The sequence below is a fragment of the Bufo gargarizans genome, chromosome 2 (genome assembly GCF_014858855.1).
Source record: "Bufo gargarizans isolate SCDJY-AF-19 chromosome 2, ASM1485885v1, whole genome shotgun sequence".
In the NCBI taxonomy this organism is placed as follows: domain Eukaryota; kingdom Metazoa; phylum Chordata; class Amphibia; order Anura; family Bufonidae; genus Bufo; species Bufo gargarizans.
Window position 1 is genome coordinate 18,893,131 of NC_058081.1, and position 144,179 is coordinate 19,037,309.

At 44.9% G+C, this 144,179-nt stretch overlaps 2 protein-coding genes and 1 non-coding gene across 4 annotated transcripts in view; 1 reads left to right on the forward strand and 2 right to left on the reverse strand.

Moving 5' to 3' along the window:
- Window positions 1-670: 670 nt before the first annotated feature.
- On the reverse strand, window positions 671-74,136 carry LOC122929231. Its single transcript, XM_044282740.1, has 5 exons — window positions 74,076-74,136; window positions 23,456-23,854; window positions 20,624-20,971; window positions 4,748-5,116; window positions 671-3,149 (listed from the first exon to the last, which is right to left on the reverse strand). The coding sequence occupies exons 1-5, from the start codon at window positions 74,116-74,118 to the stop codon at window positions 2,992-2,994; spliced, it is 1,317 nt and encodes a 438-aa protein (XP_044138675.1). The 5' UTR covers window positions 74,119-74,136; the 3' UTR covers window positions 671-2,991.
- A 4,338-nt stretch (window positions 74,137-78,474) lies between these two features.
- Window positions 78,475-78,556, reverse strand: TRNAS-CGA. Its single transcript has one exon. It is a non-coding gene; the product is annotated as a tRNA-Ser (tRNA).
- Window positions 78,557-133,771: 55,215 nt separating this feature from the next.
- Window positions 133,772-144,179, forward strand: part of LOC122929232 — a 66,917-nt gene continuing 56,509 nt past the window's right edge. For both annotated transcript variants that reach the window (XM_044282741.1, XM_044282742.1), the window contains exon 1: window positions 133,772-133,897. In XM_044282741.1, coding sequence (XP_044138676.1) covers window positions 133,855-133,897 — 43 coding nt within the window. In that variant the 5' untranslated portion in view covers window positions 133,772-133,854. The remainder of the gene's footprint in view (window positions 133,898-144,179) is intronic.

A 144,179-nucleotide genomic window follows, 5' to 3' on the forward strand; every position in this document is an offset into this window, starting at 1 on the left:
ATAGGCTCCGTGGAGCCAAAGTTTGCTTCGCCAGAAGTTGCGCAAGACTCACCTCCTGGTGCTCCAAGAAATGCAGATATCTCTGCAGCAGTTTAGCATACAGACAAAAGAAAGGTATTGTTTCAATCAGCATGATGAGTCCTACCAGCCAGCATATCTGGTTTAATAGAGTTGATCGTGTTGACAGAGGCGTTTTAGTGGTTCCATTAGAAAGCGCAACTTCTCCCAGAAAAAAACAAGCCCTAATTAAAAAAGTTTTGTCTCCGGGACGGCAGGAAGTAAAAAAGAAGAATGCAAAATCAGAAGGTCCTGAAGGGTTTAAAGAGCATCTGTCAACATTATTAACCATATTAAGGTACATTGCCTGATAGGGTTGATCATGCTGATTAAGCCGAAAGCACACGTCCGTGTTCCGCGGCCGAGAGCGGTCCATGGTATGCCGGGCTGGATTCCTGTTCAGAGCAGGAGCGCACGGCGTCATTGGTTGCTCTCATGCCATGCGCTTCATGCCACCGCTGCACTACAGTAATACACTCGTATTACTCCTGCTCTGAACAGGAATCCAGCCCGGCATACCACGGACCGCTCTCAGCCGCGGAACTGTGTAGCGATAAATTCCTTAAAGTTTTAATTTTACCAAATCAGAGCACACAATAAAGACACCTTTATCTCATTATTTTCTTTAGTTTAATACAGCATCTATTCAGAGCTTTAAACGTCAAAGTATTAGACGTAGCAAAGAAACAGACCTTTACTCCAGGTGCAGCACAAAGCGTAATGGTTACAAACAGTGGCATTGGGCTTGGCGGTTACAGTTTCTATTAAAACACAATTTGTTGGTCATAGTCCCTAATGGACATACAGCCTAACGGTTAAAGTATCTAGTGAGCACCTCATAGACATTGTAGTCAAGGTGACTTCAAAGTCTAGAGTGAAATCTAGAAAATATTCAATTGGACTGGTTGTCTTTTCATGGCTTGAGTAGCTGTTCTGTGGGATCAGACCAGATGGGCTAGCCTTCATACGGCACATGCATCAATGAACCTTGGGTGTCCATGACATTACTTCTCATGAATCGCAGGAGGTCCGAGTATTGAATCCATAATAAGTGTCTATACTGTATATATTGAATGAGATCATTTGACAACAATCAGTGAGTTAAAGTGCATTTTCTGGATGATGATAATCTTTTTAGTCTGTCAGAAATATTAATGGTGGGGAGGATTAATATGATAGACAGAATTTAATGTAATCCTCCATTTGGGGTCATGTACGTGGAGAGGGGGATCTATGCCTCTGAGGAGGATCTCTGCCTCTCCTTCTGTCCCTGCAGCCTATCAGCACGTTCCCCACTGGCTTCCCTCTCGTCCTCCACCCTGGCTGAGATCATAGCGGGCTTAGGTCTTGTTGGGCTGCTTAAACCTAGTATATCTCAGGCCGTATAACAGCTATAGATATGAGAGCAGCTCATTATCTTATTCAGTCAGAGATACAACCCAGAAACTGAGTCTACAGTGAGAGCTGCAGATATATTTGGTACTCAATCCCCACAATTCTAAAAGCTGTATCTCAGGCTATATCCTGGCTATCGCTGCAAACCTAGTCTTGTTTTAGAGCTTAGATTGTTAGCTTTAAAGCCATGACCTACCCTCTTGCTGCCTGAGATACAGCCCATCGACAGCAAGGATGTACGAGATATTTCCTTGGCTACTGAAATGCCATGCAGCCAAGAAATATGAGATGAGATATGTCCTTTGCAGGTATGGGTTAAATGAGGACCTGCTGGCTATCACCATAGGTCTGATTTCGGAATCTCTTAGTGATCAGTTAATCTGCTGTGACTAATACTATATTAGTCTTGAAAGAATGGAACTTCACAAAGTGGAATTAGATCAAAATTTCAGGGAAAATTAGATTTAGCTGCAAAGCCGAATTTACTTGTGATTCATGGTAGCAAAACTATTTATCCTGAATGAGGGTAAAAAGCAAAAGAATACTTACCTGAGCCATTTAAGAGCCAGTCATCGCCATCTTGATTGAAGTTCTCCCATGAAATCCCATGTGAGGTGACGTATAATGTCACCACGCCAGTCCATGTGATGACATCATCACGGGCCAACTGAGATTTTGTTTGAGATCTTCAATCAAGATGGTGACGTTTGGCTCTTCATGATCAAATGGTAAGTAGGATTTTTACACTTTCTTTTATTATTGCTGTCAGATGCCGCGAAAAGCTATGAACGCGGCATCTAAGGGGTACAATGATGGGGAGCACCCACTACTTACATCAAATGCGCTTTGTGATTAAATAATTCATCATGAAGCAATTTTTTTTGTAAAATTCAAATTTTTGAATATTTCGCTCGTCACTAAACTATATGTAAACACTAATAGGGTCCTACACTGTATGTGGACTGTGATTGCCATAATAGGACACCTCTGTAAAGAACTAGAACAATTTATATGCGAACACCAAATAACAACAACCATAAACCAAACCATGTATATCATGTGTGGAACCATGCCAACTGATTATACCCTCTGAATTGAACCACACTCCAATTGGAGTCACGTAGGTTGGACCCTATCTGATGGGGGAACCAGTGTGTGCCCTGGCTATGTGTGAGATGAGTATTGGATTTCTATTACTGACCAGCCATAGATGACGGCACCATACCCTATAGCATTAGCACTGTATTATGCAGTACCTGTTGGTGTCCATATATGACCTGTATATGTAATATAGGTTTATAGTGTCCGTGTGGAGGGGAGATTTTTGCTCTACAGTTCTCACCTGCGGATTTTATATTGTATTTTTTGTGAAATATTGTGTTGATATGATTATGTGTAATAAAGATATTTTTCTATATTACATGTGTGGTTCAATTCAGTGGGTATAAACAATTTTTTATGCACATCTCTGCCCAAAATATGGTTCTAAAGCTTGACATAGGATCAGTGAGAAGAAGAGGTGTTGAATCAGAATTATGTTTAAAGTTCAATATCATACTCCACATCGGATGGAAGGCTTCTTTTCTTTACATATAAAAGAGACAGAATCACAATTATAAACATGATAAGGTTCTTGACTCCCACATAAATGATAGCTTCTAGAACGTTTTCATTTTGAATTTGAGATTCTGAAAAACCTAAGGGGAATAAAAAGCTAAAGTGAATGGATTGTGCTGTGTTTTAACATTTGAGACAGATGTGGACAAAGCATACTGACTCTACAGACATGGCGAAAGGTGTTTAAGATTAGTGCTGAGCAGGAATATTCGAAAAGCAAAATTTTATCTCGAATATCGCCACTTTGAGAATTCGCAAATATTTAGAATATAGTGCTATATATTCGTTATATCGAATATTCGTCATTTTTTCCATTTGAACACGATTCCTTCCTGCTTCTTGCTTGTGGGCCAATGAGTCATTGGCCCACAAGCAACTTAAGCAGGGAGGAATCATGACTTCAGATGGAAAAAAAATGACGAATATTCTAAAAAAACGAATAGCACTATATATCGAATATTCGTCATTTTTTTACACCTGAAGTCATGATTCCTCCCTGCTTAAGTTGCTTGTGGGCCAATGACTCATTGGTCCACAAGCAAGAAGCAGGGAGGAATCATGTGTTCAGATGAAAAAAATGACGAATATTCTAAAGACTAATACATAGCACTATATTCTATAGTGCTATATATTTGTTTTTGACCCACGCCTGTATTGATCACGTAATATTCGCATAGGACACGATCATTACCTTGCCAATTTTTTAGTAAATAAAGAATGTAGAATATAACGAATATTCAACGAATATTCCACAAAATATTTGCGAAATATCATGAATTCGAATATGACCCCTGCCGCTCATCACTAGTTTTCACATGTAGAGCGCCTGGTAGTAATCAGACAGCAGGGACCCACTCATAGTGTGCTGAGTGAAGGCTGACAACTGTGCTAGGTAAGTAGACCGCTTGACATGGCTACTGTCTCTCGTAAGAATGTTTGCCTGTTACTGTAACTGACAAGCACAGTGCATCTACCCAGGGTTGTAGACACCTAGAGGGGAAGCCCTTAAGGGATTTATTTGTAGAGAACAATTGTGTCATACCCATCTGTACAGTACATCAGAAGGTGATGCGGTATGGTGGCAGGCAAGATGGCAGACAATAGTACACTACAATATTCCCTCTCTCCTTCCTGATTTTTCTCTGCTAACAGACATGCGCTGGCACTTCTTCCTATCCTGAACTATGGTGACGGGTGTCTTAACTTGTTAACCCCTCACCTTGCAGCAGAGTCTGTATGGCTGGTGTGCTGATCACCCTGCAGCCCTTGTACACTGTAGCTTGCAGTTCTTCTGGTGTCCTGGCACCACAACAAACTAACTCTGGAACTTTCTAGAGCTCCACCTCATGGCAGGAGGCAGGACCAGCCCACTCCTACCAAGATCAGAGCAATTAAATGGAAAGTTCCTTTCCTAACTCCAACCATACCTTATCATTCCTGAAACATATGACAGATACATACTGTACCATGACATTTATACAAATAATTGCCAAAACTCCATCTGGGGTATTAGTATAAGGGCAGGGAGAAATATGAAGTTCAGAAAAAAATCCTTCTAAGAAAATACTTTTGTTGCTCACGAATCATGACCTATGGACTAGTACTAATAGAACAATTACACATTTATGTTTTTTTTCTTTTGGGAAATATGGCAGCCCTAAGCTCTCCTTGGACTTACGTGTTATGTCTAGTTTGGTCCCATTTCCATAATGTATGATGGAGCTGGATTTTTTATTTCCGACACAGAACTTGAGCATCACAAAGCAGTAATAAGAAGTTGTATCATCAGTATCTATAACCCCCTTTATATGGAGATCGGCCAGTCCTCTCAGCTCTGTCCTTCCTCTGTAGGTTGAGTGAACCATGGATGGGAAGGGGTGATAGGCATAAGCACCCTTTGGGCTGCCCACTCTCCAGAAGACCCCAGTCCACAGAAGGTTAGTATCTGATCGGTATTTGTATGAGCAGCTGATGGTAGCAGAACCGTCCACGTCAGATGAAGTTGTCTCCGGTTGCAGAACTTCAAACTCTGGATTCATGGAATTATCTAATAGGGGAAATTTAACCATCTGTTAGTCCTCAGAAAAATTGTTCTCTTATAATATTCTTTCTAGGCATTAAAAATTGTAGTTGTTTTCAGTTATTTTGTGGGTAAGTTCACAGAGAGGATTTTCCCAGGCTAAGCTCAAGAGGGGCCTGGATGTATTTCTGGAGTGTAATAATATTACAGGCTATAGCTACTAGAGAGGGGTCGTTGATCCAGGGAGTTATTTTAATGGCCTGATTGGAGTCGGGAAGAAAAATGTTTTCCCCTAAAGTGGGGAAAATTGTATTCTACCTCACAAGGTTTTTTTGCCTCCCTCTGGATCATATTGCAGGATAGCAGGCTGAACTAGATTGACAGATGTCTTTTTTCAGCCCTATAAACTATGTTACTATGTAAGGGTACTTTCACACTTGCGGCAGGAAGGGTCCGACAGGCTGTTCACCCTGTCGGATCTGTCCTTCCGCTATTTCACCATGCCGCTGCTCCGTCCCCATTGACTATAATGGGGGCGGGGTGGAGCTCTGGCGCAGTACGGCAGTTTGCGGTGAGAGGCCGCTGGACTAAAAAGTCGGACATGCAGGACTTTTAGTCCGGCGGCCTTTCGCCGTGCACTGCCGTTCTGCGCCAGAGCTCCGCCCCCGTCCTCATTATAGTGGCGGTCCGGCGGCACTGCAAAATAGCGGAAGGACGGATCCGACAGGGGGAACAGCCTGTCGGATCCGTCCTGCCGCAATTGTGAAAGTAGCCTTAAGCCTCTGGTTGTTGCGACAGCAGATTTGCAATTTAATCATTAAAAAAGCAGTCTGGATGTGTAGTCCGGAGGACTCCCTATAACAGCAGTCTGGTTGAGTAATCTGGAGAAACCCCTATAACAGCAGTCTGGGTGTATAGTTTGGAGCGCCCCCTATAACAGGAGCCTGGATGTGTAGTCTGGAGCACCCCCTATAACAGCAGTCTGGAAGTATAGTCTGGAGCACCAAAATACACCCGACCCAAGAGCGAGTCACAAGAACCACCCTATCAATGCACATCCAACAGTAACCAAATAGTAAAATATATAAAGTTTATTAGACACACCAACAAACACACATTTAAAATTGTATACAAAATAAACAATGTGACGGTATAAGAATAAGTCCACTGAACGTCCACTAGGTGGGGACATACAATATAAACCAGCTATATACAATATGCACCTATAAACAGCATAGAGAAAATATCAGATAAGGTAAGGCCACTAATAAATAAAAAACAGGCCACAATGGGGTCAAGTAACAAGAGCCAAAACCTGTGTGGGCAGCTGGTGCAGTGGACCTGAATGAATGAGAAACGCCCAACGCGTATCGCCGGCGCAGTCCGGCTTCCTCAAGGGTAATGAGCCAAATGTCAGGGTGTCATATATATGCAGGGTATAAAAAACAATCAATGAGGTATAATAAAATTCCCCTGTGAAGTAGGAGTATGGGGGTGCGGCAGCATGTCTCGGAACAAGCAGCACAACGAAGACCGGAAGTGGGAGAGTCACATGACCGGAAGTGAAAGACACGAGTGGAACGCAGTATGCGTTCCACCGGCCCAAATCACCGCTATAAAATGCAGCCAAATAAGTATATATATATATATATATATATATATATATATATAAAGGGCACCTAAAAGGCCTATGGGGGATGTGGATTGCATGCACCAATTACTAATGTCTAACCCCAAAGTCTAGAGAATGGGCAAAGATGGTGAGAATATCTCCATGGAGATTGCGAACCGGATGTGCGACAGAGCACATGACAGGAAGTGGAGAGCCGCAGTGGAACGCAGGCTGCACTATAGATAAGCGAGTGGATCATGAGGACCATTATGCATTATAGAGACCAATGTGCACTACAAAATGTAAAATATATATATATGTACAAAGCAGATGTATATGGGTATACATGACAAGGGCCAAAAATGAATAGCAAAAGCTTATATAAATGAATATATCACAAAATGACAAAATCATTGATTGATTAATACACCAATAAAAATTTTTTATAAAAATTCATAAAGAATTCATAATAAATTCATGAAAATTCATACATGATGGATAATACATGAGAGGTATGCCAAAATAAAAAAAAATATATTAATTATTAAGAACCAAACATAGTGATCAGTGTAAAATAATGTGTGCATGCACCAAAAACACAAAGACAGTGAGTGAAGGGGAAGGAAGTTAAGGTGCTCTGAGTGAATGAAGACCTATAAAAAATTAAATACATAATAATTACATATGAGTAATGACATAATTATTGCATGTAAATTATGACAATGGTGATATAAGCTGGAACCCAACCCTGATGTGCTACTATGTTACAAAAACTAGCACTGAATATACGCACACAAACACCCTGTGTGGTTAGGGCATTAGTGGACAATGACGTCCATAAATGCAAAAGTGAAATATGCTTATTATTAGAAAACCCCAATAAACAACATGTATGAAAATGTAAATGTAGAACATGTCTAGAATGCCCTTTCATGATTATAAACCTAATAAGTCATGATTGGCCCCTAACAGTAGAACCCTAATTGTATAATCTGTATAGACCTTACATAATAAACTGCCTAATACAACAGGATTGGCCCCTAACAGAGGATCCCTAAGCGAGAGATGAATGAGTGCAGTATATACATGGCCCTTCACAAATGGTTCTGATAGCCCAAAATCCAGGACTAAGTGCTATAGAAACCGGTAAACGTAAGTTCTTCATTTAGTCCATGATGGGGAGCCACCGTGTCCAAAGTAAAAATCCATTTGGCATAGTAACTAAGTAACTAACTAGTAACTAAGAAGTGTCCGAGCCTCCCCTCAAATTTGTGCGTACCAGATCAAGACCCACGATCCTAAGTCCAGAAGTTATGCATTGATGACAGTCTAGGAAATGTGCAGCCACTGAAGTTAAAGGTTTCCTGGCTTGGGTCCGGTCTCGTCGAGCCAAGGCAATGTTTGATAGGTGCTGTTGGTTACGTAGTGTACAGCGCCCCCTATAACAGCAGTCTGGAGCACCCCTATAACAGCAGTCTGGATATGTAGTCTGGAGCGCCCCCTATAACAGCAGTCTGGGTGTATAGTTTGGAGCGCCCCCTATAAAAGCAGTCTGGCTGTGTAGTTTACAGCGCACTCTATAACAGCAGTCTGGCTGTGTAGTCTGGAGCACCCCCTATAACAGTACTCTGGATTTGTAGTCTGGACCACCCCCTATAACAGCAGTCTGGATATGTAGTCTGGAGCGCCCCCTATAACAGCAGTCTGGGTGTATAGTTTGGAGCGCCCCCTATAACAGCAGTCTGGGTGTATAGTTTGGAGCGCCCCCTATAACAGCAGTCTGGGTGTATAGTTTGGAGCGCCCCCTATAACAGCAGTCTGGCTGTGTAGTTTACAGCGCACTCTATAACAGCAGTCTGGCTGTGTAGTCTGGAGCACCCCCTATAACAGTACTCTGGATTTGTAGTCTGGAGCACCCCCTATAACAGCAGTCTGGATATGTAGTCTGGAGCGCCCCCTATAACAGCAGTCTGGGTGTATAGTTTGGAGCGCCCCCCTATAACAGCAGTCTGGCTGTGTAGTCTGGAGCGCCCCCTATAACAGTACTCTGGATTTGTAGTCTGGAGCACCCCCTATAACAGCAGTCTGGATGTGTAGTATGGAGCGCCCCCTATAACAGCAGTCTGGCTGTGTAGTCTGGAGCACCCCCTATAACAGTACTCTGGATTTGTAGTCTGGAGCACCCCCTATAACAGCAGTCTGGCTGTGTAGTCTGGAGCGCCCCCTATAACAGCAGTCTGGGTGTATAGTCCGGAGCGCCCCCTATAACAGCAGTCTGGCTGTGTAGTCTGGAGCACCCCTATAACAGCAGTCTGGATATGTATTCTGGAGCGCCCCCTATAACAGCAGTCTGGGTGTATAGTTTGGAGCGCCCCCTATAACAGTACTCTGGATGTGTAATCTGAAGCACCCCTATAACAGCAGTCTGGCTGTGTAGTCTGGAGCGCCCCCTATAACAGCAGTCTGGGTGTATAGTTTGGAGCACACCCTATAACAGCAGTCTGGGTGTATAAATTGGTGCGCCCCCTCTAACAGCAGTCTGGCTGTGTAGTCTGGAGAACAACGTAATAAAAAAAAAAAAAAAAAGCCCAAAAAATAAATTTTTTGGTCACCTACTATCACAAAAAGTGCAACACCAAGCGATCAAAAGGGCGTATGCCTCCTAAAATAGTACCAATCAAACAGTCACCTCATCTCGCAAAATATGAGCCCCTACCTAAGACAATCGGCCCAAAAAAAATAAAGCTATGGCTCTCAGACTATGGAGACACTAAAACATAATTTTTTTTGTTTCAAAAATGCTATTATTGTGTAAAACTTAAATTAGAAAAAGTATACATATTATGTATCGCCGCGTCCGTAACGACCAGCTCTATAGAAAAATCACATGACCTAACCCCTCAGGTGAACAGCGTAAAAAAAAAAAAATCGTTTAAAAGGGCGTATGCCCCCCAAAATAGTACCAATCAAACAGTCATCTCATCCCGCAAAAATGAGCCCCTACCGAAGACAATTAGTTAAAAAATGAAAAAGCTATGGCTACTAAATAATAGTAAAAAAAAGCTATGACCTGCTGTATAGAAATAGGCAGCTGAACGCTCTCTTTTATGAGGTAGTAAATTGCCAATGAAGCCAAGAGGAAGCTTTTTTGGCCTCCATCAGGTGAATACAGGCCTATGGCTACATACGCCAACTGCGTCCACTGACTGCTGTGTGAACGCAGGTTTATCAACACTAGTGCATGGTACAGAGCAGCGCTTCATAAATACAGCATTTTGTCCAGAAAATTGACAGGTATGCCCAGTTATTTGCGTAAAAGGACATGAATAAGGGTAGGTTCACAGTTTCACACAGAGATTTTTGAAGGAGGTTTTGAGGCAAATTTTCCTGCAGTTTTTTTCATTTAAAACCAGAAGTGGGTTTGAAAGGAAATCGGAAATGTAAAAGAAGGACTCAACGTCTCCTTCCTTCTGGATTCACTTCTGATGTTGGCTGAAAAACCTGAATGGAAATCTGCCTCAAAACCTGCTTTAAAAAAACCCCAGTGTGAACCTACCCTTAGGGCTCATGCACAAGAAAGTATTTTTTGTCCGTGTCCGTTCCATATTCTTTACGTCCGTATATGGAACTATATATATATATATATATATATATATATATATATATATATATATATATAGCAGAGCTGTATCTGAACCAGAGTGCTAGTGGGGGAGGGGAAGACAGATGTAGCAGAGCTGTATCTGAAGCGGTTCTGCCACAGTGCTACAGGGTACTGGCGAAGATAGATGTAGCAGAGCTGTATAGGAAGTAGAGATGTCCCAAACTATTCACCGGCGAACATCGCGCGTTCGCCGCAGCGGGTGAACATATGCGATGTTCGGTCCGCCCCTATACATCATTGAGCAAACTTTAACCCTGTACCTCACAGTCAGCAGACACATTCCAGCCAATCAGCAGCAGACCCTCCCTCCCAGACCCTCCCACCTCCTGGACAGCATCCATTTTAGATTCATTCGGAAGCTGCATTCTCAGAGAGAGGAGGGAGAGTGTAGCTGCTGCTGATTTAATAGGGAAATCGATGGCTAGGCAAGTGTATTCAGTGTCCACTGCAGTCCTGAAAGACTCATCTGATCTCTGCTGTAAGGACAGTGTCCTGACAGCACCCCAAAAAGCTTTTTTTTATTTATTTATTGTTTCCTCTGTAATCTAATTGCAGTTGCCTACCAGCATGTGTGTCAGGCCCACAGCGTATACTGTGCCCACTTGCCCAGTGCCACCACTCATATCTGGTGTCACAGTAACTTGCATTAAAAAAAAAATAACTTTTTTGACTGTAATATAATTGCAGTTAGTTGCCTGCAAGCGTGTGTGTCAGACCTACAGTGTGTACTGTGCCAACTACTGCCAGTGCCACCACTCATATCTGGTGTCACAGTACCTTGCACGCATAGTACAACTAATTTTTTAAAAATGACAGGCAGAGGCAGGCCACCCCGCAGGGGCCGTCGTGGTCGTGGTGCTGTGATTCCCTTTGGCCCTACAATAATGCCCAGTGTTCAGAGGCCACGTACCCTGAACTCGAAAAGTTCTGAGGACAAAGTTGACTGGCTAACACAGGACACCCAATCTTCTACAGCTTCCGCTCGGAACCTTGACGCACCATCCTCCTCCAGCTCAACTTCGGGCACCTCTCAAGTTACCACTCGCCCGCCCGCCGCCACCACCACCACCACCACCACAGCCGCTTCACTTGATCCCTCAGAGGAGTTATTTACACATCAGTTGGAAGAAATGAGTGATGTGCAACCATTATTGCCAGAGGATGTAGATAACAGGGATATGTCTCAGTCAGGCAGCATTACACACATGGACGTACGGTGTGATGATGATGATGATGTTGTACCCGCTGCAGCTTCCTTTGCTGAGTTGTCAGATGCAAGTGAAGTGGTTGATGATGACGATGTGTCCGTGGATGTCACTTGGGTACCCGCTCGAAGAGAAGAAGAACAGGGGGAAAATTCAGATGGGGAGACAGAGAGGAGGAGGAGGAGACGAGTTGGAAGCAGGGGGAGGCCGTCGCAAGGAGCTAGTGTCACAGTCAGACAGCATGTATCGGCACCTGGGGTCAGCCAGACAGCACGCCAATCAACACATGCTGTTGCCACCACCAGAATGCCGTCATTGCAAAGCTCAGCAGTGTGGCATTTTTTTTTGTGTGTCTGCCTCTGACAACAGCGATGCCATTTGCAACCTGTGCCAAAAGAAACTGAGTCGTGGGAAGTCCAACACCCACCTCGGTACAACTGGTTTGCGAAGGCACATGATCTCAAATCACAAACGCCTATGGGATCAACACATGAGTACAGGCAGCACACAAACTCAAAGCCGCCATCCTCCTCCTGGTCCAGCATTTTCAGCCACGCCAACCACTGCTGTCCTCCTTGCCCCCTCTCAACCATCCGCCACTCCGCCTCTCTCCTTCAGCAGTTCCTGCTCATTTGCCCACAGTCAGGTGTCTGTCAAGGAAATGTTTGAGCGTAAGAAGCCAATGTCACAGAGTCACCCCCTTGCCCGGCGTCTGACAGCTGGCTTGTTGGAACGCTTAGCACGCCAGCTTTTACCATACAAGCTGGTGGAGTCTGAGGCCTTCAAAAAATTTGTAGCTATTGGGACACCGCAGTGGAAGGTATCCGGCCGAAATTTCTTTTCACAAAAGGCAATCCCCAACCTGTACTCTATTGTGGAAAAGGAAGTCATGGCATGTTTTGCAAACAGGGTTGGGGCAAGGGTCCATCTGACCACTGATACCTGGTCTGCAAATCATGGTCAGGGCAGGTATATCACGTACACTGCGCATTGGAAAAACCTGCTGATGGCTGCCAAGCATGGAATGCGTGGCTCTGCAGAGGAGTTGGTGACACCACCACGACTTGCAGGCAGGCCGGCTGCCACCTCCTCTACTCCTCCTACTCCATCCTCTTCGCTAACCTCTTCGGCTGAGTTCTTTTCTGCTGCTGCGTCTTGCTCCACATCAACTGCACCCCCCCAGCTCCCCAGGGGCTATTCCACATCCCGGATATGACAGTGTCATGCCGTCTTGGGGTTGACTTGCCTGAAAGCAGAGAGCCACACCGGACCAGCACTCCTGTCCACCCTGAACGCACAGGTGGATCAGTGGCTGACTCCGCACCAACTTGAGATCGGCAAAGTGGTGTGTGACGACGGAAGCAATTTGTTGGCGGCATTGAATTTGGGCAAGATGACACATGTGCCGTGCATGGCACATGTGTTGAATCTGATCGTACAACGCTTTGTGCATAAGTACCCAGGCTTACAGGACGTCCTCAAGCAGGCCCGGAAGGTGTGTGGCCATTTCAGGCGTTCCTACACGGCCATGGCGCACTTTTCAGATATTCAGCGGCGAAACAACATGCCAGTGAGGCGCTTGATTTGCGACAGCTCGACACGTTGGAATTCAACACTCCTAATGTTCGACCGCCTGCTCCAACAAGAAAAAGCCGTCAACGAGTATTTGTATCACCGGGGTGCTAGGACAGCCTCTGCGGAGCTGGGTATTTTTTTGCAACGTTACTGGACGCTCATGCGCAATGCCTATAGGCTCATGCGTCCTTTTGAGGAGGTGAAAAACCTAGTCAGTTGCACCGAAGGCACCATCAGCGACATCATCCCATTTGTTTTCTTCCCGGAGCGTGCCCTGCGAAGAGTGCTGGATCAGGCCGTAGATGAGCGTGAAGAGGAAGAGTTGTGGTCACCATCACCACCAGAAACAGCCTTGTCATCATCGCTTGCCGGACCTGCGGCAACGCTGGAAGAGGAGTCTGAGGAAGAGGAGTCAGAGGAGGAATGTGGCTTTGAGGAGGAGGAAGACCAACCACAGCAGGCATCCCAGGGTGCTCATTGTCACCTATCTGGTACCCGTGGTGTTGTACGTGGCTGGGGGGGAAGAACAGACCTTCAATGAGATCAGTGAGGACTAGGAACGGGACATGAGTAGCTTGGCATCCAACCTTGTGCAAATGGGGTCCTTCATGCTGTCATGCCTGTTGAGGGACCCTCGTATAAAAAGGCTGAAGGAGAATGACCTGTACTGGGTGGCCACGCTACTAGACCACCGGTTTAAGCAGAAAGGGCCTGAAATGTTACCGGAAGTCGGAAAGGATGCAGCAGTTCCAAAACAAGTTAAAAAGTATGCTTTACACAGCATATAAGGGTGATGTCACAGCACAACGGGAATCTAACAGGGGAAGAGGTGAAAGTAATGCTCCTCCTACCACGACCATGCCGGCAAGGACAGGACGCTTTACAGACGGGTTGTTGATGGAGGACATGCAGAGCTTTTTAAGTCCTACGCATCGCCACAGCCCTTCGGGGTCCACCCTCAGAGAACGACTCGACCGACAGGTAGCAGACTACCTTGCCTTAACTGCAGATATCGACACTCTGAGGAGCGATCAACCCCTTGACTACTGGGTGTGCAGGCTTGACCTGTGGCCTGAGCTATCCCAATTTGTGATAGAACTTCTGGCCTGCCCCACTTCAAGTGTCCTGTCAGAATGGACCTTCAGTGCAGCAGGAGGTATTGTCACTAAGAAGAGAAGTCACCTAGTTCAAAAAAGTCTAGATTACCTCACCTTTATTAAGATGAATGAGGGATGGATCCCGAAGGGACTGACAGTGGGTGATACATTTGACTAAAAAAGGCCTGATGAGATGAGCTGCCTTGGGCTAAAAATGGTTCAAAACGCTGCTGTATTTTATCTCTGCATGCCGGATGACTTTCGTGACTTCTTCACCACCAACTAGGGTTCAAGCCGCAATGTTTTAGGGCACTTTCTGCCTGGGAAACATCAATTTTTCTGGCCGCTGCTACAGCAGCGGGTGCAACAATACCATATTTTTCAGGCATATGCACATGCCAAATTTTTCTGGCCTCTGGTGCTGCACTGTGGCTGCAAAAAAAAAAAAAAAAAAAAAAAAAAAGCACATACATGTGTCAATTCCCCTTCGTGATCGTTACCTTGTTGTGGTGAAGGGGCTTGGGTATCACAATGAAGCGATCACCTCTATGAGTGTGTTGGCAATGGCAATGTTGGCACACCCCAGATGAGATAAGGTCGTTGCTTCATTGTGAACAGACCAAAAGCGATCGGCTGGATTATTTTGCATAGAAAAAAACATGAATTTTCTTTGTGATCATCTAAGGTGATCATTAAAGCCTACTAGGCCAACAATGGGCCCACACTGCAGAATCATTGTTTTCTGGGTCACTTAACTGTCACTGAACTACCTCAGCACGACCATAGGCTTTGAAAAACCGCCATCGCCTGCAATCTCCCAAACGTGCGCACGAGCACAGTCATCACTACACCAAGATTGACGCATAGAGGAATACAATTTATGTCATGAGTGTGTCAACTATTGACAACTCTTTGCGGTTGTCTAAACTCTATTCCATACATGTTCCCTAATAGGGGACATAATAGGGATTAAACTGATAGGAATAGTACTACTTAGCATACCACTCATATTGGGATTGCATGGTACATTGCACGGCGCACGTGCAGTGCCCCAAATTGGAGGTAAGAGGACCAACCAAGCATCTTTTTCCATCTCCCGGTTCCTAAAATCTATTCCATACACGTCCCCTGATAGGGGACGTAACAGGGATTAAACTGATAGGAATAGTACTACTTAACATACCACTCATATCGGGTAGCACAGTACATTGCACAGCGCATGCTCAGTGCCCCAAATTGGAAGTAAGAGGACCGACCAAGCATCTTTTTCCATCTCCCGGGTCCTAAAGTCTATTCCATACACCGGCCCCTGATAGGGGACAAAACAGAGATTAAGAACAGCCTCTGAGGAGCTGGGTATTTTTTTGCCGCGTTACTGAACGCTCATGCAAAATGGCTGTAGGCTCATGCGTCCTTTTGCAGAGGTGACAAACCTGGTCAGTCAAATCCAAGGCAACATCATCGACCTCATCTCATATGTGTTTTTTCTGGAGCGTGCTCTGTGAAGAGTCCTGGATCAGGCCGTAGATAAGCATGAAGAGGAAGAGTTGTGGTCACCATCACCACCAGAAGCAGCTTTGTCGACGCCGATTGCTGGACCTGCGGCAACGCAGAGAGGAGTCTGAAGAGGAGGAGTCAGGGGAGGAAGGTGGCTTTGAGGAGGTGGAAGACCAACCACAGCAGGCGTCCCAGGGGGCTTGTTGTCACCTTTCGGGGACCCTTGGTGTTGTACGTGGCTGGGTGGAGGAAGAGACCTTCAATGATGTCAGTGAGAACAAGGAATGGAACATGGCTAGCTTGGTATCCAACCTTGTGCAAATGGGGAGTTTGCGGTTGTGCAAATGGACTGTTTGCGGTGCGTTAAACGGGGAGTTTGGTCTGTCAGAGTTTTGTCTGTCACCGTGAAGCGGGCGTAACCCTTACACTACCTGATCGATACAACATCATACCTGATCGTATACACACACTGGATGTTTTTGATATTTCAAACAATTTAGGAATGTTAGGTGATTTATGCCCTTTATGGATTAAAACCCGACTCTGCGTCAACTACGTAATTTTCCATGGAAGTTTTGCCATGGATCCTCCTCCGGCATGCCACAGTCCAGGTGTTAGTCCCCTTGAAACAACTTTTCCATCACTATTGTGGCCAGAAAGAGTCCCTGTGGGCTTTAAAATTCGCCTGCCTATTGAAGTCTATGGCTGTTCGCCCGTTCGCGAACATTTGCGGAAATTCACGTTCGCGAACAGAAAATTTTATGTTCGCGACATCTCTAGTGACCCCTGACGTCATCCTCCAGGCTCCGGCGGTGACTTCTCTTGTACAGGCTTCTCCTTGCCTTTGGGAGTGGCCGGGCTCTGTACACAAAACATCAGAGCCTTGTGTCTCCATCCCCTCTCTCTCCTCTGGTTGCCACAACTCCTGTGAGGTATCATGCATGCGCGATCCTTATCAGTGCCGGCAGCAGGGTAGAGAAATTCAATGGTGTGCCCGCTCCCTCCTTGTGATCCGCTTCAGTATTCTTCTTCTTATTCATGCAAAGCAGTGCCAGGGTCGGTAAATGTGTGCCAAGATTATTGTTGGGTGGCCTGAACCTACACTTACGCTGCCTCACACCAACATGCTGAAGCCATGGTCAGTGACCCCGAAATTATTATTTTTTTTTTAAATCTCCCACAAATAAAATGGCAGAATTGTGTTTTTCTGCTTTCCACCCCACAAAAACCTTTTTTTAAAGTGTTTCAGTACACTGGCCCAGATTTATTTATCCTAGCTTAGATACATATAGCTTAGATATAGATATAGCTTAGATAGATTTAGGTCTTATATAGCTTAGATACTTATAGCTGTCGTATAACTTAGATACATATAGCTGTCGTATAGCTTAGATAGATGTAGGTCTCATATAGCTTAGATACATATAGCTGTCGTATAGCTTAGATAGATGTAGGTGTCGTATAGCTTAGATAGATGTAGGTGTCATACTTTGCTGCTGTATGTTAACAATGATGAATAACAGAACAATGCAAAGGTGTAAGTATGTTTTTTTTTCTCTTAAGAAATCAAGCTTAACTAATGTATAAGTATGTCCTGATGAGTTTTATCCTTTTTTTTTTCCATAACTCGAATAACCCCTTTAACTTTTACTTCATTGGTTATAAAATAATACCTCACAATGTATACAATAATTCACAGCGTATTAAGCCACAATTGAAAAGCATAGCCGCACTTTGGACGTGGTGAAGGATTATCCACGAAATTGCAGATGCAAAGACTTACAGTTTTGGAGACCGAGGGGTTGGATGCTTCAATAGACGAGAAGTGATGTCAGGAGAGGGTGGAGAAAATCTTTCCCTGATGAATACCTCAATCCACTACCCCTGCCTACAGGCGGAGCACCCACCCCAAAAACGGCGACCCCAGATCTCGGTGGCTAAGCCCTCGCTGTCACCTACTGTGACCCTGCTATGGTGTAATGAATACTTGTCGCGACGCGTTTCCCCAGTGACATGCGAGCTGGTTCATCAGGGGACCAAAATGAAATAATCCAAAAGGCTTAATTGACGTAATTAGCATGGTAATGGCATCCTGATGTAATAAGGCGCACTCACATGTTGGTGATGGGACCTTAAATAGCTCAAGTTTGGCGCTGGAAATTGGCCCCTCAAGTTTAAACAGCAAATCACCGGGTAGGCATTAATGCTAGCGCTACTTCCGGTCGATGGAATGCACGCAACTGGGGTTGAACGCACATGTGATCTCAAAGACTGGAAGTGCGTCAGCGCCAAAGCCAGCTGGGGGGAACTATAGCCACTATAATAAACAAATCTATGCCGATAGACTCATATAAATAGATCGATATGTGCCATATATATTTTTAGCTGAATACATGAAAGGCTAATATATATAAATAAATATACCATGTATGTAAGTGCAAGCGTGCCACATTAGTAATGAGGTAGTATTGGGGAAATGATATAGAAGGTGGGGACACTATAATAATGTACCTCTCAGATCCCCACATATTTGGATAATTCATTTTATGAACCAATCTTGGTTCGGTACAGGTAAATAACCATATGCTTCTAAATTGCAAGCAGATCACCATAGACATTGGTTAAACTAAGAGTAGGGGGCGAGGGAGACCTAAATAAAACAGGTAAATTACATTTTTTCATTTAATCCCTGGGGATATACCGTTTTGAGGCATAAATCCACTGGGCTTCTTTACGAAGAATCCTATTGTTCCAGTCGCCACCCCTAGTGAATTGTCGTATGACCTCTATAACCTGAAATCTGAGAGTGTTAACGTCATCCTTCCACCGTCAGGCTGCAGATATGCTAAATAGTTATATGCTCATCCCTAGTAAGGAGGTTACACTCTTCTGATTGAGGCGATGAATAGATCTGGCCTTGCTGATGGTGATCCATCTTGCTACTGCCAACCATCCTATTGCCTGCCTACCATCTTGCCATTGCCACCATTATGCCACTGCCGCTGTCTGCCTGCCAACATATACCAAATACCAAAATTGCTGCTGCCACTCATCGCTGCAAATCCCCGACTGCCCCCAGTATTAAGGCTACACTGCTACCACCAATACTAATACTACCCCTAAACAGCTGATCTTGATCTGCTGCCTTATCTGTTCCATGCTGTCATCCTATTGATGCCACTACTGCTGCTGCCATGTGACACTGTTACCTTACCTGTTCCAGACTGCACTGCTGCTGCTCCCAATTATCAGGCAGAATTTTTCTAGGCTTGTTCAGAACAAGCCACACTTTCTCCTGACAATTATCACTGATGCGTGTAATTTGCCCGATTAGGGCATCATTTTTGGAGGCTTAGACCTAACAAGTTGATCTTTCTTCTGAGAAGTAACACTTGTGTGTGTCATATAGCCAGGCATTCTGACCCTGTTTAGGCATAATTTTTGGACTCTTGGTCCCCTACAAGCTACTGTTTTTATCCTATAACACTGTTTGTGTTTAAACACCTTCTGCCCCCAATAAAATACATTTTTTAGAAGTTTTGGAACATGAAAAAGCATAACACATGTGCCGACGTGGCGTGTTTGTTTGTTAAGGCCATCAAACGTGTTTTTCCATAGCTACAGTATGTAGGTCAGTGCTATCCAACATCATTTACTACTGCTATCATTGTGTTCCAGAGGAGGTGAGTGAAAGTGACAAAAGCGTCCTAGAAGGCTAGAGGGTGTTATATACCAATTACCATGGCAATTGGAGCCACTTTCTTTTGTGTAGAATAGATTTAGATCAGAACCGGACATTGTGAAAAATTTGGCGAACATCAAGCATTAAACAAAGCGAATCTCAAGGTTCTCCCACGTCCACAATATACATTTTCCATAGCTCTGAGTGCTTTTATTCAATAAAAAAAACAAATAATATATATATATATATATATATATATATATATATATATATTTTATAAAAATCTACCGGCAGCACCACCTGTAAAACAAAAAACGGGTGCAAAGTCCAAGTACGGCAACTGGAGCTTACCCACTAATAGACAATGGAAAAAAATCGGACAGCACTCCAGACGGTTTCTTCGGTAAAGCAAGTAATGTTTAATCACCCATGTGGTGGCAGCAAAAAAGCAACGTTTTGGCTCTACATGAGCCTTTCTCAAGCCTTGAGAAAGACTCATGTAGAGCCGAAACGTTGCTTTTTTTGCTGCCACCACATGGGTGATTAAACATTACTTGCTTTACCGAAGAAACAGTCTGGAGTGCTGTCCGATTTTTTCCAATAATATAAATATATATATATATATATACACACACACACACACAAATTAGGCTAGTAAGGAGCCCGAGGGGCTGTAACCAACGTTTCAGGAGCCCAGCCACACCCTCTGTGAAGGAGCCCAGCACCGCCCGCATCCACCAAGCCTCTTTCTTGCTCCCCCGACGTCACAGAGTTGAAGCGCTGTAATCTCGCGCATGTGAGTGCCGGCATGATGTTCCTTCCCTGTGCTGGCATCAGCCTCAGGAAATGAACTGCACAATCGCTAGCTGTCATGCACGATAATACGGTGCTTCAACTATGTGACATCATGGGAGCAAGGTGGAGAGTGGGAGGATGCGGGCGGTGCTGGTCTACTTCACAGAGGGTGTGGATGGGCTCCTGAAACGTTGGTAACAGCCCCTTGGGCTCCTTACTAGCCTCATTTGCATATATATATATATACACAATTGTTTTTCTGATTTAATAAAAGCACTGAAAGCTATGGAAAATGTATATTGTGGGCATTCGAGTGGTGATCAAGCAAAGCATGTCCTCAGCTCTTTAGGCTCAAACTAGCCGGCAGAATCCCTTTAACAATGAAAGTTACTGTTATCCTCACTCACCCACAAGTACGACCTCGGTGCCATGTGTGGATGATGCAATGTTATTCCTTAGTTTTGTTCTTACTCTGCAGCAGTATTGCTTGATGTCCTCTGATGTCACTCCCTTTATTCTTAATGACAAATCCTGAGGAAAAGCCACCACCGACCATCGTTCTCCAGGATCTACTGTGATCGGCTGATTCCATATAATACTGTTCTCATTATTCTCAGCACACACATCGCTGCTTCCAATATGCCAGGAGACAAGATCTATCACAGAGGGATCCCTATAGTGAACGAAGCAGGGTATAGTGATATCTTCTCCGATCATAGCAGGAACCACATCCGTCTGTTCTACTGAGAACTCATCTGTAAGGAATAAGAAGGAGAACAATGTCATATACACAGTGATACAGACAAAGGGGGCAATGAGTCTGCTCCTCCTCCTGCAGGGTGATACATATAGAAGGAGCTATGAGTCTGCCCCTCCTCCTGCAGGGTGATACATATAGAAGGAGCTATGAGTCTGCTCCTCCTCCTGCAGGGTGATACATATAGAAGGAGCTATTAGTCTGCCCCTCCTCCTGCAGGGTGATACATATAGAAGGAGCTATGAGTCTGCCCCTCCTCCTGCAGGGTGATACATATAGAAGGAGCTATGAGTCTGACCCTCCTCCTGCAGGGTGATACATATAGAAGGAGCTATGAGTCTGCCCCTCCTCCTGCAGGGTGATACATATAGAAGGAGCTATGAGTCTGCTCCTCCTCCTGCAGGGTGATACATATAGAAGGAGCTATGAGTCTGCCCCTCCTCCTGCAGGGTGATACATATAGAAGGAGCTATGAGTCTGCCCCTCCTCCTGCAGGGTGATACATATAGAAGGAGCTATGAGTCTGCTCCTCCTCTTGCAGGGTGATACATATAGAAGGAGCTATGAGTCTGCTCCTCCTCCTGCAGGGTGATACATATAGAAGGAGCTATGAGTCTGCCCCTCCTCCTGCAGGGTGATACATATAGAAGGAGCTATGAGTCTGCCCCTCCTCCTGCAGGGTGATACATATAGAAGGAGCTATGAGTCTGCCCCTCCTCCTGCAGGGTGATACATATAGAAGGAGCTATGAGTCTGCCCCTCCTCCTGCAGGGTGATACATATAGAAGGTGCTATGAGTCTGTTCCTCCTCCTGCAGGGTGATACATATAGAAGGAGCTATGAGTCTGCTCCTCCTCCTGCAGGGTGATACATATAGAAGGAGCTATGAGTCTGCCCCTCCTCCTGCAGGGTGATACATATAGAAGGAGCTATGAGTCTGCCCCTCCTCCTGCAGGGTGATACATATAGAAGGAGCTATGAGTCTGCTCCTCCTCCTGCAGGGTGATACATATAGAAGGAGCTAACAGTCTGCCCCTCCTCCTGCAGGGTGATACATATAGAAGGAGCTATGAGTCTGCTCCTCCTCCTGCAGGGTAATACATATAGAAGGGAGCTATGAGTCTGCTCCTCCTCCTGCAGGGTGATACATATAGAAGGAGCTATGAGTCTGCTCCTCCTCCTGCAGGGTGGTACATATAGAAGGGAGCTATGAGTCTGCCCCTCCTCCTGCAGGGTGATACATATAGAAGGAGCTATGAGTCTGCCCCTCCTCCTGCAGGGTGATACATATAGAAGGAGCTATGAGTCTGCCCCTCCTCCTGCAGGGTGATACATATAGAAGGAGCTATGAGTCTGCTCCTCCTCATGCAGGGTGATACATACAGAAGGGAGCTATGAGTCTGCTCCTCCTCCTGCAGGGTGATACATATAGAAGGAGCTATGAGTCTGCCCCTCCTCCTGCAGGGTGATACATACAGAAGGGAGCTATGAGTCTGCTCCTCCTCCTGCAGGGTGATACATATAGAAGGAGCTATGAGTCTGCCCCTCCTCCTGCAGGGTGATACATATAGAAGGGAGCTATGAGTCTGCCCCTCCTCCTGTAGGGTGATACATATAGAAGGAGCTATTAGTCTGCCCCTCCTCCTGCAGGGTGATACATATAGAAGGGAGCTATGAGTCTGCCCCTCCTCCTGCAGGGTGATACATATAGAAGGAGCTATGAGTCTGCTCCTCCTCCTGCAGGGTGATACATATAGAAGGAGCTATGAGTCTGCCCCTCCCCCTGCAGGGTGATACATATAGAAGGAGCTATGAGTCTGCCCCTCCTCCTGCAGGGTGATACATATAGAAGGGAGCTATGAGTCTGCCCCTCCTCCTGCAGGCTGATACATATAGAAGGAGCTATGAGTCTGCCCCTCCTCCTGCAGGGTGATACATATAGAAGGAGCTATGAGTCTGCCCCTCCTCCTGCAGGGTGATACATATAGAAGGAGCTATGATTCTGCCCCTCCTCCTGCAGGGTGATACATATAGAAGGAGCTATGAGTCTGCTCCTCCTCCTGCAGGGTGATACATATAGAAGGAGCTATGAGTCTGCCCCTCCTCCTGCAGGGTGATACATATAGAAGGAGCTATGAGTCTGCCCCTCCTCCTGCAGGGTGATACATATAGAAGGAGCTATGAGTCTGCCCCTCCTCCTGCAGGGTGATACATATAGAAGGAGCTATGAGTCTGCTCCTCCTCCTGCAGGGTGATACATATAGAAGGAGCTAACAGTCTGCCCCTCCTCCTGCAGGGTGATACATATAGAAGGAGCTATGAGTCTGCTCCTCCTCCTGCAGGGTGATACATATAGAAGGAGCTATGAGTCTGCTCCTCCTCCTGCAGGGTGATACATATAGAAGGGAGCTATGAGTCTGCCCCTCCTCCTGCAGGGTGATACACTACACCATATAGAATGATTATACAGTTATTACTCTACCTGTAAACTTTATGTTAGTTCCATGACGGTTCTGGAATACATCTTTATAGGTATCGTTCACGTATATTTCCATTCTACAGCAGATCGTGGGGCCATCCGTCCTCCTCAGATCATTAATGGTAATTGTCGCTGTTTTTTCTCCGTTGGGATTTCCCCCCAGTGAGATTCTTCCTCTATAATTCTCATGCGTCCAGCCTGTTGTGTGATTATATATGGTTTCTGCACCTCCACAACGTTCCGACTTACTTTGTGTCCAGGACATTCTCACATCTACAGGTTTGCCCTTCGAGTTTGGATATGTGAAGTTACATGGAATAGTCACAGAGCCCTTCTCTTCTACGATGACGGTGCCGCGCTGCTCCGTGCAGTAGGTTTCATCTTCACCGTTACTTCTTCCTTCTGTAGAAACAATGTCATTTGTTTGTTTGAAATTTTCTCAGAAAAACATACACTTTCTTGAAGTAGTCAAAACCAGAGCTTTGTGAATGAGGTAGTGTAACGGTAACGCACACACACACAGGGGGAAGGATAGTGACCACTGCGCTCCACCCTCACCCCTGGCCCTGCCTACTTGCTTCACAAGTCCTGATGACAGGGGACAACTGGACGACAGTCCCTTACTTAGGATATGTGCAGGGTAGACAGACAAGACAAAATACGGAACGTGAACGGACCGGGTCAGAACCGAGAGAGCTACGCAGAACAAAGGGTTAAGCAAAGAATGGTCAGGAGAAGACGGAGTCAAATACCAGAAGAGTTGAGAAGTACCAGAGGAGTCCGCAAAGAGTAGTCAGGTGGGAGCCGAGGTCACAATACCAGGAGGGATGCGCAGTACAGGAGGAGCAGGCAAAGGATCGTCAGGGAACAGGATCAGGTGAGTAATCAGTAGTCCAACAAAAAGCCAGGAACCTAGAATTAACAGGCAACCTGTGGCCAGCAGGCTGCCTGTATTTATAGTGGGGTCTGAGGGTCATGTGACGTGGCCAGCGTCATGTGACCGACAGACATACAAGTCGAGCACCGAGTAATCAGCTCGGCGCTCAAGGCAGACCTAGGAGCAGGGAGCCTCCCAGCTAGCAAAGCCGTCCTGGGAACGAGGCCAAACACAGATCTTTGCTCCCGAAGCAAAGCAGCAGGTCTGTGGCTGATGGGAGACAGGTAGACTCCATACACATGTATGTTCACAGTACAAAAGAGGGTTAATTTTGTCTCAAGTTCATGGCTAGTGTTGATCACGAATATTCTAATCGTGAATTTTTATCGTGAATATATCACATTGCCGATTTTTACAATCAAGAAAATAATGACTGGAGATCACAAATTTACGAATTTATGGCGAATATTAGGCCAAAAATTCAGGATATATGGAGAATAAGAATATTGCCTATGCTGCTCATCACTATTCCTATACCCATGTGGATTACAAATGACATTACTGCCTTGTGTGGATAACAACAAATGACTTTTACTACCTCATTTGGATTACAAATAATGACATTATTTCCCATGGATTACAAACATTACCTCACGTGGATTACCAATATTGCCTTATTTGGATTACAAATAGTGACATTGCTTTATTCCCTATGGATTACAAAAGACTCTTTTGCACTATTTGATCCCAGTTTGGTGCACTGGATCCGCAAGCACTAAAAAGAGATTCTAATGTGAAGTTATTGCATTATTTTATTGTACTACCTGCTTGCATTAAATTTGTGCCTTATCTATTGCACTATTTTATTGCCCTATCTATTTGCATTAAATGTTTGACTTGTGTTTGCACTAATCTTTTGCTATTTCAGCAACATCTCAAGTATTGTGCCCATTGTGCGTATTTCTTTTCCAGGTACCGCAATGCTTTTTTGTATGGACTATGGACTTTATATCGTTAACCAGATGGTCAGCACCTTACTTCTTTGCTTAGTATGGACTGCCTCTGAGGACATTATTATACAGTACTTCACATGCAGCTCTAACATCGCCATTGCTTATTATGGACTGCCTCTGAGGACGTTAATATACAGTACTTCACATGCAGCTCTAACATCACCATTTCTCATTATAGACTGCCTCTGAGGACATTAATATACAGTACTTCACATGCAGCTCTAACATCGCCATTGCTCATTATGGACTGCCTCTGAGGACATTAATATACAGTACTTCACATGCAGCTCTAACATCGCCATTGCTTATTATGGACTGCCTCTGAGGACGTTAATATACAGTACTTCACATGCAGCTCTAACATCCCCATTGCTCCTTATGGACTGCCTCTGAGGACGTTAATATACAGTACTTCACATGCAGCTCTAACATTGCCATTGCTCATTATGGACTGCCTCTGAGGACAATTTAATACTAATAAAGATAAAAAGGTAAAAGCTGGGCTCAGCACTCACAAACTGGAACACTACATATGTACCAGGGCATATGTTAAAATATCAAAAATATTAAAAAATACTTATTCCCTGCAAGGCATATTCAATAAAAATCAACTATAAACTGACATATAATGATATATACTGACATATAGGTTATAAAATATACTCTGCATTGAACGGATCCAAATAAACCAAATGTAACGATAGGCTGCAATATATATATATATATCTTTCCACCTCAGGTGTAAATGGTGAGTGTGTATATGTTGCAGGGAAATGATAAAAATGGAGATTTGATCAAATCCCTTAGGGATATGATCAATTCACGGAAGAAGATGTTCCCTTAAGAAAGTAAGTGATTTGATCATCAAATCCCTTAACTGTTTAAGTGAAAAGTTTAATATTTTTGATAATATAAAATAATATGAAATAATATTGTTTAGATATTAAAAGTATTTATTTAGTAAACTATGCATTAATAAATGTAGAGTAGGTAATACAACAATAGTCATTGAAACACAAATTATTAAAGAAAGTAAGTGATTTAACTGTTTTAGTGAAAAGTTTAATATTTTTGATAATATAATAATAATATGAAATAATATTGCAAGAAATAGGTACTTAAAGAGGACCTTTCACCGATTATTACACTATGAACTAAGTATACAGACATGGAGAGCAGCGCCTGGGGATCTCACTGCACTTACTATTATCCCTGGGCGCCGCTCCGTTCTCCCTCTATGTCCTCCGGTATCTCCGGTCACTAAGTTATAGTAGGCGGAGTCTGCCTTTGTTCTGCTGTAACGCTGGCCAATCGCATTGCAGAGCTCACAGCCTGGGAGAAAATAACCTCCCAGGCTGTGAGCTCTGCGCTGCGATTGGCCAGCGCTACAGCAGAACAAGGGCAGACTCCACCTACCATAACTTAGTGACTGAAATCTCTGCCTACTATAACTTAGTGGCCGGAGATACCAGAGGGTATAGCAGGAGAACAGAGCGGCGCCCAGGGATAATAGGAAGTGCAGTGAGATCCCCGGGCGCCTCTCTACATGTCTGTATTCTTAGTTCACATTGTAATAATCGGTGGAAGGTCCTCTTTAAGCTGATATTTTTTAAAACAAAAAAGATATTTTTAGTGAAATAAAAAAAAAATTGTGAATGTAATTAATAAATAATAATGTTCATTAATTTTTATTAAAACACATTGTTGATTTGTGGCATCTCGAGTTACAAAGTGCGTTACTTTTTTTACAGGCACATCTTTTTGTATTACGTTGTATTTTGGATTGTTCACAAGTAGAGTTGAGCGAACACCTGGATGTTCGGGTTCGAGAAGTTCGGCCGAACATCCCGGAAATGTTCGGGTTCGGGATCCGAACCCGATCCGAACTTCGTCCCGAACCCGAAGCTCATTGAAGTCAATGGGGACCCGAACTTTTCGGCACTAAAACGGCTGTAAAACAGCCCAGGAAAGGGCTAGAGGGCTGCAAAAGGCAGCAACATGTAGGTAAATCCCCTGCAAACAAATGTGGATAGGGAAATTAATTAAAATAAAAATTAAATAAATAAAAATTAACCAAAATCAATTGGAGAGAGGTTCCATAGCAGAGAATCTGGCTTCCCGTCACCCACCACTGGAACAGTCCATTCTCAGATATTTAGGCCCCGGCACCCAGGCAGAGGAGAGAGGTCCCGTAACAGAGAATCTGTCTTCATGTCAGCAGAGAATTAGTCTGCATGTCATAGCAGAGAATGAGGCTTCACGTCAGCCACCACTGCAACAGTCCATTGGCATATATTTAGGCCTAGCACACAGGCAGAGGAGAGAGGTCCCGTAACAGAGAATCTGGCTTCATGTCAGCAGAGAATCAGTCTGCATGTCATAGCAGAGAATGAGGCTTCACGTCAGCCACCACTGCAACAGTCCATTGGCATATATTTAGGCCCAGCACACACACAGGCAGAGGAGAGAGGTCCCGTAACAGAGAATCTGGCTTCATGTCAGCAGAGAATCAGTCTGCATGTCATAGCAGAGAATGAGGCTTCACGTCAGCCACCACTGCAACAGTCCATTGGCATATATTTAGGCCCAGCACACACACAGGCAGAGGAGAGAGGTCCCGTAACAGAGAATCTGTCTTCATGTCAGCAGAGAATTAGTCTGCATGTCATAGCAGAGAATGAGGCTTCACGTCACCCACCACTGCAACAGTCCATTGGCATATATTTAGGCCTAGCACACAGGCAGAGCAGAGAGGTCCCGTAACAGACAATCTGGCTTCATGACAGCAGAGAATCAGTCTGCATGTCATAGCAGAGAATGAGGCTTCACGTCACCCACCACTGCAACAGTCCATTGGCATATATTTAGGCCTAGCACACAGGCAGAGCAGAGAGGTCCCGTAACAGACAATCTGGCTTCATGTCAGCAGAGAATCAGTCTGCATGTCATAGCAGAGAATGAGGCTTCACGTCACCCACCACTGCAACAGTCCATTGGCATATATTTAGGCCTAGCACACAGGCAGAGCAGAGAGGTCCCGTAACAGACAATCTGGCTTCATGACAGCAGAGAATCAGTCTGCATGTCATAGCAGAGAATGAGGCTTCACGTCACCCACCACTGCAACAGTCCATTGGCATATATTTAGGCCTAGCACACAGGCAGAGCAGAGAGGTCCCGTAACAGACAATCTGGCTTCATGTCAGCAGAGAATCAGTCTGCATGTCATAGCAGAGAATGAGGCTTCACGTCACCCACCACTGCAACAGTCCATTGGCATATATTTAGGCCTAGCACACAGGCAGAGCAGAGAGGTCCCGTAACAGACGATCTGGCTTCATGTCAGCAGAGAATCAGTCTGCATGTCATAGCAGAGAATCAGGCTTCACGTCAGCCACCACTGCAACAGTCCATTGTCATAAATTTAGGCCCAGCACCCAGGCAGAGGAGAGAGGTCCCGTAACAGACAATCTGGCTTCATGTCAGCAGAGAATTAGTCTGCATGTCATAGCAGAGAATCAGGCTTCATGTCAGCCACCACTGCAACAGTCCATTGGCATATATTTAGGCCTAGCACACAGGCAGAGGAGAGGTTCATTCAACTTTGGGTAGCATCGCAATATAATGGTAAAATGAAAATAAAAATAGGATTGAATGAGGAAGTGCCCTGGAGTCCAATAATATATGGTTATGGGGAGGTAGTTAATGTCTAATCTGGACAAGGGACGGACAGGTCCTGTGGGATCCATGCCTGGTTCATTTTTATGAACGTCAGCTTGTCCACATTGGCTGTAGACAGGCGGCTGCGTTTGTCTGTAATGACGCCCCCTGCCGTGCTGAATACACGTTCAGACAAAACGCTGGCTGCCGGGCAGGCCAGCACCTCCAAGGCATAAAAGGCTAGCTCTGGCCACGTGGACAATTTAGAGACCCAGAAGTTGAATGGGGCCGAACCATCAGTCAGTACGTGGAGGGGTGTGCACACGTACTGTTCCACCATGTTAGTGAAATGTTGCCTCCTGCTAACACGTTGCGTATCAGGTGGTGGTGCAGTTAGCTGTGGCGTGTTGACAAAAGTTTTCCACATCTCTGCCATGCTAACCCTGCCCTCAGAGGAGCTGGCCGTGACACAGCTGCCTTGGCGACCTCTTGCTCCTCCTCTGCCTTGGCCTTGGGCTTCCACTTGTTCCCCTGTGACATTTGGGAATGCTCTCAGTAGCGCGTCTACCAACGTGCGCTTGTACTCGCGCATCTTCCTATCACGCTCCAGTGCAGGAAGTAAGGTGGGCACATTGTCTTTGTAGCGTGGATCCAGCAGGGTGGCAACCCAGTAGTCCGCACAGGTTAAAATGTGGGCAACTCTGCTGTCGTTGCGCAGGCACTGCAGCATGTAGTCGCTCATGTGTGCCAGGCTGCCCAGGGGTAAGGACAAGCTGTCCTCTGTGGGAGGCGTATCGTCATCGTCCTGCCTTTCCCCCCAGCCACGCACCAGTGATGGACCCGAGCTGCGTTGGGTGCCACCCCGCTGTGACCATGCTTCATCCTCATCCTCCTCCACCTCCTCCTCATCCTCGTCCTCCTCGTCCTCCAGTAGTGGGCCCTGGCTGGCCACATTTGTACCTGGCCTCTGCTGTTGCAAAAAACCTCCCTCTGAGTCACTTCGAAGAGACTGGCCTGAAAGTGCTAAAAATGACCCCTCTTCCTCATCCTCCTCCTCCTCCTCCTGGGCCACCTCCTGTTCCATCATCGCCCTAAGTGTTTTCTCAAGGAGACATAGAAGTGGTATTGTAACGCTGATAACGGTGTCATCGCCACTGGCCATGTTGGTGGAGTACTCGAAACAGCGCAACAGGGCACACAGGTCTCGCATGGAGGCCCAGTCATTGGTGGTGAAGTGGTGCTGTTCTGTAGTGCGACTGACCCGTGCGTGCTGCAGCTGAAACTCCACTATGGCCTGCTGCTGCTCGCACAGTCTGTCCAGCATGTGCAAGGTGGAGTTCCACCTGGTGGGCACGTCGCATATGAGGCGGTGAGCGGGAAGGCCGAAGTTACGCTGTAGCGCAGACAGGCGAGCAGCGGCAGGATGTGAACGCCGGAAGCGCGAACAGACGGCCCGCACTTTATGCAGCAGCTCTGACATGTCGGGGTAGTTGTGAATGAACTTCTGCACCACCAAATTCAGCACATGCGCCAAGCAAGGGATGTGCGTCAAATTGGCTAGTCCCAGAGCTGCAACGAGATTTCGCCCATTATCACACACCACCAGGCCGGGCTTGAGGCTCACCGGCAGCAACCACTCGTCGGTCTGTTGTTCAATACCCCGCCACAACTCCTGTGCGGTGTGGGGCCTGTCCCCCAAACATATGAGTTTCAGAATGGCCTGCTGACGTTTACCCCGGGCTGTGCTGAAGTTGGTGGTGAAGGTGTGTGGCTGACTGGATGAGCAGGTGGAAGAAGAGGAGGAGGAAGCCGAGAAGGAGGAGGTGGCAACAGGAGGCAAAGAATGTTGCCCTGCGATCCTTGGCGGCGGCAGGACGTGCGCCAAACAGCTCTCCGCCTGGGGCCCAGCTGCCACTACATTTACCCAGTGTGCAGTTAGGGAGATATAGCGTCCCTGGCCGTGCTTACTGGTCCACGTATCTGTGGTTAGGTGGACCTTGCTACAGATGGCGTTGCGCAGTGCACACTTGATTTTATCGGATACTTGGTTGTGCAGGGAAGGCACGGCTCTCTTGGAGAAGTAGTGCCGGCTGGGAACAACATACTGTGGGACAGCAAGCGACATGAGCTGTTTGAAGCTGTCTGTGTCCACCAGCCTAAATGACAGCATTTCATAGGCCAGTAGTTTAGAAATGCTGGCATTCAGGGCCAGGGATCGAGGGTGGCTAGGTGGGAATTTACGCTTTCTATCAAATGTTTGTGAGATGGAGAGCTGAACGCTGGCGTGTGACATGGTTGAGACGCTTGGTGACGGAGGTGGTGGTGGTGGTGTTGGTGGTACATCCCCTGTTTGCTGGGCGGCAGGTGCCAACGTTCCTCCAGAGGCGGAGGAAGAGGCCGAGGCGGCAGCAGCAGAATAGGCCGAGGCGGCAGCAGCAGAAGAGGTAGCAGGGGGAGCCTGAGTGACTTCCTTGGTTTTAAGGTGTTTACTCCACTGCAGTTCATGCTTTGCATGCAGGTGCCTGGTCATGCAGGTTGTGCTCAGGTTCAGAACGTTAATGCCTCGCTTCAGGCTCTGATGGCACAGCGTGCAAACCACTCGGGTCTTGTCGTCAGCACATTGTTTGAAGAAGTGCCATGCCAGGGAACTCCTTGAAGCTGCCTTTGGGGTGCTCGGTCCCAGATGGCGGCGGTCAGTAGCAGGCGGAGTCTCTTGGCGGCGGGTGTTCTGCTTTTGCCCACTGCTCCCTCTTTTGCTACGCTGTTGGCTCGGTCTCACCACTGCCTCTTCCTCCGAACTGTGAAAGTCAGTGGCACGACCTTCATTCCATGTGGGGTCTAGGACCTCATCGTCCCCTGCATCGTCTTCCACCCAGTCTTGATCCCTGACCTCCTGTTCAGTCTGCACACTGCAGAAAGACGCAGCAGTTGGCACCTGTGTTTCGTCATCATCAGAGACATGCTGAGGTGGTATTCCCATGTCCTCATCATCAGGAAACATAAGTGGTTGTGCGTCAGTGCATTCTATGTCTTTCACCGCTGGGGAAGGGCTAGGTGGATGCCCTTGGGAAACCCTGCCAGCGGAGTCTTCAAACAGCATAAGAGACTGCTGCATAACTTGAGGCTGAGACAGTTTCCCTGGTATGCATGGGGGTGATGTGACAGACTGATGGGGTTGGTTTTCAGGCGCCATCTGTGCGCTTTCTGCAGAAGACTGGGTGGGAGATAATGTGAACGTGCTGGATCCACTGTCGGCCACCCAATTGACTAATGCCTGTACCTGCTCAGGCCTTACCATCCTTAGAACGGCATTGGGCCCCACCATATATCGCTGTAAATTCTGGCGGCTACTGGGACCTGAGGTAGTTGGTACACTAGGACGTGTGGATGTGGCAGAACGGCCACGTCCTCTCCCAGCACCAGAGGGTCCACTAACACCACCACGACCATGTCCACGTCCGCGTCCCTTACTAGATGTTTTTCTCATTGTTATGGTTCACCACAACAACAAATATATTATTTGGCCCAATGTATTGTATTCAAATTCAGCGGGATATAAATTTGAGGCCTAGTATTTAGGCGCTGGGTGACCGGTATGGATTTAGTGACAGAATTAGACTTGGAAATGCACAGAAGCGTGTGTGTGAAGTTATTCTGAATGACCCTAATGTGCACCTTGAATATTATATACCCTTTTAGGGATAGATTTCAAATAGCTCTGATATAGCAGGAACCACTAAATTATGAAATTGCTAAATTGGGAATTGTACTTCAACCCAGAACAAAAAATGTGCTTTGACGGACACTAAATAACTTGCCCAGCTACAACAGTACAGCGGGTAACGAGAGATTTAGAGGGATTTAAATTTGAGGCCTAGTATTTAGGCGCTGGGTGACAGGTATGGGTTTAGTGACAGAATTAGACTTGGAAATACACAGTAGCGGGTGTGTGTGAAGTTATTCTGAATGACCCAATGTGCACCTTCAATATTATATACCCTTTTTGGGATAGATTTCAAATAGCTCTGATATAGCAGGAACCACTAAATTATGAAATTGCTAAATTGGGAATTGTACTTCAACCCAGAACAAAAAATGTGCTTTGACGGACACTAAATATCTTGCCCAGCAACAACAGTACAGCGGTGGGTAACGAGAGATTTAGAGGGATTTAAATTTGAGGCCTAGTATTTAGGCGCTGGGTCACCGGTATGGATTTAGTGACAGAATTAGACTTGGAAATGCACAGAAGCGTGTGTGTGAAGTTATTCTGAATGACCCTATGTGCACCTTCAATATTATATACCCTTTTAGGGATAGATTTCAAATAGCTCTGATATAGCAGAAACCACTAAATTATGAAATTGCTAAATTGGGAATTGTACTTCAACCCAGAACAAAAAATGTGCTTTGACGGACACTAAATATCTTGCCCAGCAACAACAGTACAGCGGTGGGTAACGAGAGATTTAGAGGGATTTAAATTTGAGGCCTAGTATTTAGGCGCTGGGTGACAGGTATGGGTTTAGTGACAGAATTAGACTTGGAAATACACAGTAGCGGGTGTGTGTGAAGTTATTCTGAATGACCCAATGTGCACCTTCAATATTATATACCCTTTTAGGGATAGATTTCAAATAGCTCTGATATAGCAGAAACCACTAAATTATGAAATTGCTAAATTGGGAATTGTACTTCAACCCAGAACAAAAAATGTGCTTTGACGGACACTAAATATCTTGCCCAGCAACAACAGTACAGCGGTGGGTAACGAGAGATTTAGAGGGATTTAAATTTGAGGCCTAGTATTTAGGCGCTGGGTGACAGGTATGGGTTTAGTGACAGAATTAGACTTGGAAATACACAGTAGCGGGTGTGTGTGAAGTTATTCTGAATGACCCAATGTGCACCTTCAATATTATATACCCTTTTTGGGATAGATTTCAAATAGCTCTGATATAGCAGGAACCACTAAATTATGAAATTGCTAAATTGGGAATTGTACTTCAACCCAGAACAAAAAATGTGCTTTGACGGACACTAAATATCTTGCCCAGCAACAACAGTACAGCGGTGGGTAACGAGAGATTTAGAGGGATTTAAATTTGAGGCCTAGTATTTAGGCGCTGGGTCACCGGTATGGATTTAGTGACAGAATTAGACTTGGAAATGCACAGAAGCGTGTGTGTGAAGTTATTCTGAATGACCCTATGTGCACCTTCAATATTATATACCCTTTTAGGGATAGATTTCAAATAGCTCTGATATAGCAGAAACCACTAAATTATGAAATTGCTAAATTGGGAATTGTACTTCAACCCAGAACAAAAAATGTGCTTTGACGGACACTAAATATCTTGCCCAGCAACAACAGTACAGCGGTGGGTAACGAGAGATTTAGAGGGATTTAAATTTGAGGCCTAGTATTTAGGCGCTGGGTCACCGGTATGGATTTAGTGACAGAATTAGACTTGGAAATGCACAGAAGCGTGTGTGTGAAGTTATTCTGAATGACCCTATGTGCACCTTCAATATTATATACCCTTTTAGGGATAGATTTCAAATAGCTCTGATATAGCAGAAACCACTAAATTATGAAATTGCTAAATTGGGAATTGTACTTCAACCCAGAACAAAAAATGTGCTTTGACGGACACTAAATATCTTGCCCAGCAACAACAGTACAGCGGTGGGTAACGAGAGATTTAGAGGGATTTAAATTTGAGGCCTAGTATTTAGGCGCTGGGTGACAGGTATGGGTTTAGTGACAGAATTAGACTTGGAAATACACAGTAGCGGGTGTGTGTGAAGTTATTCTGAATGACCCAATGTGCACCTTCAATATTATATACCCTTTTTGGGATAGATTTCAAATAGCTCTGATATAGCAGGAACCACTAAATTATGAAATTGCTAAATTGGGAATTGTATTTCAACCCAGAACAAGAAATGTGCTTGAACGGACACTAAATAACTCGCCCAGCTACAGCACTAGGGACAGATTTAGCTGGATATAAATTTGAGGCCTAGTATTTAGGCGCTGGGTGACCGGTATGGATTTAGTGACAGAATTAGACTGGGATATGGCCAAAAAATGAACAGACTATTGCTGGTTAAATGCACTTGGTGTGACAGCTTCACCCTGATGTAGGCTTTAGCCAAAAAACAACCACACCATTGAGGGTTAAATGCACTTGGTGACAGGCGCAGCTTGCCCCTGATTTTGTATATGGCCAAAAAATGAACAGACTATTGCTGGTTAAATGCACTTGGTGTGACAGCTTCACCCTGATGTAGGCTTTAGCCAAAAAACAACCACACCATTGAGGGTTAAATGCACTTGGTGACAGGCGCAGCTTGCCCCTGATTTTGTATATGGCCAAAAAATGAACAGACTATTGCTGGTTAAATGCACTTGGTGTGACAGCTTCACCCTGATGTAGGCTTTAGCCAAAAAACAACCACACCATTGAGGGTTAAATGCACTTGGTGACAGGCGCAGCTTGCCCCTGATTTTGTATATGGCCAAAAAATGAACAGACTATTGCTGGTTAAATGCACTTGGTGTGACAGCTTCACCCTGATGTAGGCTTTAGCCAAAAAACAACCACACCATTGAGGGTTAAATGCACTTGGTCGCAGCTTGTGCTGGCGCACCACAAGACACAAAATGGCCGCCGATCACCCCAGAAAAATGAGACTGACAAACGGTCTGTGCAGCCTAAAAACAGTGAGCAATTGAGGATCAGCAGCTCAATGATCCACAGCTGCAGATCGATCAGTTAATCAAGTCCTTTGGAGGAGTTAATCTGCCTAATCTCGCCCTACTGTCGCAGCCGCAACCTCTCCCTACGCTAATCAGAGCAGAGTGACGGGCGGCGCTATGTGACTCCAGCTTAAATAGAGGCTGGGTCACATGGTGCTCTGGCCAATCACAGCCATGCCAATAGTAGGCATGGCTGTGATGGCCTCTTGGGGCAAGTAGTATGACGCTTGTTGATTGGCTGCTTTGCAGCCTTTCAAAAAGCGCCAAGAAAGCGTCACAAAAGCGCGAAGAAAGCGACGAACACCGAACCCGAACCCGGACTTTTACGAAAATGTCCGGGTTCGGGTCCGTGTCACGGACACCCCAAAATTCGGTACGAACCCGAACTATACAGTTCGAGTTCGCTCATCCCTATTCACAAGAACATTTCTTAAATCCTTGACCTCCAAATAAGGATCATTTTCCTGCAATCTCACGCAGACTTAGGTTAGTTTGGGGAACTGTTTCGGTAAATGTTGCAGTCGCTATTTGAAGAGCGTCTCTGGGTAGCCAATCTTTTATAATTCCAACTGAGGTACCAATTTGGTATAAATAATTTTTTATATCTAATACGATCCCCGCAATGTTATTTCCATCTAATGGGCCTCTATCTACCTTAGGTACATATACCAAAACTGTGGAATCCACTAACACGTCTTTACATTTCTTTAAATAAACTTATTTCATTTTTTAAGGTGATCTTTTCAGGTGTTCTGACCTTTGATCTTTAATGCTCTCTTCTTTTTGGCATAAATGACATCCATATCCTTCTTCTCCTACTTTATCCCCACATATTGCGTGCACCGGATTTTTACAAATGTCACATGAATGGGCTCCAGTAGATTCCATTCCCCAAACAATACAACGTGCTTCCCCTTCTGATGCAAGTAACACTACAGATGTTTGAGCTGTTGAAGCTGGAGTTGAAGTAGAGTTGTTAACTGGTTCGAGTGGATGTTATTGTTGGTTGATTTAACTATTGATAGATCATTTGAAGTTGAAGCATTGTAATCATTTAATTCAGATGCTGGTAGATCTTTTAAAGTTGAAGCGTCGTTGTTGTTCTCTAAGAAAGCTGCTGGTAAGTGTTCTGGTGTTAAAATAATGTCATGCTCCTGCTGATTAAGAAGTAGATCCAAGTCCTCTTCAGTAACAAGTTTTTCAAGCAACTCTTTCGAAATATGAGTAGATTGGAGTCCTGTTTTTGGTTCTGTTCCAAATAAAGCTTTGTAAGGTGATCATTTAATGGTTCGATGAAAAGAGGAATTATTTTGGAATTGAACAAAATAACAACCTATAGCCCAATTTTTTGTGTCATTGTCAATTAGCCAAGCACGTTGATTTAATCAGTCAACAGATCCTTGACTAGCTGGATGTCTAGGCCTACCATTTACAATTTTGCACGTTGGCCACAGGCTAGCATCCCCTTTTATACCTCTTTATGTCCTCTAAGAGGTATAAAAGGGGATGCTAGTTGCCTTAGCAGGTCACCACTGAGGAAGGGGTATAGTAGAAACCCCGAAACGCGTTTGGTCAGAACCTGCTGCATTTACAGATGAGCAACTGTATAATTGCCTTTATCCACCGCCTTCTTTGAAGAAATACAGATTGAGAGACATATCTCTGGAATCCCACCTACTTCCTGGTGTTGCCTGACACTGGTTGTACCATACATCTTGAGAGTCCCGCGAACATCTGAACGTACTACTTACCACAAACGTGGTCAACTGAGGATCATATGAACGGGCCTGTTTGCAAAGGATATTTACAGCAATAGAAGCCATCTCGTTTTTGGCAGCACGGTAGAGTGGGACGCCACTAATACACCGCAAGCTTTTCTGCCATACCGCCATATTTTATCACTGCTTCGCAGTTTGTTAATCTGACCTGGAATAGTGTGGGTATTTTTCCTGCAGATGGATTAACATACCTGTTGATTAATTAATGATACTAGCTAACTGAACGTGAGGTGTGTACTGTATACACACTCAAAATTTAAACCTGAGGTGGAAAAATATACCAAACATTGTTGATTCTGCTTATTCGAGTAATTCAACCCCTTGATGTGGGAATATATTGCAGCCTATCGTTACATTTGGCTTATTTGGATCCATTCAATGCAGAGTATATTTTAGGACCTATATGTCAGTATATGTCATAATATGTAAGAAAGAAGTGGATTGGTCACTCTTATATGGAAATACAGGATGTTTTTTTTGACATATATATTAAAATAAATGGATAAAAGTAATAAAAAGTACAATAAAGAATCTTCTGTAAACTGTTCAGAACAGTATCATATGCTTATTCTCTATCAAGATGTCATATATTCTTTCAATGATATGTTCATTGCTGTCACGGCCATGGTCATGGTCGTGACTCCTGTGTCCGCATGCTGTTGCCTGCAGTTTGGTTGTTGTTGTTCAGCCATAGGTGAGGGCCGCTAGTTTGTTGCCTCGCTTGTGGTTGCCGCTGGCAACATGTGATTGTACTTGGCAGTATAGCAGCCGGAGCTGGTGCTAGGTAGCTTACTGTCAAGTGCATGCGGTTACACCTGAGTTGTGTGTGTGTATTTATGCACTCTGAATGTCTGGTGGGCACTCTGTTTTATGTTTGGTGTGCACTGTGACATTTTCTCTTCACTGTAGCTGCCCGTGGCAACGTTTGGTGTATGTACATGTGGTGGCAGTGTCTCGGCCTTTTGGCCGGCTCCCAGGACACGTTTGCCACACATGTCATTGTCATCGGTAACAGCTGCAGTGAGTATTTGTGTCTATTTCCCCTTATGTGGTCTCATTACACTTCCTGGTGTTGGAAGGGTTAATTCCCTTCTGTGTGTGTGATCACTGGGTGTGTCTGTGTGGGTGTGACTACTTGGGCCTATAAAGCCTCTGTGTTTATCTCCAGTCTGAGGGGTACTTCAGCCATGGCTAGCTGGAGTAGCCTCCTGTTTTATATCACCTGCCAGTGGGGGCCACCCTTGTGGTCATAAGTTTAAGTTTATGTGTGATGTTTAAGTTGATGTTTTCCTTTATTATTTAGTGCAGCTATGGATCTGGATTCCTGTGTGTGGATGTGTGTGTGCTGAGTTCTATTTTGTATTGTTGTGGACTTCAGCTTGCCTGCACACGGATCCAGTCAGCAAGGCTGTGGCAGGTGGCTGGAACTAGTTCAGTTCACCTGCCATATCCATAGGCCTGTTTCTGTTCCCCTTTTTCCTGCAGCTTGGCCAGTGAGACTCCTGTTCCTCAGTGTCCAGAAGGAACAGGTCTTCTTACCCTTCACTCCTAGTTCAGGGACCAGCGGAGGGTGAGTAGGGATCCGAGGTTCCTGAGCATGTGCCCTCCTACCTTCAAGGTCGGCCCATGCAGCTAGGAGTTAGGGACGGATTAGGGATGCGTTAGGAGGTGACCTGCTCCCTAATTCTCTTGTCCTGGCCGAGCAGTGGTTTACATCTTCTGGCATCGCACGGCTGAGGGTTTTCCCCATCCTCAGCCGTAACAATTGCATAGAGAAAAGCAACAACATTGGAATAGGTAATGATAGTGCCAGATGCCTCTCTCTCTATATCCCCACCTGGACTAGTGAGGTCCTAGGTGTGATAGATTAGATATTTTGGTTGGAGAGACAAATTGGTGCAGGCAGTATCTATCTAGTTGAGTGACGGAATGTACCAAATTGATAAAAATGACATTACATCCAATATTCAATTAAAAAAATTATATTAAACCATTAAGTGGACCAGTCTCTGGATATTAAGTCTTTTCTTATATCTACACAGGTCTATCCAAGCGTCTGTGTCAAAAAAGGACTCCAACTCTTCGCAAACAGGTGATGGGTTGTATCAGCTTTCCAGCTACTAATTGTCCCAATATGCTAGCATATAGCTAAATTACAGCAAAAATCCTTCGCTTAAGTGGCCGATGCCGTTTATGTGACTCAAATTTTGGATTGGAGCACCTATCCTGAGGGAATAGGGGTGAGCGGATCACTTTTTTCTATAATCCATTGTTAATTCAAATCACCCACCTGAGATCCAGCTCCCTCTACTCTTACCATGGATATATGGAACTATATGGAGACAAAGCAACTCAAGGCTGAAACCTATAGCTTTAAAGATATGGAAGGAGGGAATCCCAGTAGTTTAGAAGAAAGATCTGTAGTAGAATCTTTTTGAGAATTAGAGGATCTTCTACATAAAAAACTACGACAGATTTGGGAAATACGTTCCCTACAGCTATACTTGAGCCACAATAAAGTCCCTAGGGGTCTACAATTGACCAAAAACCCAGCACAGGATTTAATGGGTGAGACCTTTGATAAAGAATGGGAGGATCTATTATATTCACAATCCAGAGCTTTGATGGAACTTATCATTAAAAGGAGAACTACAATTCTGGATAATCTGACGGATAAAATCATGAAATTAAAACTAAAGATAGATAAATTCCCAAAAGACCAGAAGTATGAGATGTGACAGGAGAGGCTACATAAAAGTCTGGATAAAACAGAACAGGAAATTATAGCTAAAAAAACTAAAACATATAAACATACTACTAAAAAAGATGAGAGGAGACCTAATAGGGAGGAACATGCAAGAGAGAATTCCCACCCTAAACATAGTGAACAGAAAGAGCCAAGGAGGTACAACATACCAACACAGAACAGATTTGAGACCTTGGCTGACAATTCTTTTTTAGATCAAACTCCCCCCCACCATTCTCCTCGGTTAAAACAAAGACAGCCCCAATCAACAGACCAAAGGAGGACAACACCTTATGTACACAGAGCACCATACAATTTGAGACACAGAGCACCAGAGGAACAGAGGAATCAAACACGTCCGAAAATATATCTAGGGAGACACGAAACATAGACAGTGGACCCTCTGAACAATCACAATTCAGAGAACACACGAGAAATACATCACAGGGAAAATTATCAAAAAAGAGGAAGACACGGAGATCCCAGAGAAAGAGGGGAACACAGGAATCACTATTAAATGTAAATGATAATATCATCAATTTGAGTGGAACAAATCTCACTACCACTCAGATCACACTTTTGAACAAAGGGTTAAAGTTTGCACCATCATTTTCTTTGAATAAATTTGACACCTATATAGGCATCCAGAAATTTTTTTGAAAAATTTGCCTAAAATTTTTTTTATAAAAAATCCACCCACCATGGAACACCAAACACAGGATTCATATAGTCACACACAATTAAGGAACAAGTCAAAGAAATTCCCTAGAACTGAGATTGGACCAGAGATGGCCACATTCCAAAAAAGTGTGGAGGCAGACCTAGAGAAATCTAAAATAAAGAACAGATATAAAAACAATCTTACGAAAGGGGAGATTAAAGCTATAAGGGAATTACAGAAAAATGAAAAAATAGTTATCCGCCCAGCAGACAAAGGGGGGGCAATAGTGATTTGGGGGGATGACCAATACAATAAGGAATGGCTTAGACAGCTGGCAGACCAAACTACTTATATCCCTTTAAAAAAAGACCCCACAGAGGAGTTTAAATGGGTCCTTTCCCAATATTGTGAAAAAGGATTACAACAGAAGATTCTAACACAACCAGAGTATAATTTTATCTTGGACATACTGGGCAGATTACCTATATTTTATTGCCTACCAAAGGTCCACAAGAGTATTGTGGACCCACCGGGCCGTCCCATCATTTCGGGCATTGGGTCCCTAACAGTGAATTTATCACAGTATATAGATACTCTACTTCAACCAGAAGTGAGGAAGATAAAATCCTATATACGTGATACAACTGAGATCGTGTGCGTTTTGGAGGGCCTGGATGCCCAGGACCTTTGGATAATGGGTACCCTGGACGTCCAGTCCCTCTATACCATCATCGACCACGACCAGGGTATCTCAGCCCCGAGGGAACAATTATCTGGAAATACAGCATGGGAAGAAAACCAAATAGAATATGTGTTGGAAGGTGTGAACCACATCCTATATCATAATTATTTCCTCTTCTCTGACCAATTTTATCTACAGAGGAGGGGAACCGCCATGGGTACCAGGTTTGCCCCTAGTTATGCCAATTTATTTTTGGCTCAGTGGGAGGTAAATAACATCGATCCGACCCTGGGGGCAGACCTGGTCCTGTGGCGGCGATATATAGATGATATCATCTTCATTTGGGGTGGAACACAAGAAAATCTGGATAAATTCATTGGTGAGATCAATGACAATAGGAGCAACCTGAAATTTACTTCGAACATTGGAGGTGAGAAGGTTGAATTCCTTGACATTGAGATCACACGAAGAAATAATAGATACCTATGCAACACTTTTCATAAACCTACGGCCAAGAATGGATATATTCCTTTCTCAAGTTGCCATCTGCCAAGATGGCTAACAAATAGCCCTTTCGGACAGTTTCGCTGACTCAAGCGTAACTGCACGGAAGAGGATAAATATGAGGAGGAAGCCATAGGCATGAGTAACCAATTCAAGGAAAAGAATTACCCGGATGTAATTATTAATGAGGCTCTTGTAAAAGCAAAAGAGTTAGACAGAAAAACCTTCTTCGAGCCGATACAAAAACCTAGACAAGAAAACAACTCGGATTTTAGAATCATTTTGCCTTACAACACCCAGGCAAAACAAGTGGAATCCATCATAAAATCCCACTGGCACCATCTACATAGGGATAAAATCATAGGGACGCTCTTGCCTCCAATCCCCAAAATCACATACTCAAATAGCCCCCTCAGTAAAAGAAAAAATCAAAAGAGGCCGAACGCCAAACTGGCTTCAATCGAAAGTTTTTTACAGATGTGGGAGTTGTTCAGGCTGTAGGAAGACTAAGTTCCCAAGAAAAACAACAACAGTCACCTCCACACAAAACTCACATACTATGACCATTAAGCACTTTCTTACATTTAACTCCGCCAATGTCATCTACCTAAATCCAGTGTCCATGTCTGAGACACTATATTGGGCGAACCAAACGTGCCTTGAAAGTTAGGATAGCGGAACACCTAAATAACATCACCAAAGGGTACGAAAAACATTAGCTGTCCAAACATTTCAAGGACGTACACCATCAAGACCCTAGAGGTCTCTCATTCATGGCACTGGAGAGGGTGGAGAAACATTGGCGGGGGGGGGGGCAACCAGATTGAGAGATTATCAAGGGCAGAATCTAGAAAAATTTACGAATTTGGCAGTCTCCTACCGAGAGGCCTAAATGCGGAATTAGAAATATTTGGGTTTATCTAAAATTGGGCGGTCCGTGTGGGTGTCGATGTAGAGTTGTATGTCAGGCTGTTCTTTCCAGCACTACAACTCTCCCTCTACCCCACACGTGCCCCCCTTTTTCATCTATTACACACAGATACCCAGAACAAATGAAAATGATATGCATATATACCGCACAATAGAAGATTCAATATATAAAATATCCCTGATGAACCTCACCTACGATATAGAGATGATGGGAGAGAAAACGCACCAAATCCGAAAAAACGCAATGAAACCGCACGTGCGTTTTTAGTGAAGTGAGTTTGTAATAAAGGTTCTCAGTGGAGGGCAAACAATCCTTCCATTAAAAGCTTGGGAAAACAGCCTTGAGTATATATATAAATATCTATTTATTGTTTTAAAGTGTATTTTATAAATTAAACAGTACCAGTAGACCAGAACCACAGTAGACATGTGAAATAATAAATATTGGTACTGAATATGATAGCCAATATAGGCGGATCAAATCCTGGATAGAAAATTATAAATAGAAAAAAATCGCACCAGGATAGAAAAAACGCACCAAAATCAGGGGTGCAAATAACATCCCAAAACTTTATATTGACCTTGAAAGACACGATTTTGGATTCAGCCCGGATTTTGCCAAAGACCAGAACCGGTATAAATTGTACTGATCCATGGAATGGGGGTATGCCACTCAGGAAGGGGAAGTGTCTCCCCGAAACGCGTCTGACGTCAAACATTTGGATGAATACCCCGTTTTCCACCTAGTGCACTACAAAGAAAAGGAACCTTTGGATTCAGCAACAGAAGACCGCAATACATCATTCAGCAGCGCCAACAGAGAAAGGTCCGTGATCCTCACATTGAATTAACACCATCTGTGAGAGACACGTGGGACGCGAGCGGCTCCACAGCCGGGACGCCGGCAGATTCAACGGAGCAAGGGCTCGAAATTAAGTCCCGATTCACCCGACGGCGCAGGTAAAGGTAAGCCCACAACAGTGGGTACAACAATAAGAAATACCTTGTCAAGTAACAATCTAATGAACTGCTTCGGCTACTTAAGCGAGTAATCCTTACTGCAGTTACATACGAATTTACTATAATAGCCAGCAGTTGGATGCAACTTAGTATCAGCTTGTGGTGGCTAGTGATGAGCGGCAGGGGTCATATTCGAATTTGCGATATTTCGCGAATATTTTTTAGAATATTCGTTGAATATTCAAAAATTCGCAATTTTTTTTTACTAAAAATATCGGCAAGGTAATGATTGTGTAATATGCGAATTTTCGTAATTCGAATTTTCGGATTCAAATTTTTAATTGCAAATTTTTCAACTTACAACTATTAGACAAAGAAGATTTCAGCACTATATTAGCTAAATTGCTCAATATTCGATTTTTTTTTGAATATTCGCTATATTGCTATAACTTTGTTTTTTCGAATATTCGTAATATTCAAAAACAAGAATATATAGCAATATAGCGAATATTCGAAAAAAAAATGAATATAGAGCAATTTAGCTAATATAGTGCTCATCTGAAGTTCAGATTGGAAAAAAATGACAACTATAAAAAAAATGATTATAGCACTATATTAGCTAAATTGCTCTATATAATTTTTTTTTTCGAATATTAGCTATATTGCTATAACTTTGTTTTTTCGATTATTCGTAATATTCTAAAACAAGAATATATAGCAATATAGCGAATATTCGAAAAAACAAATATAGAGCAAAATTTGCTACTCCTAAAGTCAAGTATATTGCAGCCTTCTTATTGGCCCACAAGCTAGAAGCAGGGAGGGATCATGTGTACTGAAAAAAAATAAAAATATCGAATAAAAAAAAAAAGAAATCGAATATTCGAAATTACGAATATATATAACTATATTCGAAATATTTGCAAATTTTCGAAGTACCTATATTCGCGATAAAAATTAGAAATTCGAATATTCGTGATCAACACTAGTGGTGGCTGAAGCGCTTTTTCTGATACAGACGTTTGATACAAATAAACTGCATCGGCCACTTAAGCGAAGGATTTTTGCTGTAATTTAGCTATATGCTAGCATATTAGGACAATTAGTAGCTGGAAAGCTGATACAACCCATCACCTGTTTGCAAAGAGTTGGAGTCCTTTTTTGACACAGACACTTGGATAGACCTGTGTAGATATAAGAAGAGACTTAATATCCAGAGACTGGTCCACCGAATGGTTTAATATAATTTTTTAAATGAATATTGGATGTAATGTCATTTTTATTAACTCGGTACATTCCGTCACTCAACTAGATAGATACTGTCTGCACCAATTTGTCTCTCCAACCAAAATAGCTAATCTATCACACCTAGGACCTCAATAGTCCAGGTGGGGATATAGAAAGAGAGGCATCTGGCACTATCAGTACCTATTCCAATGTTGTTGCCTTTCTCTATGCAATGAACATATCATTGAAAGAATATATGACATCTTGATAGAGAATAAGCATATGACACTGTTCTGAACAGTTTACTGAAGATTCTTTATTGTACTTTTTATTACTTTTATCCATTTATTTTAATATATATGTCAAATAAAACATCCTGTATTTCCACATAAGAGTGACCAATCCACTTCTTTCTTACATATATCTGAAATCTTGAGGGGTGACTCAAATTTGGGATTGGAGCACCTATCCTGATCCAAAATCCATATGTCATTATATGTCAGTTTATAGTTGATTTTTTTTTGTATGTGCCTTGCAGGGAATAAATATTTTTAATATTTTTAATATTTTAACATATCCCCTGGTACATATGTAGTATTCCAGTTTTTGAGTGCTCAGCCCAGCTTTTACCTTTTTATCTTTATTTATTTGTGTTGGTTGGGTGGACCAACGGGGCTTTGCAGTCCCATTCTTTTGTTAAAGGTACAGTGAGCCGCTATTACCTTTGTCTTTTCAATTTAATACTAATGGTTCTTTACTTGACCTTGTGTTAGGTATTATATTGCTACACAGGGAGAACTGGGTGGCACGTCACAAACAGATCTAAGACCGTCATGAGTGACCCGCTGCTACTATGTGTCTGGAGAGATTGGAGTATGTTGCCTCATCCTCCTAATTTTTACAGGCCTTGTGCTTAGCCAAGGTTATTTAACCCTAGGTCTTGTGCTTAGCCAAGCCTAGAGGAGATGTGTTTAGCTACCTGGTCAAACATTAAGGTGACAAAGCATGAAACATTTTAGGGCCTTGGTGCTTGGAAGGGAATACAGGATGAAGCCATCCTTCTATTTTCAGGCATATCATGACATGTGGAGGGATTACAGTATATGAAAACCCCCACGCTCCATATGCGACAATGGCCACGTCGTGGAGTATTGAGCGCTTAGTGCAATACATGAGTATATCCATTTGGTTGGTTGGTTCTCTGCGAGAAGGAAAACTGTAGTAAGACCCCTACTCAGTCAGGAACCCATAGGTAGCCGTCTTCTATGTCTGTATGTGTATGTATATTTTCATGCAGCACTTGAACTTTTCCCAGGTACCCTTAGAGCATATTTACTATATACCTATGTACCCTAAGAACAAGCCAAGGGCAGTTTGACTTTTAAGTAAGGGGGTATGTAACACCCCAGAATGCCATTTCCACCTCTGCGCCTTGCTACTATCTCCTATGGTTAACCTCATGTGATTCTGTGTATTCATTTCCAGGTCTTGCATAATGTGTATTCCTATTTACAAACTGTTTATGTGTAATGTTCTTGGTTCGCCAGCATATGGCGGCAAGCATGGCAGAGCTATTTTATCTAGAATGGAACCCTTCTTTCCATTCTAGCTCTCTCTAAGAGAGGGAGGGACTAGTTAGTGAGGAGTCAGTCTAGCTTACCCCATGCCAAGGGAGGATGTACAGCAGGTGCTCGTCCCTGCTGGACAAGCCTTGCCTAAGCCAGTAAGAGTACCTTCAGCTCTGCTGGACACAGAGGCCAAAGCCTGAAGCCTCAGAAGCCAGGAGGAGAAAGTTTCCTGGATAAAGTAAGAGACTAGATTACAGAGGGAAGTTGCAGCATAAAGAAGGAAGTAAAGTTATATAGTAAGCTTGTCATCACAGCAGAGCCAGAGAGCAACAGATGTAGCAGGGTTGAGTTTGTTTGCTTGCCACAGTTAATGCCAAAACCTGCTGGAAACCAAGGCAAAGCCTATAAATCGTTTTGGAGAGAAGTTTATTCAAGTTGTTATCAACTTCATCATAAGGTCTGTACTCAATTTATTCTTCATCCCCTCCATCAACTATCCCTTTTCTGTGGTTCCAGAAGGCCACGCCTGGGGTTCCAGCGTATCCAGGTAGGAGCACCGTGACAAGTGCAACACCATTAAGGGACATAAGGCCACCCTACACCACTCTGGCATTCCTACCCTGGGTACCATCCATATCACTAAAGGTGGGCCCTTTGCACTTGTTGCTTCAGTCACAACAAAATATGTATAAAACCCCAGTAGTGCACCCCAAGAACCGATGTGCCGCACAGTCAATAAGCCTGCGGCTATAAAATATGTTCTGTGGGGACATAGTACAATGAAAAACCGGTTAATCAGATCGATCTTAGTATTCATCAACTAACAGCATGACACCTAGTGAATAGACAATATACACTGAAGTGACATGACTACATAAGATATTTACCTAAAATAGGGAAATCATCAAAAATTACCATTGTGTTTACATCTAGCATGATCAAGATATAACCCAAAACACAGATGCGGTAAACATCAATGTAGGAGAGATGAGTTATCTAATATCAAATAATATCACTGTATGCGCCTCCAGCGTGGCTCAATTACCAACCAGCCCACATCTGGAATCATCAACAGTAATTCGCAAGAATGAAATACAGAAACAGAAATATCTAAAAATATATGGAGAATAAGGGACATACATCACAGGCCCCAACTCCCTAGATATCCAGATTTTCTAGCCTAGGGAAGTACATTAGAAGATGGACGCACACATTTCCTATAAACCGATTCCATCATCATAGTCATATAAAGCAGGTGTATGATATAAACTCATTTAGTCCTTTAGGTTTTACAGTATAGAGTCTAACTGTCCACTCAGCTTCTTTCCGTAGCAGAAGGTTATCAACGTCCACTCCTCTTGGCCTAACATGTTCAATCCCCTGGAAGCTTATATAGTTAGACCTTCCTGCATGATGTTTCAGCATATGTTGTGCTACCGGGGTATCATCCTGCTTGGTAATGTTGGATAGATGTTCCCCTATCTGTCGTCTAAACTCCCTCTTGGTATTACCCACATATTGCTTTTGACAAATACACGTGGCTACATACACTGCGCCTGCCGTGTTACAGTTGATGAATGATCTAATGCTGTAGTTACGTCCCGTCACAGAGCTGGTAAATGTGCTGGCTTTTTTGATAACCTTGCATGCAACACAGTAACCACACCTAAGGGTGCCAGAGGGTTTGTTTTTTGATTACCCGGCTCTTCATTGTACCCATTCTTACCCTCCAGTACTTCGCATTTACTAAGGCAGCAGGAGGAGGAGCACTGTATACACCTCCTCGTCTAACTGGACGCACTGCTGCTAGGCTCCGCCTGGAGGGAGTGGCTACTTGCTTATAAGGCGCAGGAGTTGGTGGCCGCGCTATGGCCGTCATAGTGCCGGTGGCTTCTTTGAGCTGCAAGCACCATATCAGAGGAATGCAGCGCTTATCTGAGTTGTTATTTTGTTTCAGTCCGCGCGCGGACTCCTGATGAATTACTGCAAGGAAATTCGTCGAGGAAGACGCGAGTTATGAAACAAGTTACACATGTAGCCTATTTGTACTGAGGGCTATATAAACAGGGACTGAAGGCAGTGCAACACTTGATTTAAGTAGCAAACCTATGCTGCCATTGGTTCAAGTGAGCCCAGAGTTAGGCTCAGGGGATCATAAGTGGGCAAACGCTGATGTTTGGATATATATTGGTCAGGTGTGCCGAGTGTCCCTTGCCCTCATAGAAGTGGGAACTATATAAAAATTTGTGTTGAGCACGTATATTTGAATAGTGAATTTTTATCGTGAACAGCGCCACTTTGAGAATTTGCGAATATTTAGAATATAGTGCCATGTATTCGTTATATCGAATATTCTGCATATTTTTCCACCTGAACACATGATTCCTCTCTGCTTCTTGCTTGTGGGCCAATGAGAAGGAAGCAATGTCAAGTTCACAACAATACTTAGTGGACCAATCAGTAATCTGTAGTCAGACCTGCTAAAATGTGAAGTTGCACATAGTGCGTAAAAATATTCGAATCACTGCCGATTAGCGCAATCTCGAATATATTGGAGCACTTGACCCTATCTGCATATAAAGCTATTGTAATGTTCTGCCGTGCCAACCATTTTCTCCAGTCTCAGGAGAAACTCGCATTACACTATTTTTACATTGCCGATTTTTTGCATTCAATAAAATAATCTTGAATTCACGAATATATGACCAATATTCTACAAAATATTTGTGAAATATCGCAAATTCAAATATAGCCCCTGCCGCTCATCACTAATAAAAATAAGCCACAACCTACACGCGTTGAGAATAAGGTGGGATGGTGGGTTTGGTGGTTATGTCAAGTTTCCCCACCGCTATATATAAAAGAGGCAGACAGCCATTTGAAACTGATATTTTAATCAGAGATTCCAATAAAGTTTTTTGTTTTCTTTTTAATATTTTTGAGCTCTATCCCTTATACAGTTAAGTCTTTACATATTGATAGACGCAGACTTCTATATCACCTCCTTAGTTAATATGATACTTACAGGTTTGCTAGCTAACAATGTCTCTCTCTCTCTCCTGATTCCCTTACCATCTGTGACTATAGGTGTTCCCTGTATGATGCAGGCTTTTAGCTATGCCTGCCATGGACTGTGGCGGTGGTGTTTTAATGTGTTTCCCCTCACTTTGCAGCAAAATCTGTATAGCTTAATCACTTTACGCTATAGTTATATGCTATAGTTTACAAATCCTCTGTAGACTGGGACTTTGCAGGCTGGTGCAATTGTCCTAGATGATCCTCCTCTGAGGTCCTTATGGCCTGGAGGAGCAGGATCTCCTCTCTCCAAATATCACTAACTAGCTCTGCCCCTCTCTTGGCAGTAAGTCAGACCAGCCCTCTCCTACCAAGAGGGTAGGAATTGGATGGTAAGTTCCCCTGCTGTTGCCAAACACTGCAAACCATATCCAATCTGCTGGTGTATGAGATGTATTGCATGAAGTGTGACATAACATGAATATTAGAAAGCATGACATTTCAAACCATTACCAATATTGGCCCCCAGATCTTGGGTACTACAGCATTCTACGTACATATAAGAAAATAAGGGAAAGCACAAAGGACAGCATAGACAGTACCATAGGTGCAATAAGAAATGGAAACGTAGCTACTCACCTTAATCGGTTGTGTTACGGACACAACAGCCTAGAAGGCTTGAAGTTAAAATCCGAGATGCAGCACACTGGATCCCGGGGATCCCAAGTCCCCTTCCTTCTTGTACTAACATTCATGGCATAGTCACTTAAACACTTACTCGGCTGTTTTCAGAAGTCCCTTAGAACATATTTAAAAAAAATAGTTTCTGGTAAATTCAGGGAGTTTAAAGGGAACCTGTCAGCGGCAAAAACCACCCCAAACCGCCATCAGTACCTTCAAGTAGCCGGCAGTGTGTTTCTAATGATGATTTTCTTCCTGCAGTCAGATGTGGTAAAAGCAGGTAAAGACTTTATTTTATCCCCTGAATGCACTATTTTCGAGTCACTCTTGAAGTCAAGTGGGCAGAGGCCTCCTTGTTTCAAGTCAAGGTAACTGCGCCCTCTTCCCTGCCCCTTCACCTTTGACTGACAGCGCTTATGCAGAGAGTTCGGCAAAGCCAGCTGAACTGCCGGCTGTCAGTCACAATGAAGGGGCAGCGAAGGGGTTGTGGTTACCTTGACTTGATGCAAGGAGGCCTCTGCCCAATAGTGTGCTCAGGGGATAACCGAACGTTTTTTCCTGTTTTTACCGCATCTGACTGCAGAAAGAAAATCATCATTAGAAGCACACTGCCGGCTACTTGAAGGCACTGCTGGCAGTTTGGGGTGGTTTTTGCCACTGACAGGTTCCCGTTAAGGCCCACCCCAGGAAATGCCCCCAAAACTTCCCAGAACCATCCACTTATGGTCAGATCTTACGTAAGTCTCACCCAGCCAGAGCTTCTCTAAAAAAATAGGAACAGTCCCTGCAAATTTGGGATTGTTGGCAACTATGAATAGAAGTAAATTGAGATAGCTTTGCCTACTCTCGACTATCTAATAACATCAACCATGAGTTTTGGAAATGTCATATATGTCGATATAGGAATAGCCCTTTGAGTTCAGTCAAGTTTTTCTTTTGAAACCCTTCACATGGATGTCCAATGACTTAGCTGGCCTGGTAGCTCATGAATGGCCAGATCTTTGGTCAAGACTTTGGAAACCTCATATTCAGAGACTGTAACTGTAAGAACATGTATGAGAAAAAAGTAAAAATAAAAAAAAAAACTTCTATAGCTGTCGGCTAAATGCTCCTTCAGCCATCTTCTATTCCTCCTGACTTCCCCATATATGCATGCTCCACATGGGGGTATCTGCAATTGTTGTATTAATATGCATTATGTTATCTATTTAATTTCTTGGCCATATGTACCAGCAAGAGGAGGTATGGATGACAAAAGTTTGGCAGGAACAGGACTAACCACCCTGTTCCTCCCCTCTTGGTAAGGGTGGGCTGATCCTGCTTCCTGTCGGGGGAGGGGGGGGGTTCCTGTCTAGCTAGAGAGAGGAGAGGAGGCTCATACTAGAACTCCTGCTCCCAGAATCAGAAGATTTGATTCTACAGAAAGACCAACACCTTTGAGCTTTCAGAAAGCACTTGAGAGACAATACAGCAGAGTGAACAGCAAAATACTGCCTTATAGACGTTGCTGTAAGGTGAGGGACTACGGCTCAGACACCCATTACCCAAACCACCAATAGGCCAGATAAAGTTTAAACTTACAGTGGACACCTATACCCACAAGTGCCTATATTCAGTTATCCAACCTACACCCATACTTTCTCAACTGATGCCGTTTCTAGGGGCGGGCGGCCGCCCGGGGTGCTGTCAGAAGGGGGCGCCGGCAGGGGTGCCCTCTTGTTGTTTCTCTGCCTGTTATTACTCTCGTGCCGTGCGCCCCCCTGGCTCCCTCCCTCTGAGATGTCGCTTGTCCTGCGACCTGCGCCTGAGTGCCGAGTCCTCTGTCCGTACGTACCGAGTACATTCACTCTGCTCTGGTACGTGCTCTGATACTTACTGACGCCACGCGCCTGCTCCTCCCACAAGGCGGCGCAGGCGCGTGACGTACAGTGAGTGAGTGAGCGCCGCACTGCCTGCCTGTTACCGCCCGCCCTGAGCCCCTGAGCAGTGCTGATTGCTGAAAAGAAGCCTGCTGTGAGGATCCGGGACAGTCGGTCAACTCGGGTGCAATGTGGTTAAATTAAACAAACAGTTTTTTACAATGGGGACAGTGACACTGTGGATGGTCTGGGGCATTAATTACAATGGGGGCGGGGGCCACTGTGGGAGACATAAACATGGGGGCCACTGTCACTGTGGGGGACATTAAGTTTAATACGGATCACTATGGACATTATTTAGAATGGAGGCTGCTGTGGGTGTCATTATAACTATAATGTCTGATAGGCCTAGTCCTGGGCTGAGTTATATTACCCTGCCCATGCCCTGTATAATAATGTACCCATCCCTTATACCCCTTAGTTATAAGGGGTATCAGGGTACATTATTATACAGGACAGGGTAATATAACTCAGGACTAGGCCTATCAGACATTATACAGGTCCTTCTAAAAAAATTAGCATATTGTGATAAAGTTCATTATTTTCTGTAATGTACTGATAAACATTAGACTTTCATATATTTTAGATTCATTACACACCAACTGAAGTAGTTCAAGCCTTTTATTGCTTAAATATTGATGATTTTGGCATACAGCTCATGAAAACCCAAAATTCCTATCTAAAAAAATTAGCATATCATGAAAAGGTTCTCTAAACGAGCTATTAAGCTAATCATCTGAATCCACTAATTAACTCTAAACACCTGCAAAAGATTCCTGAGGCTTTTAAAAACTCCCAGCCTGGTTCATTACTCAAAACTGCAATCATGGGTAAGACTGCCGACCTGACTGCTGTCCAGAAGGCCATCATTGACACCCTCAAGCAAGAGGGTAAGACACAGAGAGAAATGTCTGAAGGAATAGGCTGTTCCCAGAGTGCTGTATCAAGGCACCTCAGTGGGAAGTCTGTGGGAAGGAAAAAGTGTGGCAGAAAACGCTGCACAACGAGAAGAGGTGACCGGACCCTGAGGAAGATTGTGGAGAAGGACCGATTCCAGACCTTGGGGGACCTGCGGAAGCAGTGGACTGAGTCTGGAGTAGAAACATCCAGAGCCACCGTGTACAGGCGTGTGCAGGAAATGGGCTACAGGTGCCGCATTCCCCAGGTCAAGCCACTTTTGAACCAGAAACAGCAGCAGAAGCGCCTGACCTGGGCTACAGAGAAGCAGCACTGGACTGTTTCTCAGTGGTCCAAAGTACTTTTTTGGGATGAAAGCAAATTTTGCTTGTCATTCGGAAATCAAGGTGCCAGAGTCTGGAGGAAGACTGGGGAGAGGGAAATGCCAAAACGCCTGAAGTCCAGTGTCAAGTCCCCACAGTCAGTGATGGTCTGGGGTGCCATGTCAGCTGCTGGTGTTGGTCCACTGTGTTTTATCAAGGGCAGGGTCAATGCAGCTAGCTATCAGGGGATTTTGGAGCACTTCATGCTTCCATCTGCTAAAAAAGCTTTATGGAGATGAAGATGTCATTTTTCAGCACGACCCGGCACCTGCTCACAGCGCCAAAACCACTGGTAAATGGTTTACTGACCATGGTATTACTGTGCTCAATTGGCCTGCCAACTCTCCTGACCTGAACCCCATAGAGAATCTGTGGGATATTGGGAAGAGAAAGTTGAGACGCAAGACCCAACACTCTGGATGAGCTTAAGGCCGCTATCGAAGCATCCTGGGCCTCCATAACACCTCAGCAGTGCCACAGGCTGATTGCCTCCATGCCACGCCGCATTGAAGCCTCCTGGGCCTCCATAACACCTCAGCAGTGCCACAGGCTGATTGCCTCCATGCCACGCCGCATTGAAGCAGTCATTTCTGCAAAAGGATTCCCGACCAAGTATTGAGTGCAGAACTGAACATAATTATTTGAAGGTTGACTTTTTTTGTATTAAAAACACTTTTCTTTTATTAGTCGGATGAAATATGCTAGATTTTTAAGATAGGAATTTTGGGTTTTCATGAGCTGTATGCCAAAATCATCAATATTAAAACAATAAAAGGCTTGAACTACTTCAGTTGTGTGTAATGAATCTAAAATATATGAAAGTCTAATGTTTATCAGTACATTACAGAAAATAATGAACTTTATCACAATATGCTAATTTTTTTAGAAGGACCTGTACAGTTATAATGACACTCACAGCAGCCTCCATTCTAAATAATGTCCATAGTGATCCTTATCAAAAATAATGTCCCCGGGGGGGCGGAGCCAATGGAGCATGGTGGAGGACGCTTGAACCTTGAGCTCCTCGCCACAATACCTGGCTTATTAGCTACAACAGCGTTTATCACTGCCAAACCATGGGCAAAACCAGCAAGGAGAGAGGGAAGGAAGCGGAGGCTACCCCGAGGGTTAAGAAGTCGCATGGCGACATGAACAAATTCTTTCAGAAGAAGCTGTCCCTCACGGCCGAGCGCAGCAAAATGGCGCCGGCTGATTACAGTGACGCGGCGCATGAAGAGGAAGATTCAGACGGCGCAAGTTCATATGCACATTCCGAAACTCAAGACCGGGAGAACCCGATGCCTATAACCAGGTCTTTTTTGAAGCACACTCTGGCGCAGGCCCTCTCTCCAGTTATGAAGGAATTGGCCGATATAAAATCTGAAGTGACCCATGTGGGGCAAAGAGTTGAGGCCTTAGAGGAAGTGCAAGCTGTGGTCATCCAACACAGTAAAGGTATGCAATCTCAAATGCAAGCGATACGCACACAAGTAAATAATGCATACCTATATCTTGAGGACCAAGAAAATAGAGGACGGCGGAAGAATGTGCGGCTGAGAGGGATCTCGGAGACGGTCTCTTCTGAAGACCTGACGGACACAATTTGCAGTGTTTTTGCCATGTTGCTGGGACCGGATCGCGCAGCAGCCATTATAATAGAAAGGGCTCATAGAGCTCTGCGTCCAAAGCCTCCAGCAGGCGACCCTCCTAGGGACACCATATGCGCCTTACTTAATTTTCTGGACACTGCAGAAGTTCTAAAAGCAGCAAGAGAAAAGGAAGAAGTTCTTCTTGAAAACAACAAGATCCTGCTGTTTCAGGACTTAGCCGCAAGCACTCTTGCTAAACGGAGGGCTCTGAAACCGTTGACGGTGGAATTAAGGGCGAGGAAGCACCCCTTCTGGCTGTTTCCATTCGGTCTCAGTACCACAATAAACGGCAAACAGTTTTTGGTGAAACATCCAGACGATTTGCAAAAGATCTGGGAAGCTTTGGATATCGCACCGATGGAAATAACACCCTGGTTGCCGGTAGCAGATACTGACGAACTCCCCAAGTTAACAGCTCCCTCTCCATGGAACCGAGCAGGGAAGTTCAAATCCCCTAAGAAGAGAGCAGGTCCTGCGGACTGAGATTCCTCACGTGAGACGTTCACACCCTTGCCTAACCCTTTATTTTTTAGGGCTACATGAAGGGACTGGATATTACAGTTGTTTAATGTTTGATTGCTGATGCCTATGTATGCAGGTTTGTGACAATGACATCTTGGGTCGGGGGATACAGCGCCATTACAAGATGAAACTGTCATCACAGTTGAGGGTTATTGCTCCACATATAGAGTGTCCTGAGTGATGGCTATGAGGATGATAGTAATTGTATAACCCTGACAGGGGATAAAGAACCCAGAAATAGACCCGCAGTTATATATATATATATATATATATATACACTGGTATGGTTTCCTTCATGTACCCGGTTTACATAGGGCAGGTAATATTATACCCAAGCCAGGGAGGTTGTACTCCGGATGAGATCGTGGCTCTCACCAATAAGTTACCTCCCCCCACATACATTCACATGTATGTCATTTCTGTTGCCTACGATAGTAGGTTTACAGCTTACCTCATCTTCTATGAGGAACTGATGTTAGTTTTAGTTAACTATTTGTTTCCCCTCCGGTCAGTTCAGGAATGGATGTTAAGCCTCCTTGTGTACTGGTTCCGATTCACCTATGGCTAAAGTCACGATAGTGACTCTGAATGTGGATGGGATGAACACGCCGCAAAAACGCAGCCAGATATATCAGATGCTCAGAAAAGAAAAAGCTGACATCACATTTTTACAAGAAACACACTTCAGGCACTTACATGTACCCAATATGGTGAACAAACACTTTAACAAATGGTATCATGCTACCTATACGTCAGCAGCCAGAGGAGTTTCTATAGGGATCAACAGTGGTATACCCTTGGTAGTGCTAGATAAAAGAATAGACCCTGAAGGCAGATATTTGTTTATAAAAAGGAGAATTTTGAATTCCATGGTTACGCTAGCTACTTTGTATGCCCCTAATGTTAAGCAGGTATCATGGGTGGTCCAGACATTAGAAGATCTTAAAACATTTACCGAAGGGACTCTCATTGTAGGGGGGGGGATCTCAATCTAGCTTTAGATTTTTCAAAAGATTCCACTTCCAGACAGGCTTCTATGCCCAGGAAACAGATCCGAAGGATTCAAATTAGTCTTGCGGATTTGGGTATCTCTGACATTTGGAGGATACTCCATCCGAGTGAGAAAGATTATACGTATTTTTCCCAAGTTCACAGATCCTATCAAAGATTGGATTATTTGTTTATATCTAATTCGGCTTTATTATCAGTAACTAGTGCTCGAATTGGGAATATTACTGTTTCGGATCATGCACCTGTCAGTTTTTGTTTTAGGCTTCAGGACATCCCACCTAAGGCTTGGTCTTGGAGGCTCAACACCACGCTTATAGAAGATGTGGTTAATAGGGACCTCATTAAAGATAAAATATTAGACTATTTCAAAGTTAATGATACTCCTGAAACATCCAAAACTATACTGTGGGAGGCCCATAAAACTGTTGTGAGAGGGGAATTGATTAGTATAGGAACTAGGGTAAAAAAACTAAGAGCAAAAAAGGTAGAAGCACTTTTACTACAAATTTCTGAGTCCAATATGTCAGAATAAGCCCAAAATAAGTTGAATTTATTACGTTCTCAGTTAAAAGATGTACTCAATGTCAAATCTGCTAGAGCTTTACAAAAGTTAAGGTTTAAATATTATTCTCATGGAGACAAGGGTTCGAAACTAGTGTCGGCTCTTTTGAAGGCCCAGAGGAATAAGACTTTTATTAGTGCGGTAAAAACTAAAACGGGTAATAGAATGACTGCAACCCCTGCCATTGCAGAGGAATTCTGCAAATTCTATACCTCGCTGTACAACTTAGAGGAAGCCCCTGGAAGTGTGCCACACCACAGGCAGGACCATATTGATAAATTTCTTAAATCTATAAAAATACCTTCCCTCTCTGAAGATGGGAAAGCCAGCTTATTAATGCCCTTTACTATACAGGAGATAGAAACAACCCTCCACACTATCCCGTCGGGCAAAAGTCCGGGACCTGACGGATTCCCGATTGCATACTATAAAAAGTTCAAGGAAATATTATTGCCCCACTTCACTAATTTATGCAATTCTCTGATGTCGGGTTCGTCTCTCACTCCCCAGGCCCAACTGGCTCATATCACTTTTTTACATAAAGAAGGGAAAGACCCTGAGGAATGTGGTAGTTATAGACCCATCTCATTGCTCAACACTGATTTGAATTGGTGGGCGAAGCTATTGAGTCAACGCATCTCCAAATTGCTTCCTGATCTAATAGGGGAAGAGCAAGTAGGTTTTGTGCCGGGGAGGGAGGGAAGACACAACATCAGTAGAGTTCTGCACTCCATTTTCGTAGCTAAGGAAAAAAGGACCCCGCTACTGCTCCTAGGGACAGATGCTGAAAAGGCGTTCGACAGAGTTAATTGGCTTTTCATGAAAGCCTGTTTGGTTGCATTTGGTTTTCCTTTGCAGGTCATAGATGCTATATTTTCACTATACTCAGCCCCTTCGGCCAAAGTGTTAGTTAATGGAACTCTGTCGGACGCCTTTCAGATTAATAATGGAACTAGGCAGGGATGCCCGCTATCCCCAACCCTTTGTTTTGACCTTGGAGACCCTCTTGCTGAAAGTTAGACAATCCCCCATTATTGAAGGATTGAGAATTGGAGGTATTCATCATAAGATGGCTGCATTTGCGGACGACCTTCTTTTGATGATTACGAATCCAGAGGAGGCCTTGCCTCATGTCTTAGGAATTTTTGAACAGTTTGGAGGTGTCTCTAACTTCAAAATAAATATGCATAAATCCGAAGCCTTAAGTATTTCTTTGGACCATACCAAAAGGAAACAGTTAGAAGCTTTGACCCCCTTTAGATGGCCCTCTGAAGCTATAAAATACCTAGGGATCATGGTGCCGGCAAATCCAGCTCACCTTTTCAGGCTAAATTATACCCCCTTACTTAACAAAATAAAAGGTTTCCTTTCTAAACCTTCATTACCCAATCTCTCTTGGTTAGGGAGAAAAAATGTTCTGACAACTTATGTCCTGCCTCAGGTCATGTACACTTTTAGGTCTCTTCCAATTAGGGTACCCAAGTCTTTTCTGAACAAACTGAAATCTTTCATGGGTAGATTCCTCTGGGCCGACAAGAGAGCCAGACTGTCTTATGCACTATTAACCAGACGTAGGAAATAAGGGGGTATATCCCTTCCGGATCTCTCTATGTACATCCAGGCTATCCACTTAGAAAGGTGGCTGACTCTTTCTAGGACGCAATCTATCCCCATACATATATCTCTAGAAAAAGCTCTTCTGGGAGTAAATCAAGAACTCCTCCTTTGGAGACATAATAACAAGCCCCCCAATAGACAGGCAGTCTTAAGTGACATCACGAGGTGTACAATTGCACACTGTAACAATACTTCAGCTCTTAATATGGGTCAAGATCGCCTTTCACCCATGGTGCCTCTTCAGTTTCTTCCACAATTGCTCTCAATTTCACCAGGTAATTGCCCTAAGATTTGGGGATTTGCTCATGATCTCAGATTGGGGGACTTGGTGAAATTAGGCCCGAACATTGATTATTATACAACTCTAACTGGTAAATCGGTAGTTGAAATAGATATGATCCAGAAATGGGATTTCGAGAGTACTTGCGCCAGGTTTTTGAGATCGCCCCTTTTGCCTCTTCCAGATCCTACCTGGTTGGAAAATGATGTCCTTCTCCCTTCCTCCCCTCCAAAATGCCTCTCGGTGATATATAGACAATTACTGTCTGGTAGAGATAAGCAGACTCCGGCTTATTTGAGGGAATGGGAGAGAGAACTAAGTATCACACTGAATGACTGAGATAAAGCATTTGTGCTATCTCACTCCCATGGATTTTCAAGGCGTGTGCGGGTCCAAGAGAATTCAGTTAAGATACTAACTAGGTGGTATCGTACGCCGGAATTTCTCCACAAAATTAACTTAATCCCCTCAAGTGAATGCTGGAGGTGTTCCAACGGGATAGGTAACATCTCACACATTTGGTGGGCATGTCAGTCACTGAGACATTTCTGGCATGAAATCGAAACCACTATTAATAAGGTATGCCATGTCAATATTGCTCTCACTGGCCCGATGATCTTATTATGGCGTCCAGAGAAAAACTTTAGACCAAACAAATCCTCGCTAGCTACCCACATGATTACAGCTGCAAAACTCCTTATCCCTATTAAATGGAGGGAGGTAGATCCACCAACCTTAGCAATGTGGTATGAGAAAATGAATCTAATATGTCGGATGGAAGAGTTGGCAGGATGGGAAAATAATAATAGGAAATTGTTCCTTAGAATCTGGCAGCCCTGGCTAGTACATATGGAAGAGAAATATGCTTAGGATAAAGGTTAGCACTGCTTCCAACGAGGTGTATAACTGAGACTGCGTGCTTCATCCAGCCACATTCACTCACATTCATTCACATTCACCCACATTCTATATAGATTTCAGAGGATTAGGTACTGAGGTGATAATATGAAGACTCAATATTTGACTTCCTGACTGACTTGTTCCCCCCCCCTTGTTGTCCTTTTGTTTAATGGTTTTTAGGTATTGCTTTTATACTGCCTGAAGTAGGGGAGGCAGCGACGAGGGGGATGCCTCGCCGGCCAATTTTATGTTTGTAGCCTCAGGATAAAAAACAGCATGAATGGTAGAGCCAGTTGACTCTAGCTTTATAGGCTATTGTATGACTTTTCTTACTTGTGGCTGGAGAGGACTTACCCTACTGGTCAATCCTCGCTCTGCTTTGTATGAAGAACAAAATGATGTAACAGTGTTGGATATGTTGTCTTTAATATCTGATGCACTTAACTGAACACTGTAGGTCTATATGCGGAAAAATGTTATAAATAAAGATTTTCAAAAAAATAATAATAATAATAATGTCCCCCCTCAGGCAGGCTGTGCGGGCGGCGGCGCTCACTCACTGTACGTCACGCGCCGCGCGGGGGGGGGGGGGAGTTTTTTTTACACTCGCCCTGAGAGAAATTTTACCTAGAAACTGCACTGCTCCTAACCATCCCTGATCCAGTGGGATGGTTGAGAGGATGCAGAATGTGCCAATATCCACTGTCTCCTTATCCTGAGAATGCAGATACAGTTGAATACAATGGTGAAGCAGGGCGCTGTCAACTCCCTGCTCCACCTTTCACCGTACTGTGCCCCAGCAGACAAGTGCATTGCGGTGACATCATCATGCCTGCTCAGCTGAGCAAGAGAGAGCACAGGCCAGAAGATGATCATGTTCTCCATTCATCAGAGAAACAGGTTTAAGTATTACTTTTTTATCCTGTTAAAACTATAGGGGTCTCACTATTTTGAGGGGCGCACTAAGGTCTTTCTTTCTGTGAGGGGGAACTAAGGGGACATAAACCCTATGTGCGGGCAGTAATGGGAAATAACTACTGTGTGGGGCTCTAAGGGGGCATAACTACTGTGTAGTGGCACTACCGGTGAATAACTACTGTGTGGGGGCATTAGAAACCTAGCTGTTTTGCCCAAGTCCAGCTCAGCAGTGGAAAAAGTAGCTAACTGTTCTGCCCAAGCTGAACTCGGGCAGAAAGTGGAGAGAGGAGAGCTGCTTTAGATGCTGCTATGTCCTGAATGGTAGCAGCTATAAACATGCAACTGGTCTTGTTTGGAAGCTTTCATACAAGACCCAAATGCTAGCTAAAATCCAAGCAACAGAAGAGAAATCACTGTTAGAGATCGAGTCGGGAATAATCACGGGTAAAGCGTACTTTTACTTTCAGCTGCATTCCGATTTCTATCAGTGTTATCTTCCCCTGTACTGAACATAATGCTATCATTCTGGTATCGTCTGAAAGCTTGGAATGCCAGCTTTCTAACAATCCATATGTCTAGCTGGTGCCAAACCAAAGATATAAGCAGTTAAAGGAGCCCCCTCCCCCTCCTCTTCCGTTTAGAGGAGAATGAGGAAGCAGCTGCACGAGGAGAGAAAAAACTGTAAAAATATATAGAAATGTGGTATTATAATTAGAGTTGAGCGAACACCTGGATGTTCGGGTTCGAGAAGTTCGGCCGAACATCCCGGAAATGTTCGGGTTCGGGATCCGAACCCGATCCGAACTTCGTCCCGAACCCGAACCCCATTGAAGTCAATGGGGACCCGAACTTTTCGGCACTAAAACGGCTGTAAAACAGCCCAGGAAAGGGCTAGAGGGCTGCAAAAGGCAGCAACATGTAGGTAAATCCCCTGCAAACAAATGTGGATAGGGAAATTAATTAAAATAAAAATTAAATAAATAAAAATTAACCAAAATCAATTGGAGAGAGGTTCCATAGCAGAGAATCTGGCTTCCCGTCACCCACCACTGGAACAGTCCATTCTCAGATATTTAGGCCCCGGCACCCAGGCAGAGGAGAGAGGTCCCGTAACAGACAATCTGGCTTCATGTCAGCAGAGAATTAGTCTGCATGTCATAGCAGAGAATCAGGCTTCACGTCAGCCACCACTGCAACAGTCCATTGTCATAAATTCAGGCCCAGCACCCAGGCAGAGGAGAGAGGTCCCGTAACAGACAATCTGGCTTCATGTCAGCAGAGAATCAGTCTGCATGTCATAGCAGAGAATGAGGCTTCACGTCACCCACCACTGCAACAGTCCATTTTCATAAATTTAGGCCCAGCACCCAGGCAGAGGAGAGAGGTCCCGTAACAGAGGATCTGGCTTCATGTCAGCAGAGAATCAGTCTGCATGTCATAGCAGAGAATCAGGCTTCACGTCAGCCACCACTGCAACAGTCCATTGTCATAAATTTAGGCCCAGCACCCAGGCAGAGGAGAGAGGTCCCGTAACAGACAATCTGGCTTCATGTCAGCAGAGAATTAGTCTGCATGTCATAGCAGAGAATCAGGCTTCACGTCAGCCACCACTGCAACAATCCATTGGCATATATTTAGGCCTAGCACACAGGCAGAGGAGAGAGGTCCCGTAACAGACAATCTGGCTTCATGTCAGCAGAGAATCAGTCTTCATATCATAGCAGAGAATCAGGCTTCACGTCAGCCACCAATGCAACAGTCCATTGTCAGATATTTAGGCCCAGCACCCAGGCAGAGGAGAGAGGTCCCGTAACAGAGGATCTGGCTTCATGTCAGCAGAGAATCAGTCTTCATGTCATAGCAGAGAATCAGGCTTCACGTCACCCACCACTGTAAGAGTCCATTTTCATAAATTTAGGCCCAGCACCCAGGCAGAGGAGAGAGGTCCCGTAACAGAGGATCTGGCTTCATGTCAGCAGAGAATCAGTCTGCATGTCATAGCAGAGAATCAGGCTTCACGTCAGCCACCACTGCAACAGTCCATTGTCATAAATTTAGGCCCAGCACCCAGGCAGAGGAGAGAGGTCCCGTAACAGACAATCTGGCTTCATGTCAGCAGAGAATTAGTCTGCATGTCATAGCAGAGAATCAGGCTTCACGTCAGCCACCACTGCAACAGTCCATTGTCATAAATTCAGGCCCAGCACCCAGGCAGAGGAGAGAGGTCCCGTAACAGACAATCTGGCTTCATGTCAGCAGAGAATCAGTCTGCATGTCATAGCAGAGAATGAGGCTTCACGTCACCCACCACTGCAACAGTCCATTTTCATAAATTTAGGCCCAGCACCCAGGCAGAGGAGAGAGGTCCCGTAACAGAGGATCTGGCTTCATGTCAGCAGAGAATCAGTCTGCATGTCATAGCAGAGAATCAGGCTTCACGTCAGCCACCACTGCAACAGTCCATTGTCATAAATTCAGGCCCAGCACCCAGGCAGAGGAGAGAGGTCCCGTAACAGACAATCTGGCTTCATGTCAGCAGAGAATCAGTCTGCATGTCATAGCAGAGAATCAGGCTTCACGTCAGCCACCACTGCAACAATCCATTGGCATATATTTAGGCCTAGCACACAGGCAGAGGAGAGAGGTCCCGTAACAGACAATCTGGCTTCATGTCAGCAGAGAATCAGTCTGCATGTCATAGCAGAGAATGAGGCTTCACGTCAGCCACCACTGCAACAATCCATTGGCATATATTTAGGCCTAGCACACAGGCAGAGGAGAGAGGTCCCGTAACAGACAATCTGGCTTCATGTCAGCAGAGAATCAGTCTTCATATCATAGCAGAGAATCAGGCTTCACGTCAGCCACCACTGCAACAGTCCATTGTCAGATATTTAGGCCCAGCACCCAGGCAGAGGAGAGAGGTCCCGTAACAGAGGATCTGGCTTCATGTCAGCAGAGAATCAGTCTGCATGTCATAGCAGAGAATCAGGCTTCACGTCAGCCACCACTGCAACAGTCCATTGTCATAAATTCAGGCCCAGCACCCAGGCAGAGGAGAGAGGTCCCGTAACAGACAATCTGGCTTCATGTCAGCAGAGAATCAGTCTGCATGTCATAGCAGAGAATGAGGCTTCACGTCACCCACCACTGCAACAGTCCATTTTCATAAATTTAGGCCCAGCACCCAGGCAGAGGAGAGAGGTCCCGTAACAGACAATCTGGCTTCATGTCAGCAGAGAATCAGTCTGCATGTCATAGCAGAGAATCAGGCTTCACGTCAGCCACCACTGCAACAGTCCATTGTCATAAATTTAGGCCCAGCACCCAGGCAGAGGAGAGAGGTCCCGTAACAGACAATCTGGCTTCATGTCAGCAGAGAATCAGTCTGCATGTCATAGCAGAGAATCAGGCTTCACGTCAGCCACCACTGCAACAGTCCATTGTCATAAATTCAGGCCCAGCACCCAGGCAGAGGAGAGAGGTCCCGTAACAGACAATCTGGCTTCATGTCAGCAGAGAATCAGTCTGCATGTCATAGCAGAGAATCAGGCTTCACGTCAGCCACCACTGCAACAGTCCATTGTCATAAATTCAGGCCCAGCACCCAGGCAGAGGAGAGAGGTCCCGTAACAGACAATCTGGCTTCATGTCAGCAGAGAATCAGTCTGCATGTCATAGCAGAGAATGAGGCTTCACGTCAGCCACCACTGCAACAGTCCATTGGCATATATTTAGGCCTAGCACACAGGCAGAGGAGAGAGGTCCCGTAACAGACAATCTGGCTTCATGTCAGCAGAGAATCAGTCTTCATATCATAGCAGAGAATCAGGCTTCACGTCAGCCACCAATGCAACAGTCCATTGTCAGATATTTAGGCCCAGCACCCAGGCAGAGGAGAGAGGTCCCGTAACAGAGGATCTGGCTTCATGTCAGCAGAGAATCAGTCTGCATGTCATAGCAGAGAATCAGGCTTCACGTCAGCCACCACTGCAACAGTCCATTGTCATAAATTCAGGCCCAGCACCCAGGCAAAGGAGAGAGGTCCCGTAACAGACAATCTGGCTTCATGTCAGCAGAGAATCAGTCTGCATGTCATAGCAGAGAATGAGGCTTCACGTCACCCACCACTGCAACAGTCCATTTTCATAAATTTAGGCCCAGCACCCAGGCAGAGGAGAGAGGTCCCGTAACAGACAATCTGGCTTCATGTCAGCAGAGAATCAGTCTGCATGTCATAGCAGAGAATCAGGCTTCACGTCAGCCACCACTGCAACAGTCCATTGTCATAAATTTAGGCCCAGCACCCAGGCAGAGGAGAGAGGTCCCGTAACAGACAATCTGGCTTCATGTCAGCAGAGAATCAGTCTGCATGTCATAGCAGAGAATCAGGCTTCACGTCAGCCACCACTGCAACAGTCCATTGTCATAAATTCAGGCCCAGCACCCAGGCAGAGGAGAGAGGTCCCGTAACAGACAATCTGGCTTCATGTCAGCAGAGAATCAGTCTGCATGTCATAGCAGAGAATCAGGCTTCACGTCAGCCACCACTGCAACAGTCCATTGTCATAAATTCAGGCCCAGCACCCAGGCAGAGGAGAGAGGTCCCGTAACAGACAATCTGGCTTCATGTCAGCAGAGAATCAGTCTGCATGTCATAGCAGAGAATGAGGCTTCACGTCAGCCACCACTGCAACAGTCCATTGGCATATATTTAGGCCCTGGCACCCAGACAGAGGAGAGGTTCATTCAACTTTGGGTAGCCTTGCAATATAATGGTAAAATGAAAATAAAAATAGGATTGAATGAGGAAGTGCCCTGGAGTCCAATAATATATGGTTATGGGGAGGTAGTTAATGTCTAATCTGGACAAGGGACGGACAGGTCCTGTGGGATCCATGCCTGGTTCATTTTTATGAACGTCAGCTTGTCCACATTGGCTGTAGACAGGCGGCTGCGTTTGTCTGTAATGACGCCCCCTGCCGTGCTGAATACACGTTCAGACAAAACGCTGGCTGCCGGGCAGGCCAGCACCTCCAAGGCATAAAAGGCTAGCTCTGGCCACGTGGACAATTTAGAGACCCAGAAGTTGAATGGGGCCGAACCATCAGTCAGTACGTGGAGGGGTGTGCACACGTACTGTTCCACCATGTTAGTGAAATGTTGCCTCCTGCTAACACGTTGCGTATCAGGTGGTGGTGCAGTTAGCTGTGGCGTGTTGACAAAAGTTTTCCACATCTCTGCCATGCTAACCCTGCCCTCAGAGGAGCTGGCCGTGACACAGCTGCCTTGGCGACCTCTTGCTCCTCCTCTGCCTTGGCCTTGGGCTTCCACTTGTTCCCCTGTGACATTTGGGAATGCTCTCAGTAGCGCGTCTACCAACGTGCGCTTGTACTCGCGCATCTTCCTATCACGCTCCAGTGCAGGAAGTAAGGTGGGCACATTGTCTTTGTAGCGTGGATCCAGCAGGGTGGCAACCCAGTAGTCCGCACAGGTTAAAATGTGGGCAACTCTGCTGTCGTTGCGCAGGCACTGCAGCATGTAGTCGCTCATGTGTGCCAGGCTGCCCAGGGGTAAGGACAAGCTGTCCTCTGTGGGAGGCGTATCGTCATCGTCCTGCCTTTCCCCCCAGCCACGCACCAGTGATGGACCCGAGCTGCGTTGGGTGCCACCCCGCTGTGACCATGCTTCATCCTCATCCTCCTCCACCTCCTCCTCATCCTCGTCCTCCTCGTCCTCCAGTAGTGGGCCCTGGCTGGCCACATTTGTACCTGGCCTCTGCTGTTGCCAAAAACCTCCCTCTGAGTCACTTCGAAGAGACTGGTCTGAAAGTGCTAAAAATGACCCCTCTTCCTCCTCCTCCTCCTCCTCCTCCTGGGCCACCTCCTCTTCCATCATCGCCCTAAGTGTTTTCTCAAGGAGACATAGAAGTGGTATTGTAACGCTGATAACGGTGTCATCGCCACTGGCCATGTTGGTGGAGTACTCGAAACAGCGCAACAGGGCACACAGGTCTCGCATGGAGGCCCAGTCATTGGTGGTGAAGTGGTGCTGTTCTGTAGTGCGACTGACCCGTGCGTGCTGCAGCTGAAACTCCACTATGGCCTGCTGCTGCTCGCACAGTCTGTCCAGCATGTGCAAGGTGGAGTTCCACCTGGTGGGCACGTCGCATATGAGGCGGTGAGCGGGAAGGCCGAAGTTACGCTGTAGCGCAGACAGGCGAGCAGCAGTAGGATGTGAACGCCGGAAGCGCGAACAGACGGCCCGCACTTTATGCAGCAGCTCTGACATGTCGGGGTAGTTGTGAATGAACTTCTGCACCACCAAATTCAGCACATGCGCCAAGCAAGGGATGTGCGTCAAATTGGCTAGTCCCAGAGCTGCAACGAGATTTCGCCCATTATCACACACCACCAGGCCGGGCTTGAGGCTCACCGGCAGCAACCACTCGTCGGTCTGTTGTTCAATACCCCGCCACAACTCCTGTGCGGTGTGGGGCCTGTCCCCCAAACATATGAGTTTCAGAATGGCCTGCTGACGTTTACCCCGGGCTGTGCTGAAGTTGGTGGTGAAGGTGTGTGGCTGACTGGATGAGCAGGTGGAAGAAGAGGAGGAGGAAGCCGAGAAGGAGGAGGTGGCAACAGGAGGCAAAGACTGTTACCCTGCGATCCTTGGAGGCGAAAGGACGTGCGCCAAACAGCTCTCCGCCTGGGGCCCAGCAGCCACTACATTTACCCATTGTGCATCTAGGGAGATATAGCGTCCCTGGCCAGTGCTTACTGGTCCACGTATCTGTGGTTAGGTGGACCTTGCTACAGATGGCGTTGCGCAGTGCACACTTGATTTTATGGGATACTTGGTTGTGCAGGGAAGGCACGGCTCTCTTGGAGAAGTAGTGCCGGCTGGGAACAACATACTGTGGGACAGCAAGCGACATGAGCTGTTTGAAGCTGTCTGTGTCCACCAGCCTAAATGACAGCATTTCATAGGCCAGTAGTTTAGAAATGCTGGCATTCAGGGCCAGGGATCGAGGGTGGCTAGGTGGGAATTTACGCTTTCTATCAAATGTTTGTGAGATGGAGAGCTGAACGCTGGCGTGTGACATGGTTGAGACGCTTGGTGACGGAGGTGGTGGTGGTGGTGTTGGTGGTACATCCCCTGTTTGCTGGGCGGCAGGTGCCAACGTTCCTCCAGAGGCGGAGGAAGAGGCCGAGGCGGCAGCAGCAGAATAGGCCGAGGCGGCAGCAGCAGAAGAGGTAGCAGGGGGAGCCTGAGTGACTTCCTTGGTTTTAAGGTGTTTACTCCACTGCAGTTCATGCTTTGCATGCAGGTGCCTGGTCATGCAGGTTGTGCTCAGGTTCAGAACGTTAATGCCTCGCTTCAGGCTCTGATGGCACAGCGTGCAAACCACTCGGGTCTTGTCGTCAGCACATTGTTTGAAGAAGTGCCATGCCAGGGAACTCCTTGAAGCTGCCTTTGGGGTGCTCGGTCCCAGATGGCGGCGGTCAGTAGCAGGCGGAGTCTCTTGGCGGCGGGTGTTCTGCTTTTGCCCACTGCTCCCTCTTTTGCTACGCTGTTGGCTCGGTCTCACCACTGCCTCTTCCTCCGAACTGTGAAAGTCAGTGGCACGACCTTCATTCCATGTGGGGTCTAGGACCTCATCGTCCCCTGCATCGTCTTCCACCCAGTCTTGATCCCTGACCTCCTGTTCAGTCTGCACACTGCAGAAAGACGCAGCAGTTGGCACCTGTGTTTCGTCATCATCAGAGACATGCTGAGGTGGTATTCCCATGTCCTCATCATCAGGAAACATAAGTGGTTGTGCGTCAGTGCATTCTATGTCTTTCACCGCTGGGGAAGGGCTAGGTGGATGCCCTTGGGAAACCCTGCCAGCGGAGTCTTCAAACAGCATAAGAGACTGCTGCATAACTTGAGGCTGAGACAGTTTCCCTGGTATGCATGGGGGTGATGTGACAGACTGATGGGGTTGGTTTTCAGGCGCCATCTGTGCGCTTTCTGCAGAAGACTGGGTGGGAGATAATGTGAACGTGCTGGATCCACTGTCGGCCACCCAATTGACTAATGCCTGTACCTGCTCAGGCCTTACCATCCTTAGAACGGCATTGGGCCCCACCATATATCGCTGTAAATTCTGGCGGCTACTGGGACCTGAGGTAGTTGGTACACTAGGACGTGTGGATGTGGCAGAACGGCCACGTCCTCTCCCAGCACCAGAGGGTCCACTAACACCACCACGACCATGTCCACGTCCGCGTCCCTTACTAGATGTTTTTCTCATTGTTATGGTTCACCACAACAACAAATATATTATTTGGCCCAATGTATTGTATTCAAATTCAGCGGGATATAAATTTGAGGCCTAGTATTTAGGCGCTGGGTGACCGGTATGGATTTAGTGACAGAATTAGACTTGGAAATGCACAGAAGCGTGTGTGTGAAGTTATTCTGAATGACCCAATGTGCACCTTCAATATTATATACCCTTTTAGGGATAGATTTCAAATAGCTCTGATATAGCAGAAACCACTAAATTATGAAATTGCTAAATTGGGAATTGTATTTCAACCCAGAACAAGAAATGTGCTTGAACGGACACTAAATAACTCGCCCAGCTACAGCACTAACGAGAGATTTAGCAGGATATAAATTTGAGGCCTAGTATTTAGGCGCTGGGTGACCGGTATGGATTTAGTGACAGAATTAGACTTGGAAATGCACAGAAGCGTGTGTGTGTGAAGTTATTCTGAATGACCCAATGTGCACCTTGAATATTATATACCCTTTTAGGGATAGATTTCAAATAGCTCTGATATAGCAGGAACCACTAAATTATGAAATTGCTAAATTGGGAATTGTACTTCAACCCAGAACAAAAAATGTGCTTTGACGGACACTAAATAACTTTCCCAGCTACAACAGGACAGCGGTAACGAGAGATTTAGCGGGATATAAATTTGAGGCCTAGTATTTAGGCGCTGGGTGACAGGTATGGGTTTAGTGACAGAATTAGACTTGGAAATGCACAGTAGCGGGTGTGTGTGAAGTTATTCTGAATGACCCTATGTGCACCTTCAATATGATCTACCCTTTTAGGGATAGATTTCAAATAGCTCTGATATAGCAGAAACCACTAAATTATGAAATTGCTAAATTGGGAATTGTATTTCAACCCAGAACAAGAAATGTGCTTGAACGGACACTAAATAACTCGCCCAGCTACAGCACTAACGAGAGATTTAGCAGGATATAAATTTGAGGCCTAGTATTTAGGCGCTGGGTGACAGGTATGGATTTAGTGACAGAATTAGACTTGGAAATGCACAGAAGCGTGTGTGTGTGAAGTTATTCTGAATGACCCAATGTGCACCTTGAATATTATATACCCTTTTAGGGATAGATTTCAAATAGCTCTGATATAGCAGGAACCACTAAATTATGAAATTGCTAAATTGGGAATTGTACTTCAACCCAGAACAAAAAATGTGCTTTGACGGACACTAAATAACTTTCCCAGCAACAACAGGACAGCGGTAACGAGAGATTTAGCGGGATATAAATTTGAGGCCTAGTATTTAGGCGCTGGGTGACAGGTATGGGTTTAGTGACAGAATTAGACTTGGAAATACACAGTAGCGGGTGTGTGTGAAGTTATTCTGAATGACCCAATGTGCACCTTGAATATTATATACCCTTTTAGGGATAGATTTCAAATAGCTCTGATATAGCAGAAACCACTAAATTATGAAATTGCTAAATTGGGAATTGTATTTCAACCCAGAACAAAAAATGTGCTTTGACGGACACTAAATAACTTTCCCAGCTACAACAGGACAGCGGTAACGAGAGATTTAGCAGGATATAAATTTGAGGCCTAGTATTTAGGCGCTGGGTGACAGGTATGGGTTTAGTGACAGAATTAGACTTGGAAATACACAGTAGCGGGTGTGTGTGAAGTTATTCTGAATGACCCTATGTGCACCTTCAATATGATCTACCCTTTTAGGGATAGATTTCAAATAGCTCTGATATAGCAGAAACCACTAAATTATGAAATTGCTAAATTGGGAATTGTATTTCAACCCAGAACAAGAAATGTGCTTGAACGGACACTAAATAACTCGCCCAGCTACAGCACTAAGGAGAGATTTAGCAGGATATAAATTTGAGGCCTAGTATTTAGGCGCTGGGTGACAGGTATGGGTTTAGTGACAGAATTAGACTTGGAAATACACAGTAGCGGGTGTGTGTGAAGTTATTCTGAATGACCCAATATACACCTTGAATATTATATACCCTTTTAGGGATAGATTTCAAATAGCTCTGATATAGCAGAAACCACTAAATTATGAAATTGCTAAATTGGGAATTGTATTTCAACCCAGAACAAGAAATGTGCTTGAACGGACACTAAATAACTCGCCCAGCTACAGCACTAACGAGAGATTTAGCAGGATATAAATTTGAGGCCTAGTATTTAGGCGCTGGGTGACCGGTATGGATTTAGTGACAGAATTAGACTTGGAAATACACAGTAGCGGGTGTGTGAGAAGTTATTCTGAATGACCCAATGTGCACCTTGAATATTATATACCCTTTTAGGGATAGATTTCAAATAGCTCTGATATAGCAGAAACCACTAAATTATGAAATTGCTAAATTGGGAATTGTACTTTCAACCCAGAACAAGAAATGTGCTTGAACGGACACTAAATAACTTCGCCCAGCTAACAGGACAGCGTAACGAGAGATTTAGCAGGATATAAATTTGAGGCCTAGTATTTAGGCGCTGGGTGACAGGTATGGATTTAGTGACAGAATTAGACTTGGAAATACACAGTAGCGGGTGTGTGTGAAGTTATTCTGAATGACCCTATGTGCACCTTGAATATTATATACCCTTTTAGGGATAGATTTCAAATAGCTCTGATATAGCAGAAACCACTAAATTATGAAATTGCTAAATTGGGAATTGTACTTTCAACCCAGAACAAAAAATGTGCTTTGACGGACACTAAATAACTTTCCCAGCTACAACAGGACAGCGGTAACGAGAGATTTAGCGGATATAAATTTGAGGCCTAGTATTTAGGCGCTGGGTGACCGGTATGGATTTAGTGACAGAATTAGACTGGGATATGGCCAAAAAATAACCACACTATTGCTGGTTAAATGCACTTGGTGACGGGCGCAGCTTGCCCCTGATGTAGTATATGGCCAAAAAATGAACAGACTATTGCTGGTTAAATGCACTTGGTGTCACAGCTTGACGAACCACACTACTGAGGGTTAAATGCACTTGGTGACGGGCGCAGCTTGCCCCTGATTTTGTATATGGCCAAAAAATGAACAGACTATTGCTGGTTAAATGCACTTGGTGTGACAGCTTCACCCTGATGTAGGCTTTAGCCAAAAAACAACCACACCATTGAGGGTTAAATGCACTTGGTGACAGGCGCAGCTTGCCCCTGATTTTGTATATGGCCAAAAAATGAACAGACTATTGCTGGTTAAATGCACTTGGTGTGACAGCTTCACCCTGATGTAGGCTTTAGCCAAAAAACAACCACACCATTGAGGGTTAAATGCACTTGGTCGCAGCTTGTGCTGGCGCACCACAAGACACAAAATGGCCGCCGATCACCCCAGAAAAATGTGACTGACAAACGGTCTGGGCAGCCTAAAAACAGTGAGCAATTGAGGATCAGCAGCTCAATGATCCACAGCTGCAGATCGATCAGTTAATCAAGTCCTTTGGAGGAGTTAATCTGCCTAATCTCGCCCTACTGTCGCAGCCGCAACCTCTCCCTACGCTAATCAGAGCAGAGTGACGGGCGGCGCTATGTGACTCCAGCTTAAATAGAGGCTGGGTCACATGGTGCTCTGGCCAATCACAGCCATGCCAATAGTAGGCATGGCTGTGATGGCCTCTTGGGGCAAGTAGTATGACGCTTGTTGATTGGCTGCTTTGCAGCCTTTCAAAAAGCGCCAAGAAAGCGTCACAAAAGCGCCAAGAAAGCGACGAACACCGAACCCGAACCCGGACTTTTACGAAAATGTCCGGGTTCGGGTCCGTGTCACGGACACCCCAAAATTCGGTACGAACCCGAACTATACAGTTCGAGTTCGCTCATCCCTAATTATAATCAATGTACGGATCCACATAATAAAATTAAATAAAAATTTATCACACAGTGAACGCCATACATAAATTCCACAAAATAATGTAAAAATTGATGTTTTTTTTTATTCTTTTCCCCTAAAAATAGAATTGTAAAAGTCATTTAATACACAATATATACTCCAAAATGGTTCCTAAAAAAATACAACTAATCCCACAAAATAAAATTTTAATTTTGAAGAAAAAATTAAAAAGTTATGACTGCTAGAACACAATTAGAAAAAAGACCAAAGATGACCCAATGGTGGGGGTGGGGAAGAGTGTCCACCCAACAAAACCATGGGCCACCTATACAAATGGCTCGGTACCAGCTCCCGAGTATAACAAGCAAATTAACAGAAAATGGAGCTCACACAGTACCGTTATAAAAATATATTTTTTTTAACATGATTAAAATATATAATATAATACTGTGTGGGAGCACAAAGGAGGGGCACAACTTCTGTGCTGGGGCACAAAGGGGGAATAACTACTGTGTGGGGGCACTAAGGATGGCCGACTCATTAAATATCTGCACTGGTGCAGCGATGAGTTAAAACTGGCCATCATCCAGAATGTGAATTCAATATGTAGGGATGGCTTACCAATTTGCCAGGATCCACCACTAGCTTGATCTTAACTAGATCACAGCAGTATTCTAAACTATAAGATGCCACTAAAGCCCGCTAACCACTGGACACCAGACAAATAGCACTAACCTTGAAAAAAGAATATCAATAGAAGGAGTCCGATCACCTCCATCGCTGAGAACCTATTGAATGTCTCTGCCCCTTTTAACTTTCTACAATTAGTCATTTCCTGGAAAACTCTCCTGTGGTTCTGCTTTTTGTGAAATTTAGACAAATATTTCTGTACTTTAAAATATCTAATATATCAGTACACACTGTCATCAACAACCAAGCAACGGTTCTTCTCATGCGAGAGACCTTGATCCATAACTTTTTTTTTATATTTCTGGTCACATAGCTGTATGAGGGCTTATTTTTTTGCTGGACAGGTTGTACTTTCTAATTCTAACTTTCTAAAAAGTTGTGGGAATCGGTAAAAAAAAATTCCAAATGGGGTGGAATTGGAAAAAAAAGCAATTTCTCCACCGTTTTACGGGTTTTGTCCCCACAGCAAATTGACCCATGCCCTTCATTCTCTGGGCTAGTACGAATACAACGATACCCCATATGTGTTGTTTTTTATGTCTAAATAGTGTAAAAATAAATTTAAACTTTGATAAAACAAATGTTTTTGCATCACCATATTCTGACCCCCATAACTTTTTTATACTTATGTCTACTGAGCTGTTTAGGGACTCATTTTTTGCAGAACAATCTGTAGAGTTTATTGATACCATTTTAGAGTGTGCGTGAGTTTTTGATAAAAAAATTTTGGGGTAAGAGAAGCAATGAAAAAATGGCAAGTTGGCCCTTTTGACCCTTTTTTTCTGTTACGCTATTCGCCATATTGGATTTTTTTAAAATATATTTTAACCTCTTATGGACACAGGGTGTACAGGTACGCCCTGATGTCCTTGTACTTAAGGACACAGGGCGTACCTGTACGTCCTGTGTATTTCCGATTACTGCTGCTCAGCGGGCGATGATCAGAACATTGAGCAGGCACCTTGGGTCAATGCCCAGGGGGGTCATGTGACCCCCCATTCGGCGATCGCAGCAAACCACAGATCAATTCATACCTGCGGTTTGAGGCATTTACAGGAGTTGCGGTGGGTGGTCGGTGGTGCCATCGAGTCCCTGTGCGGATGTATTGGGGACCCGATGGCATGGGAGGCAGCGCGATGCCTTCCTTAGGCATCGGCGCTGCCTTCTGGTAAACAGCCTGTGAGATCCAGCCCCTATGACCCCATTTTAGAAACTACGGGATAGGGTGTCAGTTTTGTTGGTGCTAGTTTAGGGTACAAATGATTTTTGGTTGCTCTATATTACACATTTTGTGAGGCAAGGTAACAAGAAATAGCTGTTTTGGCACAGTTTTAATTTTTTGTTATTTACAACATTCATTTGACAGGTTAGATCATGTGGTATTTATATACCAGGTGGTCCCGGGCGCGGCGATACCTAATATGTATACATTTTTTTTATTTATGTTAGTTTTACACATTGATTTCATTTTTTAAACAAAAAAATCATGTTTTAGTGTCTCCATATTCTGAGAGCCATAGTTTTTTCAGTTTTTGGGCGGTTATCTTAAGTAGGGTCTCAATTTTTGCGGGATGAGATGACGGTTTGATTGGCACTATTTTGGGGTGCATATGACTTTTTGATTGCTTGCTATTACACTTTTTGTGATGTAAGGTGACAAAAAATAGCTTTTTTTTTACACCGTTTTTTTTTTGTTTTTTTTTACGGTGTTCATCTGAGGGGTTAGGTCCTGTCATATTTTTATAGAGCAGGTTATTATTACGGATGCGGCAATACCTAATATGTATACTTTTTTATTTATGTAAGTTTTACACAATGATTTCATTTTTGAAACTAAAAAAATCATGTTTTAGTGTTTCCATAATCTGAGAGCCAAAGTTTTTTCAGGTTTTGGGCGATTTAGAGTCTCAATTTTTGCGGGATGGGATGACGGTTTGATTGGAACTATTTTGGTGTGCATATGACTATTTTGGTGTGCTATTACACTTTTTGTGATGTAAGGTGACAAAAAATGGCTTTTATTACACGGTTTTTATTTTTATTTTTTATGATATTCACCTGAGGGGTTAGGTCATGTGATATTTTTGTAGAGCGGGTTATTACGGACGCGGCCAAACCTAATATGTATACTTTTTTTTTATTTATGTAAGTTTTACACAACAACAGCTTTAAAAAAAAAAAAGATGTTTTAGTGTCTCCATATTCTGATTTGGATGTAAATCCCCTCAAATTAAAGCTGACAGTCTGCAGGTAAAGCCCATCTTGTTCGTTTCATTTCAAATCCATTGTGGTGATGTATAGAGCCAGAAATGTTAGAATTGTGTCAATGTCCCAATATTTATGGCCTGACTGTAATTGGGTAGATTTTCGAGAATTTAACCAGGGAAAGCTTTGAGAGAGTGAGGGACTAGTCATCCAGTTGTGTGTTTAATAGCAGCTTGTTCTGCATTACAAAACGGCATATGAATAGACAGCTAGCTTTTTTTTTAAAGCCTCAGGTGTCTACATTTCATAGTCTTATGGCCAGCACCCCAACAGCAGTCTGCTGCAAAAGCTGAGCAGTTACACATGTTTTTCTTCTCAAAACCGGTTCAGTGCATTAGATCCATATAATGAAACACTATACATAACGTTCAGCTTTAGCAACTTTCCATGATTAGAAAAACATGGATGTTTTCTTCTAGAAACAGTATCACACCTGTCTACAGGTTGTGTGTGGTACTGCAACACAGCTTGATTCACTTCAATGGAGCTCAGCTGCAATATCGCACACAAGCCATTGTTATCTGAGCTCTAGGTAGATCTATTTCTAAACCCAGTTAGGGTGGGTTCAAATCTGTGTTCCGGATTCCGTTATAGATTTCTGTTATAACGGAATCCATAAGACGGAAGGACGGATCCATTATGCTGCCCATGGACTTGTATTATGATGGAATGCAAAACGGAAGCCTTTAAAACGCATTCCGTTTTGATCCATCTTAATAGAATAGCATAACGGATTTGTCTGGTTTCCATTATGCAGAACGGAAAAAAAAGGCCTGTCGACAGGACTTTGTTTTCTGTCTTGCATAACGGGACCCAGGCGGATCCGTTATGATTCCCCATAGACTTCTATTAAGACGGTTAAAAGCCTCTAAAGGCTTCTATTTTGACTTCCATCTTATGGATTCCGTTATTTTCCGTTATAAACATGTTATAACGGAAAGCCATAACGGAATCCAGAACGCAGATGTGAACCCACCCTTAGCCTAAAAGACAGAACTAAGGGCTCATGCACACGACCGTTGTCTTTGCGGTCCATTTTTCACACATCCGTTGTTCAGTATCTGAGTTTTTTTTTCTCTGATTCAAGACCTCTCCCGTTCCGTTATTGCACAAAACATATCCGTATGGTTTCCGTATTTGATCCATTTTTTGAGGATCGTATACGGAACAAGAATCATTTTCAATAGATGGTTCCGAATAAGGAAGACAAACGGATGCATTCCGTATGCATTTAGGTATTTTTTCGGAACCATTGACTTGAATGGAGTCACAGACCATGATTGGCGGACAATAATAGGACACGCACTACTTTTTTTTTCGGAACGGCCATGCGGACAAATGGAAACGGAATGCACACGGAGTAACTTCCGTATTTTCTACAGCCCCATTGAAATGAATGGTTCCGCATATGGGCCGTACAAAAAACGGAATGAAAATACGTTCGCGTGCATGAGCCCTAAGACTGATCTAAGGATTCTGATAAGGAGGAAAAATGTTCCCCTTCAATTGTATAAGGAGGTCATTGGTCTGTGAAGACAGACAAGAATAGGACATGTTTTATCATTTTTTGGCCTCATGCACACGACCGTTGTGTGCATCCGTGGCCGTTGTGCCATTTTCCGTTCTTTTTTTCGTGGACCCATTGACTTTCAATGGGTCCGTGGAAAAATCGGAAAATGCACCGTTTGGCAGCCGCATCCGTGATCCGTGTTTCCTGGCCGTGAAAAAAATAGGACCTGTCCTATTTTTTTCACGGCCAACGGTTCACGGACCCATTCAAGTCAATGGGTCCGTGAAAAATCACGGATGCACACAAGATTGTCATCCGCGTCCGTGATCCTTGTCCATTTTTTCCTATCATTTCAATGGCAAACTTGACTTAGATTTTTTTTTCATTTTTCATGTCCGTGGATCCTCCAAAAATCAAGGAAGACCCACGGACGAAAAAACGGTCACGGATCACGGACCTACGGACCCCGTTTTTGCGGACCTTAAAAAAAACGGTCGTGTGCACGAACCATTTTGTGGACCAGCTGAACGGATATACAGATGAGGACAGCACATATTTTTTGTGGCCCAATTGCAATGAATGGTTCCACATCTGATCCACATTGGATGTACAATTTTTGTAATTATTTTCTGAATTTACTAATCTTTTACTTAGTGTTTAAAAAGACATCGCTGTGAACAGGATTCGAACCTGTGCAGGGAAACCCCATTGGATTTCGAGTCCAACGCCTTAACCACTCGGCCATCACAGCTTACCTCTTACCTTGACCATCAGATTTCTTTTAAAAAACATTGCCTGTCTCCTGGGACACATAGAGATGCAAAGTTGGAGAGGACAAACTAATTGCTTTTGTTATCTTTCTCCCCCAAAGCTAGCTTCCATAAGAATGGTGTCAGTCATCTCTAATCTCAGATGTAGAATGCTACCCCCTTGGGATTGCCTAGTCCAGTGCATCAACTACTTGGCCATCACAGCTAACAAGTTCCTACACACTGCCTAGAAGTCTCCTGAGGGCTTTCATTTCTGGTTAGGCAATCGAATGCAAGATGAAGCAGTTAGCTCTTTGTAGGTCTGTTTCAGAAATTAATTGCTTTAGGGATTGTCTATCTTTAAGCTGTTTTTAATAGCCCACACAACGTGGCCGAACCCACAATGGTGATCATAATTACCTGGTCTCTGCCGTTGGGTTCTGGCTCCAACAGTGCCACGTCGACTCTTCAGGTCCTTGTTCTCTCTGCATCAAAATCTATTTTCATATGGGGTATACAGTATGTGAAGACTATGATTGTTCTGAAACCGGCTAGGTGACAGCTGTTAAAAAACGGCTGTCAAGCGGCCATTTTTCACTGTCATTGGATTACTGTATTTTTGCCCTATAAGACGCGCTTTCTATTTACCCAAAGTGGGGGTAATATGTCAGTGCGCCTTATGGGGCGAATGCTAATGGAAGCGCTCAGTAGTACTGGAGGACCAGGGAGTGGTGAATGCAGCGCTCCCTGTGCAGGCTCTGTACTTACCACTTCCTGGTCTTCCTCAGCCGCTTGCTGTGCCGTGACATGCGTACAAAGTGAGGACCTCGGCACACCCTGTGACCTCACGCTGTCCGTCGTCGGGTCACAGCACAGCGCAGCATGCAGCTGTATCTCAGGGGTGAGAGTGTCCAGAGTAGAGTTTATTTATTTTTTATTTATTTTTTGTGCCTGATTTGAGGTCTGATTGGAGGGTCTTATAAATATCGGGAGTCTGATCTGAGGTCTTTTAAATACTGGGGGGTCTGGTTTGAGGTCTGATTAAGATTGGGAGTCTGATGAAATTATTTTTTTCTTATTTTCCTCCAATTAAACCTAGGTGCTTCTTAGGCCTCATGCACACGACCGTTTTTTTTTTAAGGTCCGCAAAAACGGGGTCCGTGATCCGTGACCATTTTTTCGTCTGTGGGTCTTCCTTGATTTTTGGAGGATCCATGGACATGAAAAAAAGTAGTTTTGGTGTCCGCCTGGCCGTGCGGAGCCAAATGGATCCGTCCTGAATTACAATGCAAGTCAATGGGGACGGATCCGTTTGACATTGACACAATATGGTGCAATTGCAAACGGATCCGTCCCCCATTGACTTTCAATGTAAAGTCAGGAGTCCCTATTATACCATCGGATCTGAGTTTTCTCCAATCCGAAGGTATATTTTAACTTGAAGCGTCCCCATCACCATGGGAACGCCTCTATGTTAGAATATACTGTCGGATATGAGTTAGATCGTAAAACTAGGATCCGACAGTATATTCTAACACAGAGGCATTCCCATAGTGATGGGGACGCTTCAAGTTAGAATATTCTAAAAGAACTGTGTACATGACTGCCCCCTGCTGCCTGGCAGGTGCTGCCAGGCAGCAGGGGGCAGACCCCCCCTCCCCCCCTGTAGTTAACTCATTGGTGGCCAGTGCGGCCGGCCCCCCCTCCCTCTCCTGTAGTTAACTCATTGGTGGCCAGTGCGGCCGGCCCGCCCTCCCTCCCTCCCCTGTAGTTAACTCATTGGTGGCCAGCGGGCCCCCCCCCCTCCCCATGCGAACTGCGATGTCTGTGACCGGCCGGGAGCTCCTCCTACTGGTAAGTGACAGATCATTAAGCAATGGGCCGCACAGACCTGTCACTTACCAGTAGGAGGAGCTCCCGGCCGGACACAGACATCGCAGCTCGCAGGTAAGTATAATGCTTCTACAAATTCCTAAGTAACCATGGCAACCGGGACTGCAGTAGCGTCCTGGTTGCCATGGTTGCCGATCGGAGCCCCAGCGATTAAACTGGGACTCCGATCGGTACTCTCCGCTGCCACCAATGATAGGGGGGGGGATTTTAATTAGGAGGGGGAGGGAGGGGGGGCCCACTGGCCACCAATGTGTTAACTACAGGAGAGGGAGGGGGGGCCGGCCGCACTGGCCACCAATGTGTTAAATACAGGGGGGGGAAGGGTGGGTCTTCCCCCTGCTGCCTGGCAGCACCTGCCAGGCAGCAGGGGGCAGTCATGTACACAGTTCTTTTAGTATATTCTAACCTGAAGCGTCCCCATCACCATGGGAACGTCTCTGTGTTAGAATATACTGTTGGATCTGAGTTTTCACGAAGTGAAAACTCAGCTCTGAAAAATCTTTTATGCAGACGGATCTGCGGATCTGTCTGTGTAAAAGTAGCCTATGGCCACGGACCACGGACGCGGATGCCAATCTTGTGTGCATCCGTGTTTTTTCACGGACCCATTGACTTGAATGGGTCCGTGAACCGTTGTCCGTCAAAAAAATAGGACAGGTCCTATTTTTTTGACGGACAGGAAACACGGATCACGGATGCGGTTGCAAAACGGTGCATTTTCCGATTTTTCCACGGTCCCATTGACAGTCAATGGGTCAGCGAAAAAAAAAACGGAAAACGGCCACGGATGCACACAACAGTCGTGTGCATGAGGCCTTATTGTGTGAAAAATACAGTATATCCTTACATCCAGAGGTTTCTTACATTTTGAAGACACTCCTCCTGTTTAAAACATATCACTAGGTACAGGATTTGAACCCATGATCACAGAGCCATTTGGATTTCAAGTACAACACTTTAACCACTCAACCATCTGAGCTTACTCAGTTTCTTACTAATAAGATTTATTTTGGAGATCACTGCTTTGCATGAATATCCCCCCCAGTAATACTTTAAGTGGTTAGGCTGGTCAGTCTGGTTATTTCTTTCAGAGGACAGCCATGGGGAAAGACTTTTGTAGCTGACTGACCTACAGACAATGGAGGGTGTGTTCTGAGGTCTATGAGAAGAGGGTAAAATGCCTTCTTCTGGGACACCTAGAGAAGCAGTTTAAGAAATGTCTTACAGTTCACATTGAAGATGGAGAGGACATATTAATTGAGATCAATGAATCACATACTCTCTGAAAACAAATTTTATAAAAATTGAGTGAGCTTGGTGTAATCTCGTAGAACTTTGTTGTAAACATGATTCAAACCTGTGCAGGGAGTCACTATTGGTTTTCTAGCACCAATGGTGTATGCTTGGACTTACACTTGAAATCCTCAGTCCCAACATATCATCAATCTTACATGAATCATATCAGAGGCACCTGTCTTGATTAGAGATATTCCTCCAGGGAAGATATTTGCTCCTGTGGCCAGAAGGAGACAGATATTTTTCTGGTGGCATAAATATAAATTGGTGGGGCATTCTCATTTCTATATACTATTGGTGGCCTTCTCTCTCCTTAGCGTGGTCCTACAGGTCTACTCCTGCTTATAAGTAGTGTTGATCACGAATATTCGAATTGCAAAGTTTAATCGCGAATATCGGCACTTCGAGAATTCGCGAATATTTCGAATTTCGCAAAATATATTCGTAATTGCGAATATTTGATTTTTGTGAAAATACCAGTTCATGCGAATTTTTATGCGAAAATTTGTATGCTAATTTTCGCAATCAAGAAAATAATGCCTGGAGATCATGAATTCGCGAATTCTCGAATATATGGCGAATATTCGACCAAATATTCGCGAAATATCGCGAATTCGAATATTGCCCCTGCCGCTCATCACTACTTATAAGCAAAAACAAACACAAATAATAAAGTAAATACAATAGTGCCATACTCACTATAGAACATGTACCAGTGCTAATGCTACATTGTAAATGTGAGATTCTTGGCTAATACATTTTGTACAAAATAATTTCTGCCTGTCTGCCAGCGTCAAGGCGATTTCATTAGGACAGGAACCTACCCTAAATACTACCTCTGCTGGTGCCATACTGGCCTCCATTATTTCAGGGAGTGCAGGTTCCACATGCATGCTGAGCCCACTCTATATTATATCTCTCCTGTTGCCAAATTGCCTCCAATAAATACAGGGAGAGAAGGCTGTTTTTGCTTTTGTGCTTTCAGCCATGGTGACGTACACCTGCTTCCTAGGATGTGCTGACTAATTTCATTTCTTTCTTTGCAGTCTACTTTACAGGTGTGGCTGACTCCTTTGGTCGTACACTCCTAACTAACCTGTCTGTCCCACAGGCTGATTTTAATAGGCACACGTATAAAGCTGTGGCCTGCTCTCCCTGCATTTATTGAAGGCCATTGAGGCACCACAAGAGGTAAAATACAGAGTTGGCTTAGCATGCATGTGGAGCCTGCACTCCCTGAACTTAATTGAGACCCTTGTGGCACCAAAAGACATATAATACAGTGTGGGCCCAGCATGCATGTGGAACCTCCATTCCCTGAATTTAATAGAGGCCAGTATGGCACCAGTGGAGGTAATATTTAGTGTAAGTTCCTGTCCTAAAGAGATCACCTTGCCACTGGTGGGCAGGCACAAATAATTCTGTACAAAATGTATTTGCCAAGAATCTCACATTTATCACGCATCATTAGTAAATTTTCTAAAGTGAGTCTGACACTATTATATTTACTTCATTATTTGTGTTTGCAGAGTGCTGTTGCATTATGTTTGTTTTGCTTTTGTGCTTTCAGCCATGGTCACTGGGATGTGCTGACTGACCCTCATGTCTACTCCTGCTTGTACCTGACACTCTGTGGCAACATATTGAGATGGACTTTACCACAGACCTTCTGCTTGGTGATATGGGTAGTAATGGACCACTTTTCCAAGATGGCACATTTTGACCCCCTATATGGCCTTCCTATATGCCTATAAGCTGACTAAACTTTATAGGCACATCTTCCGGCTTTGTGTCCAGCATCAGCACATTGGCCCTCATTTATCAAAAGTGTCTAACAGGAAAACTGTCTTAGTTGTCCATAGCCATAAATCAGAGCTAAACTTTCATTTCTTAAAGTGTTCTAAAAAAATCAAAGGTTGGCTCTGATTGGTTGCTAAGGGCAACTATGACAGTTTTCCTGTTAGACACTTTTGATAAATGAGGCACAATGTCTCAGACAGAGGGGTGCAATTTACGTCTAGATTCTGGATGCCTCTGTGCGCATTAAATGTGACTTTTCTTCTGCCTACCACCCCCAGTCAAATGGGCAAGTGGAGAGAAGTAATAAGGCTCTGGAGAATTTTCTACAATACATTTGGGGAGATTTAGTAAGACCGGTGTTTTAGATGCTGGTCCTAATACCCCTGCGCTAAGTTATGTAGAGGCGCCAGCTTTCTTGGGCCAAATTATCCTGCAATAACCACACAAGTGGACTCTACACGCAAGTCACCATTTCACTGTTATATGCATATCCCTCTCCTCCAGGGCCGGCTCCAGGTTCATGTTGGCCCTTGGGCGATAAAGACACAGTGGGCCCCCATTGTGGTATTTTGCACAAATTGCTCAGCAATGAAACTGCAGTGGGGGTCATACTTTATGGAGGGGGCACTGGGGGACAATATACTGAATGGGGGTCACTGGGGGTCATTATTCAGAATAGGTGGCACTAGGGGTAATTATAGTCTGTAAGGGGGCTACAGGGGGTCATTATACTGTATGGGGTGCTACTGGGGTCATTATATTGAATGGGGGGACACTGGGGGTCATTATACTGTATGGAGGGCCATTGGGGTCATTATACTGAAAGGGGGGCACAATGTGTCATTATACTGTATGGGGGGAACTGGGCGGTCATTATACTGTGTTTGGGGCCCTCACACAGTATAATGGCCCCCTAACATATCTATCATTGCTGAATTGCAGGGAAGCCGCAGCTCATCTCCCTATCAACTTCATTGGAACCTGAAATCTCCAGATCTGGAAGTGATATAGACCATGCACTGTCCAGCAGATGGGTTATCAGGGTCACAGTCCAGCAGGATGGATCAGACTCCATGCAGAGTGTCCGGTGGGATCCAGCACCTACCTGTTGCTCTTATAGTTCCAGAGCATGGGTGTCATGGAACCATGAACCAGACGTACAACAAGAGATGAGTGGAAATAAGAAGGCTTTATTGAAAATAAAGCTGTGAGGCAAAAGTCCAAACGGATGGCTAAACCGAAGCAGGGTCTTGCGAAACCAGGGATCAGGAACCAGAAGGGTAGTCAGACGAAGCCAGGATCAGGAATCAGCAGGGTAGTCAGACGAAGCCAGGATCAGGAATCAGCAGGGTAGTCAGACGAAGCCAGGATCAGGAACCAGAAGCAGCAGCAGTCTTAGAAGCATGTGAGCACAGGAGGACCAAGCAAGGAACTGAAGCCACAGACCTCCTATATATATGAGCTAGGCATCCAGCTCCTCCCAGTGGGAAGGAGGAGCCGCAGGGTGGGAGGCTACAAGAAACCCAGAAACCAAGATGGCCACCAGCACATGTCAAACGAAGGAGGACAGCAAGGAGGTAAGACCATGACAGTACCTCCCCCTCAAGGGCCCCTCCTCCGCGGAGTAAGGAACGGTTTCTGAGGGAAGCGTGCGTGGAAGGCTCGGAGCAAGGCAGGAGCATGGACATCTGCGGAGGGAACCCAGGAACGCTCCTCTGGACCATAACCACGCTAATGGACCAAAAACTGCACCCGGCCGCGGACCAGGCGTGAGTCCAGGATATTGCTCACCTCATACTCCTCACGATTGCCCACTTGGACCGGACGAGGCCGAGGAATCGAGGAAGTGAAACGATTACACACCAGTGGCTTCAACAGGGAGACATGAAACACGTTGGAGATCCGCATGCCAGGAGGAAGCGCAAGGGCATAGGCTACCGGGTTTACCCTGCGAAGCACTCGGAAGGGACCAACAAAGCGAGGCGCCAGCTTGGGAGTGGGCACTCGAAGGTTGAGGTTGCGGGTGGACAACCATACGCGGTCTCCGACCTGGTAGGAAGGAGCGGGCGCTCGTCTGCGATCAGCCTGGAGTCTCTGGCGCTGCGCAGAGACCTCAAGGGACCTCTGGATCTGTACCCAAGAAGCACGTAGGACGGAAAGGTGATCCTCCACAGCCGGAATATCCTGGGGAGAGAATACCTCCGGTAACACGGCAGGTTGGAACCCATAATTGGCCATGAAGGGAGACGTCCCAGAGGAAGAGTTCACCGCCGTGTTCCTGGCAAACTCAGCCCAAGGCAGGAGGTCAACCCAATTGTCTTGGTGATCGGAGACATAGCAACGAAGGAATTGCTCCAAGGCCTGATTGGATCGTTCTGCGGCCCCATTGGACTGAGGGTGGTAGGCCGAGGAGAAAGAGAGATGAATCCCCAACTGGGAGCAAAAGGCGCGCCAGAACCTGGACACAAACTGACTCCCCCGATCTGACACAATCTCCTTGGGCAAACCGTGCAACCGGAAGACCTCCCTGGCAAAAATCGAGGCCAACTCTTGTGCAGAGGGTAACTTCTTAAGAGGAACACAGTGGCACATTTTGGAAAACCGATCCACTATCATGAGAATGACCGTATGGCCTCGGGATGCAGGGAGGTCCACAATGAAATCCATTCCCAGGTGTGACCATGGACGCTCCCCGGTGGCTATGGGTTGCAAAAGGCCCAACGGAAGGTGCCGAGGGGACTTACTCTGGGCACAAACGGAGCATGCCGCTACATATGCGGCGATGTCGGAACGTAGAGAAGGCCACCAGAACAGACGTGAAACAGCCCAGGACAGCTGATTCTTTCCAGGATGCCCCGCGGCCTTGGAGTTATGGTAGGTTCGCAACAACCGAGTGCGCAACTCCTCAGGCACAAAACACCTGCCGTTGGGTCTCCCAGAGGGAGCACCAGATTGAGCCGCCAAAATCTGCTCACCCAGGGGAGAGGTCAGGCTGGTGCGAATGGCGGCCAGGATCTGATTCGGAGGTATGACCGAAGTCGGAATCGACTCCTCCCCGGACAGCTCGGAGTACTGCCGTGATAAGGCATCCGCTCTCATGTTCTTGGAACCGGGTAGGTAGGAGACCACGTAATTAAAACGTGACAAGAACAGAGCCCATCTGGCCTGACGTGGTGTCAATCTCTTGGCCCCAGAGAGGTAGGTCAGATTCTTGTGGTCCGTCAGGATGAGAACCGGAACCACCGAGCCCTCGAGCAAGTGCCTCCATTCTTTAAGGGCCTGCACGATGGCCAATAACTCCCTGTCACCAATCTGGTAGTTGCACTCCGCGGAAGACAGTTTCCGGGAGTAAAACCCACAAGGAAGCAGAGGACCCTCTGGTGTTCTACGCTGAGACAGGAGGGCGCCTACTCCCGTCTCAGACGCGTCCACCTCGAGGACAAACGGCAACCCAGGGTTGGGATGCGACAGAATCGGAGCCGACACAAAGGCGGACTTTAGAGCCTCAAAAGCTCGGATGGCCTCGGGCAGCCAGACCTGGGGATTACCGCCCTTCTTGGTCAGATCCGTGAGAGGCTTGGCTAGCCTGGAAAAGTCCCTGATGAACTTCCGATAATAATTGGCGAAGCCCAAAAAGCGCTGCAGGGCACGAAGACCACTGGGCTGGGGCCACTGTAAGACAGCCGAAACCTTCTCAGGATCCATGGAGAACCCCTCAGCAGAAATGATGTAACCTAAGAAGGTTACCTGGGATCGGTGAAATTCGCATTTCTCAAGCTTACCGAACAGCTTGTTCTCTCGTAACCGTTGCAACACTCGTCTGACATCCAGAATGTGGGCCTCCATGGATTCAGAATATACCAAGATGTCATCCAAATAGACCACCACACACTGCTGCAACAGGTCACGGAAAACATCGTTGATGAATTCCTGGAAGACTGCGGGCGCATTGCACAACCCAAAGGGCATAACCAAGGATTCATAATGACCAGTCCTGGTGTTAAACGCGGTCTTCCACTCATCGCCCGCCTTGATCCTTACCAGGTTATATGCCGCCCTCAGGTCGAGTTTGGTAAAGACTGTGGCCCCTTTGAGGCGATCGAACAGCTCGGAAATCAAGGGTATCGGGTAAGCGTTCTTGATCGTGATGCGATTGAGACCCCTGTAATCGATGCAAGGCCTCAACTCACTGCCCTTCTTTTTCACAAAGAAAAATCCAGCCCCTGCCGGGGACGAGGATTTGCGAATGTGTCCGCGTGAAAGCGCCTCCCTCACGTACTCCTCCATGGCCTCATTCTCCGCTACCGACAGTGGATAGACTTTGCCACGAGGCGGAACGGCACCAGATTGTAACTCTATGGCACAATCGTATGGGCGGTGCGGAGGTAGGGCAACCGCACGCACCTTATCGAATACATCCCGGTACTCCTCGTATTCAGGAGGCAACAGAGAGTCCGAGGAAGTACACAGCAACTTGACAGGCCCATGGATGCAACTAGCCCCACACTGCGGTGACCACGAGAGGATCTCGGCCGATTTCCAATCAAAAGTCGGATTATGCTTCTGGAGCCAGGGGTACCCCAAGACCACCGAGTAGTGTGGAGACGAAATAACCTGGAGACAGACCGACTCTCTGTGAACGGCACCAATGGCCATCCCCACTGGAAGGGTCTCATGAGTCACATGTGGCGGCAGAAGGGGTCTGCCGTCTATCGCCTCAAGAGCCAGTGGGGAACCTCGAGGCTGCAGAGGAATGGAATTGGCGGCAGCGAACACACTATCAATGAACAAACCACCAGCACCAGAGTCCACCAACGCCTGGGTCGTCACCGAGCCCCCGACCCAGGAGAGGACAACAGTAATCAGTGGTTTGTCAACACGGGAAACCGGGGACGAGGAGACTCCACCCAAGATCTGCCCCCGACAGGATCTCAGGTGCGAGCGTTTCCCGGACGGTTCGGGCATGCCAACCGAAAATGCCCACCGAGACCACAGTACATGCATCGGCCCTCGCGTCTCCGGAGTACCGTCTCCCCCTCGGACAGGCGAGCAAACCCCAACTGCATGGGTTCACCCCCAGACAAGTCATCCCCAGGAGGCGTGGGAGGAGAGGGAGGCACGGGTGGGACAGCAAACGTAGGCGCCAATCTGTTAGAAGGCCTCCGCAGGCTCTCCTTAAAGGAAGGTCTCTCCCTGAGTCTGGTGTCAATCAAAATCAGGAAAGAAATAAGAGACTCGAGCTCCACTGGTAGGTCCTTAGCTGCAACCTCATCCTTCAAGGCATCCGAGAGACCATGAGAGAAAGCAGCGACCAGAGCCTCATTATTCCAGCCCACCTCTGCTGCCAGGGTACGAAACTCAATGGCGTATTCAGCTACGGATCGTGAACCCTGTCTGATGGACATAAGGAGCTTCGCAGCAGAGGCAGCACGAGACGGCACATCGAATACCTTCCGAAGAGAAGCAACAAAACCAGAAAACTCGGCAACCACCGGATTGTTGTTCTCCCATAAAGGGCTGGCCCAGGCCAAGGCCTTGTCCGAGAGCAGCGAGATCAAGAAGCCCACCTTTGATCTCTCAGTAGGAAAGGCATGTGGCAGCAACTCGAAGTAAATGCCCACCTGGTTAAGGAAACCTCGGCACTGAGTTGGCTCTCCCCCAAAGCGCTGTGGAAGGGGGGCAGAACCGGTCATACCCCGAGACACCGCAGGCGCAGCAACAGGTGTCGGGGTAGACTCTGGCGCAACAACCGGAGCGGCAGTAGGAGCGGGCCCAGGAGCGACAACCGACCCATTGGCAACGGAAGCTAAATGAGCCGTGCGTTCAAGCAGGGTTTGCAACGCCACAGCGAACCGACCCAACAGGTGATCCTGCTGATCAAGTCTGGCAACCAGCGTAGGTAGCGAGGATGGCCCTGTACCGTCAGAATTCATGGCTTGGTCCTAATGTCATGGAACCATGAACCAGACGTACAACAAGAGATGAGTGGAAATAAGAAGGCTTTATTGAAAATAAAGCTGTAAGGCAAAAGTCCAAACGGATGGCTAAACCGAAGCAGGGTCTTGCGAAACCAGGGATCAGGAACCAGAAGGGTAGTCAGACGAAGCCAGGATCAGGAATCAGCAGGGTAGTCAGACGAAGCCAGGATCAGGAATCAGCAGGGTAGTCAGACGAAGCCAGGATCAGGAACCAGAAGCAGCAGCAGTCTTAGAAGCATGTGAGCACAGGAGGACCAAGCAAGGAACTGAAGCCACAGACCTCCTATATATATGAGCTAGGCATCCAGCTCCTCCCAGTGGGAAGGAGGAGCCGCAGGGTGGGAGGCTACAAGAAACCCAGAAACCAAGATGGCCGCCAGCACATGTCAAACGAAGGAGGACAGCAATGAGGTAAGACCATGACAATGGGGGAGCACAGCTCTGGGTGCCCAGTTCCTCTCCTCCACACGAACAGAGTGCCGGACACTCAGATGCTCCTCCCCCCTGATAGCAGCTCCAATGTTTTGGGCGTGGTTACATAGCATAACCACGACTCTATGCAAATATTCATCTTCTCCCCCCACCCTTCTACTATCAAACCCGCTCCCTCACCGCATCCTGCAGAACTTGTGTCTACTCCTCAGGGATCGGGACGGGAAGTGCCGGGGCCCCAGCCTTCCCCTCTTGGCACACACTGCGCAGTGGGCCCCCCAAGGAGCAGTGAACATCTAGCAATGAATACCAGCAGCTGTGTCTTTGCAAATTCATTTTTTTCTAGAATATATCCGATTATGTCCTACAACCAGGATGCGTTTCGGCAAACATGCCTTTATCAACAGGTACATCCTAATAGGAATACAAGTAATATATATACAGAAAGTACCGCCTACAAGGACGTCCAACACCCATTATGGGTGGTGCACTCTAATTGTCAACCAATACAGGTTCATAAATTTAGATTCAATCCTGCCTATGCCTGATAAACATATGACAGGGGAAACCATATAAATGCAAAAACACATTGAAAATACATTACAATGCATAGATTAGTACAATATCACTGTCCCTTGTGAGTAGAAGTAACACGCTACCCGATTGACCATTGTGTAGTGCCCACTCCTACCTAGTGGGACACTACATATGCAAAAAATGTCGTCTATAAACCTCTTCCAAGTAAGGACATTATCCCCATATAGGTCAGTATTGTATACATAGGTTTCTTCAACAGACGACATGAACTTATTTGCATAGTGCGGGGCCACTTTCGACCCCATCACGGTTCCACGTTTCTGCAGATAATAGTTGTCTTCAAACATAAAATAATTCTCAAATAAAACAAGATGTAGTTATGGTTTCATTTTTACAGAGTTTCCTATGCGGTAAAACTGACCTGTACCCTTTATTCTCTGAGTCAGTACGATTACAACAAAACCTCATTTATATAACTTTTTCTCATGCTTTTATCTGAAAAAAAGTTACACTTTGAAATAAAAGATTTTTTTTCCATATCAACATATTCAGATTCAGTGACTTTTTTATAGCTACATCTATGAAGCTGTTTGAGGGCTGGTTTTTTACAGTTCCATCTGTAGATTTTATTTTTTTCTATACCATTTCACAATGTTTATGACTTTTTGATCACGTTTTATGATTTTTTTGTTGTCAAGTGAAGTGTTCAACGTGTAGGATAAATAGATTTACCATATTTTTCACTCTATAAGATGCACTGGCCTATAGGACGCACCTAGGTTTTAGAGGAGGACAATAAGAAAAAAATATTTTTCATTAGACCTCAGGTCAGACCACCAATCAGACCCCCAATGTTAATAAGACCTCAGCTGACAGCCCCAATCAGACACCCAATGTTAATAAGACCCAAAAAAGACCTCAGCTCAGACCCCCAATCAGACCTCAGCTCAGACCCCAATGTTAATGACCCCCAGTCAGACCTCAAATAAGAGCCCCATGCCTCTCATCAGCCCTTATGACTCAAAAGCCCCCATGCCTCTCATCAACCCCTATGCCTCTCATTTCAGACCCAATATGCCTCTCATTTCAGCCCCCATGCCACAGAGCATATAAAAAATAAATAAAACACTTACCTTTCCTGCTCCGGACGCTGCCACTACTCTCCTCCAGTGCGATCCTCTTCATCCTGCTGCCAGCTGTGCTTTGAACTGGCGCGCACAGAGTGAGGTCACAGAGCGCCCTCACGCTATGCGCAGGAACAGCACAGCTGACAGCCAAGGACCAGGAGGCGGTGAGTACAGAGCCTTCCCTGCTTCCCGGTCCTCCGGTACTAACGAGCGCTTACATAAGCGTATTAGTATTCGCCCCATAAGACGCAGGGATATTTGCATGTTATGGGGCCAAAAATATGGTATATTTGAATAATTTGGATGCAGCGGAGCAGATGATCTTTATTTTTTTATTGTTTATATTTACTATGGGGAAAGGGGGTGATTTGAATATACTGTATATCTTATCTCTTATATATAAAAATGAATTTCTGTCTGGCTGTCTATTTTCTGTCTGTTCTTTATGCAGGTCCAAACAACTGCACCAAATTTGGCACATAGGTACATCGGGTGTCAGGTTTTAGACTGGGTCTCACCACTCTGGGGTGCACCGTTCCTGAGATATTCCCAAACAATGTATTAGCCAATAGGAGCTTGCAGCTTCACTCACAGTCTAACTGCCATTCACACAGTCACATGATCCTTGTTATCCAATAGAACTCACAGCTCCTTCAGTCTTGACATACACAGTTACACCAGGTTTCCATAACAACACAGCCATTTTTCTTCACTATTAGAGGTCACTGTTAAGGGGGCGTGGTGCTGTGGAGGTCACTGTGAAGGAGATGGGTGGCTGTTGAGGTCACTGTTATGGGCGTGGTGCTGTGGAGGTCACTGTGAAGGGGGTGGAATGCTGTGGAGGTCACTGTTATGTGGAACACTCTGGATATATTTTAACCACACACACAAATTAAATGAAATAGACAAAATATACTCATGTGAAGCCTAGTAATTCTGCTAAAATATGTATATACAGTATAATTTTAAAAACTTTTTCTTACTTTTTTCATTATTACTTTTTTTAAGCCACCGAGAAGATCCATTCTCCCCTACACTGCAATGAATTAGCAATGCAGTGTATGGTAGATTCACTATTTTCTTATGGAGCCATACCAACGGCAGGCCTCGATATGAACTACAGCTGTAATAACCTAGAACACTTTAGAGCAGTGTCGGACTTGGGTGCCTAGGGCCCACCAGTAAAATTTATTTTGGGGGCGCACCATACAGATACATTAAAATATTACCAGCTCACACAGCAGCAAGATGCTACCAGATGATTGAATATGGGGGTCCTTGCCCTGCAGCAACTTTGAGAAGGCAGGTCCTGGGGAAAAGAGGACACTGGCAGCTTTACTCTATACCTAAAAGTCATCTCAGCTCTGATCATGTCTATAATAATAAACTGTGGAGTCTCTTTCAATATCTATCAAGTTTTTTATATGAACATAGACTGGTTGAGGTGCTGTACATTGAATGTATGTATGTAGTGCAGTAAGTCTACTGTAAAATGTGCCACTTGTGCTGGAGGTGGGAAACTAGGGGCCCACCTTGCTCAGGGGCCAACCGGGGGATTCACCTGTACCCCTGTGGGCCGGTCTGAGCCTGCTTTAGAGACATCCATGCTGGTGACAGCGACATTACCTGCGCTACATCTCCTGTATAACATTTGCGCATCCTAAATATCTGTGACATTCAGTGTAATTTATTTGCGCATACACTTACAAAACCTGCGCTACTGCACGTGTGACATACTTGCAAGCATATATACCATTTAATATGCTCAAGGCGAGCAGTAAGGGACGGGCAGTGGCCGTGCTGCTGATGGTGCACGCAGAGGCCGTGGCTGCTGCCAGAGCAAAAGAAACACACTCATCCACGATACCTAGCTTCATGTCCCAGTTTGCAGGGTGGCGCAGGACACCACTCTCGAAGTCAGACCAGTGCGACCAGGTGGTGGTTGCATTGCAGCAGATAATGCTTACAGTAGGTTAAGCACCACCCAGTCTTCCACAAAGTCCAGTCTCAGAAGCCAAGAGTCTGGTCAACAGAATCCTCACCCTGATCCTCCTTCCTCCCACCATGGAGAGTCTTGGCAAACAAGTGATCGCACACTCGGATATTCCGAGGAGCTCTTTTCATCGCTATTCCTTGATTTGGGCCTCTCTCCAAGCCCTCTTGAAGAGGGACATGAGGAGATCTTGTGCACTAATTCCCAAACTCTTGAGCATCCACAGTCAGAGGAAGATGGCGGTGGGGACCCGCAAATAGTGTTTCACGAGGTGGATGATGTTGATGAGACACAGTTGCCAATAAGTTAACGGCAATTAGTGTCTCAAGAGGTTGATGATGAGGATGAGACACAGTTGTCAATACGTGAGGTTCTTGTTAGGTCAAGTCAGGAGGATGACCAGAGTGAGGAAGTGGAAGAGGAGGTGGTGGACGATGAAATCACTAACCCAACTTGGAAAGGTGGCAAGCTGAGCGAGGACAGCAGTACAGGGGAGAAGGGATCCGCAGCACCGCAACAGGCTGGAAGAGGCAGTGGGGTGGCAAAAGGGAGAAGGCCGGCCACACCAAACAGGCCCGCAACTTTTCTCGGGAGCACCCCCTTGCGGCAATCTCGCCTGCCAAGGGGTAGGTGTTCCGCAGTTTGGCGTTTTTTTGAGGAAAGTGCGGACGATAAAATAATTGTAATTTGCAACCTGTGCTGTAACAAAATGAGCAGGGGCGTGAACACTAGCAACCTCACCACCACCAGCATGATCCGCCACATGGCATTAAAGCACCCTAATAGGTAGGCTGAACGCATGGGTCCACAATCAGTGTCTGCGGGTCACACCACTGTGTTACGTGCTGGCCAATCCCCTGTCCAAGACACAGGCCCGGATGCCTCCCGCCCTGGACCCTCAAGCACCATCAGCTAGCACATCCACTTCTGTGTCCCAGCGCAACATAGAGATGTCCATTCCCCAGGCCTTTGAACGAAAGTGCAAATACCCAACCACCCACCTACAGGCCATAGCACTAAATGCACACCTTTCAAAATTGCTGGCCCTGGAAATGTTGCCATTTAGACACTGAGGCTTTCCGCAGCCTGATGGCGGTGGTCATCTCTCGTTACTAAGTCCCCAGCCACCAGCATTTTTCCCGGTGTGCCGTCCCTGCCTTACACCAGCATGTGTCGCGTAACAAAGCAGTTACTGGGAAGGCCCACTTAATGACTGGCACATGGACAAGTGATTTTAACCAGGGACGCAATTTTTTCCTGACGGCACACTGGGTAAACGTTGTGGAGGCCGAGAGAAAGTCGTACTCTGGTATGGCACAGGTGCTACCGACACCAAAGATTGCGGGCCCTACTTCCATCAGGATTTCCGCCACCTCCTACATTAGTGGCTGCAAACCCCCCTTCTCCTCCTCCACTTCCACCTCTGAATTCTCATCTTGCAGCACCAGTCAGTCATCAGTCAGTAGCTGGAAGCAGTGTAGCACTGCAGTGGGGAAGTATCAATATGCCGTGCTGAAACTAATTTTCTTAGGTGACAGCGTTGTGGCAGGGTATAAGGGACCAGACTGAGCTGTGGCTCTCGCTACTCAACCTACAACCAGGCATGGTTGTGTCTGATAATGGCAGTAACTTGGTAGCGGCTTTGGAGCTTGGCAAGCTCACACACATACCATGCCTAGCCCATGTATTCAACTTAGTGGTTCAGCGGTTTCTCAAAACCTACCTCAATTTGCCTGAGCCATTGGTGAAGGTGTGCTGCGTGTGTTCCCATTTCCTCAAGTCATTGACAGCTTCCGCCAGTCTGTCAACACTGCAGTAGCGCTTGCAATTGCCAGCTCACCGACTTTTGTGCGACGTGAGCACGCGCTGGAACTCCATGTTCCACATGTTGGCCAGGCTTTGTGAGCAGCAGAGGGCATTAGTTGAATACCAGCTGCAACATGGTCGTCGTTTTTCCAGTCAGCTTCCGCTCTTCACAAGGGACGAGTGGGCGTGGATGTCTGACCTCTGTGAAGTTTTTTGCAACTTTGAGAAATCAACACAGATGGTGAGCGGCAATGCCGCTATTATCAGCGTAACCATCCCACTTATGTGTCTACTGAAACACTCACTGCTCATAATGAAGGCGGACGCTTTGCATGTAGAAGAGGTGGAAATGGGGGAAGACAGTACACAGGGTGATAGCCAGAGCACCCTCAGTTCATCTTCTCAGCGCAAATTGGATGAGGAAGAGGAGGAGGAGCAGGAGACGTTGCCTCCGCTACAGAGGGTAGTACCCATAGCAGGTTTATTCCATCTGTTAAGCGTGGATGGGCCGAAGAGGAGGAAGAGGATGAGGAGATTGAGAGTCATCCTCCTGATGAGGACAGTGAAGTCTTGTCTGTTGGGACTCTGGCACACATGGCTGACTTTATGTTATGCTGCCTTTCCTGTGACCCTCGCGTTATACGCATTTTGCCCAACACCGATTACTGGTTGTTCACCCTTCTCGACCCCCGCTACAAAGAGAACTTCTCATCTCTCATTCCTGTGGTGGAGAGGACTAGTAAAATGGTGCAATACCAGAAGGTCCTTGTGGAAAAATTGCAAAAAAAAATTTCAGCTGACAACACTGGCGGCAGAGTACGCAGTTCCTTGGCCAACCCAGAAGGGGAGAAGAGGGGAACACACAGCAGTTTCAACATAGGCAGGGAAATACTCTCCAAGGCCTGGGACAGTTTCATGACACCCCGCCAGCACCTTCACCCTGATGCGTGGCATAGTGTCACAAGGAGGGAAATGTTTTTTGAAGATGGTGAAGTACGTTGCAGACCGTGTCAGCGTCCACAGTGATCCCTCTGTGCCTTACAACTATTGGGTGTCCAAGCTGGACACAAGGCATGAACTGGCTCTCTACACCTTAGAGGTGCTGGCCTGCCCTTCCACCAGTGTTTTGTCAGAGCGGGTATTTAGTGCTGCTGGGGTGTCACGGCCATGGTCATGGTCGTGACTCCTGAACCGCAGGCTGTTGCCTGCGGTTTGGATTTGGTTGTTCAACCACAGGTGAGGGCCGCTAGTGTGTTGCCTCTCTTGTGGTTGCCGCGGGCAACAAGTCGTTTGGTATTGTCGCAGTATAGCAGCCTGAGCTAGTGCTAGGCAGCTTGCGGCAATGTTCATGCGGTTGCACCTTGCAATCTCTCAGTTAGGTGTGTGTGTCTGTTATGCACTTTGTATGTCTCATGTGCACAAAGTTTATGTTTGGTGTGCACTGTGACTCTCCCCTTCACTGTAGCTCCCCGTGGCAACGTTTGGTTTGGATGGGTACATGTGGTGGCAGTGTCTCGGCCTTCTGGCTGACTCCCAAGACATGGTTGCCACCCATGTCGTTGCCTGCGGTAACAACTGCAGTGTGATCTTCTTTTGGACACTTCCCCTTTAAGTGGTTTCACTCCCTGGTTAGTGTTGGAAGGGTTAATTCCCTCTCCTGTGTGTGTCTGTGTGGGCGTGGCCACTTTGGGCTATAAAGCCTCTTTGGAGATCAGAAGCTGAGGGATTCTTCAGCCATGCTTTGCTGGAGATACCCTCCTGGTAATTCCATCTGCCAGTGGGGGCCACCCTTGTGGTCATAAACAAATTGTTATGTATTGTTTATACACAATGTTATGTGGATGTGTTTGTGTGTCATGTCTATTCTTTGCAGCGTATGGTTTCCTGGTGTCCTGTGTGGTGTGTGTGCTCTGTCGTTTGTGTTTGTGGACAGCAGCACTGATACTTGGGCCCCAGGCTCTGTGTCTGTGGCAGGTAGGTGTAGTACTAGTTGCACTTACCTGCCATTGCCATATGCCTGTTTCCGTTTCCCCGTTCTTTATAGTTTGGCCATCTTTAGACTCCTATTTCTCCATGTCCAGGAGGAACAGGTAGTCTACCCAGCTCCTAGCTTGCGGAGGGCTAGTAGGGACCCGAGGTTCCAGAGCATGAGCCCTCCTACCTTCAAGGTCGGCTCATGTTGCTAGGAGTTAGGGTCAGATTAGGGAAGCAATAGGAGGTGACCTGCTCCCTAATTCTGTGGTTCTGGCCAAGTCGTGACTACCATCTTCTGTCATCGCACGGCTGAGGGTTTTCCCCATCCTCAGCCGTGACATGGGGGCATAATAACTGATAAGCGTATCCGCCTGTCAACTGAAAATGCTGACAGGTTGACTTTTATTAAAATGAACAAGGCCTGGATTGCCCCTGACTTCTCTACTCCACCAGAGGAAAGCGGCTGAACATAAAGGCACTTTAAATGTGGCTTTTATGGTGTATTGAATACACTGTATTCCCATGCATCCCTAACACCACAAAAAAGGATATATGGTTCAATATTCCTTTTCTCCTCCTCCTCCATCATATCAACATGCTTTTTAGGCTGCCCTCACTCCTAATGTTTTAGAGGGTCAGCTCAACAGCAGACCCTCAACCCTAATGTTTTAGATGGACAAATCAGCAGCAGGCCCTTACCCCTAATGTTTTAGAGGGTCACCAGCAGGCCCTTGCTCCTAATGTTTTTGAGGGTCACCAGCAGGCCATCAATCATAATTTTTCAAGGCTGTGTATGATGCCCTCCTTTATGTGTAATAAAGGGTGTATTGGAGTGCCAGTGCAGTAAGCCAGATTGGAATAATGCACTCTGATGCTATAATATGCAATGACTGGGTCAGGTGTAGATGATAGTTAATAGTTTTGTTTGTGACGCCAATTGCAGCATGCGCAGGGTACTAACACAGGGCCCTTTAAGGTGTTGCAACTCACGTACCAGGTTAGGAATGCCAGAGTGGTGTAATGTCTCTGTGATAGTGGCAATAGTGTCAACGGTGTCTCCTACCTTGGTACAGCTGGACTCCTGGATCCTGGCTCACTTGCAATAAAATAAGTGTTGCTAGTAGGAGTAATTGAGGATTTTGGTAGCAATAATGGAGATCCAGACTTGGAATATAATTTAAACTGGTCTTTACTGGTTGCAGCTTTCATCCATATTAGATACAGCAATAGTCTTTGGTCCCAGCAGGTATTGGCAATGTATGACAGGAATCTGTCTTCTGCTGTATTGGGGACTCACTAGCTGAGGAGGAATTTGGCTTCTCCTGGTCTCTGGACGGTACTCTCAGTTGTGCTTACAGGGTATGCTTCTTCCTGGAGTCCTGGAGGTGGCTGCTTGCTTCCTACCAGCTGAGGCTGAAGGACTCAGACTGGGAATGATGATCTTTTGTCTCAGCCGAGACAAGATTCTGGTTTGGGATCTCTAGAACTGGGAGCTCCTACCAGCACAGCCTTCCCCAATAGTGATGAGAGGCAGGGGCAATATTCGAATTTGCAATATTTTGTGAATATTTGGGCGAATATTCGCCATATATTTGAGAATTCGAGAATTTGTGATCTCCAGGCATTATTTTCTCGATTGCATAAATTCGCATAAAATTTGCATTAAAATTTTCACATAAAACTTTGCATGAACTGGTATTTTTTTTTAATCGAATATTCGCGATTACGAATATATTTTGCGATATTCTAAACATTCGTGAATATATTTTGCGTTGTTCTAAATATTCACGAATTCTTGAAGTGCCGATATTCGCGATTAAAATTCACAATTTGAATATTCGCGATCAACACTATTCCCCAAGCAGGGGTGGCTGGCACACTAACTGTAACTTCCTTCCCCACCCATGAGGCAGGATGTGGGAACATTCCACACCTCCTCAAAGAGGGGGGAGCTAAACTGGAATGTTCTATTCCAGTCTAGATATGCTAAACTGTTACTAAGGCCCTGCTGACACATTGCTGACACCTGCTGGTGAACATGAAAATTACAGAAAATACATTTAAACAAGGCTTTCCATGCACATTTGTGAGAATGTGATGTTAAATTACACAGGATGACAATGCAGATACACTTAACAGGTTGTAGCGGGGTAAAAGAGTTTTGTAACATAACTCTGGGATGTTACACCAGTTCCTTGTAATTATTGGCAGCCCTTTCACTTAGTGCATAGCCTTTATGAGTGTAGGAGTCCCACTACCTGAACTATTGTATCACAATGTGAACGAGGCCCTCCATTATGTGATATACAGGTTGTATCGGAGTGCCTCTTCCTTGTATTTTTTGGCAGCACTTGCACTTTATATACAAGTAAATATACAGGAAATAATGTTTCCTAACAATGTTTTCTCTAAAATCGATTTTATCTTTGGTTTGGTGCGTATTATTGTCAGTCTGTAAAAGTGGCATACTACTCGGACAACAGTGACCTGGGAGTCCAAGATGCATCCAGACATCCTCCCCATGCTGTTCCCAAACCATTTCAGTGGTGTTTCCATCAATTTATGACCTTTACCTGTGAACCAGACACCCTCCCCTCTTCAGAGCATTGTTTTGCCATTGACTTACACGGTGCAAACACAGGCCACAGTTCACACATTACACTGCAGCAAGCACGCAGTCCCAAGCAACCAGAATACACAGGTGTCAGCTTGCAGCCAGTACACGAGGGAGCCTGCAACCAGCCTGCACAGCAACAGTAATAAGAATTGCACAGAGAAGCAGACATGGGGAGAGCAAGCATTCATATACAGCAGTTCACAGACTACACCTCAGCCCCAAGCAACCAGCATACACAGGAGACAGTCTGCAGCCAGCATGCGAGAGGGCACACAGCCAGCCTACACGGCCAAAACTGTCACAGTGAACCGCACCGTGACACCCGATCTCAACACAGGAAAGTCGCTCGGCCCTCCGGAGCACAGTGCTCCCGACTTGAGTGGACTTGAGGTGGGGTGAGCTTAAGGTCTCTTGCACACGACCGTATATATTTTCCATGTGCATTCCGTATTTTGCGGAATGGAACAGCTGGCCATTCATAGAACACTGTAAAACAAAACATGCAATGCAACAGCTCCCTGCAAACCAAATAAAGTACAAAAATGCATAATAATTGCTAATGCTATACTTATAAATTAGAGATGCTTGGCAAATACATTTTGTACAAAATTATTTGAGCATGTTTTGTTTTACAGTGTTGTTTTCAGCCATAGCAATGTGCCCCTGCGCATTGGGATGTGCTGACTGACCCCCTTTTTCTTTGCAGTTTGTACTGGAGGTGTGGCTGACACCTTAGTCGTGCACTCCTGACCAGCTCGCCTGCCCCATAGGCTGATTTTAATTAGTGTGAGTATATAGCTTAGCCTGTTCTCCCTCATTCACTGGAAGCCATTTAGCACCAGGAGAGGTATAGTGTGGACTCTCATTGCATTCTTTGGTAGCCATTTGGCCCTAGGGGTGGTGGGGAGTGGGCCCGGCATGCATGTTGGTTCCTGCATTCCTTGGATATAATGGAGGCCATTTTGGCACCGAAGATGACAGAAATTAAAGCAGGCCCAGCATGCATGTGGAACCTACACTCCCTGAATTGTATGGTAGCCATCATGGCACATAACAGGTAGAATTTAGTGTTAGGAACCCGTCTTACGGAGATCGCCTTGACGTGCAGCAGACGGGCTCAAATAATTTTGTACAAAATGTATTTGCCAATCATCTCTAATTTATAAGTATAGCATTAGCAATTATTATGCATTTTTGTACTTTATTTGGTTTGCAGAGAGCTGTTGCATCGCAAGTTTTGTTTTACAGTGTTGTTTTCAGCCATGGCAACGTGCGCATTGGAATGTGCTGACTGACCCCCTTTTTCTTTCATAGAACAGTACTATCCTTGTCCGTAATGCGGACAGTAATAGGATATGTTCTATTTTTTTGCGGAACAGAAATACGGACATACGGAAACGGAATGCACGCTTCGTAACTTCCGGAACCATTCATTAAAGTGAATGGCTCCGTATACGGTCTGCAAAAATCCCTGGAACGGAGCAGAAAATATGTTTGTGTGCAAGAGGTCTAACTTGCTTGTAGCCTTGTGTGAAAGTGTGTTTAAAAGGGAACATAGAAAGCTGATTAACCCCTTCCAGTTTCAGTCATAGTCATGAGGGTCATGTGGGCATAGTGCTAGGAGTTCATAGCATGCATTAGACTTTAAGAGCATCTGTAGCGCTCTGGCTATTACGGTGAATTAAGGGTAAGAATGTTTGGTTTGTAAGAGAACTCCACAAGAAGTAATAATAATCTTTATCTATATAGAGCCGACAAATTCTGAGGGAACTTGTACAAAGAGATCAGACGATAACAAAAAACTAATAGTACAAATAGGAGAACTAACCCTTTATGAGGAAATAAGGATGACACAAGAAATACCGTAAAATGTCCAGTATTTGTACAATGATCTGGCACATAGTATATGTGGCGAAACCAACCTCGCCACTGGGTGCTGGAGAAGCCTGGTTGCCAGCCTCTTGCCCCAGGATTATGGGCTCTCTCATCAGCCCATGCTAAACTTAAACCCCATGGAGATTTGACTGTGTTTGTGGCATCTGAGCGCTGTTTGGATATATTGAGCGCTCAGATCCAAGCCATCTGGGGATAAGTTGAATGTGGGGGTTCTGTTCAGTTTGATACGAGTTATGTATTTTTGTGTAGTTTTGCTGTTGTGAATAGAGGTATTTCCTGTACCTAGTTGGCTTACCACACCCAGTTAAGCCAATTATCTCACACAGCCTAACTCTGTAAAAACTGGTTTTGGGCAGAAAAGCCATGATTCCTTTGTTCACAAAGAACTTTTACTAACTTTTGAACCCCTGGTCTAATTTGTTCCATTTTTGGATATGCTAAATGTCTATGTTTTATGCAATAGCTGCACAGTTAAATATTCTTCTGTCTTTTATTGTCTTTTGCTACCATGTGGCTAATGAAGTTTTGCCTCTGCCCTTGGAGATAAATTGGATTACTTCCCAATTGTCTCCAGGACAGAAGACATTGTGTAACACTGTGTATTCTCCTGCCTGTGATAATTACATTAACCCATTGTGTAAGGTTATTGTATCACAGGCAGAGGGGAGGATTTTGTGTGGGAGTGTGTCACGAGTTGGAGGTCCCAGGAGAGACCTCCGGGTCGTCAAGCAATAAACAAACGGAACTCAGGTACAGACACACAAGAGTTTATTGCACAAACAGAATCCAAGGAGGGAAACACAGGGAAATAGAAAGCTCTATGTACCGTCCGCACAGTGGGAGGAAAACCCCCACTGCGCCACTGTCTAGTAATACTCCAGAGGGGCGTGACTAAGCAACTCCTGGTATTCACTAGGGCCCCAGATGGTAGGGTTAGGCTTTGCCGCATGGAGTTGCCAGGGTCCACTCTGGAGCGTGAACTAGACAGTGACAACAGGAGCAAACGGACAACAGGCACCAGACGGTACCGACGGTACATAGGCAAACATAACAAACAGGCAAATACAAATAGCAACTAAAAACACAAGCAGGAGTTCACGTAAGGGAACAGGAGTGGCAATGAGCAGAGAAGGACTAGCTCCACCAGTGGTATACTGCGTGGCCTTGCCCATAGCACTTTGCAGCAAGGCGCGCTGCAGCAGAGTGCCATGGGCAAGGCCATGCAGTTTACTACTGGTGGAGCAAGTCCTTCTCTGCTCCTGTTGTCACTAGACAGTGGCGCAGTGTGGGTTTTCCTCCCACTGTGCGGACGGTACATAGAGCTTTCTATTTCCCTGTGTTTCCCTCTTTAGATTCTGTTTGAGCAATAAACTGTTGTGTTTCTGTACCTGAGTTTCGTTTGTTTTTTGCTTGACGACGCAGAGGTCTCTCCTGGGACCTCCAACTCGTGACAGAGTGTCTGAATGTATTGTATGTGTTTACTGGTTGTTTTACAAAACCCTGTGGGTGGTACTAGTGTGTAAGAATGTATATAAGAACAATAAACACACAGCTCTGGCTGTCCACTGCTTTACCCTCAACACAGAGCTTGTTCTTGTTCTTGGGGGGGATTCACTGTATGCTGTTAGAGACTAATTGCTAGGAGTGTAAGCCGATTGGGTGCGTTTCCTATTCGTCTGATAGCAGCTATTCATGAGGTTCCGTTCGGGAGTTTGGAGTATTCCCTTGTATGCCATTACAGTATAAAAATATGATGATACTACCCATAAAGCATCATGAGCCAGTCACCAGCCAGTATCCATGCAGGCACAGGTCTGAAGTGACTTAGGGTTCAAGGAGTGTGAGGAATATAGTTGAAAGAAGGAATCAGATTCTTAGTAGTGTTGATCGAGCACCAAAATGCTCGGGTGCTCTACCGAGCACCTGACCTAAATGGAAGTCGATGGGAGAACCCGAGCATTAAACCAGGCACCCCTAGCTCTGAAGAGGGGAGGGTGCCTGGTTCATAGGAAAAGTTCAGAAATTGATGGAAACACCACCGAAATGGTTCGGGAACAGCATGGAGAGGATGTCTTGATGTATTTTGGACTCCCAGGTCGCTGCTGGGAACGATGTTGTCCTAGTAGTACACCACTTTTACAGACTGATACTAATACGCACAAAACCGAAGATAAAATCAATTTTAGAGGAAAAATTGTTAGGAAAATTGTTAGAAAAATTGTTAGTTTCCTGTATATTTACTTGTATATAAAGTGCAAGTGCTGCCAAAAATGTTGTTGGTTTTCGGAATTGCGGCCATGATTAAGAGGTGAAATTCTTGGACCGGCGCAAGACGAACCTCGCCGAAAGCATTTGCCAAGTATGTTTTCATTAATCAAGAACAAAAGTCGGAGGTTCGAAGACGATCATATACTGTCGTAGTTCCGACCATAAATGATGCCAACCGGCGATCCGGCAGCGTAATTCCCATGACCCGCCGAGCAGCTTACGAGAAACCAAAGTCTTTGGGTTCTGGGGGGAGTATGGTTGCAAAGCTGAAACTTAAAGGAATTGATGGACGGGCACCACCAGAAGTGGAGCCTGCAGCTTAATTTGACTCAACATGGGAAACCTCACCCGGCCCGGACACGGAAAGGTTTGACAGATTGATAGCTCGATTCTGTGGGTGGTGGTGCATGGCCGTTCTTAGTTGGTGGATCATTTGTCTGGTTAATTCCGATAACGAACGAGACCCCTCCGTGCTAACTAGTTACATGACCCCCGGCGGTGAGGATTGTGTTGACCAGACTCTTGGATAGTGAGACTGGACTTGTAGGTGAAGGCCTGCTGGTGAGCTGACCCTGCAAAAGATTGTAGGTGAGGGCCTGATGGTGAGCTGACCCTCTAAAAAATTATATGCGAGGGCCTGTAGGTGAGCTGACCTTGTAAAACATTATATGCCAGGGCCTGCAGGTGGGCTGACCCTGTAAAAGATTATATGCGTGGGCCTGCAGGTGAGCTGACCCTGTAAAAGATTGTAAATGAGGGCCTGCTGGGGAGCTGACCCTCTAAAACATTATATGCGAGGGCCTGCAGGTGAGATGACCCTATAAAACATTATATTCGAGGGCCTGCAGGTAAGCTGACCCTGTAAAAGATTGTAGGTGAGGGCCTGCTGGTGAGCTGACCCTGTTAAACATTATATGCGAGGACCTGCAGGTGATCTGACCCTGTAAAAGATTGTAGGTGAGGGCCTGCAGGGGAGCTGACCCTGTAAAACAATATATGCGAGGGCCTGCAGGTGAGCTGACCATCGAAAACATTATGGGTGAGGGCCCACTGCCACTTTGTTGACTCTAGATAACTTCTGGCTGATCGCACATGCCTGTGACGTCGACGATCCATTTGGATGCCTGCCCTATCAACTTACCTACCATGGTGACCACGGGCAACGGGGAATCAGGGTTTGATTCCGGAGAGGTAGCCTGAGAAACAGCTACCACACCCAAGGAAGGCAGCAGGCGCGCCAATTACCCACTCCCGACTCGGGGAGGTAGTGACGATAAATAACAATGCAGGACTCTTAAGAGGCTCTGTTATTAGAATGAGTACCCTATTAAATCCTTTAACTGCATTGGTCAGGGCACGTGTGATGTTATGGGACAGATGTTGGTGTAAGGCGGGCACACGTTACACTGTAGATGTGGCACTGGTAATGTCACTGTCAGAAGCGGACACCGTCTATTCAAAAAGTACACTGTATGTCACAGATACAACTTTTAAGCGCACACGTTACACTTTAGATGTGGCCCTGGTATGTTACTGTCCGCAGTGGACACCGTCTATTGAAAAAGTACACTGTATGTCACAGATACATTTTTTTAAACGCACACGTTACACTTTAGATGTGGCCCTGGTAATGTCACTGTCCGCAGCGGACACCATCTATTGTAGGTGAGGGCCTGCAGTGGAGCTGACCCTGTATATTGTAGGGGAGCTGACCCTACAATGTAGTCCCCCCCGACCTACATTGACGGATCTGAAGTCGCAAGGGTACCCAGTGCCCGCCTCCTAGGCACGACAATCTCTGAGGACCTATCCTGGCGTCCCAACATCTCGTCCATCATAAAGAAGGCTCACCAGCGGCTCTACTTCCTTCGACAACTGAGGAAGTTCGGCAGGGCTCAGGACCTACTTAAGTCCTTCTACTCCTGTACCATCGAGGCGGTACTGTGCTCGTCTTATCTGGTGTGGTATGCCGGCTCATGAGTCAGTGACAAGCGCAAACTACAAAGGGTCATCAGCTCGGCGGAGAGAACTACTCGACTGCCACTACCACCCCTTGACTCTATCTTCTCCAACAGACTGTGCTCCAGGGCTCTGAAAATATCCAATGACCACTCCGGGCCATCATCTCTTCAGACGTCTAAAGTCCGGCCGCAGGTATCAGGCCATCCCTGCAAGGACATCGAGGAGGCTGAACACTTTCTTCCTAACTCACCACGCCCCATCTCCCGCCCATAATCCCTCGCCCCTGATGTGCCCTTTGCATAACCCTACCCCCCCCTTCCCACACCTAGTACTATGCCTGTACTTGTGCCTAACCCAATTCCGAGCACGATCGACTGTTTCGTGTTTGGCGAATAAAGATGATTCTGATTCTGAGTTTATTGAAAAAGTACACTGTATTTCACAGATAAAGTGTTTTTAGCGCACACGTTACACTGCAGATGTGGCAAAGCTAATGTCACTGTCCTCAGCGGACACCGTATACGGAAAAAGTTCACTGGATGTCACTGATATTTTTGGGATGCGCACCCTTTAACCAGGAGATGTGGCGCAGCTAATGTCACTGTCCTCAGCGGACACCGTCTATGGAAAAAGTACACTGGATGTCACTGATATTTTAGGGATGCGCACACTTTAAACAGGAGATGTGGAGCGGATAATTTAACTGTCTGCAGCGGACACCGTCTACGGAAAAAGTGCACTGGAGGTCACTAATATTTTTTAGATGCGCACACTTTAAACAGGAGATGTGGCGCGGATAATTTAACTGTCTGCAGCGGACACCGTCTACGGAAAAGGTACACTGGGTGTCACTGATAATTTTTGGATGCGCACAATTTACATAGGAGATGTGGCACGGATAATTTAACTGTCCACAGCGGACACAAACCATTCCAATAACACCCCCTACACTGTCTGTCCCTTCCTATGCTCAGCTCTCCCTGACTAAGACTGAGCCGAACACGCGTCATCGGGTGCTATATAGCACCTGATGATGCGTTCCGGCCAGCCTATCACTGTAATGCCAGTAACCAACATGGCTACGGCATTACAGTGAGGGCAGTACTAACCTGCACGTTTTTTGCCTGCGTAGCAGCTAAGAAACATGCCTGAAGGAGGCTCGAGCATTGCGCTCGAGCACATGCGGTACTTGGCCGAGTACCGCCATGTTCCGAGCATAGAGATGCTCAAGCCGAACTGGTATTCGGCCGAGCATGCTCGTTCAACACTAATTCTTAGGCATAATGAGGAAGGGGAAATGAGGGCAAAAGGGGAGGGGTCAGATTTGAGCATGTTTAAAACGGTGGATGCTGGGTATTAAACTGAGTGTCTGGGGTAGAGCATTCCAGAGAACTGGTGCAGCAAAAGAAATGTTTTAGAGATGAGAGTAGGAGAACTGGGTTAGAGATGTGCAAATGAATTCTACTGGTGTTCAGGATAGGTTTCAAATCTTCTACTAAAGTTCAAATAACATAATATAGCTAAGCCAGCCTTAAATCTGCAACAAGCTCTTTCAGGACAAAAGCCAATTAGAGCAAAGCATATAGAAACAGCTTTTGTAGTTGCATGACCTTGGGGACCTCTGGGTGGGTACTATTTCTATTATGGAGGCCAGTTGATATAAGTGATGACTATTGTAGGCTAGACAACACTCCTCTTGATTTCTGGAAAAATATGTATGCATATGCACTCCTCCCCAGTGTAAAATGGGTGATTGTATTGATAGAAAACCACGGCACGCTAAAGAAATTTTGTAATGATTTCTTATTTATTTCATTATTTTTATTTCATTGTTTTAATCAATCTGCATAATTAGTCACTGGCCAACGTTTCGGTCCAACATAGACCATCTATAATGCCTAAGAAACTAAGGCCGTGAACAAGTACTGTGGTTTTCTATCAATACTGTTACCCCCTTTACCACTGAGCACCGCCTATCTCCTAGAGGAGTGCCTTTCAATTCTCTTGTTTAAAAGTGGGGATTAACTTGGAGGATGCAGGAATAATTGAATCCAGACTTTGTATAACATAGAACAATAGCTTTACTTGAATAAATTTGCACCAAAGACAATCTTCCAACTTTATCTTGATCCTCAGCAGACTTTGGCTTAACTTTTGGCAGGCAAACAATCTCAGCTCTGCTATGCTGGCTGGATTAAATAGGAAACTTTTCCTTTTCTGCTGTACGCTGCAACTTAGCTTTCTGTAGTCTGACTCTATGGAAAGGCAAAAGGCAACATCTTCCTGGCTTCAAACTTCTCTTAGCTTGGTTTTTCCTAGGCAATGCCAGCCCGCCCAGGAGGGGACATGCAACCATTTAGAACTCACAGGCAGGGCCTGTTCAGACAGGACAAGGCCTACTTCACTCCCCAGCATGGGACGAGCTGGACCTCCGTACACAATCTCTCCCCAAGGAGGGGAAGGTTAGACTAACCTTTCACTAACTAACTCCTACCTCTCTAGAGAGGTCTGGAATTGAACTAGGAGGTTCCTCTCCAGGGAAATTAGCTCTGCCAATGATGCCTCCATCTGCTGGTGAACCAGGCACATTACATTATAACACAACAGTTGCATAAGAAATACATACACATTAAGCAGGACATGGAAATAAATACACATGATGATACCGAGTGCACCATTAAGGAAAGCAGAGGGGTAAAAGAGTGGTAATACCTCCTTGCAGGGCGTTACATTCCTCCTTACTTAAGAGGCAAGCTGTCCTCGGCTTGTGCTTAGGATAAGAATATGCTCTCAGGGTACCACATAAAAGTTAAGGTGCTGTATGAGAATACTGACATACTAACATAAAATACGGCTACCTCTAGGTTCCTGCCCTTGTGAGTAGGGTTTCGTTAACAGTTTGCCCTCTTGGTAATAACCAGTGAACCAAACAGACTGCACTAGGCGCTCAACACTCCGCGACGTGGCCACAGTCATATATGGAGCGTGGGGGTGTCATGTACTGTAATCCCTCCACATTCTTTGATACACCCGCAAACAGAAGGGTGGCTTCATCCTGTATTCCCTTCCAGCATCAAGGCGTTATAATGCCATGATGACTATATAGGTATCTAAACATTTTTCTTAAGTAAGACCTTAGGACATAAATTTACCTTGGCTCAATACAAGGTACTAATTAGGATAGGGAGGTATAGACTTCTCCCAAAACTCTCAAGAGGGTTAATTACTCCCTCAGAATACACATATTGTAGCAGCGTGTTACCCTTAACAGTGTTGGATCTTCTTGGCACATGACCACTTGGTTCCCCCCTTACTTAAGAGGTCAGTTAAGAACCATTAGTTTTGACTTTTGACTCAGAGGCAGTCCATAATGCACAAGGCGATGTTAGATCTGCTTGTGACATCTGCTGACGTCCTCAGGGGCAGTCCATGTTGACTAAGCAATACAGTACTAACCATCTGGTGACCTAAATAAAGTGCATACAAGTCCATACAGAAATGCTTACACTGGATCACATTGCTGTACCTGAAAAAAAAATTATAATACACACAATGGGCACGGTATCCTTGAACGTTGCTGTAAATGGAAAAAACGTTAGTGCAAATATTAAAGGAAGGCACATTTTTAATGCAGTAAAATAGTGCAATAAATCACTTTAGAGTCCATTTCCTTCAATGCTAGTAACTTTAAGTGCAATAACAGTCCTTTGTAATCCAAGGTACGAGATAATTTCACTTGTAGTCCCAATGAGGTAGGATACAAAGTAACAGCACAGGTTATGAGAACCATTAGGCAAAGAGGTTTCCAAACAACCTGAAAAGGGGGAAAACATTTTCACTATAAAACCGCAAACAAAACTTTTGGGTAGCTGGGGGTGTCCTTACACTGTATGACCATCAAGGTGAGGGCAGAACCTTGGGGGAACCTTATACATAAAAACAGAGAAGACTTTTCCTGCATGTCAAACCCTGCTCTTGGATTGGCAAGGACTGGTCACATGAGTAATTCAGTGTTCAAATTATTCACCCACTGCTAATCTTAGGTGACTTTTGGGGTTCTCAACCTCATGGACCTCCTAGGAATTGTCCAGCTTGCCACCCCCTATAACCTGTCCAGACACTATTGTTATAAAGAATGATGTACTTCTTGACCAGCAGAATCCTATTCTGTATTGATGAGGGGGCAAGCACCCCGAGACAGCTGTCTACGGATGGATATTTGGCTTCCCTATTTTTCCTTGACATGCTCCAAGGCTTGTTAAAAAGTCAGACTTTGACTTATAGGGAACCACTTCCATAAGTTGGCACTAGCGAGGTGGTTCTCTTTCCCAGGGAGATATCACTTTGCATATTATTTTACCATGTAGAATTGCCATTAAGTCTCCATACAGGACTGGTCTCCTTAAGGAGATTCAGCACCCTGCCTAAGCTGCATCCAAAGCATCACATTCAGCCAGCCAGGATGGAAGGAAGGGAAAGGAAGGGAAAGGAAGGGAAAGGAAGGGAAAGGAAGGGAAAGGAAGGGAAAGGAAGGGAAAGGAAGGGAGGACGGACGGACGGACATGGTGTATTTCCTTTGCGGGGATAGAGCAGGTGTCATTTAGGTCCCGAGGTGGGGACAGACACCGTGCTCTCCTACAGAGGGAATCCATGTGGATCATCAGAGCCGATGCTGTAGGTCCGCTTGGACTTAATGATAGAAATGACCTGAGTGCATTTATCTAACTGTCTGTCATGATGTTGTTTGTAAATAGTGTGTTCGGCTGGACTGAATCGAGCGGGAGACTGCAGCGGAGTCTAAGCGTCTGGGTTGCTGTGACAACCAGACGCAGTGACGGGTAGAGAAGCGCCGGTAAGCGCAACTATGTCACTGGCCTGACGAAGTGCAAGTTAGCGCGAAATGGCCGTCATCACTGACTTCAGCTGTGTGGCACCATAAGCTCCAGCCCGAAGATTTTACCTTTTTGTACGAATAAAGAACTTTTAACCACGCTGGTGAGTGCTGCTTTTTCTATTCCTCTCCCTATTTTTGTGGACACAGCATACAGATTATTAGATCAGGGACTACAGTAACCATAGAGGACCTAATTTACAGAGTATCCAGATTCCTGGCTCAAGGACTACACTTACCCTAGATTACCTAGATTACCTACATATCACAGATATTTTGGATTACTGGAACAAAGACTACAACAATCCTAGTGAACATATATCATAGAGTGTCCAGACTACTGGATCAAGGACTGTGGTAAACCTAGAGGACCTCTAACACAGAGTATATGGATTACTGGATCAAGGACTACATCAGCCCGAGAGGACCTACATCACAAAGTATCCAGATTACTGATCAAGGACTACACTAGCCCTAGAGCACCTATTTCACAGAGTATTCCAATTTGGACCAGGGACAACGATAACCATAGAGGACCTACAGTAAATTAGAGTATTCAGATTATGGGATTGGGGACTACAATAATACTAGTTGACCTAAATCATAGAGTGTCCACCTTGATAAGGGCAACCCCATCTAGTAGTTAACAGCGCTACTGCTAGCTCTATAATACCCCAACATAATGTTTGTCTGATGACTCTTCGGAGGACTTAGTTGGACAAAGTGGTTCCTATGGAATCTAAAGTGGATATCAAAACAATTTATATCTAGGAAGGACAAGTACAATGGTTGCAGGGTGGATACTGCTTTAGTTCCACTGGGGTCATTGTGGACCCTTAATAGAGCAATAATAGGGATAAGATGAATCCCTTATTGGGAACGTCCACACAGTCAGGTTTTCTGATTCAGTTTTGGAAGCCAAAACCAGGAATGCACTCATAAACAGGAGAAGTCATATCTGTCCTTTATACTTTGTCTCCTTCTGTGCTCCACTTTTGATTTTGGCTTCCAAAACTGCATCAGGAAACCTGATCGTGTGGTCGCACCCTTATCCTTTGACTCACACACCGATCCAGTAACTCCAGACCCCGAGGGGCATGAGAACCTAACCGGAAACAGTAACACCTTTTCTGTTTTTGTCCTGTCGAAAAACAAGTAGCTGGATTCACTCTAGGTGTTTTTTCAGATGCGGAACACAACCTTGTCGATCCTGGTTTCGGTTTTCAGGATTCACAAAATAAATAAACATGATTAGTTTATTTAAACTTTTATTAATTGTAATTGTGAGTTTTTTGTATACAGTATATGATTTTATGTATAGATGTATAGAAGTTTTGGAAAATTCGATTAGGCTGCTTTGGCGAATTTTACAAAAACATTTTTTGTAAGTAGCGGGTGCAATGACAGGGAGCTGCGATAGCGCCGCACTCCTCATTGTACACCTCATACATGATCACGGCTTCTGAGAGTAAAAGCTGTAAAATTAACAGAAGGAAGGAATCCTAGTCATCTTCCAAGGCTTGCTAAAAAAGTTAGACTTTGACTAACTCCACAAGGTGGCTCTAGTAAGATGGTTCTTGTTCCTTGATAGATACCTTCTTACATACTTCTTGAGATAAAACACCATGTTAGATGGGGTTTCTTCACTGAAGAGCAAAGTATACGTTTATGGTTAAGTATCCTAAATACAGTTACCCTGTGCTTCACTTATCATTTATTTTCATATATCAAAACACTCTTAAAACAAGACGTTATTGCAACATTTCCTTCTGTTTCTTATTTTACCTTTTTTTGTGCAATTGTCTGTTTTTTAAGACACTAGACTTTCCTCAACATTCTGAGGAACTATCAAGAGCTAAACCTTAGGACCCAAATATGTTGATCCAGACATGACAATAACCTCTAATGAGGGCCTTCAATCACTCCTGACTTGACCACCTCACAATATGTCCATTCTGCAGCATCTTTTTTTAGAACTCTAGATTTTGCTGTTCCTCTGCTAACTCTTCCTACTAGACTTTTATGAATAAATTGACAACCGGGTGTTAGCATTTGCCTTGTCGAATGCAGTGTGTCTCTACATAGTCTGGCACTGGCAGCTCTGAATGGAGAGTGTCAGAGTATAGGGACATACTGCTCCAGCTGGAATCAACCACGTTGCCAATTTATTCAAAATGTTTTTTTTGGGAGGATTAACAGTAGGGTTGAGGAAACCCGAACTGTTTCGGGTTCGTACTGAACTTTGCAAGTTCGGGGACCCGGCCCCGAACCCGGACTATCTTCATTCAGCAGGACCTGCGATGATGTCACCGAGCTCACCACGTCCTGCAGAAATAAGAGGATACCGGTTGCACGATCAAGTGGGTGAGGTGAGTTTTGTTTATTATTTTTAACCCCTCAATGGCCATTTTATTTAGCATTCTGTCTTAAGAATGCTATTATTTTCCATTATAACCATTGTGGCGAAACCAACCTTGCCACTGGGTGGTGGAGAAGCCTGGTTGCCAGCCTCTTGCCCCAGGATTATGGGCCCTCTCATCAGGCCATGCTTTACTTAAACCCCATGGCGATTTGACTGTGTTTGTGGCATCTGAGCGCTGTTTGGATATATTGAGCGTTTAGATCCAAGCCATCTGGGGATATGTTAAATGTCTATATTTACTGATATAATGGTTGGTACATTGTATATTTGAATAGTGATGTCTGTCCAATTGTCCCCATGTGTGTATTGGCGATTTCCCTTTGCCCTGAGAGATAATTGAATTACTCCTCGGTTGTCTCCAGGACAGAAGACATTGTTTAAAATGATGTATTCTCCTGCCTGTGATAATTACATCAACCCATTGTGTAAGGTAATTTTATCACAGGCAGAGGGGAGGATTTTGTATGGGAGTGTTTAAACTGTAAAGCTGTAAAGGATTGGCTGCTAGGTCATGTCCTCACTTCCCAACCAGGTCCACGGGGGTGGTAAACTTGTTGGAAAATGTGTATAAGTCAATGCTTGTGTGTTCAATAAAGAGTTCCTGTTTTACATTCAACATAGAGCCTCGTCTCATGTGTATGGGGATTGCTATACGCTGGCTATAACTCCTATCTCTTGTAAGAGCTGTTCCTGCTCTCTGGATTTAGGAGAGGTTCACGCACTGGAGCCTGGAACCTTGTCGTAGGTCCAGGGTGGGTAGGAGATGGTGAGATCTCAACCAAGCTTCGGCGGTTCGTGGGGTCTGCAGTGATTACGGTGTCAAGTGGAGTGCTTGGAGTCCTCAGGAAGCACTAGGAGCATCCATCAACAGAGGTACCCGGTCGGGGTGCCAGGAGATCCGTTACAACCATGTTATAATGGAAAATAATAAAGTGAAATTCAGGTCCCCATTGACTTTAATCAAGTTTGGGTCAAGTTCAGGTCCTGAACCCGAACTTTGACCTGAAGTTCGGCCGAACCCGGCGAACCCGAACTTTCATGGTTTGCTCATCCCTAGTTAACAGATGATACCCTTATTTATTAAAACACAAGTGGCCAGAGTGGTGAAAGGTTCTCTTTAAGGACAAGGATAATTTGAGGTAGATTTTTCTTTTTCTTCAGTTTTTGTCTCAAGGATGTATTTTTTATGGAAACATTTTTAGTGGATATACCATGGAGTTTAACCTGTATTTTATTAGCAGAATGCAAAGGTGTTCATTAATCACAGGCTGAGCTGGATACCCAGGGGACAGATTGACTAATCCTCTAGATGGCCAAAGCTTAGACCTCATTAGACCCCATTTATCACAGTGGCTCAGCCTGGATGATAAATGTACTGGGTGATAAATAGACAATACTTTGAGACAGAACTTTCCTTCAGAATCAGGGTGGCATTTTTGAGCACAAAAAAAATCCCATCTTAGGCCACACCCCTTTCTCCATAAAGCCACACTCTTCTGGTAAGCCAACCCCCTTTTCCAACTAAATGCAGTTAATTTCTCAAGGGTTCGCCTAGGAATTGCCACCTATAATGTCTTGTGTCGTCAATTGGTCGCTATTGCTCTAAATCATGTTTCATAAGGTAGATCAGTTTGTAAAGCCTTTTCCTTTGGGACAGCTCTTTCATTTAAGGTAGGTTCACACAGAGTTTTTGGAGGTTTGAGGCAATTTTTCATTTAGGTTTTTCAGCCAAAGCCAAAGTCCTTCTTTTCTCTTTCTGATTCCTCTTCTGGCTTTGGCTGAAAAGCCTGCAAAAAAATGATCAGAGCACTGAAACAAATTTGCAGGTAGACAATGGGCCCCTGAAGCAGGAGGGGGGAGTATACTGATTTAAAATATAACTTTTAATGAGATCAATGATATCAGAATAATAAAACTCACAACACGTAATAAACGTACATACACATAGACGACCAAATGAATGATGCCTGGCTGGTATGAACAAAAAATCTGTTCCGTCCGGGGAGACGAGAACAGTCTTACCAGACCCTTTGTAGGTAGTGGGATAGGTCCTCGGATACAGGAGACAGGAGACACTTGGGTCATGCCGTGCGGGAATGGGTGCATTCACTGTGGAGCCGCGTAGATGGAGCACTGGGGTGAATCCTGTATAGCCCTAACAAGGTGAAAGTGGCTATTATGCTTCTACCTATCTACACGGAGCACTCGCCTTAGAAAAGGCGACCCCGTCCGGTAGCCTGTCCCTATGGTGGACCTAGCCCTAAAGCTACAGAAGTTATGCCAGTGAATGGAATATAGAGTTGCTTCCAATGGTCCCCCGACGTGGCACGTTTCTGTCCGTGACTCTTCAGGGAGAGACTGCAGGAAGATAAAATATATAGAGCCGCAGGTAACTACCCTGGGGCTGAATACACACTGGAAAGGAAAACAAGCCAGAAGGCTTGTACTCTGCTATCCTGGGGTAGGATGCAGTGTTGCGCAGGAGGGGTAGTCCTGAGCGAGACGGTCCGGGGGACACTGTAGTACCTAGCTAATGAAACCCTTCTGGTTAGGGGTGACAGAGCAATAAACCAGCCGCAATGATGTGCCTCCGTGATGGGTTTAAATAATTCGCGCTCCAGCTCTGTCGCCCCTCCTCCGCATCTGCGTCATCACCATGCGACGCCAGCCTGAAGCGCCGCTCCCGTCCGGTCACATGACCCCGGCCTCAGAGAGCCTGAGCCGAGGCAGTATACACAGAGCAAGGGGCGGGCGCAGTCAGTGACATCCCATGCCGGCGGCACCACTTGGGGTGGGCGGGAACACGGCAGGAGATGGGCGGGGTAATGGATCGCTCAGCCAATAATGTACAGGGCCTTCTCACAGGAGACTGAATTCTCCAATAGGGAAAAACAGCTACAACTTACCCTTGAGAAGTACCAGTACCACCTCAAGGAAAGAAAGCACCGTCAGTTTGTACGAGACCTCTCTGATTTTAAGGAGAACCGTATCGATTCCTCTCTGAGTAACGGAAAAAGGGACAATAGAACTAGTAATTCGGAGAGATCCTCAACCGAAACGGATCACTTCGACTCAGAGCGAGAAACGGGACCAAAAACAACCAAATATCCTAATAAGGGCCCATCCAGAAGGGGTCGACCCAGGGGTTCTTACAAAGCACGAGATACCCGTTTTTTAGGACAACCGAGTCAGACTCTGGACTACCCACTCCGCAGCCGCACACCCCAACCGCCAACTCAATCACAGGACCAGAGGTGATCAACTTGTCCTCACGTCCTCTGTCACAAGACGAGACTAGAGCCCTTGAGCTGGGACTTTCCTTTGTGCCTACCCCAAAGTTTGATAGATTCATGGCCGTAAAAGACCTGAATCTATTCATCCGCAAGCTTCGGTGGCACAAACATTATAAATACATTGACAGGCGCCGATGCCTTGAACTAGGTATTCCGGTGGAGATGTTAGCCGATGTTCAACTATTGAATTCATTAGCGGTGATAGATAACCCAGCGTCAGGCCTGGGCCCTTTTACAGACCTTAAATGCAAAAGTAACAAGATGCCACCCAGCTCTAGTGAAGTCTCCTGCGTAGACGTCTTCCTTAATATGGTTACCAAGGATCTGGAAAATCTTCAGATTTCTTCACACCACTCGAATTGCGCAGAGTCCATGACCACCGCCATCTCATCTCTTGGCAATAACCCCACGATTGTTATTAAGCCTGCAGACAAAGGGGGCAACATCGTGGTCATGGACTCTGTCCAATATAGGGACATGTGTAGGTGTCTTCTATCCGATAAGGCAACCTACGAGGTCCTGGAAAGAGATCCCACGGACGTCTATAAACGCGAACTAAAATCTATTCTCGACGAGGCCAAGGGCTCCAAAATTATCTTGATGGAAGAATACACATTCTTGCTACCTCAATTTCCCCGTAGGTCCACATTATATTGTCTCCCCAAGGGCCACAAGGGGACTGAAAGGGAGACCGATAGTGTCAGGGGTAGACAACCTAAATCAAAATCTGGGGATCTACATTGATCGAGTTTTAGCACCATTTGTTACCACGCTACCATCCCACCTCAAGGATACTACGGACCTCCTCAAACAATTGGAGGGTCTTACCCTTGAGAACGAGTGTCTACTGTCAAGTATTGACGTAGAGGCTTTATACTCCTCTATACCACACCAGTTGGGATTAGTGGCGGTTGAATTCTTCCTGAAATCCAGGGGTTGCCAATACCGCGCCCACAACCAATTCATCATCCGGATCCTGGAATTTACCCTGAACAGGAACTTTTTCTCCTTTGATAACAAAATCTACCACCAGCTCAGGGGTACCGCGCTGGGGAGTCCTTGTGCCCCGTCGTATGCCAATTTATTCCTGGGCTGGTGGGAGGAGACCCTGGTATTTGGGGAGGGGAATCAGGATGATTTGTCCAGAATTGGGTTGTAGGCGCGGTATATAGATGATATCTTTATCACCTGGAACGGGAGGTCCCTTCAATTTGAATCGTTCGTGTCCCGCCTGAACCAGAATGACATTGGCATGAGGTTCACATTTGAGACCCATCCAACCAATCTGCCATTCCTGGATATTAAAATCACCAAGAATGGTAGGGGGGAACTGGACACCTCGATTCACAGGAAACCGAATGCGACAAACTCTCTCCTGAGATGGGAGAGCAGTCACCCTCTCCCACTCAGGAGAGGGATACCAAGAGGACAGTACCTCTGCCTGCACAGGAATTGCTCAGATAAAAAAGACTTTGTGGCACAGGCAGCTGACTTAAGAGCTAGATTCCTACAGAGGGGGTACCCGGATTATATCCTCAGAGCTGCCTATAAGGTGGCCCTTGCACGTGGCCCTTGCACGTCAGAGACCCACCCTATTGGTAAAGAAACAGACGAACATTCCCGCAACCAAACTGTCCCGCATCATCACCACAGGTTCAAGCCAGGTAAGAGCGATTTTACAACGCCACTGGGGGATCCTTAAAATGGACCCCAACCTGCAGGACATACTAGGAGACAGTCCTCAGATAACTTATAGACGCGGTACCAACTTGCGTGACAAACTCGTCCGCAGCCATTTTTCACCCATCAGCACACATTCTACATGGCTGCGGTCCAGCCTGGTAGGCAGCCATAAATGTGGCAGATGCATCGCCTGCAAATACATTTTGACCACTAAATCCTTCACCAGCTCGATGACAGGTAAGACGTACTCCATTCCGCATTTTATCAACTGTAAATCCAGAGGTGTGATTTATCGTATCCTCTGTGAATGTGGTCTGGAGTACGTCGGTAAGACCATACGTGAATTTCGGAGGAGGATAGGTGAGCACATGGGGGACGTCACACACAAGAGGGACACCCCGGTGTCAAAACATGTGCACACCGATCACAATGGCAAAGCCCGGTCGAAATTCATGGGCATTGATCTCGTGAAACCCCCTCCAAGTGGGGGGGACTGGGACAGGAGCCTCCTCCAACGTGAAGCACGCTGGATCTTTAATCTGAAAACAGCAGCACCAGGTGGCATGAACGAGAGACTCAACTTTGCCTGTTTTCTTTAACATTGTATGCTAACTGGTATGCCTCATTTGCCACGCTGCTGCAGTCGTATTGAGGGTTTAGGGCACCTTGTGCCTACACATGCGCATATGGCTCCACTCTCCATGTTTGCGCGTGCTTACCCTCATCTGTAAATCCCCCCCCCTTTTTTTCTCATGTCTGCATAAGCGTTCCCGCTGGTCTGTACCCCTACTAGCATAAATGCGCATGCGTCTCCAAAAAGCGCACTGCGACTTGGGGTTAACTTGTGTGCATTACGAGTATAGTGACTACATATCTTGCTGACATTGCACTGTGATCGCGCAACTGTAGTCATCTTATTCCAAATGCGCCTGCGTCGCTGAAGAGGAATCATAGGTATTATTGTAGCGTGACCTGTATGACTAATGTTTGGCCCTAGTTGCACGAGACCTGTAATCAGGGCAAAGCTGCTTATCTGTGACTTCATGTTGCCCTGTCTGGGATTTCTCTGACAATATTTGCATTATTTTTTTTTTTTTTTTTTTTTTTTTTTTTTTTTAAATATTTCTTTATTAATATACAAAGCACATTAAATATACAGTATCTGACCGTCCAACGGGTCGTAACAATAATCATTCAAATTAACTTTTTACCCATACCACCCCCCCAACCCCCCCCCCTCCCAAGCGCATCGCTATTTATACAAACAGTACAAAGTACTATATATAACAACAGTATATGGCTATATTTATTTTTCCTTTCCCCTTCTCCCACCCTCCCTCTTCCCCTTTACCAATAACCTTTTGTTACCATCGTCTCAAAAATAATCATCTATATATTAAATAGAGATTACAACTTTTTATTTACAACCATCGGAGAAAGATGAAGAAAAAAGGAAAGGAAAAACATTCCATTCTTATTCCATACATACCCAAATATTTTTACTCTGCAATTTCCCACCCCCCCACCTCCCTTAGGGGGGGGAGGGGGAGACGTGTAGTACGAGAAAAAAAAATAATAATAATAATAATAATAATAAAAAAAAATAAAAAAAATCTATCCAGCCCTAAAGTAACCAGCTCTTCCATATTTCATCCATAGTTTTTCTTTTTCTACTATGGCCCTCCATCACCCGTTCTTCTTTAATCATGTCCTCTACTGCTTTTCTCCACTGCCGAACTGTTGGAGGGTCAACCCCTACCCATTTCTTGAGTATTAAGAGTCTAGCTTGAAATAAAACCTTACTAAGGACCATACTTATATCTCTATTCAAACCCAGATGTTCAGTTGCCCCCAGAATAAACGACATCGGATCCTCTGATATTTGAACCTGCAAAATTCGATATATAGTATCTGTTATTTCTGTCCAGTATCTAAACAATCTGGGACATCTCCAGAAGCAATGCATTAAGTCAGCTCTCTCCCCCCCACATTTTACACAATCATCCGAGGATCTAACGCCCATTCTTTTTAGTATCCATGGGGACCTATGCAACCTATGAACCACAAAAAATTGTGAAATTTTGTGTGAACCCCTATTTGAGACTCGAGAATAGTTCTTTAATGCATCGTTCCATTTTTCTTCCGTAAAAAATTCCAGTTCATTCTCCCATTTTTTCCTAGCTAATATTGTAACCCGTTTCTTTTTTCCCCCCATCAATATCTTATATCTTTTTGCCGTTATTCCTCTTCTTTCACCCAAGTTAGTAAATTTGTGTAATATCTCAGATCTTTCCATCTTATATTTATCCTCTTGCATAACTGACCTCAATGCATTCCTAAACTGAAAGTATTTATATATGTCCTTATACGGTATACCGAACTCTCTAACCATTGTATTAAAGTCTTTCAATTTACCCTGTTCGAATATCTGGTTTAAGTATTTCATCCCATTTTTCTCCCAGTCAATATACATTTTAATCCCCTGCAGTTCCTTAAGATTAATATTTTTCCATATAGGTGTGTATTGCAGAAACCCTTTAATCTCTAGTGTTTTTTTAATCTCTACCCATATATATTCCATTAAATTTAAAACTCTATTTCCTGTGTTTTTTCCTCCCAGTGTACCCGATTCCAACACCTCTAAAAAGTTCCATTCTTCTTTCCATCCCAGTCTATTTACTACCTGACTACCCACTAACCCATCCAAACTACTCTTTATTTGACCATATTGTGTAATTATATAATAATAAAAACAATTCGGAACTGCGAGTCCACCTTCTCTCACTGGGAGCTGAAGTATCTCTTTCTTTATTCTGGGAATCTTACCTTTCCAAAGGAAATCTCCCATTAACCTATCAAGCAAACTAAAGATATCCTGCGACAACCTGACTGGGGCGTTTTGAAGGACATTTGGATCCCTAAATATTTAAAGTTTTCTTGTTTTCCCAACACCTGCACCTTTAAGAACCCCTGTGGTTGTGCATCTCCCAACATCAACATATATGATTTCCCCCAATTAATATTTAATCCAGAAAAACAACCAAACTTATCTATTATATCTATAACTCTATTAAACTGGTCTCCAGTACTGTGCATAAATAGTAAAATATCATCCGCATACATTAACAATTTTTCTTCCCCTCCATCATAATGAAAGCCTTTAATTTCCCTATCGTTTCTTATTATACTTGCCATAGGTTCGATCGCAATGGCGAATAGCAGTGGAGAGAGAGGGCATCCCTGCCTAGTGCCCCGATATAGGGCAAGGGGCAGGGACAAGCTCCCATCCACCATCACTCTGGCCCGCGGATCCTGATATATTAGCTGTATCCATCTTATAAACCCTTCCCCTATACCGACCCTTTTTAGAACTGCCCATAGATATTCCCATTCAATACAGTCGAATGCCTTTTGGGCATCCAATGATAGTACGGCTTTCTCCCCCGCTTCTGTTCTATTAGCTTCGATATTTAAATACAACCTTCTTATATTTGAATATATCGTTCTGCCCGGTATAAAACCTGTTTGATCTAGGTTTATTATACCCTTAACCACCCTTGAAAGTCTATCGGCCAAAACTTTTGCCAAAATTTTAACATCGGTATTTAAAAGTGATATTGGCCTATATGATCCCGGGTCTAGTTGTTCTTTACCCTTTTTTGGAATTAATGTTATAATTGCCTCTTTCATAGAGTCTGGTAAGTCCCCAATTTTTTTAGCCTCGTCCAATGTTGTTTTTAGTTCAGGTACTAACACCTGGGAGAAGGTTTGCATTATTGATTACCTGTCTACCCTTGATTACTGCACTAAATGCCACTAGCCGATTCAAGGCTTTATTATCTATTATGTTACCTTGGCGACGCATACACTGTGCGTCCCATGTGATCCTCAGACCTGTACATTATTGGCTGAGCGATCCGTTACCCCGCCCATCTCCTGCCGTGTTCCCGCCCACCCCATGTGGTGCCACCGGCATGTGATGTCACTGACTGCGCCCGCCCCTTGCTCTGTGTATACTGCCTCGGCTCAGGCTCTCTGAGGCCGGGGTCATGTGATCGGACGGGTGCGGCGCCTCAGGCTGGCGTCGCATGCTGAAGACGCAGATGGGGAGGAGGGGCGACGGAGCTGGAGCGCGATTATTTAAACCCATCACGGAGGCACATCATTGCGGCTGGTTTATTGCTCTGTCACCCCTAACCAGAAGGGTTTCATTAGCTAGGGACTACAGTGTCCCCCGGACCGTCTACCCCTCCTGCGCAACACTGCATCCTACCCCAGGATAGCAGAGTACAAGCCTTCTGGCTTGTTTTCCTTTCCAGTGTGTATTCAGCCCCAGGGTAGTTACCTGCGGCTCTATATATTTTATCTTCCTGCAGTCTCTCCCTGAAGAGCCACGTCGGGGAATCATTGGAAGCAACTCTATATTCCATTCACTGGCATAACTTCTGTAGCTTTAGGGCTAGGTCCACCATAGGGACAGGCTACCGGACTAGGTCACATTTCTAAGGCGAGTGCTTCGTGTAGATAGGTAGAAGCATAATAGCCCCTTTCACCTTGTTAGGGCTATACAGGATTCACCCCAGTGCTCCATCTACGCGGCTCCACAGTGAATGCACCCATTCCCGCACAGCATGACCCAAGTGTCTCCTGCCTCCTGTATCCGAGGACCTCTCCCACTACCTACAAAGGGTCTGGTAAGACTGTTCGCGTCTCCCCGGACGGAACAGATTTTTTGTTCATACCAGCCAGGCACCATTCATTTGGTCGTCTATGTGTATGTATGTTTAATACGTGTTGTGAGTTTTCTTATTCTGATATCATTGATCTCATTAAAAGTTATATTTTAAATCAGTATACTCCCCCCTCCTGCTAGAAAAGCCTGCAAGAAAACCTGTCTCAAAAACTCTGTGTGAATCTACCTTTTACGTTGCCCAGAACAGAGTTTCTCTGTGCTTCCACTATACCTCATTTATTTTCTGTCTCATGACACATTTACAGCTACAAATTATTGCCACAGTTACTTGTTATTATGAAATTCTCTGTTCATCATTTTAAATGCCCAAAGTGTGACTCAATGGTTTGTGGGACTGTCACCACCTAAACTCATAATCCAAATATAAAGCATGAGCAAAGGAAATGCCAACTCCATAGTGTAACAGCTCATGCTGACCTTCAAGAAGTAGCATTTTTTTTTATTTTGAACGTTTTGCCTCACCAAATTCCAAGAACTACAATTTTTTAATCTTTTTATTTTATTTTTATTGCTGAGTGAGGACTTGCCTTTTGAGATTATTTTAAACTCTAGCTTTTATTTAGACGATGTTAAAACTATACCAACTTGATAAATACAACACAATCTCCTCTTGAGAGCCCCAACTCCTATAGGACATCAGGGGTGACCACAGTAAACAAAAGCATAAAACATCAAGCTCCAAGATGCACAACAGACTGCATATAACACAGTGGCTTGTCTGAGCCTTTAAAAACCAGTAGGTTTCTTACAGTGTCCTTGGGAAGAGGTTATCAGATTGCCGTAGTGGACCTTCATCACAGTGTATTCAGATTACTGGATGCAGGACTATGATAAACCTAGGGAACCTATATTATAGACTATCAGGGATACTAGATTGAGGACTACAACAACCCTAGAGGACCTATATGACACAGAATACATCAAAGTGTGGAGAGTATAGAGAGAGGCGGCACTGCCAGACGTCACATTAATATTGACACCCAGTCTTTAACAGCATTACTACATTAGTGAGGCACATAGGCAGATTGATAACACTATTACCTATGAAAAATCAGGGAAGGACCCCACAATAGGATTGTTGTCTCAGTTACAAAAATTAGTTTCTAAATATGTAGCTGCTGATTTTTTGCCCCCTAGTATGTTTGAAAAAATGGTACCACAATACCCTAATAAACCAGCCTGGTATTTTGTCCCCAAAATACACAAGTCCCTAGCAGCTCCTCCAGGCCGCCCCATTGTGGTGGGCATAGGGTCTCTTACAGAGCCCCTGTCCCAATATGTTGATTGGTTGCTTAGACCCCTTCTATCTAAGGCTCCCACATATCTAAGCGATACCAGTGATTTCCTTCGGGCCATCAACCAGTTTGATTGGCACTCGGGACTCGCTTTGGTGTCACTGGATGTGGAAAGCCTCTACACTAGAATACCACATGACATGGGGATCCAGGCGATCAGCCAAATATTGAGCAAAACTGACAAGAGCTATATATACTGTCAGTTCATAGCAGAGGCACTTAACTTTATTCTTTCTAGCAATGCCTTCACGTTTAATGTCCAATGGTATAGGCAAAGGGTGGGAATGGCCATGGTACGCCTGTCTCTTGCACGTATGCTAACTTGTTCTTGACCGTTTTTGAGGACAGGTTTGTCTTCACCATGGCCAATCCATTGTCACAAGGGTGTCAAGAGCCACGTCTGACTCTGTTATACCCGGGGTCAGGAAGTCGCAGCGGGTGGCTGCACGCTCTATGTCTAAAGATAGTGCTGTTACTTAATGGTAGATTTCTGGGTTTGCCTTGCAATCCTTTTTGTCTCACTCAGGGATCCGTAGCTTCTTCTCCTCAGCTGTTTCTTGTCCAGCACTCCCAACCGCCTTATATTCCCCTCTCCCACTTCTCTAGTTGCCAGATATAGAGCTTCCTGCCTGGACTTCTATACTGACCCACTGGAGCTGAGTTGCAGTTATCCCTGGTTGTCGTACCAGAGCATTACCCTCCGATCCCTGTTGGTTGTTTGTTGTTGCCCACCTGGGACTATATGTTTTGTCAGTATTGTCTGTCTTCTCCCCTTGGTGTTTCCCTTTAGTGTTAGTGGTGCGGACTAGTGTTCCCACTGCCCTATTCACTACGTAGGGCTCATCTTAGGGAAAGCCAGGGTTTAGGAACGTGATCGGCGTACGTGTGAGAAACCCATTTAGGGACGTCAGGGCAGTCAGGTGCCAGCCTCAAGGTGAGTTAGGGGTCACCATCTTTCCCTCTCCCTTGGACAGGGCCTTCCTTTTCCCTCCCTTTGCGTCACGTATGTGATCGGCACACCGGTCGTGATATCCATGCTTGCAATATATACAGCTATTTTTAAGATATGTCGACGACGTAGTTATGATCTAGTCGGGCACTGAGATGCAATGCAGGGAGTTTGTGTCCTATCTCAACAACAATAACAATATGAACATGAGATTTACCCTTAATTTTGGGGGTCAGTCTCTTGAGTTCTTGGATGTACACATTGAGGCTGGTGAGAAAGGTATGCATACTAGCGGTCACCGTAAGCCTACAGCCACGAACTCCCTTCTGTATCACAGGAGCTTCCACCCGGAGAGTGTCAAGAAATCCATACCTTACGACCAGTTCATGCGGTTAAGGCGGATTAACAACACGGAAGAAGGCTATAGGAGACAGTCAGAGGAATTAAATGGTAGACTACTGGACAGAGGATACAAAGAGAGGGAGATAGACACAGCTCAAAAGAAAGCGGGTTCCTTTACTCAACAAGATCTGTTAAATAAGAGAACAAAAAAGTCCATAAGGAAATGGAGAGATTTGTCTTCACCTTTAAATACAGTCCTGCAGCAAACCTCATAAAACGTGCCCCCTGCAATAACTGGGACATTTTAAAAAATGAGGAAGGCTTAGAAGGGGTCGTTAACAATAGACCACTCATAGCTTTTAAAAAATGTCACACCATAAAAGACCAGATCGTAAGGAGCAGGTTTTGGTGGGGTTTCTCACTCCATCACCCAATTTATTACTTGCAGAAGTAACTATGTGGTTTACCTGATTACTTGCCAATGTGGAGACTTTTACGTAGGGAAAACTATCCGTCCCCTATTTGAGAGGTTCAGAGAACATCTAAATTCTATAAAAACCAGCAAGGGCTGTACCAGGCTCATTGAGCATGTTCGCCAGGAACACAGTGGTAATCCACCGTGTATTTCCTTTGCGGGGATAGAGCAGGTGTCATTTAGGTCCCGAGGTGGGGACAGACACCGTGCTCTCCTACAGAGGGAATTCTTGTGGATCATCAGAGCCGATGCTGTAGGTCCGCTTGGACTTAATGATAGAAATGACCTGAGTGCATTTATCTAACTGTCTGTCATGATGTTGCTTGTAAATAGAGTGTTCAGCTGGACTGAATCGAGCGGGAGACTGCAGAGGAGTCTAAGCATCTGGGTTGCTGTGAAAACCAGACGCAGTAACGGGTATAAGAAGCACCGGTGAGCGCAACTATGTCACTGGCCTGACGGAGCGCAAGTTAGCGCGAAACGGCCGTCGCCGCTGACTTCAGCTGTGTGGCACCATACGCTCCAGCCCGAAGATTTTACCTTTTTGTACGAATAAAGGACTTTTAACCACGCCGGTGAGTGCTGCTTTTTCTATTCCTCTCCCTATTTTTGTGGACACAGCATACAGATTATTAGATCAGGGACTACAGTAACCATAGAGGACCTAATTTACAGTGTATCCAGATTCCTGGCTCAAGGACTACACTTACCCTAGATTACCTACATATCACAGATATTTTGGATTACTGAATCAAAGTCTACAACAATCCTAGTGAACATATATCATAGAGTGTCCAGACTACTGGATCAAGGACTGTGGTAAACCTGGAGGACCTCTAACACAGAGTATATGGATTACTGGATCAAGGACTACATCAGCCCGAGAGGACCTACATCACAAAGTATCCAGATTACTGATCAAGGACTACACTAGCCCTAGAGCACCTATTTCACAGAGTATTCCAATTTGGACCAGGGACAAGGATAACCATAGAGGACCTACAGTAAATTAGAGTATCTGGATTACTGGATCAGGGACTAGAATAACTCTAGAGGACCTTTTTTTACAGAGTATTCAGATTATGGGATTGGGGACTACAATAATACTAGTTGACCTAAATGTGTCCACCTTGATAAGGGCAACCCCATCTAGTAGTTAACAGCACTACTGCTAGCTCTATAATACCCCAACATAATGTTTGTTTGTCTGATGACTCTTCGGAGGACTTAGTTGTACAAAGTGGTTCCTATGGAATCTAAAGTGGTTATCAAAACAATTTATATTTAGAAGGACAAGTACAATGGTTGCAGGGTGGCTACTGCTTTAGTTCCACTGGGGTCATTGTGGACCCTTAATAGAGCAATAATAGGGATAAGATGAATCCCTTATTGGGAACGTCCACACAGTCCAGTTTTCTGATTCAGTTTTGGAAGCCAAAACCAGGAATGCACTCATAAACAGAAGAAGTCATATCTGTCCTTTATACTTTGTCTCCTTCTGTGCTCCACTTTTGATTTTGGCTTCCAAAACTGCATCAGGAAACCTGATCGTGTGGTCGCACCCTTATCCTCTGACTCACACACCGATATGGTAACTCCAGACCCCGAGGGGCATGAGAACCTAACCGGAAACAGTAACACCTTCTCTGTTTTTGTCCTGTCGAAAAACAAGTAGCTGGATTCACTCTAGGTGTTTTTTTCAGATGCGGAACACATCCTTGTCTATCCTGGTATCGTTTTTCAGGATTCACAAAATAAATAAACATGATTAGTTTATTTAAACTTTTATTAATTGTAATTGTGAGTTTTTTGTATATTGTATATGATTTTATGTATAGATGAGAGAAATTTCGGAAAATTCGATTCGGCTGCTTTGGCGAATTTTACAAAAACATTTTTTGTAAGTAGCGGGTGCAATGACAGGGGGCTGCGATAGCGCCGCCCTCTTCATTGTACACCTCAGATGCCGCGTTCATACATGATCGCGGCTTCTGAGAGTAAAAGCTATAAAATTAACCGAAAAAAAAATAAAATCATACTTACCGCCTCTATTTGCTCGCGATGGGCCGACCGCCGACATCTTGCTTGAAGATCGTGAAATCTTGCACGGCCCGAGATGACGTCATAAGTCACCACTCACAGGATTCCACGAAGCATGAGGAAATTCAGCTTCGCAGCAAATCTAGCAGAGGAGGTGATAGATGGAAATTGCTCCATCATAGGGAAGCCTTTTGGATTTTCCACTACGATACCCAAATCTGAAACGTGAAATAATGTTATACTATGAAGTTTGGATTTTTGTTACTGTCACTATGGGTATCGGGTTTATTATTATCCTTATTTTTTTTGTTATATAGTATTATAACTTGGAGGATCATGTGTTTTCTGCAGTGGTAAATATTTATGGAGGCGTTAGCCGGTAGGTACCGTCACCATGAATATGTGGGCGATCTCTGCAATCTTATCGCAAATAACATATGTACTCCATATTTTTCATTGGATATTGAAACAATGTTATAATGTGCCTGTTATGAGCTCAGTGTATGTTTATATGTTTGATGTTGTTTTTATGTATGTTGGATACCGATCCCGATGATCAATCACAGTATTTACCCCTGCGGTTAAATTTGAAGACATCTATGTTTGATTACCATGATTGGAGGGCGTCTCTAGTCTATTTAGCTCAACATTCACTCCTAAGATTTTCATGTCTTTTTCTGACTGAAACGCGTTTAACTGCAGCATGCCAATGGTGTGGCTTTTAACTCATGCAAAGTAAAGGCGATTTGATTTTAAATCTTCAAATGCAGAATGATTGTATAATGGTTCTTGAAAGTGTACCTAAACCTTAAACTTTATTAAAATCTATTCTACATGTGAAGGAAATAGAATATACCTTATTTGTATTATTTTTATTTTATTTTTAACTTTTTCTAGCAAAATAGGCAACTGAAGTTCAGGTTCCTATTGCTCTTACAACATTGTATACTGGTGTACGAATTTCCTTGTGGCCACACTGGGATCTTTACAGGCCAGAGCTTCGCTCCTCCTGCCTGTACTTGCACTACCCTGCTAAAGCCTGGCATAGATGGGCACAGGCAGAAGGAACGATGTGCTATGCTGAGCTTCTGCCCTGCGCTCACTCAGCTCTGCTTATAGCCTGCACTGATGTGATATTTGTTTATTGAAGAATGCAATCCAATACTACATGCCCACGAGCAGCAAAAAGTAAGCAAACCTTTGCTTTCAGTACCTGGTGTGATCCCTTGTGTGTGTAATTGATGATTAGTCCTGCACATCAGCCTGAAGGAATTTTAGCCCATTCGTCCATACAAAACATCTTCACCTCTGTTATGTTGATGGATTTCCTCCCATGAACTGATCACTTCAGATCTTTCCACAACATTTCTATTGGATTAAGGTCAATTGTGACGATGGTTGTAGAGTGGTCACTGACCTCCAAGTAGTCAAATGGCTCTTCTGCGACATGATCATAGGAGGTGTTCAATTGCTATGGCAGCCTGAGGCCTTCTGAAGGCTCCTAGGCTTTACATAGTAAAGTGTAACAGGGCTTAAAGGGAACCTGTCACCGGGATTTTGGGTATAGCGCTGAGGACATGGGCTGCTAGATCGCCGCTAGCACATCCGCAATATCCAGTCCCCATAGTTCTCTGTGTTTTTATTGTGTCAAAAACACTATTTTATAGATATGTAAATGAACCTTAGATGAGTCCTGTCTCCTCCATACTTCAGAGATGAGTCCAGCGTTCTCTGAATCTGAGCCCAGCCACACCCACTGTGAAGGAGCCCAGCACCGCTTAGCATCCTGCGAATCTCCTCCTTACTCCCCGACGTCACAAGGCTAGAGTGCCGTAATCTCAGGATGTGCGAGCTAGCGCATGCGCAGTTCGTTCCCTGAGGCTGATGCCAGCACAGGGAAGAAATACTATGCCAACACTGCGCATGCGTTAGCTCGCACATCGCAAGATTACAGTGCTCTAGCTTTGTGACGTTGGGGAGCAAGGAGGAGGAGATTGGCAGGTTGCGGGGCGGTGCTGGGCTCCTTCACAGTGGGCATGGCTAGTAAATGTTAGTAAAAGCTCCCTGGGCTTCTTACTTGCCTCATTTACATATCTATGAAATCGGGTTTTTTGACACAATAAAGGCACAGAGAGCTATAGGGACTGGGTATTGGGGATGTGCTAGCGGCCATCTAGCAACCCATGTACTCAGCTCTATACCCAAAATCCAGGTGGCAAGTTCCCTTTAATAGAAGCACAATTGTCACGTCCGCTCCCAGCGTCGCCAGCATCTGGTTGCCAAGGTGACTAGGCAGGGTCACCTAGGGCAGAAGCATTGGCCAATCAGAGGTGGCATGTCCGGCTCGATGACATCATCGGCCATATGGACATGTCATATGACCAGGAAGTGCGGCCTATTTAAATATTCAAACTGCTGGCCACAGGTTGCCTGTGATTGGTGTATTTTCCCTTGCATTGCCTCACTAGCTCCATGTGCTCATTCTGAATCTTCTGGTTAACTGACCCCTGCTTTGACCCTGACCTTGATTCTTGGCTGTTGATTTGGGCCCTGGCGTGTCTTCCTGGTTCTGACTCCTTTCTCATTTTTTTGTCTTCTATTTCATCTTGTCTGCTCTCCAGGTATTAAGGTGGTCTTGACTCTGATTTGGGGGTTCTGCTTCAGTTTATCTTTGTCCCTCCTGATTTAACCCACCTAGTCTGTTCTGCTTTGATTTTATATTGTGGTCGTTGATCTGTCGTTAGGGTATTATTTTCTCCTTTTTGTTCTTTCCTTCCTGTATAGGACCTTACAATTATTTAAGAAGGGACTGTCGTACAGTTGTGAGCCCCATTCTGGGGAAGATTGTGCAAGTAGGTAGGGACAGTGGGACGGGTGAGTTCAGGGCAAATGATTTTCCCACATACTGAAATGGTAAATTATTGCAGTCTATGGTATAGGCTATCTAATGCTTACATGATGACGCCTCCTAATGGGAGACTTAAAAATAAAGGTAAAATATAAAAAAGGTTTTTAGAAATATAAAAAATGAATATAATTAAAAATGGAAATACTTTCCCCATTTTGCAGATAAAAATAAATAGTAACAAAATAAAGATCATTTGTATTAACGTATCTGAAAAATGTCTGTACTATTAAAAAAAGAAAGTATTTATTCTTTATGTTGAACGGTGCAGCAGAAAAAATAAATCAAAGTGGCTAAATCAACTTTTTTGGGTTTCTCCAAATTCCCAAAACATTGAATAAAAAGTGATAAAAAATACTTACCCCCAATTGGTACCAATAAAAACTACAGATCACCCCACAAAATAAAAATCCCTTACACAGCTCTGTAGGCAATAACATATTTAAAAATAAAAATAAAAAAAGTTATTGAAGTTTTTTTTTTTAAAGCATTAAAACACAAGAAAAACTATAAAAAATTTGATATGGTTGTAGATGTACTGACATGCAGAATGAAGTAAACCACATGGAACACCATAAAAACAAAATCTATAAGACAATTATGGAATTATGCTTTTTTTCCAATTCTGCCCAATTCGGATTTTTGAGTAATGACCCCTGTTTTACCCCTGAAACTGTGATCTCTCCAATACTGACTGACCCCTGTTTATCCCTGAAACTGTTACCTCTCCAAAACTGACCCCAACATTACCCTCATATAGTATGTAAACTACAGAGAATGCAGCACAACTATATATATATATATATATATATATATATATATATATATAGATACATCATAAAAATATCCATGTTCTTTATAGATGAAGTCCATAACTGAGACAGTCTGGTCAAGATGATGTTGAAGCTCATGGCCATTGACTAGTGATGAGGGGAATGGGCAATATTCGAATTTGCGATATTTCTCGAATATTTTGTAGAATATTCGTCATATATTTGCGAATTCGAGATTATATTCTTGATTGTGAAAATCAGCAATGTATTATTCACGTAATGCGACTATTATTCGCGACTTATGCTACATTTTTAAAGCTGGTATAAGTTTCCTGAGAAAATGGTTGACACGGCAAAACATTAGAATAGCTTTACATGCAGATAGAGTGCTCCAATATATTTGCACTTGCAAATTTTCTGCAATAAATGTTGTGTTTCCGCAAATTTTTTCGCAATACGTGCAACTTGTATAGTAAGGGGCAGGCAACTTTTCTATTGGTTGCTAGGGATGTTGCTAAGCTGTGACAAAGCCTTCTCATTGGTCCACTAGCTAGACGAAGGGAGAGATGATCACCCGATGTGTACTGTGTTAAAAAAAATAATAATATTTGCGAATTCTCGAAGTGCCGATATTCACGATAAAAATTTGCTTTTTTAATATTAGCACTCAACACTACCATTGACCAAGGAAATCTTTGGTAGAAAATTTGAGTAGTGGGTTATGCTTTCTCAAAGGACCTTGTGGATTCTGATTAGTCACCTGGTGTCTGTTACTCATAATACCTTTTTTTTTAAGTCAGGAGAACTTTATGGTGGACATTATGTTTGATGCTTAGAGTGCCTCATGTTCTAGTTTCTTTATGCAGTTTTTGAAGCCAAAATTAGGTGTGGATCATAAAATGAGAGAGTGTTAAGGATAGATAGTACTTCTCGTTTTTAAATCCTCTTCTGGTTTTGGCTTCAAAAACTGCATCAAAAAGCATGAACGTATGGCAGCACCATTAGATGCCCGGAACAATGTCACGAGTCATTTCATCCCCTATGTGTTTATTATTTCCCTTTTACGTTACTTCTTCATATAGCCCCAATCCTCCATCTTTTTCTGATTAACAGTATCTGATTTTGCAATACTTCATGAACAGAGATTTTTTTATTTCGTTTTTTTAGCTCATGCAATTTTTTAAAATGGACTTATTATCAGACAAGAATCTGGCTCATGAGCCCTGTGGAAACTGTAATGATGGTTGTACTGGTGGTCCCATCTTTTTCTAAAATAAATAAATAAATATATATATATATATATATATATATATATATATAAAATTATCGCTAAGAATTACTTAATAGAATAAGGGGCATCTCAGGGACTTAGAGATATAGATTAAGGCTACACTGGCAAGGGTTCAGACAATTGTAGACAAAGGAACTGGATTGTTAGCAAACAAGAAATAGAGGAACTGGCCACATGGACATGGAAAGGGCATGGAGGGAGAACGGACATCAGCCTTTTTATCCCAGGAGACAATATGACATCTGGCCCATTTTGATGATTAATGAGGTCCGCTCACTTCCATGTATGCCACCGATGGAAAAAGATGGACACAAAGAGTGAATGTTAATTCAATTTAAATCCCCTGAAGGATAATGTCCTACAAAATCAATCCTTGCTCGCTATGAAACACATATAGACCCAACTTTATCACTCTGGTTAAGAAAAAACAAGTAAAAAGCTAAAATAACTTTCATGACTAGATACAACACATGAGCAAATCTACAATTTTGGATTCTAAAAACCAGAACTACTGAGAACTTTCAACCACAGCTTGTGATATGGAGGAAATGACTTGTGTTTTCTCAAACAAAAGAAGGAACTGACTGTTGACAGTTAAAATTGTCCATCATGAAAGCTACAAGTCTCCTTCTGCTCTTCTTCGCCATCCAAGGTCAGTTGTTCCAGTAGTTTGTCCTATGTGGTTTGCTAAAAATGTCTTATTGTTCGAGGGCTTTCAAACAAATTACCTAGACGTTTCACATCTATGTTGCTCATAGAAAGAACAAGTGTACATTACTATGAATTTGAGTTCTTGTTGGATCTAGTCTTGTGCTATAATTAAGATCGTTTATGAATGTTGGAAGAAGACATTGTTGAGCTGGATGTTCTTTTTTAAGCTCATCTACATAAAAACTTTCAACTAGTGAATGTTGTTATGCTATTTCTACACAATACCCACTGCTTTTGGTTGATTAGTGTTTTTTTCATGGTGTCTTCTGAACATTTGGCTCTGATTCTTGTTTTTAGATCCTTCAGAAAACGTTGATTCTGTGGTTTTCAATAATCACCACAAGTTAATAAATATCAACCTCAATACACAGCTGGCTTTTGCATTGCCCTAGACTAGAACTGCCCTACACTTTGTGAATGCTACAGTGACAAGCCCATACTACTTGAATAACATAATTAATCCATATGTATATTAGAAAAAAGGCAGCACTTGCACAAAAAAGGAAAATAACTGTGGGTGCCAAGCCCAAGGGGAATAAGCAATTACCCAAAGTATAAAAAGAAAAAAAGGACAGCACTCCAAAAATAAAAAAGAAGAAAACTTTATTCACCCATGCGGTACAGCGACGTTTCAACTCAACAATAGAGCCTTTCTCAAGCTGAAACATCGCTGTACCACATGGGTGAATAAAGTTTTCTTCATTTTTATTTTTGGAGTGCTGCCCTTTTTTCATATATATATATATACCAGAAATAGGACAGCACTCCAAGACTTGAAAAAATTGTGTCTTTATTCACCCATGTGAAGCAGTAGCGACGTTTCAGCTCACAACTGAGCCTTTCTCAAGCAAAGAAATACAAGCTTGTGCCTATCTTAAATAGCGCTCAGATAATCAAGTGACCAATGAACATACAGATCAAAAACATGTGACCATTTACCATGTGAAGACCATTTACCTAATTGAGTCATGTGAACAATTACTTATGGAGAATATCCTGACATTTGATACATAGAATTGCACACATTTGTGTTACATCCAAACACTTTACATTTGATGGTGCATTTATCACAGTGCGTATATACGTAAACACAGTGAATTTAATCAATGTGAAATTAATAAATAGTATATAAATCATTAAAATCATCCACCACGGAGACTGAGGGAAAAAAGAGCATTTGACTATGTCCGACAATATCGCGCGTCCATGTGAATACTGGCCAAAGATAGCATTTTTAACTAATACTGCAGGTACCACATAGTGTCAAAGACAAACCTCTAATGCAAATATGCGCACACAGCTCAGCTCCACTACATCGCCAGTGACCCGGCTTCGTTGTATTCCTATGTGAGAGCCAGCGCATGCGCATAATGCGACATTGACTGGAATTGTCATCTTTGTTTCTGGAAGGGCACCAATATTACCAATGTGTCAACCTAACTATCCGGGCCAATCGGAGAGGGATACAACCTCCCGGATGGATCAACCCCTCCAAAGTTGTGGTCAGGTAAGGGGGACACCTCACGTGTTTTGGTGTAAAGCGGAGTGCTTGGAGTCCTCGGGAAGCACTAGGAACATCTATCAACAGAGGTACCCGGTCGGGGTGCCAGGAGATCAGTTACAGAGATATAACTGCCCTGACCGTGCTTACTGGTCCACATATCCGTAGTCAGGTGCACCTTGTCACAGATGGCGTTGCGCAGTGCACACCTGATTTTGTCCCCTACTTGGTTGTGCAGGGAAGGGATGGCTTGCCTTGAAAAGTATTGGTGGCTGGGCACGACGTACTGTGGGACAGCCACCGCCATAAGGTCTTTAAAACTACCCTTCTTCACCAGACGGAATGACAGCATTTCAAAGGCCAGTAATTTAGAAATGCTGGCATTCAGGGCTAGGGATCGTGGGTGGGTATGAAGGTACTTCCTCTTCCTCTCCAGCGTTTGGGAGATGGAGAGCTGAAAGCTTGCGAGGGACATTGTGGAGATGCTTGGTGACCAAGGTGTTGGTGTTGCTGACAGATCCTCTGTTTGTGGGGTGCCAGTTGGCACTGTCACTCCAGAGGTGGATGAAGAGGCCGCGACTGCAGCAGAAGAGGAAGCAGGAGGAACCAGAGACCTTTCTTGGTTTTTGAGGTGTCTACTCCACTGCAGCTCGTGCTTTGCACTTAAATGCCTGGTCATGCAGGTTGTGCTCAGGTTGAGAACGTTTATGCCTCGCTTCAGGCTCTGATTGCACAGCGTGCAAACCACTCGTGTCTTGTCGACAGCACATTGTCTGAAGAACTGCCACGCCAGGGAACTCCTTGGAGCTGGCTTTGGTGTGCTCGGTCCCTTGCTGCGGTGGGCAGTAGCAGGCGTACTGTCTAGAGGACAGCCGCTCCGCTTTTGCACCGTGCTCCCTCTTCTGCTGTGCTGGTGGCTCTGTGGGACCATCTTCCTCCGAACTACATCGGTCACTCTCATGACCTTGATTGCATGTGGGGTCGAGGACCTCATTGTCCTCCACATCATCTTCCACCCAGTCTTCACTCCTGCCTTCCTTGTCGGTCTGCACACTTTTGAAAGCCCCAGCAGTTGGCACCTGTGTTTCGTCATCATCCGAGACGTGCTGTGATGGTCCTCCCATGTACTCATCTTGAAAAATAAGTGGTTGGGCATCAGTGCACTCAATTTCTTCCACTTCTGGGGCAGGGCTAGGTGGATGGCCCTGTGAAACCCTGCTAACAGAGTCATCAAAAAGCAGAAGAGACTGCTGCATGACTTGGGGCTCAGACTGCTTGGCTGATTTGCAAGGGGGTGAGGTAAAAGACTGATGGACATAGGCTGCAGGTGCCAACTGTGGTCTTTCAGCAGGAGTCTGGGTGGGAGACAATGTGAAGGAACTGGATCCACTGTCATTAACCCAATCTACTTGTTCAGGCCTCACCATTCGTAGAGCAGCATTAGGCCCGACCAAATACCGCTGCAGGTTTTGTCGCCTACTCGCACCTGAGGAAGGGGTTTCACTTGTGTGTGTAGCGGGCACAGATCGACCACATCCTCTCCCTGCAACAGGAGCTCCACCAGCAGCACCACGACCTGGGCCACGTCCCTTATTTAAAGCTCTCCTCATATTTTTTTAATTTAGGATCTTGCCCTAAATGGGTGTTTAATTAATAGTAGAAAAGAACAAGTATGTAAAGGGTGTATCTCACACGGCCTGAATCAGACTAGGCCTCTATTAAAGATTTCTTAGCACAAAATGGCTGTATTTCAAATGCCTAATTCAAACCCCTGTATGTATAGGGGGATTACACACGCCCTGAACCAGTGTAGGCCTCCCTGCAGTAAATATATCTTTGCACAAAATGGTTGTATTTCAAATGCCTAATTCAAAAGCTGCCAACAAAATTTTTTGTGCCCAAATGAGTGTTTGTTTAGCAACTGAATTTGACAGCAATATATAAGCCTGTAATTTCACTTGTGCTGATGCTGCAATGCCTGAAAAATGTGTTTTTTGTCAAAAGAATGTGTTTTTCAAACCCCAGAAAATGATGGGTGTATTTCTAGCTTAAATTGCACACTGACTAATCCAGATGTTGTAGATTGCCAAAAAAAAACCATTTCGGAAAGTACACACCCTAAGGTATTCGCTGATGGGCATAGAGAGTTCATAGAACCTTTTATTTTTTGTCACAAGTTAGCGGAAAATGATGATTTGTTTTATTTTTTTATTTTCCTTACAAAGTCTCATATTCCACTAACTTGTGACAAAAAATAAAAACTTCCATGAACTCACTATGCCCATCATGAAATACCTTGGGGTGTCTTTTTTCCAAAGTGGGGTCACTTGTGGGGTAGATATACTGCCCTGGCATTTTAGGGGCCCAAATGCGTGCAAAGTAGTTTGCAATCAAACTGTGTAAAAAATGGCCTGTGAAATCCAAAAGGTGCTCTTTGGAATGTGGGCCCCTTTGCCCACCTAGGCTGCAAAAAAGTGTCACACATGTGGTATCGCCGTATTTAGAAGAAGTAGGGCAATGTGTTTTGGGGTGTCTTTTTACATATACCCATGCTGGGTGAGAGAAATATCTTGGCAAAAGACAAGGTTTCCCATTTTTTTATACAAAGTTGGCATTTGACCAAGATATTTCTCTCACCCAGCATGGGTATATGTAAAATGACACCAAAAAACACATTCCCCAACTTCTCCTGAGTACGGCAATACCACATGTGTGACACTTTTTTGCAGCCTAGGTGGGCAAAGGGGCCCACATTCCAAAGAGCACCTTTCGGATTTCACAGGCCAATTTTTTATTTTATTTTCCTTACAAAGTCTTATTTTCCGCTAACTTGTGACAAAAAATAAAAAATTCTAGGAACTCGCCATGCCCCTCACGGAATACCTTGGGGTGTCTTCTTTCCAAAATGGGGTCACTTGTGGAGTAGTTATACTACCCTGGCATTTTAGGGGCCCATATGCGTGAGAAGTAGTTTGAAATCAAAATCTGTAAAAAATGGCCTGTGAAATCCAAAAGGTGCTCTTTGGAATATGTGCCCCTTTGCCCACCTTGGCTGCAAAAAAGTGTCACACATGAGGTATCGCCGTACTCAGGAGAAGTTGGGGAATGTGTTTTGGGGTGTCATTTTACATATACCCATGCTGGGTGAGAGAAATATCTTGGCAAAAGACAACTTTTCCCATTTTTTTATACAAACTTGGCATTTGAACAAGATGTTTCTCTCACCCAGCATGGGTATATGTAAAATGACACCGCAAAACACATTCCCCAACTTCTCCTGAGTACGGCGATACCACATGTGTGACACTTTTTTGCAGCCTAGATGCGCAAAGGTGCCCAAATTCCTTTTAGGAGGGCATTTTTAGACATTTGGATCCCAGACTTCTTCTCACGCTTTAGGGCCCCTAAAAAGCCAGGGCAGTATAAATACCCCACATGTGACCCCATTTTGGAAAGAAGACACCCCAAGGTATTCAATGAGGGGCATGGCGAGTTCATAGAATTTTTTTTTTTTGGCACAAGTTAGCGGAAATTGATTTATTTTTTTTCTCACAAAGTCTCACTTTCCGCTAACTTGGGACAAAAATTTCAATCTTTCATGGACTCAATATGCCCCTCAGCGAATACCTTGGGGTGTCTTCTTTCCAAAATTGGGTCATTTGTGGGGTGTTTGTACTGCCCTGGCATTTGAGGGTTTCCGCAATCATTACATGTATGGCAAGCATTAGAAGTTTCTGCTATTCTCCTTATATTGAGCATACAGGTAATGAGATTTTTTTTTTCCGTTCAGCCTCTGGGCTGAAAGAAAAAATAAACGGCACAGATTTCTTCATTCGCATCGATCAATGTGGATGAAAAAATCTCTGCCCCCCAAAAAAAAGGAGGGGAAAGGCGTCTGCCAGGACTTAGGAGCTCCGCCCAACATCCATACCCACTTAGCTCGTATGCCCTGGCAAACCAGATTTCTCCATTCACATCAATCAATGTGGATGAATAAATCATTGCCGTGATTTTTTATTGATTTTTCATATACAAAGTGTTTGCCAAAGCATATGAACACCGCCGCCTCCTCAGCTCATATGCCTCGGCAAACGTATCTTTTACTGCAGAGGAGAAATCTCGACTTTTGTGTAATCTGAAAGCAGCGCAATGCTTCTGTCAGAATGCACATCAGTGCTGCAGCTAGTCAATCGGTTGGTCCACCTGGAAGGTAAAAAAATAAATAAAAAATAAGAAAAAACCAGGCCGCAACGCAATAAATTTTACGTCACGCTTGTCTCTCCATTTCACCGCGAGCAGTTCTTGGTTACACAAGGCAGCCCTCTCCCCCCTTGCAAGACGGGTGGTAACGAGCCGTTGGGGGAAGCCTGCACGACTAGTTCGCGCAGTGCCACAGCAGCCAATCTGTTCTAGAAACAAATGCCTGAAGAGGGCCACACTTGTGTAGAAATTGTCCACATAAAGATGGTACCCCTTGCCAAATAAGGGTGACACCAAGTCCCAGACTATCTTCCCACTGCTCCCCAGGTAGTCAGGGCAACCGACTGGCTCCAGGGTCTGATCTTTACCCTCATATATCCAAAATTTGTGGGTATAGCCTGTGGCCCTTTCACAGAGCTTATACAATTTGACCCCATACCGGGCGCGCTTGCTTGGGATGTATTGTTTGAAGCCAAGGTGCCCGGAAAAATGTATAAGGGACTCGTCTACGCAGATGTTTTGCTCAGGGGTATACAAATCTGCAAATTTGTTGTTGAAGTGGTCTATGAGGGTCCGAATTTTGTGGAGCTGGTCAAAAGCTGGGTGGCCTCTGGGACGGGAGGTGGTGTTATCGCTAAAGTGCAGGAAACGCAGGATGGCCTCAAATCGTGCCCTGGACATGGCAACAGAGAACATGGGCATGTGATGAATTGCATTCGTGGACCAATATGACCGCAATTCATGCTTTTTGGTTAGACCCATGTTGAGCTTCAACTGCCCTTCTGGTGCTCGCCACTTCACCATGTTGTAAGGCAGTGCTGGTACTAGATCCAGGGAGGGCTGCGCTGCTGGTGTATGCCTCACCGCGTAATCCGACAGCACCAGCCCCACTCTGCTGCCCTTGAAGCGGATCCTGCACAACCTGTGGTGTAGCAACACAGGGCTGGGTACGCATGTTGGTATCAGGGACCTCAACCTCCTCGTCCGAACTTTGGGTCAGACTGCCACTGCTTTCTACAGGTTCATATTCTGACCCGCTGGATTCGTCAGATGAGGGTTCCCATTCCTCATCCGACTGGGTCAGAAGCCTGTAGGCCTCTTCAGAAGAATACCCCTTGTTTGACATTTGGACTACTAATTTTAGGGGGTATTCCCTGAGACTACTCAAGTAAAAAAGCAAGCCTGTCTTACAAATGGGAGGCTAGCGAAGTACCGGAGGCCACTGCGATTGATAAAAAATATCAAAACAGATTTTTTTTATCGCCGGAGCGCTTGTAAAGTGATTGTGCAGTGATCAAAAAAAAATATATTTTTTGTCACTGCGGCGGGGCGGGCGTGGGCGAACGCACGTGTGGGCGACCGATCAGGCCTGATCGGGCAAACACTGCGTTTTGGGTGGAGGGTGAGCTAAGGTGACACTAATACTATTATAGATCTGACTGTGATCAGTTTGATCACTTACAGATACTATAAAAGTACAAATGCTGATTAGCGATAAGCTAATCAGCGAATCAGTGACTGCTGTGCGGTGGGCTGGGTGCTAAACAATCGCTAACTACCTAACCAAGGGGCCTAAACTATCCTAAAACCTATCAGTCAATACCAGTGGGAAAAAAATGTGACAGTTTACACTGATCACTTTTTTCTCTTTCACTAGGTGATTGACAGGGGCGATCAAGGGGTTAATTGGGGTGATGGGGGGGGTGATCTGGGGGCTAAGTGTGGTGTTTGGTGTACTCACTGTGAACTGTGCTCCTCTGCTGAGACCAACCGACGAAAAGAATCAGCAGAGGAGGACAGCAGCCATTTAACACCTCGTTTTTTTAAAATCATCAGCCTGCCAGCGATGATCATTGGCTGGCAGGCTGATGATGTAACCCTCCTCAAACTTTTGCCGGCCCGTGATGCGCATGCGCGGGCCGGCTGTGAGCGTCATCTTGCGTCTCGCGAGATGATGCGTATATGCGTGACTCTGCCTCACACTGCCGCCTCCGGACCGCGATCCTGCGTTAGGCGGTCCGGAGGCGGTTAAATGGCCCCCTTCTCCCTCAAGGATGCAGGCAGGCATGTCATTAGTCATGTGTCTACACACAGAGGGTATGTCTGTCTTTATATGTCATAACAAACCTGGAAGTTGAGTGGCCTGGCTCTGAAATGCGGACACCAAAGTCAATATCATATATGTACATCAGTAACTTTTTGTACTAACCTTGTCTGGGCCCCATGGAATGGTAAGTTCCATTCTATCTAAGATAGCTCTGCCATTTTTGCTGCCACCTGCTGGTAAACCAGGCACAATACATGTAATAAACAGTTACATAGCAAGATTATGAATGCACATTGTGAAGGACCTGGAAAGACATACATAAGATGACATTATATTAGCCCATTAAAGATAGTAGCAGGGTGCAGAAGTGGTAACACCACTCTGGGGTATTACACAATGCTCTGTTTCTCCCCACAGAAGGCATGTGCTGGAGGAGACTAGCAGTGGGATGATTGCTCAGCTGCTCTATTACTGTGTACTAGTGTTCTGACTAATGGGGCACCGAGTCATGACCTATCAGGTTCAGATCCTGGCACAGTAAGTCACTTCCTGGCCATACAGCAGTACCAGTGATAGTCTTGTTTGGTTTACTAGCTAGGTTCATTGGTCCTGTTTTGATTACTACTATCCTGTGTTTCTGACCTTGGCATGTCTTCTGAGCATTTTCTGTCCCCCATTTCTGACAACTCTGTTATTGTGTTTGTCTGTCTCTGCACTTAAGTAGCATAGGGACTGTCAACCAGTTGTGGTCTAGCCATCTAGGGCTTGTACTGCAAGTATCCAGGGATAATGGGGGGTTGCAGTCCAGGGCCTAACTGTCCTTGTCCGTATCTACTCTACTGACGTGACACTTTTATAATTTTTCATTTCAATCATATCACAAAACCTCTTATTTGGCTGGAAAAACCCTGTTAAGCTACCAAGACCACTGCACCTCCCAAATCTTCACACTTTAACATTGTAAATATGGTCTTAGGGATTGCAGATAAGATTTTGTCTCACATTCCTCCTCCGGTAACGCAACTCTCCCCCGGTCCTGAATTTTAAACAACAAACAGACCATCTTTTCAACCTACTGCCTTGACTTTGTATCCTTCCGTGATAAGTTGAGGTGCATCACTGGTGGCTAGAACATCAGTTTCCTGCTTTTCAGCAAGTTCTTCCATTTGTACAAACCAATAAGTATATTGACACTAAGAATACAGAAATTTACATACTACAGTATAAGCGCCTCATATTACCACTTAAGGGGATCATTTCATTAGCGCACAGGAAACCTGCCGAACACAAAATCTCCACCATCATACATGAAGAATTTTAACTAGAAATTCAGGCCAGGAGATATCAAAAAGACTCTGGATCCTCTACTAGTTTGTTGTGTAAGGATTCAAGAGTGTGAAACTGAAATACCTTAGAGTTGGCGCCTCACACTTATGAAACTTCAGAAACAGAATTCATCTTAAAGCCATAGATGCTAGAGATTGGATCTGGAGGAAGATTCTTATTTTCTCCCCTCCCCCTCTATGGGGACAGCATGTCTATGTGTTTTCCTCTGCACATACTCTTTCCTCCTGCTCTCTGCTCCCCTCTCCATAGATTCTATGGACAGAATATCTGTGTGTCTCTTTGCCCTTCCTCACTTCTCCTCTCCCCTACACTCTCCATAAATTATATGGGAAGCATGCCTGTGTGTCGCTCTGCACTTCCTCTCCTCCTCTTCTCTGTCCATGGATTCTTTGGGCAGCATGTCTGTGTCATGCCCTGCTCTGACTATGTGCGGAGGTCTGCCAGATTGACAGCACGTATTTAGTTTTTTGTTTTGTTTTGGAGTCGTGCTAAATCCGCCTCCCTTCAGGTACACGGGGTGGGGTCATTGGTTTAAATTGCTCTCACTCCCAGTGTTCCCTGCGGGTTATAGCTTCTGTCTGGCTTTGGAAACAAGGAAGGAAGGATTGGCTGTTCCTGCTCAGATAAGATAAGTTGGTTTTTGATTTATTGTTGTTTGCTGCCTTGGCTGTTTGAGTTACGTCTGTCCCCTCCTGGTTCAGGGAACAGGCTGCCCCTTTTCCCCTTTCACCATCTCAGGGGTTTTAGGGTATTTTCAGCCCAGGCACGAGGACAATTTATTCCCACCTTAAGGGTCTGAATGTGGGCATAGCAGTATAGGGAGAGCTGTTAGGGATTTGCTAGGAGGTGACCTTATCCCCAGCTTCTCGCCTAGATACTTGTTGGTTTATTTATCTGTGAATCTGATATCCTGCCCGCCGTGACATTATAACCCGCCAATACTGTGACTGCCATTGCTCAGCGGTCTTGTGATGGCGTCAATTGATGCGCTAGTTGACCGCATGCAGGGATTATCCCTAGAGGTTGCAGATCTGCGTAGTTCGGTCACACGGTGTCAGAATGCTCTGGCATCTGGTGCAGGTCAAATTTGTCGGGAGCCTAAAGTCGCTCTTCCTGATAGATTTGCAG

Coding starts and splice junctions, on each gene's coding strand:
- LOC122929231 (XM_044282740.1), bottom strand. CDS start 74,118: ATGGAGGTGATCGGACTCCTTCTATTGATATTCTTTTTTCAAG. Junction 23,855..74,075: donor ATTGATATTCTTTTTTCAAG/GTTAGTGCTATT, acceptor TTGTTTCTACAG/AAGGAAGAAGTAACGGTGAA. Junction 20,972..23,455: donor AACTAACATAAAGTTTACAG/GTAGAGTAATAA, acceptor TATTCCTTACAG/ATGAGTTCTCAGTAGAACAG.